General features: G+C 35.4%; 2 long non-coding RNA genes across 8 annotated transcripts; one reads left to right on the top strand and one right to left on the bottom strand.

The window, feature by feature from the left end:
- Nucleotides 1-63,442: 63,442 nt before the first annotated feature.
- LOC106728495 lies at nucleotides 63,443-142,544 on the bottom strand. 7 transcript variants are annotated; one of them, XR_004318610.1, is made up of 10 exons: nucleotides 142,381-142,544; nucleotides 141,865-142,058; nucleotides 136,633-141,566; nucleotides 108,330-108,499; nucleotides 107,688-107,773; nucleotides 102,594-102,683; nucleotides 97,083-97,161; nucleotides 92,947-93,039; nucleotides 72,906-73,115; nucleotides 63,443-63,676 (listed from the first exon to the last, which is right to left on the bottom strand). It is a non-coding gene; the product is annotated as an uncharacterized LOC106728495 (long non-coding RNA). The 7 variants fall into 7 exon arrangements; XR_004318606.1 differs by having other exon boundaries at nucleotides 141,878-142,058; XR_004318611.1 differs by lacking the exon at nucleotides 97,083-97,161 and having other exon boundaries at nucleotides 141,878-142,058.
- On the top strand, nucleotides 68,914-88,951 carry LOC116662637. The gene is made up of 3 exons (XR_004318616.1): nucleotides 68,914-69,204; nucleotides 72,269-72,272; nucleotides 88,941-88,951. It is a non-coding gene; the product is annotated as an uncharacterized LOC116662637 (long non-coding RNA).
- Nucleotides 142,545-144,179: the final 1,635 nt, after the last annotated feature.

Genomic DNA, 144,179 nt, shown 5'->3' with positions numbered 1-144,179 from the left:
CTTCTAGGAGTTTCAAGGTTTCAGATCTTACTTTCATGCCTTTGCTCTATCTGGAGTTAGTTTTTGTGAGTGATGTAAGATAGGGGTACAGTTTCATTCTTTTATATGTGAATATCCAATATCCCAGCATGGTTTATAGAAGAGACTGTCTTTTCTTTACTGAGTATTCTTGGCTCCCATGTCAAATATTAGTTCAATGTAAACACTTGGGTTTATTTCTGGGTTCTCAATTCTGTTCCACTGGTCTATTTGTCATTTTTATACCACCACCATACTGTGTTAATAACTATAGCTTTATAGCATAGCCTGAAATGAGGAAGTGTAATACTTCCTGCTTTGTTCTTCTTTCTCAGAATTTCTTTAGCTATTCAAGGTCTTTCGTGGTTTTATATAAATTTGTATCTATTTCCATAAAAAATGTCACTGGAATCTTGATAGAACTGCACTGAATCTAGAGATGGTTTTGGTAGTATGGACATTTTAACATTATGAATTCTTCCAATCCATGAACATGGGATAGCTTTCCATTTATTTGTGTCCTCTTTGACTTCTTTCATTCTTGTAGCAGGGGTTTTTTGTCTTTGTTTTTACGATTTACTCATATATAAAATCATGTTACTTGCAAATACAGTCTATGAATTATTGCCTGATGACAGGTAGGAAAAATTAACTCATTATGCTTATCAGTCCAAAGCTTTCATAAACATAAGTGCAGCTGATGATGACAGTGTAGGCAGTCATGTGATGGCAACAGATATACCGAAGAACATAACTCTAGTAATAAGAATGCAAATGTGTGTCTCCCATTAACACTTTAAAATTTATCCAAAGCCACTGGATAAGAACTTTTAAAAGATCCATTATTTTCTTCTAGTAGATAATAAACAATCTTATGTGATCGAGAGTCATAAAACACAATCACAATTGAAACTTCAGGATGATCAATATAATGCATCAATCAAAACTCTGAGCATGATTTACAGTTAAGTTTTCTTTCCTTCCCTGGCTAAGGCCAACTTCCAGCAGGTTACTTATTGTTTAAAAGGCTGGTATCATGAGTTCTCTTTTCCCAACATCTGCTAATAACCTTGTTGCCTCAATCTTTAGTGTTATTTTCCAATATTTCCAGTTCCCACCTGAATGCACATGGTAGAAATACATTTCTTGTAACTAAGTGGAAGTGTATCTATAATTCTGGCCAATAAGCTGCAAGTGGGAAGTGGCTTGAATTATTTACATGAAAGATTATTTAACAGTTGATGCAAAACCCTCCAAGATGTCTCTTTTCTTTGAATACAATGAAAGACTACATTTAAGACAGTGTTGGTTTCTTCACAGCAGACACTCCTTTTCCATCCTCTCATCCCACTAATAAGAAAAATTTAATGGGACAAAGAAATAAACTCTTATTCTAAACCACTGAGATTTTGGAGTTAATTGTTGCACAAGGATAACCTAACCTCTTCTAACCAGCAATGAAATGCTGCAATAAACACACACAGACACACACACAGAGATATACACACACATCTAAAATATGTGTCACTGGTTTAGGGGCTAGGTGGCAACCAATGGAGAAGCTGATACTTCACCCTGGAAAATCACAATTGAGTTAATGATAACTAGAAAGATATTTATTTAATGAATTTGCAGCCTGAAGGGAGGAGGTTGAAAAATAGAACATTATCAGTATGTGTTAGTTCCTGATGGCTGGTTTTGGCAAGTTACTATAAGGAGGATGTTTGTCAGGAAAAAAATTAGTTGATTTTCCAAAAGAAATGAAAAGGAATTAAGAGAGTCCTCATATCCAAGAACTTCTAGAGTTGAAAGATGCAACTGCTTTCCATCACTTACTAGTAAAAAATTAAACTAAGAAAGTCTTTTGAGTAATGAATGTTGACTCAAATTTAGCCTTGTAGCAAGGATCAAATCAAGAACATGGACTACATATGCACTGCTAAAACCTCCAGACAGTTTAAATAGTCTTAGCACAAACACCCAGCTAAAACTGTGATGCCCAATTACTATGAATTGGATAACATGGCTCAGGGATACGAGACCAACGATGTGACTTTTCCAAAGATAAATGAAAAACTCAAAGTAACTGCAATTAATTATGGAGAAAGAAAGAACCAAGGATGAGAGAAAGCATAGAAATATAGCAAATCTAAGAGAGATATTTAGAATAGAAGATGTGCCTATTGCAACATGATGATGACTTGAATCAATAGCTTAGATTCTTATCTCTAGAAGTTTCCTAAGTTATTTAGAGAATGCTACTGCCATAAGAGCCACCAGCCACCAGCCTGGTCTAAAAGAAATTTTGAATGTTCAAGACTTAAAATGACCTTGTGTCCACCCCACTGCACCCACCATACATCAGTAAGAAACATGCTGAGAAATCTGCTCAACTCCAAGAACATTTTCCAAAGCCCATTTCAGATGTTGTCAAAGGTTACTGGAAAAGGACCAGAGAAAGAAGATCTGAGGGCAACAGAGAACAACAGAGGTACTTGGTAGGAGGCAGGGGGTACAAACTCAGGGTTGAATTCATTCTCCATCATCAGATAGGGAGCCTTTAAAGAATCTGCTTTTAAATTTGCCATAGACCATGTATTTTCCAAAGGAGATTATTTATTCTGGTTATTCTATCCTTGTTTTACTTTTGTGGATAGCAAAGAACTTGTCTTTTTAGTTTACTGGCCCCCACGTCAAGAGGATATATATCAGATCTAGTGCAGAAATTGTAAGTCATCACCTATGAAATCATGGAGTTAAATGTCAAGCATGGATAAGACTTTGGAACTGTATCTGTTGAGAAGGAGGCAGTATATTTTGACTGAAAGAGAGAATATGCACATTTTTATTTTTAACTAGAAAGGCAAATGATGGCAAGTGTAAGTGATGTTGATCAGATATTTCTCACTCTTAGGCTTTGATATATGTGACAGCATTGCTTTTCTTGGCAAATTGTGATCAGGTAGGCCACCAACCTAGTTTTGGACAAGCTGTAAGTGAAAGTATTGGTATTTAATTGTTGATGTGAGATCCTCCTGAGTCTCTTTTCTGTAGAATCTGCAATGTTTGTGAAAGTATAGCTCCATCAATCTGGGTCCCCGGCTGACTACAATAAGCAGTGACTTCCTGCCAACTTGCAAAGAACATGTGACATAAATGAGAAATTAAACATTTTGTTTTAAGCCAATGAGATTTAGGATTTGTTTGTTATTGCAACATAAACTTAGCTATTCTAACTGATACACAAGGTTTCTGACTCCTTGGAATTGGAGCAGAGAAAGGGAAGAGGGAAAGGAACATATGAAGTCTTCACTTGACTATTATCAAATAGGATTCTACATCATCCAGGAATGGCTAGTATTTAAGGCTGAATTTTTCTCTTGGAAGCATTTAGTAGATTATTAAGAAATTCCCCTGACGGACTCCTCTTACCCCAACCTTTTGCACTGGCTGGCTGCCTCTGCATCCCTATCACCTTCAGCGTTTCTCTAGGTCCACTCTTCAGAGTGTAGGGACCCTGCACACTCTGACAGAGGCCATTTTAAACAGGATTTCTTTAGATACAAATCTACATTCCTATAGGGTGCTAAACAAGTGATCCCTGGAGATGTTGCACTTTTATCCACCACTAGCAGCTTGGGCTTTTGCTTCTTGACATAGTAGTAGCTCTCTGTGCACTGTGCCTTCAGGCTGGGTCAATTTTTAGAAATTTCCTAAGTGTGTCAGACAATTCAACCACTGTACTCCCATATTTCCTGGGGCACATACCAAGCTTTCAGAGTTGCCTTCTTGAAATGAGGGCAAACAGGACTGAAATTAGAATGGTGGACCTCAACCTAACCCTTGAGGAGGAGTGAGTGAGACTTGAAACACTTCAGCAACTATATCCAAAAACAATCTCTTCACAAATCTCCCTTCCCCTGGCCCTTTTATCTTGTCCTTATGAATTTTAGAGCTGTCCAAGGAATATCCCCTTACATCCTCTGAAAATGCACATTTCAATCTAGTATTCCCTTATGGAATTTTTATCTATTATAATTTGACATCTAAGTTGAAACTTGAAGTGTAACATGCTCTCACATAATAACAGCATCTATCATTTACTGAGCACTTGGAATATGCTAATAACTGCACCAAATACTTTAACTTTACGTCCTCCCTCTCTTTTAAGCTTTATAGGATTTTCATGTAGCTGGCTTATTATTTCAAATTTTAGATGAAAACCCTGAGGCTTGGAGAAGTTTAATATTCAGTTGCTGAGTGTCTTGTTTTATTTGGCTTTATTTAAACCACTATGCAGCATTAACTGCCATTAAGTGGTGTGCATGTTACTGGAAAGAAACATAGAGAAGCAATTTGCCTCATTTCTGTATGGTTTCCTATATATTTTGGCACACTTTGGATATGACTTTGGAGAGAAAAAAGATAAGCTTCACTTTAAATTGTCTAAAGTGCTATGTTTATTTTTAAAAATTTTAAGCATGAATGCTCTCAGGTCATGATCAGCAGATCTGACTTCCTTTTTTCCTTGTAATGCTGCCAAATAGAAGGTATGACAGATCCATACTGAAGAATATCTATTTCAATAGTAAATGTGTCATCTCATTCACAATTTTGTGGCAATCGATCTTTTAGAAGTATATTCCACTATTTGTTATGCTTCCTCAATTACAAGAACAGCTTGAAAGTCTCACATTTCAACAGGGATTTCTCCTCAGTTTCCTCTCGGGCACCCCCACTCTTCCCTTGCCTTCTGTTCTTTGCAAGCTTGTTCTGTTCATCCTCTTGTCACAGCCATTTGCTGTTAGTCAAGAGGCTGACTTATGACATCTGTCATCCCAAATCTGCCTGAGAGCAACATAATTAGGAATTTCTCAGGATTAAAGTTCTCTCTTGAATATCTAAATATATGCACTTCAGTATTAAGTGTTTATTTTGCAGTTAGCATGACTGCAGGCCAGCCGGCTTCCTCGCTGCGCTCCTTCATCGAGTACATGCTAGCTGATACTTGAAAGTGCTCTGAACTTCATAAAAGTGTGGCCTTAAGACTTTAGCTGCCACTTAGTCCTGCAATGAGCAAACACACCTACTTCACACACATGACTTCAGCTGAACCAGGCTGCAGCAGCAAGCACTGTTCTTGAAGCTAAGGGATAACCGGCAAATGTCCAGGTTAATAAATACCTTCTGTGACCCTTCTTAAAGCTGCTTTAAAATGAGTTTGGTTGGATCTGTTGCCTTTTATTTAAAAGCGCTCTCTTAAGTGTTTTAAGATTTGGAGAGTTCTCTGTTCTTCCCTGTTACACCTATGATCTGTATGCTCCAAACAACTCACTGTAAAAGAACTTGGGGGTATTCAAAAACTATGCCTATACTTACACTGGTGTAAGTAATTTTCATTATAAAAAGCTGAGTTCGGTTAAATTATTTTTTTCCCTGAAAGATCCATGGATATGTGGCACAAAAATCACAAATCACATTTGCATTTCATTTTCAAATTAGTTGTTTCATTTTCGAACAGACACTCAAGGTCACAGCCCTAGGAAAGCTTTTCAATATGTGATGTGCTTCTATCTGTGCCTTGGAGACCATAGAGAAGGATCTTTTCTCAGACTTCAATTTAAATAATATTCTGAGCACCCCAGCCTCTCTCCCCTAAACCAAATATACCTGCCAACAATGTTGAGGGACAAGTATTTCTCATTTAATTTTAAGTGGATTGCTTTCAAATTTAGAGATGAACTGAAAAAAAATTTTTAATTAAATTCTTAAAACACACACACAAGAGCAGAGGGGGTATGCAAAACACACACTTAGAATTTATGGTTTTCCAGAATAAAAGAAAGGAAGTTTTATAGGGTGTATAGAGAGAAACAATTCAGAATTGGAGGGGGCTGATGGAGGCTAGTGTCAGCAAAAGAAGAGAAACCTAAGAAGAAAAAAATCAAAATTTCCTTCTCATCCTCAGAAAAGGGTGCTGTGCATAAAACACTGTTAGGAACACTATTATGTTGTCAAAGCAGGTTAGCTTATCTTCAAAACATGAGCATTCCATGACCTACTAACCTCATTATATTGTTAAAAGGAACCAACTTTTGTCCCCCACAAAAGCTGATTTTTTTCCTGTATGACTATCACATTATCTAGAAGATTCTCTGAATTTCACTGAAAATTCAAATCTTTGTAAATTTTATCCCATCAAAAAACTGACTTAAAAGCTATAGATGCTTCTTCCTTTATGTTTTCTAATTCAGATTCTCTTTCTGTAATAAAGAACACACACCCTTGGAAAATTGGATGTTTGTATAGACACACCAGGAGAGAATTATAAGAATCTACATTTTAAAGGCAGCGACTCTAAAAATTGACAGTGATTTGCATTAGAATAAAAAAGACAAAAGATCAATGAGAACACTGGGAAGAAGAAGAAATAGCAAGGATTCATTATTAGCCACAAAATCATTATATAACCTGGGCTCCAAAAGTATAGGGGTATTTCAAGCTATCGTCTCCTGTAGGTTTTAACATATTTACCTAAGATCTGTCCTATCAGATCTATAAAGAGAATAGCAGTAAAAACAGCATTATTCTTTCTTTATGGTTATGCATGGAGCTGACAGTGCAATTTGGCAGTACTGGATGTTTACATTTTCTTCTTCCAAAAGAAATGCGTGATTAAATGCGATGTCTGCCTCTGACCAAATTTTTCAAAATAGTTTTGAACAAAACAATATATACTGTCTGCCATCACTGCTTATATTTAAGAAACACAGTTTAGTACACTGGATAGGGTGGAGTGAAAAGAAAGAGACGAAAAACAAAATGACTCTTGAAGTTAAAAGAATACACAAAATTCCTTTGAAGTTGCATTGCTTGTTATTAAGGGATATTGTGGGCTTATCAGAAAGATACCATATATGAAACTTATGCGTATATTTGGATTTTAGGGATTCTGTGTTCATTAGAACAAGTCATTAAGTATTAGCTACAACAAAGTAATCTGTCCCATTGAATTGCTTCATACCAGAAAATGTTGATGGTAGAAATATTAGTCTCTTAAAAAAAAAAAACAGTTGCAGTTACTAGAGATTAATTTCATAAGTAAGAAAAACATCAATTATAAAAATATAAAATTTAATTCATTTATTCAACATATATGCAGTGGAGTCTAACACCAGGCACTATTTCTAAGCACTGGGAGTTCGGCAGTGAACAAAGTCAGCAAACATCCTTTCCCTGAAGGGTTTACAAGCTTTTGGAGGAGGAAGACAATAAGTAAGACAGGTAAGCAAAATATATAGATTTTAAGATACTGATAAATACTAAGGGGAAGTGGAATCGGAAATGTAGTTAGAGAAAAAGGGTTTAAAGTGGTAAGCAGAGTGATCTGAGGGGAACTTACTGAGCATCTCAGAGAATGTAAGAGCAAATGTTAAGTGAGGAGGCCAGGTTGGCTGGGGCAGAGAGAGCAAAGGACGAATTCTAGGAGGTGAGGTAGGAGGCAACTGCCAGCCACACACGTATGACCTTCGAGGTCGCTCTGAGGACTTTTTATCAGGTATGAGGGTTTTAAGCAGAAGACTGACACTCTGGCTTCTATGCTGAGAGTAGGTGCAGGAAGGAAAAAGAAGATGAAAGGGAGATTAGATGAAAAGTGTCCCAGATAACTGGCTTCTGTCCTTCCAGACGTACTCTCCTCCCTCTTCACCCTTTTCTCTGCCCTGAGCAGCTGACCTGTGGGTACTGTACCAGCAGAACTCCCAGGAACCTGGGAGGAGATCAGAGGGAGGAAGAAGAGTGAGGTCGGCTATTTCTTTGGCTTTACTTCGTGAGTTGCCTATGACTGGTTACATTATTCAATGAAAGGTTGATGATCCTTTCAAGTCTGCAAAATTTACTGGACTCTAAACTTTGGGGTTCTTCCCATTCTCCTCATTTGTATTAGTTTCCTAGAACTGCCATAACAAAGCACCACAGACTGAGTGGCTTAAATAACAAAACTTATTGTCTCACAGTTCTGAGGCCAGAAGCATAAAACCAAGGTGCAGTGAAGGAAAATCTGTTCCGTAATTCTCTCTTCATCTCTGGTACACTCAGGTGCTTCTCAGTTTACAGGTGGTACTGCTCTTGTGTATTTACATTGTCTTCCCTCTGTACATGTCAACTCTGTCCAAATTTTCTCATTATATAAGGATACCAGTCATACTGGAGTACAACCCACCCTAACAACCTCAACTTATTCATCTGCAAAGATCCTATTTCCAAATAAGGAATATTTCCAAAAAAGTACATGCACAAGCACTGGTGTTAGGACTTCAATATTTTGGGGGGACACAATTCAACCCACAACATTATTTTTCCAGGCTCACAAATGAAAATAACCTAGCTGGCACTAGTTCCAGTTCTGGTTTTCTTAACACTCATACTTCTGAAAAATTTCTTTGTAAGCAAACTTCTTAATGATCATATTTGAGTATGACATCTGTTTACTGCTGGGAGCCTAATTATGTAAAAGGCTGTACAATAAGAGAAAAAAGGTAGCTTGCACCAGGATGCTGGTAACAGCAGCTATGAGATGAGGCCACCAATCTGGATATAAGTTTAAGATGAGGCAACAGGATTTGCTAAAGAGCTTAAGATGAGATATGACAGAATAAGTCCATGACTTCTGACCTGAGTAATTGGAAGAATAGTGTTGCCATGTACTGAGATGCAGAAGCCTGTGAAAAAAAGCAGTTGAGGGGAAGTATGACACAAGAAACTCAGTTTTGAATATGTGAAGTTTGAGATTCTCAATAAAGAGTGACTGGGATACATGTGTTTGGAGTTTAGATAGAGTACCTTTGGGAATCATCAGTATACAGACAGCAAATTTAAAGCCATTAGGCTGATTGAAAATCAGCAAAGGATTAAGTATAGACAGAAAAGAGATCCAAAGGACTAACTCTTGGAACTCTAAAGTTTACAGAGAAAAGAGCAGCAACCAATAACGCTGACTAAGAATGAACAGCCATAAAAACAGAAGGAAAATCAGGCATTTGGGGGTCAGAAGAGAAATGGAAAGACTTTTCAGGGAAGAGAGTGCTCAACTGGATCAAACACTCCTTGTGGGTTAGGTGAGTTCTGAGACTGATGATTAGATTCAATTAAAATGTATGGAAATGAGCCAGAGGTGGAGGCAGGGAGCACAGGTGCAGTCTTGCATGGGGCCCAGTTGGCCTGGAGGACAATTATGGAATTAATGTAAGACGGGTTAAAACACCTGTGTCACATGTCATCTTATCGGGATATGTGTCTTAGTGGAGTTCATCTTATGCCATTTCAAAATTTAATTATTAACTTTAACTTAGCGGTGGTTTATCCAAAGGATTGGAATTGGCAGGAAGGGGATTTTTAATTTGATTACTTTACAAAGGCCTATATCATTGAGATGTTTTAAAAGGAATGTGTGGTATTTTTATAATCAAAATGAAAAGAACACATTCTGAAACACAGGTAGCACTGAGCAGCTTCCAGTGTGACAGTATGGGAAGCTCTACTGACTGGTGGCACTAATGAAAATTATTTATTAAAAACAACCACTTAAAGCATCTGGAAATGGAACTAAGGGCAAACAGAAAATGAAGAAACATCTAGTCAAGAATATCTATGAAAATGTAGAAAGGAAGGCGAGAATCTGACATCTGAACCAAGACATCTCCCTCCTTCCACTCTCCCAGAGAGCAGAGGCTGTAGTCCAGATGACTGCCACGGAGAACACAGGGCTTCCACTCTCCCAGCTCCCAGCCCAAGCCTGGCCAGAGAGAAGTCGAGACTTCAACTTTCCTCATCCTGCCCCTGGAAGCCTGCTATTGAGGCTACTCCTGGGCAACTGGGTGTGAAACAGCATGTTTAAACACATCTTTCTTATGAAGACAACCAATTTCACTTTAGGATTATGAAAAAATATATTTTTTCTGCTTTTTTCCCCCAAAAGATAGACTATGTTGCATTCTGATCACAGAATTCACAAGTATAAAAGGCTCAGCTAGTCAGTTGACTTGAACAAGAACATGTTATCATGTATGAATAACGTACAGTTAATGTGATTCAGAAGCACATACTTTCTATGTGAAAATGTAACTATTACTACTTCAGGAATAGTGTAAATGTGCATTTATTTTTTTAAACACAAAGTACCTTCTCCTCCAGAAAATCAATCAGTATAACAGATTTAAGGCAAAAATCAAACTACATTTCTGAGCCTTTTTTCCCTATCTCCAAAATACTACCCAGGCTCTATTATAAACCCCCTATCTGTTCCTGATTATTTTTATCAACATCACAGTATATTAGAAAGCCCTTTCTCTTGGGAATTCTCTTCAGCTTTCATTCACATCTTTCCCCACTTCCTATTTCTTCTTAGGCATTTGTCAACTTCACTGAAACATGTTTGCTATTTATGTTCACATCCTTCTGTAAAGACTTACAATTTATCATTCATATTTTCAATTCTTTATACACATATAGTTGGACAACCAGCTCCAACCACCCTGATTTATGTAATAAATACACATCTTAGGGTATTTCGATGTGAAATGGAGATACTGGTATATACAGACCACAAGACTCGTCATTTAAATATTTCATATTACTCAGGAATATATTATGCTGTGGCCGATGAGGTAGATGGAAGAGACTAACTCCCCAAATACTTATTTAGTACCTGCTGCACTAGGCTACGGGCATATATGAGTAAGACAGGTGTGGTTCCTGCTCTCTTAAACCTTAGGGTATTGAAAACATTTTTTAATCATTCACATGCATTCAAGAGGGAGGATCAGAGAGGATAAATGCATTACTTATTCAAGGTACTCAATTACCGATGGTGGAGCTCACACAGTTTAACTCCCTCCAAAATTAATTTTCAAATAATTGTTATATGTTGCCCTATTTTACAGAATAATCTCCACATGCATAAATAGATAAACCAGAAAGGTTTAAAATTAAGAACTACTGTTCTTAGGGTAAGTTAAAAATCAGTTAAGGTTAATTATTAACATGAAGAAATCAAGGGTTTGGAATAAAAAAAAAAAAGTTGTAGTTTGAGTATGTTTCCCCACTAATGAGCTTTGTGGCTCTAAGTTATTTAACCCTCTCAACTCTGTTTCCTCATCTATATAAAATAGAAGCAATAATATGCACTTGATAGGTTATTGTGGGCAGTGACATAATATACTGAGAGAACTTAGCAGAGTAAATGTTCAAGGGATATTAGCAAATTTGTTGCACATAAAAATATTCATGGAAGGCTTCAGTCATTTTCTTTTTCTCATCATCCACTTTAATGGAACTGTGGTAGAGACAGAAATGGACCCACAAAAATGTCCACATCTAGTTCCCCGAATCTGTGAACATGTTATCTTAAATGGCCCAAAGGACTCTGCATATGTGATTAATTTAAGAACCTAGAGATGGGGAGATCATCCTGGATTATCCAGGTGGGATCAGTGTCCCACAGGTTCTCATAACAGGGAGGCAAGAAAGTCAAAGTCAGAACAAGGAGGTGAAGCAATGAAAGCTGATGACAGAAAGCCGCTGGGTCACACAACTATTGAAGAGAAATACAAAGAAAATATGAAAAACAAAAACAAACTTTCATTTCATTGTAATTGGGTACAATGGAATTTCACAAATTAAAGGCTTTTATTTAGAGTAAGAATTCATATGTAGTGACACTCTTATTTTAGGCATAGTTCTAAGTGCAGTGACAAAATTCATCATTTATTATTCCCAATGAGATAAAGCAGTATGAAGTAGACACTATTATTATTTGGTAATAACCGAGGGAGAATTCAGGCATAGCAGAAAGCCTACTCAGTATCATGCACATAGTACTGACACAGCACAGATTCAAGCTATTAAATAACCAGACTAGTGAGACATCCTTCTCACATTTAACATAGCAAAACTGTAAATATCAATCATACATCGGCGTGAATCAGTGTGTCTAATTGCTTTCTAGATAATAGCTATGGAATTTTAGTACAGGAGAAACAAACACATCTGATGTATGGAGAGTAGGTTAGCTTGTGTTACTTATAAATTATATGGCTGAGAATGTTGAGTATTTGTGGAAACAGACATTAAAAAATGGTTAAAAGCGAAGATCTAAAATATAGGTAGATATATGTTAAAAACAAGCTTCCATTTTCCTTTTAAAGTTTCCCCAAGGTTGGCCAGGCCTCCATAACCAAGATAAAAAATTTCTCTTTTAAATAAAATCCACCTGTTTTCTGGTCTCAAATCCCAAGCCTTTACATCGTATTCTACTTTTAACAACATTTGAACCATTCATAAGACCACAAAGGTAGCAAAGATGTTTGTTACACTTTAAAGTAACATGATAAATATGTTTCTACCATATTTCAGCAGTGTACAATCTGGTTTTGAACAATGTCTTAGGGCCCATACTTGACTAGCTGATGTTGCTTTTCTAGATTATTTGCATGGAACATCCAATTTTAAGTTATTATCAGACTGCTTCCATGTTTCATAGACATTTACTTTGATTCTTTTTATCTCATAATGCTGATGGAGCCCTGTTGTAAGGATTGCTAAACCAATTATATTGTCAGGAATGATGACAGTTAACAATATTCTCGATTCTATTTGTGCATGGCCCCTCCTGCTGAAAAATCATTTTGACTCAAAACATAATTAAAATCTGTTACTGCATCATAAAGGAAGAAATAAAGTTACTTTTCAAGTAAGTAGGTTCTCAAGAGAACCAGATGATATTAGTGAAAATGGCAGAGTAAGAATCTCCAAAAATTCTCTTCCACAAATAAGCAATTCAAATCTATAAAAAAATCTTTAGAATCAACATTTTCAGAACTTCAGAAATTAGCCAAAACTTTCAGGAGTTCTAGGACTGTTTATTCAAGAAAAACAGCTGAATTTCAGTAAGAATAGTGAGGTTTGTGGCATTTTAACTTGTGCTAATCACAACACCAACTCTGCATCTTGGTACTCTTAGAAACTACCAGTCTGAAACCACAATGAAAATCATCAGCATGGCAGCCAACAGAGGGGGCTGAATAGTGCTTGAGATCCTGAAGAGCCCCGTTTCCAGAGAATTGTCAGTATCTGACCCGTCCAGTGATTCCCTAGAAGACCTCACTTGAAAAACCATCTTTATTTGACCTCACTCTGAGCTAACCCAATGTGAAAAGCATTCCCCTGGGGTATGTGTTGAAAAAATTACAGGTAACTATTTAACTTTCAAGCTCCTTGGTGTAGTAGACAAGAATTGGGGCAAGCAAAAGACAAACCAAAACCTTAAAAGGAAAACCTATAAAATTAGATGCCCACAGGGTCTTTGCAAAGTCCCAACATATTCCTGGGAATCTAGAAGGCCATGTGCATCATAGCCTTGTACATATGCCAAGGACTCTGCACATGCTCAAGACAGATCTGAGAGGGCCCTAACGTCTCACCACCTCTGGATGACCTGAAGGTTCTGTTCAAGCAGTAAGTGAAAGCTAAGGTGGATGTTTCAACTGTGTGGAAGACATGCCTCAATACACACAGAGCGCCACTCTCAGCAAAGACAGAGACAATTATTGGTTTCAGGTGTTTAATAAAATCTTTCCAAACATTATTTGCCATTAAAGCTAAATGAGTAGAGACTCCAGTAGTGGCACAGGATAAAGAATGCAGACTTCACAGAATTAGTTCAGAAAAGTCACTGAAAATCAGCAACAACAATAAAACCTGGCAGCAGGAGGTAAGTGGGGATTTCATTTCCAGAGCCGCCACACTGTATTACTTAAAATGTCCAGTTTTCAACTAAAAATTGCCTTGAATAGAAACAAGAAAGATACAGACATTTTGCAGTAAGAAAAAAGCAACTAATAGAAACTGCCCCCAAGGGAGCCTAGACAGTGTACTTACTAGGTAGAGAATTTAAATCAACTATTTTAAATAAGTTCAAAAAGTAAAGGAGTCCATGTCTAAAGAAATAAAAGACAATGTGACAACAATGTTTCACCAAATAGCAGTAAAGACATAAAAATTAGACAAAGGATTCATATAGAAATTCTGAGGTTTAAGGTAAAATAGCCAAAATGAAATCTTCACTGGGTGGAGAGCTAAAACGAAGACTTGAGCAGGTAGAGAAAAAAATTCAACAAACTTGAATACAGGGCAATTTAGGTTATCCAGACTGATGAAGAGAAAGAAAAAATAATTTTAAAAAATGAACTGAGTCTAAAAGACCCATCAGAGACTGTCAAGCATGTCAGTATGTGCATAATGGGAGTACCAGAGGAAAGGGGAGGGAGAAAGGAGAGGCAAGAATATCTGAATAAGTTTTCAAAATTTAATGAAAAATATGAACATACTTCCAAGAAACCCAACACATTCCTAGTCTGAAAAACTCAGAGATCTACAACTAGGCATATCATAATCAAACTGTCAAAAGCCAAAGAGGGAATCCTGAAAGAAGTGAGAAGAGACTTATTCTGTACAATGGATCCTCAATAAGATTAACAGCTAACTTCCCATCAGAAACCTTGGAGACCAGAAGGCAGTGGGAAGATACACTGAATATGCTGAAAGAAAAACAAAATCTATCAAGACAAGAATTCTGTATCCAGCAAAACAATTATTTAAAATGAATAAAAAAGTGAAAATTTAAAAATATACAAAGGCTGAGAAAAATTTTCACTCAGCCTTGAATAATAGGAAATATTAAAGAAAGTCCTTCACACTGAAATGAAAGGACACTAGAGAGTAATTGGACTCTTACCTCTCATTATATACAAAAACTATTCAAAATGGATCAACCATCTAAATGTAATATATAAAACTATCAAAATCCTAGAAGAAAATAGGTCCAAGTACTCATGACCTTGAATTACTTACTGGTTTTTTAGACATGCTATCTAAAACACAAGCAACCAAAGAAAAAGCAAAGAAATTGAACTTTATCAAAATATAATACATTTGCATCTCAAAGGATACTACAAAAAAAGTGAAAGGATACTCACAGAAATGGAGAAACCATTTACAGATCATATGTTATCAGCAGATGTATCTTGACATGATATATCTCAGTGTTATATATAAAAATCTATCATATATCTAGTATTCAGACTATTTAAAGAAAACTTGTGAATCAATAATAAAACAAAATAACCCAATCAAAATGTGAGCAAAGGATATGAATAGACATTTCTTCAAAGAAGATACTACAAATGCTCAATACACACTTAAAAAGATGATCAACATCATTGGTGATTAGGAAAATGTAAATAAAAAATGAGTAGGATAGCTATAATCAAATAGAAAATATTAAGTATTGGCAATGATATGAACTAACTGGAACCCTGATACATTGCTGGTGGGAATGCAGAATCATAGAGCTGTTTTGGAAAACAGTTTGGCAGTTTCTCAAAAAGTTAAACATAGGGTTGCCATATGACCCAGGAATTCTATTCCAATTCTATTTCTATGTATATACTCAAGAGAACTGAAACACTAAGTTCACACAAAAAAAGTGTACATAAATGTTAATAGCATTATTATTTAGACTAGCACCAAAGTGAAAACAACCCTAATGTCCATCAATTAATAAATAATAAAACAAATGTGTATGGTTAATTTTGCATGTCAACTTGACTAAGCCAAGGGATGCTTAGATATGTGGTTAAAGAATATTTCTGGATGTGTCTGTGAGCGTGTTTCCAGAAGAGCTTAGCATTTGAATTGGACTGAATAAAGCAGGACGCCTTCCCCACTGTGCATGGACACCAACCAATCTTGGGTAGAAATGATGAAGGAAGGTTGAATTCTCACTCTGTTCTTAGGCCTTCAGACTGTAATGGAATCTATACCATCAGCTTTCTGGCTCCCAGGCCTATAAGCTACACTACCAGCTTTACTGGGTCTCCAGCAGAAAGCACGTAGTAGGACTTATCCTCTATAATCACATGAAGTACTGTATAATAAATCTCTTTTATATATATTACTTATATATTTCTATGTTATTCATTATGTGTATTATTATATACCTACCATATATACATATATATTCATTATATGTGTGTGTATATATATATGTGTGTGTGTACAGGAATATGTATTGGTTCTGTGGTTCTGGTTGTCTGGAGAACCATAACTAATACAATGTGGCAAATCCATACAACAGAGTATTATTTACCCCCTAAAAAAATGAAGTACTGATACACACACAAAATGAGTAAACCTTGACAACATTATGTTAAGTGAAAGAAACCAGACATAAAAGGCCACATTTTCAATATGCTCAAATTTGGCTAGATGATTCAAATAATAAAATGTCCTGAATTCAAATAATAAAATGTCCATAGAGACAGAAAGCAGATTAGTGACTAGCAGGGTTTGTGGAGAGGTGGAAATGAGGAGTGACTGATAACGGCTACAGGGTTTCTTTTTGGAGTGGAAATTTATCTGGAATTAAACAGTGGTAATGGTGCACAACCCTGTGAACGTACTAAAAAGTGCTGAATTGCATATTTGAAAGGAATATATTTTATGGTATATATATTACATAAAAGAGAAAAAAATTATAAATAAATATTAAAAATTGATTTAAAATTAAAGAGAGAGAGAACCTGCTGGATGGCTTCACAGTAAACAGCGTTAAAAACTTGGTTTCAATTGATGTAAGAAGTTCTCTAAAATACCTACGGATTTTAATGAGAACTAGGAATGCCATTAGCATGGTGTTTTAATCAACACAGTAGGCCTAAGTGTCTCACAAATTTTTCCTGTAAGAACTACCAAAATAGTTTCCGAGATACCAGGCTTAAGAAGAGTAAAGATCATTTTATTAAATTGGGTCACATGTGCATAATATGTCTATGTACAAAGAAACCAGCCCCTAAAAATGAATTAATGGTGGTCATCCACATATACAAACTGGTAGGAAATCATGCAAATTTATGTTTCTGTTTCTAGCCCAGGAAGCAAACAGTTGTTTCCAAGCTGCTAACTTTATATACAAACACAGTAAGACTGACAGCATCTAAATTGATCCAGATATATCAATTACTACATATTAATGTACAGTTTAAGAGGACTTCTTCATCTTCAAACCCAGAGGGAGAAAAACGCAATTGACATAGACTTTCATTTCTTCCTGTCCAGAGTGATTTGTGGCCTGTCATTCTTAAGGCATTTTGGAAGAGAAGACTGACATCCTGACAGTCTCCTTAACTCTATTTGAGAAGACACAACTGGCTGGGGTTTTCTAAACTCACATGTCATTGAGGCTGCAATACTACTGAAAAACAGGTGTTGAAAATTGCAAGTAATTATGAGCAATACAGAAATAATCTTATTAGATCAATCATTCCTTAAAGAAAAGGGATTCTCCGAAGTATACCAAATAATTCCTAGATGTTTCCATAGTTAGAACTCAACTGGAAATGATTCCTCTTTCCTCGGACTTGTATTACATTTTCTGTGTACCTCTGGAAATAAAGTTCTCACACAGGAAACAAGAAGGGCATCTGTGCTTCATTCTACCTTGTGCAGAAGGTATCTTTATATATATTTCTTATTAAATTGTAATTCTTGTTCCTTCCTTGCATATAGGTAACATGTTCTTTTTAACTATTCCTGTACATAGATCTGAAGATAGGTATAGAATAACTGTTAGTTAAAAGAACAAATGAGCAAATAGAAGTTCATTCGTTAGTCATGTTGAAAGACAACCTAAGCCCTTGAGGATCCAAGAGTCTCCATATTTTTCTAATCAACACATATAAACTCAGATTTTGTTAAGTCTCTCATGCGAAACTTGCTATGTTACGTGTAAATTAGTCATCTTGTGGAAATGCCATTAAATATTATATTTTCTGGAACATGCATTTTAAGTTTTGTAGATAAATGTTTTTTCTACTACAGAATCTGATTTTATGCCAGTTGCTTGAAGAACTTAAAACCCTGTTCAAAAGTGCATGCAATTATCTAGCAGCGCACCTTTACTAAGTTTAGGGAAATCCTGGAGATATGAGTTCCTGTGTCTGAGACAGGCAGGTCCCCAGTCTCTTCTTCCATGGTGAACAGAGTTGTACTGGAGCACATACATGGCTGACCAGATAGAGATGACATTTCCCAGACTCCTCTCAAGAGCCTCTTCCTGTAAAGCCTCCTATGTAAATAGGTTGTAAGGAGAGTGACTTAACTTTTGAATCATCTCCAGTGCAAAACACAGCACACTTCTGTACTAGTGCCCTCCTTTTCTCTTCCTGTGAACTGAAACAACTGATGTGTTTGCAATCAAACTCTGATTATGCAGATGAGGACAGCAACCCTGCGGACAGCCAAGCCAAAGAATGGAAAGATTCAGGCCCAGAATGAACATGCAGAGATCCTACAGCCCGGACACTGGGTTTGGTATTGTTGGAACTGCCCTCTGAGAAAAACATACTTCTCTTCTCTATAAGCAGTTGCATTTTGGGGTGTCTTTGCTATAGCAACTTATCCCTTACAATGATTAACACATTTCCAAAACAGAAATGAAAGAACAAATTATGCAGGTTCATCAAAGGTAGAGTTTAAGCAAGGGGCGTAGCTCTGCCAACTAGACACACTTAAGTAAGACTTTGATTCAGAAACTAGTGAAGCGAAGAGCAGAAACTACGTAACTTCTATTCTGATGACAGTAATGCACATATACTAAATATTTGATAAACTGATTTAAAATGTGCATAGACAGCTATTTGTTAGATTGTGAAATCAAATTCCCAAGAAATTAAAAATTGAAACAAATACCAAGCCCTATTCCAAAAGTTATTAAAATTTCAAGTTACAAAGTAAAAATCTGCTGTCATTACATTCAAACAGACAGAGCCAATAGCAGCCACTTTCTTTATCATAATTTGATCTAAAGTCTTTCTGGCCCCTTAATGAACTAATTTGACAACCAGAGTAATTGTGACTTTACCTATTCTTCAGCACTTATAAAGTGAGAGATCTCTCATCAAGATATGTTTTAGCATTGGTTTAAACATGAAGAAATTTTGTAACATAAATGTGAAACAGCTATAATGTTCCCCTCTACAGAACTGGAGTTCATGTTCCACCCCTGTGAAATTGTGAGACCTCTCCGTTTGTCTAGATCTTATTATTCTCGTATCCAAGTGGCTAGGATTTGTCTACACTGTATAGTTCTGTGATTCTAATTGCACGTTTGTTGCTTTATAAGTTAAGAGTAAGATGTACAGTTGATTGAGTAAAAAGACAAAAATATTTAATAACCACAAGATGAAGGTATTTAAAAATATTTTACATTTGAGAAAATATAAAGAGTGCCAGCAACATTTATGTATTTCTGATGATATTTAAAATGTTGTAAATAAATCAGCCAACTGGCAAATTTCATGTAAATTTAAGCATTAAGATAAGAAAGGTTTCTGTTTATTTAAATATACTTTCTGGGTAGTTATAATTCATTCATGTTGGTAGTCAAATTCATTTTATCATCATAGATTGGGAAGTGAAACACAACATCCTTAAGGTTGTAACAGATTGTAGGGTTAGTTTAATGAATAAGCAGATTTTGTTTTAATGGGGCGTGTGTATGTTTTGTTTAGGAAAAACAGATAAGTAAAACAAACCCAAAATTTAGAAAATGTCAGAAGGGATATTTAAATGTTTAAGTAAAACATGAAATGCTGAAGTATCTGATATCCAAAATCTGCCTATTGCTACTAGGAGCCTAGTTACAACCTAGGCTTGAGGGATTGGGCTGAGGGAGATGCCTGTGTTCAGGAATTCCCAACTATAAAGGCGGATTCTAGGTTTCAACTTTGAAAGCCTAATAAACTGATTACCATGTGAAGACATTTTACAAAAGACTTCTAATAGAACTGGTATCTTTTAGAAAGCAGGAGAAGTGCTTTGTTTTAACAAGCATTTTTCTCGTATTGGAAGGAAATTTGCAACTTCCACAGGGAATGCAGTTCCTTCAAATGTAATCTTTGCAACCAAATACTATTTTTCATCTTTATAGTCTAATATTTGAAATTTGTGTTTCACTTAAAAAATAACAGGAGAAAGGCATAATACTACACTGAGTATTTTAAAAGTCTCCTATGCTTCCAAAGTGTTTTGTATAAAATAAATCTATAGTTAGAATTTAGAATAGCAGAGGCCCAATTATTGTTGGTTATAAGTTAAATATAGTTTTTATTTTACACATAAAAATATGAATCACCAACATTCAAGAATATAGAAAAAACAGAAAATTGGTATGATACAATGTAACTTACTATTTTATTATTTTCTGATGAATCTATCTATATCTATCTGTATATATCTATATATTCTGAGATATTCTACATTATTGTACAAATACGATCTTTACTTCATTTCTTCAAATGGGTCTTAAGTAACAATATAATTTACCATTACAGTCAGATTTTATGGATGTTACCTGAAATTTTATTCCTCTTAAAGAAAAGCTTCAATGACAGGAAATAATAAAAATGCTTAATTGCTATAGTGGTTATTGTATTTTCTAATAAAAATGGTAAACTGACTTTTAAAAAGGCAGTGAGTAAACATTCAGGATTTTTTTCCCCATTAATATCCACTAGAGGGAAAAAAAATGCTCACATCTGGACTTGAGTTTCTTTTGAGGCCATTTTGTGTCTCTTCTCAGCTCCTTCTTTCTTTCCTCATGAGAGACAGGGGAAGAAATCTATAAGGCTGAAGAATCTGGATGAACATTTTAAAATTTATTTTTTGGTTTGTGCACATGTGTGTGATTTCATCTGTTACCTCAAAAAAGAAAAGATATTTTCTAGATGTAAATTACGTACACTGCGTTAAGTACTAAAAGTAACAGTATGTTCTAACGTTTATATTGCATGCTTACCATGTGTCAGGATTGTTCTAACTGGTTTCCACATTTCATCTTCACAATGACTTTATGAGTGAAATATTATTTTTCCTTTTTTATATTGGCACAATTCTCTTCTGTGCTATGAAACCAATTTTTCCTCTAGTTATTCTAAGACTTTCTCCCCAGTGACTGGTTTTTGCACATGAGGTGTAGAAACTGGAATCAAGCAGTTAAGCTCTCCGACTGTCTCTCTGTCTCTGTCTCCAACTCTCCCTCCTTCTCTGTTTCCTGAGTTTTGTAGAAGAAGCAATACACTCAGCAGTGAGTAAACTCTGAGTATGCCCTAGATTACTGCCCTATTCATGGCAAGGAAGCCGCTAAAGACAAATATTGGGATTCTTCTTAATAAAAAGCAGTAACACTCAATAATAAGTAATTATTAAGAAATAAGAGAGAGGAAGCTGCATTTATACAACAAGCTACTGAAAATATTGTATTGATTATTTCAGTTACTTATAAGTGAAGAGTCAATCGAATGAGGGGGCCAATCCTTCACATGAAAGATGAAAGTAGTTAAAACACAGTATGATTTTAAAGACACCACTGCAGATCTCATTTACAAAAATCAGCTATGCAACACCATATGCTTCAGAGATTCGGCGTTAAAGAGCCATTTCTTTAGGCTAAGCAAGGTTCATTAATACATAAGTAGCATTTACTACCTGACAATACTAATGTTAAAGTAATCATTGTGCTACTGTTTTCACGCTAACAGAGACCGTCAATTCATTTAACCTGAAGTAACAAATAACATGAAAAGCTCAAGAACCAGTGGCTGAGCTAGGAGTATGGGACAGGGGAAGTGGTGAAGGGCTTTCAGCACTCAAAATACACAATCTACGTTCTGCACCTATGCTCTTTAGTTATACAGCAGGCACGGCTTTTTGAATGTTAAACTACAAAAAAACCCCATAATTTTGTTCTAATCTTTGCTTGTTAGTCCTCAAGTATTCTAGCTTATGGCCTGTAGGTAATATTCCAATTTCCTGATATCTTGTCAATTTCCAACCTCTTTTTTTCTATTTTTACTTGCAATTTTTATTAAGGTGATCAAGATCATTCCATCTGTGTTTACATACATACCCTGACCCTTATTAGAAAGTTTTTTTTGCTTACCCATTCATGTGATCACATAAAGGCAAACTCAGTTCTCTGCTCTGCTGTCATTACCTCTTTGTCATTTGTCCCCTCTTTCCCATTAAAATTCTTATGTAACAATATCTAATTATTGCCCCTGATTTTCCACTTATCGCTTCAAATTGCCATCAACCACTCCAATGAAGTTGCTGTAACATTGACAAAAATCTCATCACAAAGTTCACTAATGTGTTTCAGTTCTTGTCTTGCTTTTAGCCACCCAACAGGCATCACCGTCCTTGACCTTTGCACTAGACTTGTTTATGACTTCCTCTTCCTGAAGGTTGTCTTCTATCTATAAAGACATACTATTCCTGTATTTCTCCTTTCTTTTCTCATTTCTCCTAGATATTTTCAGTCTCTTTTTTTACCATATTTCCTTTAAATGTGTTCATCTCCTGTTAATTTAGATTAAAGACCTCTAGCATTTTTGGCTTACACTGGCTTTGCAGAAATATCAATTTCTTTATTCTAATGAGTTATAAAGTTAAGATACAGCCTCTGACATAAACTCTACCTCTTTCTTTCTTCAAAGTGACTACTTCAGGAACATTCGTTTCATCAAGTCCTTCTAACCTCCTCAGCCCACAAGGTCCTTCTCTAAATCCTTTTGCATCTATAGTCTGTCTCATATGGGGCAACACCTATAGTTCAATAGTTCAATACTATTCTTTACTCTTGCCGTCTCCCTTGTTTTGTTGTGCCTTGTCCGGTTTTACTGTGATTTTTTTTTCCTGTGAGCATCAATTTATCTATTTAGATATCCTTTATAATTACCTAAGAAAACTTAAGTTTTATTTCAATTAAAGCCTCATTAAAATAATAAGGTATTTTTAGTCTGTTCTATGTTAATAACTCATGAAGAGCCTACAGTAATCTAAAAATTCTATTTGCTTAAGAAATCAAAACAGTACAAAAATTTCAAATTCAAGAAAATAAATTATTAACTTTTTTTCAGATCCAATTGACTTTTTTTTTTTTAATTTTTGGATTCTTATCCCATTTTCCCTTAAGAAAAAGAAAAATCTTGAGCAAAGCCAAATTTCATTCCAAAACAGGAAAGAGAGAAAATAATTTATTTCAATTCTTTGTGTGAAAGTAATAGTCTTTGTGCCCTGAGAAGGCTACCATTTTTCCAGCTAAGTAAAGATGCCCTATACTACGAAGTGCTGCCATTTAAAGAACAACCAGGAAGCAATTCAATGAAGAGGAATTGTTAAGGGTAGGTTTCTTGCTGAATTCCAATCATGTTCTTTTCAAAACCTGGCTTTGTGGATTTTAAAGAAATCTGAGGGGGCACTCTTTTCCTTTTGTCCCACTGAAATATCATCATTAAACTCTTTTAAAAATGGTTTCTGATATGATTCTGCTTTCCAGCTGAGGCAACATTTTCTGTAAGTAATAACAAAACAGCTGAACTGAGTAAAAGCAAACTGGGCAGATAGGAATATCAATCCTGATGGGACCAAAGGGAGCCCTGTGTTAACTTCTGAAGTACCTGAACTTTTCTGAACCAGCTGGTTTTGACTGAAATTGGAAATGCTCTTTTACTTTCGAATCCCTGCCAGAGGGGGCTGCTATGGTAGACTTCTCTAGCTATTTTTCTTCTTTTTCAGAGGAATTCAAGACGGGAGATGTCAATGTGTGTGCTTAAGCGTAAAAGTGATCATTTTTTAACCACTGGTGGGAAAGTAGTTTGCCAGTGGGAGCTAAGTGTTGAAATCTGGCATTAATCCAGCAGAGCTGGACCAATAGATCATAGATAACTATACAGTATATGATGGTGACTTCTCTTGTTTAAAATGAAAAAAAAAAAATGGAGAGTATTGAGAAGTGAGACAGGAGATTTTTCAAAAGGTGCACTACACAGCTCTATTGACTTAAGCCAGCCACAAGGAAATTTTAAAATAATTTAGAGAATGGAGTGCAACTACCTCTATGAAGATCACTCTTCATAACATAGGTGGATAGGGAATATTCCAGTATGAAATATTGCGTGGCACATGTGCTTACCCTAAAGCTTCAGCAGATACTAAACTGCATTCTAGAAGTTTGGTGAATTTAAGCTGAACAGGCTGGTTATGTCACACAGAAGCAACAACAATGATACCCCCTAAAAGTGGAAACGGAAGTAAATAGCCAAGTGTCTGTCTCTTGAAGAGAAGTTAATAAAAACAGAAATCCAATCCTTCCACCAGGATTATGGTGAGCTGAGTTTCTGTGTAAATGAGCCTAAAAGTTCCAACTGTCATGCTTTTCCTGTCAGGTCACAAATAAAAGCTTTTGTTATTTCAAAAGGATTATCAAAATTTTTTATTTGAAAAATCATTTTGAAATAAGAAATCTGAAAGGGATTCTAAAATGAACTTTTCCTCCTTTTTTCAAAAACATGACTGAATTACCTTGCCTGGACATAGAATTTAAAACCCTACCCATTTCAGTTTAGAATAAACTTTCCCCAAAAATATATTTAATTAACTTAATCTTAAATTAAAATAGGTAAGAAATCAAAAAGTAACACCAAAACTTTTAACACCAAACAAAGGTGTTTCCTACAGGTCTCTTCAAATCAAAGGAGTCAGAATTACAATTTTTAAAGTCTTACAGGGCAGGGGCCAAATGTCTTCTCCATCCTGTTTTCTTTAAGATGAAGTCAGAGTGTATTTATCTATAAACATTGTGTAAGTTTTTATCATATTGTGTTTTGAATCAAGCCTTCCTTCTCAAGTATTCAGCATTTGATGACCATTGTATTTAATACTGAACTTGGTCCTGATGCAAAAAAACAGTAACTAGATTAATGGTTGTAGTATGACTTACTGAAACTGTGACCATGCAACTACAGGAAATGCAAGTACTGTTTACTGCTGCTGTGGATGTTTTCCAGTCTCCTACAAAGAACTTGAGCTGAGAATTTAAAACCCGGAGCTTGTCATTTTTTTCTCCAATTTTCCAGTGCATTTAGAAGTAACCAACCACCTCCATTACATCCCTTACTTCTATGGCATTTACTTCTTGGTTACCTAAAACTTTCCTTCTATAGGCATTTAATTACTGTAGGTGACTACATGTGATAAACTAAATTACTGCTCTGCCACAGGACGCCATAAGCTAGCAGTGCCACCCTGGCTCATGGATGCCTACAAATCTAATTAGATAAGAGAGCTACTTAACAGTTAATTCCCATTTCTGAGGCTGTTTCCATGGAATCATTTCTAGTGTCAATTTCTGTTCTGATTATCCTTACAAAAGCTACCCCAAAACATAATAGTTTAAAACAACTGCTTGACCACCTCTTACAGTTTGGTGGGTTGAGTGGGTTCATCTAAATAACTGTGCTGTTCTCACTTCAGGACTTCCCTGTGGTTTCAGTCAGATGGCAGCTGAGACTGGAATCATCTGCATGTTCAACTGAAATGCTAGCACAGCTGGGACCTCCTCTTGTCAGTAAAGTTTCAGGGCTTGTCTCATTGGCATGGTCTCTCCACACAGTCTCTGCAGGAGGGGAGTCAGCTTCCATGGCAGCTTATGAAAATAAGCCTTCCAAGGTAAAGAAATGGATGTTGCCCATCCTTTTAAAGGGAGCTGGCAGACCATAATTTCTTCTATATTCTATTAGCTAATACAAATTAGAGAAGACCCCAGATTCAGAAGGCGAGGATAATACAGGAGAGCATACTGGGAGATATAGTTCATTACGAACCATTTTTGGAGACAAGGTACCAGAGACAGTTTGGAATTTCTGTCTGTAGTTGTCTGGTTAAAGAATTTTTATTCTCTGGGTCTATAATACACAAATCCCTCTTTTAATGATGAATATTTGAGTTGCATCTGAATCATAGGCTCAGTTACTATGTAAATCTTGGTAGTTTTGCCTATTATGTATATCTTGCCATTTATTCTGAAAATGGGAATTGAGTGAAAATTAGAGGGATAACTGAATATGATGTTTTTGGTATGAATAGGTTGGAGATTGAAGCCTGACGAAGACTGTTTTTATATTGTAGGGAATAAGATAATACCTGGTACAGAAAAAATAAAACCTGCAAATGTAATAAGTTTATTTGTTACCATAGGGTCTAAATTTATTTTCAATAAGAATGACTGTCATAAAAAGTTTTTGTGTATAACTCCACAATATCAGAATATGTAAGAAATGCTATGGAAATACTGTTTTCTTAATAGACTTTCTGCCTAAACTTTGATAGTCAAGAACATGATAAGAATTCAAAATTATATATTCTTTTTTATGACTTCATAAATACTCTGTATAACTATACTGGTATCTTTAACTGCCTCAATTCTAAAGATCTCATATTTTGAGATTCCTAACTACAGAGACTGGATTTAAAGTTTAGAATTACTGTGACCTTCCATTCCCATGTTTTTGGACAATAGCTCTATTTTTTGACTCGCCAAGATTTCCTTTTCTGAAATATAAAGTACACATGTGACTATGTTCAAAATTGTCCCATTAATATTTCCCCCTTCTACTGTTTCTAACACATTCCTATCATCAGGTAAGTCTTTCATGGAAGGTAAAATTAAATATAAATATTTTAATTACTTTCTTTACCCCCTAAAAGAAAAATGTACTAAACCAAGTAGGCAAAGTAAAGTTTCATCAAATAAAACTTCGGCCTTTAGAAAAATGCCAGTTCTATCTGATGATCACATAGTTTAATGCCTTCTTCCCTCCCTCCCTTCTTCTCATTCTTTCAAGTTTTCCCCTATTTTTTTTTTCTGTTTTATATAATGAAAGCAGAGAAACTGCAAGCAAATCCACTCTTAACTCATTCTTACTCTCATTCAAAATGATCCTTTCTTATCTATGTCTCTACCGCAGTTAAGGTTAACCAGCTATGTTAGGTATCTAAAGTAAATTATTTACAAATGAACTAAATGGCACCCAGAAAGAATTAATTTACTTTACATACATGAGGCATTAAATCCAGGGTTTATTTACTCTTATTGCAGTTTTAACTTTTTTGAATGTCCTTCTTACTAGCAAAACACTTTTTATAATTCTTTTTACTAGTTTTTCTTTACTACAAAACTCTCCAGTAAAAAGTGGATCTTCCTTTTCTGTGTAGACTTTCTTTTATTCTATCTCAGTGAATTCCATTTCGAACTTCATCTCACTAATGAGTTTCCAATATTAAAGATCCATAAAAGAGTTTTGGTTTTGTTTGACTCTGGGAGAAGGACAAGTGGCAGGATGGGAAAAACATTTTTCCATAAAATAGAAATAACTTTATTGTTGGAAAAGGAAATAAAGTGGATACTCAAAATGCATATGATGGCCACAAAAACCAAGGACTCATAATTCCAACAGCCAAGACAAGGAGAACGGATGAGGAAAATAAGCTGAGCATGTTTTGAAGTGCATAATTTAGAGGACTGATGATATAAAATAGCTACAATCATTTTCAAAACATGCATGGATAAACACTGTAGCCAGGGATTGTAGTCAGAACTGCATTTTTCCAGAACCACAGGGAGGTATTACAAGGGTGATAATGAATTCTTGTATTAAAAAAATCTATTCCCTGCTGTTTCTTTACAGGAAGAGGGCAAGAGAAACAAAGGCTAGCTTTAAAAGAAAAAAGAAAAAGTAAAATATTTTCAGTTCAGTAAAGCAATTATTTTTTTCCCCTTTTGGTAACCAACTGAAAATTATTTTTCAAACTGTGCGCACCAAACTTAACTTGTTTAAGCATTACTTTTTCCTTCCTAAAGGGTGAACTGATATTCCCAACATAGGAGAAGAAAACAAAAGATTAAGAAAATTAAGTTTTTCCAAGAGGACAGAATATTTATAATAAAAGTTATTTATCAGCTAAACTGTTTGCAAAAGAACCATTACCTTCCTTTATGTGGGATCCCAAAATAACCAAAGTATATTATTTTATTTAGAACATGTTTTGTAGATAAGTTAATTTCTTGCCTGATTGATTAGTACTAACTATACGTCCAGCCTAAATGCTCCCCTAAATTTGAGCCCTTTCATGTTCCCCCATTGGTATACTACAGGCACTTCCACTTTAACATGTCACAAATTATCCTTATGATAAATCCATGTTTGTTCATCCTTCTACAGAACCATCAAACTTACTGTAATCCTCTCTATGGATCTCAGAAAACCTGGTCAGCCACTGTTTCTAGTACTGCCTGCAACTCATCACTGTCTCCTAGCAACTCTCCCCTGTAATTATCTCTTACATGTTCCCATCTTTCTATTTCTTGCATTCCTTCTACTGCCATATCTTAGATGTTATTACAGATTCCATGGACTTTAGATAATCCAAATCACCTCAAATTTCATTACCTATAGATAAACAAGCTTAATATATTGCTGTATATTTTTAAATAACATGTGCACGTAAAAAATCTACAAGATAGAATAATTCTGGAGGCTTGATCAGATTTAGGCTTTGTTTGCTTGCTTCTTTGACAAGAATGTTTTATAGGTGGTACTCTGTATCACCTTGGATTTTGAAAGAAGACAATTCATTGTTCTGCCCTCCAAACCTCCAGAATCCCAATATTCCGTACTATAAACGAAGAGCAAGTCAATATACCTCACTACCAAAAAGACAGATGGCACAACTAGGGTTTTTAATACCAACTAAATACTTGACTGGATCAATAATACCCATCCCTTTTCAAATATGTTTATGTGGGAATAAAAATGATATTTTTTATCATATTATCATAATAAAAGCAAGTTATATGCTTCTAAGCTTTATCTCATTTAATTCTTAAGTCAACCTTATAAGATGGGTACCAAGGTTATTATCCACTTTATGCATGAGAAGCCTGAGCCCTAGAGATGGTAAAATCACTTTCCCAAGATGAATCAGCTAGTGATATTATACTCAGAACTTAAAGTTTTGTTTTACTCTACAGCCCATAGCTTTATCATTGATGGCACTGCCTCCTCAAAATCAATAATCTGATTTTGGTTTAATGCTTATAAAGACTTAACATTATATTTCGATTTTAACAGATTTATAAAGTTGGACCCTCTTATAATATTCACCTACTCTTGAAAAATGAAGACAAAATTCTGAATTGCCCTTACTGGGTTAATCAGAAAATAAAACAACACTTAAAGTTCACTGGAAAAAAAAAGTGAAATTATAGTTGTTTTATTCCCAGGATTAATTGTTTCTCTTCTACCATGAGGAATGTATCTGCTCTTTGATGAACTGTTGACATGTTTGCCACACTGTGGGAAAGCACATATGCTATACTGTGATGTTGTAAAATGAAAATGTGAGATGGAATTCTGTTGCCTACAGCTGTTAACTTTTTAAATAGCATTAGGAAATTCTGTCAAATTAATTCTATATATATTCTCTATATATTAGAATAAATAACATAAAGAACAATTTCCTTTGCTTCCGATAAAAATAAGTATATAATGAAGGAAAGAACAATAGGGCACAAGCCCTCCATTCTTAAACAGATTCACATTAGACTTTCATAGAGTGGCTGAACAGAACGCAACAGTAAATATACCTTTAATAAATAGTTAGGTTGGTAAAATCAGAACTGTCTCTAATTCCTGCTATAAGAAGAGAAATGAACACTCACTGGATAATTTTTGTTTGTTGGGCAATGGTCCAGAAAATCCAGGAATCCATCTTATTTAATGTGTCCTCTCCTAAAATGCACTAAACATCACTATTTCCACTTTTTAAATGAAAAACTAAAACTCAGACTTTATGATCTTCAGAAAATCTAGGGCTTTTCAGTGTTAGATCAGCGATTTCAATCTGGCTTTATGACTCCAAAATCCGTTTTTTCTATCTTACTACTTGTTACAAGATATAAAATAAACCAAATAGATAAATTTTTTTTAAATTAAGATAAAAATCAAAACAAAAAAGATAAAAATTTTAAAAAGATGTTTGAGGCATTATCATTGTTGCTCTTTATTAAGTACTAAAAGCTTAATTTGAAAAAAAAAAAAGAAAACAGATTTTAAAAAAATGTACCTAGAATTTCTGGGCAACTGAGAAGAGGAAGTAACTAATATTCAACACTAAAGAATTTTCAAGACAACTGAGTGGCTTTGAAGGCAGAGAACAAGAGATACACACCTTGAAAGTCATTCTGTGCCTTAAAGCTGATATATCTGAAAAGAGAACAGATGGGATACAATCCTGTGGGCAATTACTATTCAGCTGCCACCTGTACCACACCCACCATTTGCACCCTCTAACCAACTGTCCTGACCAATATTCTTTCACGTCAGCAAATTGCTCTCGCTCAGACACTGTAACGTAGCACGCAGGAACTGTGCTGTCAAACCAGAAGTCTTCTTTTGTTTTTTTAAATTTTTGTCAGAATTCCTCTCTTCTGATATAATCACAATCTCCCAGATCCAAAGCATCTGATCTTTCCTTTTCTTTTTACTCATCATCTAAAAAAACCCACTGACATACATTGAAAGAAAAGCTCAAGGTAGGAGTTTCACATGAACTCACTGCTTTGGTATTTCCAAAACAAGGTTCCTAAGTCAAACATCAGTTGACCCTTTGACCCAGATCTTCAAAAATTCTTTGTATCTGTGAAATTTCTTTCATTCAGTGATGGCAGTCTGTCTTTGACTGTTTTGTGAAGCCTTTTGGGGAGACACATGGATAGGCAAATGCAGCAGCTCCCAGTGCTTCATTCAAAACTATCAAAAAGTGTCTAGAAGCATCTTAACTTTCATGACGGATGAACACTGCTCCCTACCTAAAGAGAAATATAAATGTAATTCTAAATTAATTACCTTCAATGATAAGAACAAAGCAGTATCTACAGGGCTAATGATCTGAGATAATACAGCAAATGTGTATTGGCCCAGAACTTATGAAGTTTGTGACTTCTAAAACCATAATAATTCAGATTTTAGTAAACGTTATTATACCTCTGGTCTGCCAAACAACTCTAATTTATTATATATGTACTACCTTGATGGTGTAAGTCTTTCTCATATAACAGCTATAGGGACAACTGAATTAAATCCAGTGATTAGAATATGCTCTCCAGGTTTGAAATTAAATGCTTTGGCTTCCCTTCAACGTTCGTATTCTGCAACACCAGTAATGCTTTGGCACTGAGCTTCTTTGAAGGATCATTCCATCCACAGGGCTTACTTCCACTGCTGGAGCTCATACTTTGCCAAATAGATTGTAGATTGATTAATCATGCTGACAAAAGTCTTTATAACATCAACATCTGATTTGAAATGTTTAAAAAAATCTTCAAAGTATGACCAGGATGTTTTGAGGATTGACTGAGATTACAGGCTGTTAAAATGAAGAAAGAAAGAAAGAAAACAACAGAATACTGGTTTCTGAGAATATGCATAAGTGAAAAATCACTTTAGCTATCTAAATTTATTAAAAGTAATAACTAAGTATGCCCACTTTCTGGACCATTCAGAATTTTTGGCACTTATCATATGAGAAATACTATCTGGGAGATATTCTGCATTAAAGTCTATGAGTTACAAAACTGAAAATATCTAATTGTGTCTGCTCCTGTATATTATTTTTCATTTATTCATCATTTTAACCTGGTAGGGTGGGAAGGAAGGGTATTATAGGCCATTTCACAGGTTAACGAGTTAAGGCACTACAAATCTAAGTGACTTTTCCAAAGTCATGCAGCTTATAGAAATAGGTGTTGGGGGCAAACTCATGGCACAGCCTTCTCATTTCAATTTTTCCATTAAATAAAATGCCAGAGGCCTGGGTTCCTTCTCCCACACCTGTTAAAGCCTTCTGGAAAGGCCAAATGAATTACCTAATTTTCATGGCTTCCGCTTCTCAACTGGAAAAAAATTTAAGTAATTTTATTTATGTAGTGACAAAGTCACAGTGAAGAAAGGATGGGGGAAAGAAAAGGAAATGTTTATGTTGAGACTGTTAATGGTTTCATGTTTGGCACAACCTTTGTAGACTTTTGTTTAGTTTGCTTTGAATTTAGTTGTAATTGTTCTTCACTCAAAAGTCCCCAAGAGTTGAATAAGCAATCTTATTTACATAAATATGTAAGCTCCTCTTGACTTTAAGCAAGTCTGCATTAGAAACTCTATTTTCTTTGTTGGGTACCTCAGAGTCCTACACACTAACTACAACAGAGTAAGTGTTTATTAAATATCTGTTGGACTGAAATGAAAATTTTCTTCCTCTTCTGAACAAAGAATCAAAATGGTAAAAGTATTCTCAGAAGTCTGACTCAGTCTGGCAATTCTGTCATTTTCATAAAGAGGATAAAGTCAGGTCAATTTACTAACACAAAACTTTACACAAACTGTACATAATTTGTAAAATTATCAATATGCAGAGGTACTCTGCTAATTTTCTGCCCTTTATCATGTAGAATCCATGGTATGTATGTAGGTAATTAAAATGGATTAATATTTGTTCATTTCTCATAATGGAATTTTATGGCAAAATATATTATTTCATTCACTTCTGGCATTTTCCCTTAGCTCTGAGACATATATATAATCTTCCACATTTTCAGGGCAGGTCAGCACAAATGACAGTTGGAGATATCACAATAAGTGGTAAACAACTACCCCAAAAGCCACATTTTAAAAATAAGGGTAAATCTGATGCTGAACATTTACCTCTAAGCGATCTGCGTTCTGACAGGGTGAGTTTCTCATATTTTCAAACCCTAAGGGATTGTCTAGGTTAGAAATATAAGCTTGAGAGCCTATACTCTGGAATCAGCACCACAGAAAAGCACTGCAGTTGATCTATGACACTACAGAAACCCTACGGAAATATTAATTTTTTCAGTGTCTGGAGCTTTCAAATTCAGGTTTTTTTCCTTTTCCTCTCACATTACGATTATTAGTTTTATTAAGGGTAATGAAGTCCTCTGAAACTGGGAAATGAAATTAAGCTTGGGAGTATTTTCACCTATTACCTATTAGGAGTAGTTATATAATTCTTAAAATATTTGGCTTTGCCTGTCAGACATGAAAAACTGAGAACTGTAGTTAATGACATCTGTTTCACAGGTATCATACTCTTATGGGAGAAGTAGTTTATGCTTCTGGATATTGTTCTCAGAGTGCCTCTCAATCCTAAATTAAAAGTACTATGGACCTTTAGAGGAATAAGAAGGCAATTTAGTCTCTTTTACGTGCAGCCTAGATAGGTGTTTAAAATCGAGGCTGCCAATATAGCAATTGTGTGGTGTTTCTTTAATGAGGGTGTTGCTGGACCAGAAACACAGCTGAGACATTTACATTTATTTTATGGCAGTCCTGAGAAATGATCTATTCCTAATCAGAATAATTTGCCCATAAATACTTCTGACAGAGCTCCACAAAAAAAGCATATCTAAAAATCCTAATCTCTCCAAAGCTGTGAATCTCAGGAAGAGATACATTACTTTTGTTCAGTACGTTTGTAAACAGACACAACTGTTAAATTGGTTTAAAGACAATACAGTATATTAAATCTACTCCATAAAATGATAAATAAAACTGTAATTGGCTTTCAATTTTGATCTCCTAGTATAAGGGATCTTAATTTTAATCAATGTCCAGATGTCCAAAAGATGAACATTATTCACTCACTCCAATTAAATTTAAACTATGTTTTCTCCGTGCAAAACCCAGGTTACAAAACTGTCCTTGTGCTATCAAATTTTAAAATAATAGCAAAGTTAACAAAAATAAATTTATTTACTCTGAAAAATCCTGCTGGTCTCTTTCTGCTCTTCAAGCATTCCTTTCATCAAATTAAAATTAAGGTACTAACTTGTACATCACAAGAATTCTAGTGTCACACCATTTTTGCATTACAGATCAGGAAAGTAGGATGGGCAGAGGGGTCTGCTGATTCCAAAATATGCAAGGAAAAAGAGAAAACTCTTTCCTCGAAGGTATGAATCGAGTGGAAAGTGACAATCAATGAATTGTATTCAGTAATTTAATAGCAAATGTTATGATAATAATTCTTTATTAGAGGGTTCTAAGTATGAAATTACTATTTATGACAGTCTTGTGCCATTTAATAAATTCACAGGGAGTATTCCTTTAAAAAATATTCTTTTCATATATTCTGTACATAGCATTTTCTAAATTTGGAAACAAAATGTTAATTTTAAGTGATCTTTTCTCTGATTTTTTTTTTTTTTTTTTTAGTAATAGAGGACTAATAAACAATTTTAGCAAATGACTGGACAATGCACTTTTCTAAAGACATAATGAACAATGCTACTTTTTTTTAAAGCAAGAGTTTTTCCAAGGCAGCACTTCACAATGAACTGACATTTGGCAGTGAAGAACCTTTCTAAAGTTCAGGAACTGCATTAAAAAGAGAATTATAAAGGGCATCATTAAAATTTAGGTAGAAAACTGTTACTGAGCATTTCAATTACAGAGTTACATGACTGTCAGTAAGAAATAATAGGGCACAAATTAGTACTATTGACTATTTATTAACATCTATTCAGTTAGCCTGAGGTGTGACTGCCTTGGATGGTGTCATAAATTCTGTAATGTTCAAGTATGTTACTTGTCTGATTATTATTGCTTTCTCACCATGACCCTTCGAAAGAACTTCTGTTGGTGAAAAAATTATAGATCCACGGCATTCACCTTATTACCGTGAATGCAATTTTATGTAGCATTTTTTCCACCTTTCTGCTATAGATGTACATCCTTTATTTAAATTTTACACAGTAGTTAGAGGCCAAAAAAATAAGGAATGCTCATTCCATAAAATTTGATACCTCTAATTAGTCTGCTGAGACTTGTGGAATATGCATAAAGCTGTAGGTGTGGTATTAAATCACATTTTTATTACCCAGAAATTAATGTTTACCATGTGTATGTAAAGGGATTAAGGACCTGACGTATGAATTTCAAAGATATCAATAGTTATTTGTTTCTACAAAATAGTTCACATGTATATTTTTAAAATATTTTACTTTTCCTACATTATCACGATTTTTTAAATTTAATTTTACTATTTGCTAGACGGTTCAAATAAATATATACTCTGCTGGTACCTGAAATAAACTCTATTTCAGTAAAGTCTTTCCAATTTTCTTCAGAGAGTTTAAATGAGCAGGAAACAAAATAAACTCTAAAAAACAAAGAGGGCATCACTGAGGCCAATACTGTGTTCAGCTCACTTACAGAAATATAACTTCATAGATTTAAACAGTATTTGGCTGTCACATTTACTCACAAGAACTGACAAATGTGTAATGGCTGACAGACAGGAAATGATTTATGAGTTTGTGAGAATGGAAGAAAACCAATGGAAATGCCTTATTAAAAATCTGCAATTTTTTACTTGGACCAGGTTGCCATAATAAATGTGAGAATAGGCTTGATTTCATTCAGAATTAATATAGACTGAAGCTGAAATAATTTCATTCAGAATTAATATAGACTGAAGCTCACTTCCTGCCTCCAGGAGGTCTGCTGACGTTTCTAGGACTGTTTCAGAGTCCACAAGATAAAGAGGACACATGTACGTATATGTGTACCTATGTATATAATATATGCCCCAAAGGACAATAGTAAGTCAACATTTTGTTCAAAGCAAAGAATATTAACCGCGGAGGTAAAAAACATAAAAATTATAAAAATGGTGATTGGTTGATTCTGAATAAGTTTAGAATATCAATAGCTATTAGCTCTATTTTAGCTGATGAACTTGGTTAATAACAAATACTTCATAACGAAAGCATCTTAAGAGTTCTCTCTCTTGCTTCCTCCTCCAACTCTGTTTCTCTTAACACTGAACTTGCCGCTACATCAGAAACTGCCAATATCTCATTCATGTTGCAGAGAAAATCAACTCCATTCCATAAAAGGGATTATACAATTTAACAGAATCAAGTCTAGTGTTACCAGCAATATTATAGTGAGGTTCAAACAGCGCTAACCTCATAGAAAGAAGTCAAATCAAAGGAAGATGTGAAGTTTAGCTTGAAATGATAACCCTCTTCAGGTAGGTTTCCTTTGGAAAACAAATGTCACCATGTAATTTTGAGAATCATATCTTTCCTAAAGTGAAGCTCCCAAGCATACATTTTAGAAAGTCTAAATCAATCTGAAATGTGGTACTTAAAACACTAAAATCGGCTATTATATATAATGTGGCAGCTGAAGTTCTACACTACTCTCGTTTCCCTCCCAAACAGTGCCCATGAGGCTTTTATAAAGGTCATCTGGTTTGAATTCAGTCAAATTTAAACTGATAGTCCATTCCACTGATGGATGTTTCAGCAGAAAAAAATCTGGTCGCCAATTCATGTGGTGACAGATTTAATGGCTGAATTCCAGGCAATAAACTCTTCTTATTCTGAGTACTAAGTTTATGTATGAGATGAATATGGACTATATCTCTGTGATACCTAGAAAGGTACATTTTTATTGCATGAGAGTCCTTTTATTAGCACTGACTACTGCAAATACAAGAGAAACATGGATTATATATGTTCTAAAGAATGCCCTCAAATTCTGAGGCACTAAAGATAAAACCAAACGTCAACACAATTTACCTCAATAAATAAAGGTATACAATGAAATTGTTTAAGGTAAAATCCAAGTAAGCATAAAAATGTTTTCAAAAACTAAGTATTCTTAAGTTAAAATAACTCTGGTCTCAAAGTGAATTCCAAGGACAACGACATGAAACCAAAAAAAAAAAAAAAGAAAAGAAAAAAAAAGGCATTCTGGATAAACGATGGTGATCTATATGAGAATTCAAGATAAAGCACATTATTCAGACAAAATAATAATCAGAAGCAACGATTATTTTTTGTAAGACAAATTAAGGGAATCTCTTGAAGTGAGGTAATTTATGCAATTAATTTGGAACTATATGAAAGAAAGTAAATGATACTTAATTTAGTAGGACAGGCATCAATTCCCATCAATTATTTGGCCCCACTACTCAAAACAATTCAAATTTAGCAAGTAATCTACTTTTTAAAAATACTTATTTTGCCATGTAGTTTAGAAGAAAACTGATTTGGGACCCTAACTACTTGGGGAAAAACCATTCACAAGCAGTAGATGAGTGTTTGATTGAATTAGGAGGAGAGTGTACACTAAGAGCCAGAAATCTAGGGACCATCTTAAAATTCTGCCCAACACAGTCTTCCCTCTGGCCCTCCAAGATTCATGTCCCTCCCAAATACAAAATACATTCACCCCTTTCTAAGCTTCTCAAGAAACTCATCTCATTAAACCCAATTCGGCTCAAGCCAAAAAATTCATCATCTAGATCACTAAATCTAAATCTCAGATTTAGAGCTGATCAGATTCCTAGTTATAATTTATCCTGCGCCACAATTACTTTCCATTCGTGAATGTTTAATATAAACTTATGAGCTCATAACCTGTAATGGTGGAACTGGCATAGGATAAAAATTATATTCAATTTCAAAAAGGAAGAAAACTCAAGGTAAAAAGAGTCACTGGACCAAAGCCATTTTGAAATCCAGTCATGCAAAATCCATCCAGAGTTGCGTGATTAGGCTTAAAGGCCTGGGAACAATCTTTCATGGTTCTCAGCTTGATCCTCTGGGCTCTTGGTTTCACCTTCTGAGTCATCCCTCCAGTTAAGAAGTTTTATCAGCTTGCTTCCAACAGCAGAATTTGTATATGACAGCCTCTTTTCATTTTATTTTATCTCTGTCCTCTATAATCCAATCTGAAATCTTTATGCTGATACAGTTTTCTCAAGAAACATATTGATCTTCTGTATATTACATCTGGTTTCACTCCAGTAGACGGTGATTCTCAAACTGAATCATACAATCAGAACTATCTTGAAGGCTTATCAGAACACAGATTTCTCAGCCCTACCGACCAGTTTGTAGCTTACAGTTGCCCATTGAACAACATGGGTTTGAATGGTGTGGGTCCACTCATATGTGAATATTTTTCAATAAACATATTGGAAAGTATTTCAGAGATTTGTGGCAATTTGAAAACAAAACTTGCAGACAAACTGCATAGCCTAGAAATACTGAAAAAATTAGGTATGTCATGAATGTATGAAGTATATGTAGATATTAGATTATTTTATCATTTACTACCATCGAATATATACAAATCTATTATAAAAAGTTAAAATGTATCAAAATTTGTGCACACACTTACAGATCACGCATGGCACCATTTGCAATTGAGAGAAATGTTAAAAAAAAAGGTAAAGATGCAGCATTAAATCATAACTAAATAAAATTAACTGTAGTACATGCAATACTACTGTAATAATTTTATAATCACCTCCTTGCAGTGAGCCCAAGTGTTGTATCAGCTCAAAACGCCATGTGACACTAATTATCTCCATATGTGCATTTTGTTTCCAGTAAACTGTGTATCTCAGTAAAAAGTGATCTTTTGTGGTTCTCGTGTATTTTTCATTGTGTTTAGTGCAATACCATAAACTGTATAACACTACAGGACCCATACAAAATGTCACTAGTGATTCTGGAAGTGCTCCAAAGAAGCAAAGTCAGCACTGTCAGCATTTTCTTGTAAAGTCAAAGACATTACAAGAAAAAGGTGTACTGCCCCACATGTACCACAGACTGAGGTTGGCCGCTGTGGTTGCCCATCATTTCCAGATAAATAAATGCAGTGTAAAGACCACTGTAAAAAAAGGAAAGGAAATTTGTGATGCTGTCACCACAGCTGGGCTAGCAGGTGCGATAATCTAGCGCTTTTTGGAAAAAATTTATTATCTTGTATTGAAAATGCAGCTCTTATGTGAGTGCAAGATTGCTATAAGAAAGGCATACCTACAGACTCGAATATGATTTGAGAAAAAGCAAAGCTATTATATTACAACTTAAAGCAAAAGGAAGAAAAAGGAACTAAAGCTGGAGCAATCTTATCACCAGCAAAGGATGGTTTGATAATTTTAAAAAGAAGTTTGGCTTAAAAAACATCAACAGGAGAAACAGCTTCTGCTAACCAAGAAGCAGCAGATGAGTTCCCATGTGCCATTAAAAAAAAAATCACCGAGGAGAAAAGATATGTGCCTGAACATGTTTTTAATACAGATCAAAGTGTCCTATTCTGGAAACAAAAGTGCCACTAAAGACAGTTTTTAGTAAGGAAGAGAACTGAGCACCAGGATTTAAGCAGGAAGGGATATACTAACTACTGTTTTGTGCAAATGCAGCCATGTTTATGATCCGGACTGCCCTTATCCATAAGCTGCTAACCCCATGGATTGAAAGGAAACGATAAATACCAGGTCCCAGTCTTTAGGCTGTACAAAAAGAAGGCCTAGATAATGAGAACGCTTTTTCTGGATTAGCTCCATTGATGCTTTGTCCCCGAAGTACCCTGCCGGTAAGGGATTGCCTTTTATAGTTCTTTTGATTTGGGGCAATGCCCCTGGCCATCTAGAACCCCATGAGTTCAATCCTGAAGGTGACAAAGTGGTCTACTTGGCCGCAAACACAATGCCTTTAATTCAGCCTCTAGATCAAGGAGTCATAAGGACTTTTAAGGCTCATTACACACGGTATTCAATGGAGAGTATCACTGATGCTATGGAAGAGAACCCTGACAGAACATCACGAGAGTACAGATGGATTACACCAGTGAAGACGCCATTGTTGCTGAAGAAAAAGCCATGAAAGCTGTCAAGCTCAAGAATAAATTTCCACTGGAAAAAAACTGTCAAGATGTTGTGTATCACTTCATAGGTTGGGTACAGAGTCAATCAAGGAAATTATGAAAAAGACTGCGGATATGGCAAAAAAAAAAAAAAGAGGTGCGTGGTGAAGGGTTTTAAGACATGAATCTTAGAGAAACTCAAGAGACAAAAGACACCACATTAGGGGAATTAACAAAAGATGACTTGATAGAGATGAGTGATTCCAAACCAGTGCCAGATGATAAGGAAGAAGACACAGAAGAAGCAGTGCCAGAAAACAAACTGACATTAGACAAGCTGACAAAAGTTCGAATTTCTCAAGACTGCTTCTGACTTCTTTTATGACATGGACTCTTCTACGATAGGGACACTGAAACTAAAGCAAATAGCATAAGAATTGGTATTGTACAGAAACATTTTTGGAGAAGTCAAAAAGCAAAAAAGTCAGACAGAAATTATGATGTGTTCCTGTAAAGTTACACTGAGTCTGCCTGCCTCTCCCGCCTCCCCTCTCACCTCCTCCACCTCCACCACCTCTGCCACCCCTGGGACAGCAAGACCAACCTCTCCCCTTCCTCCTCATCAGCCTACTCAATGTGAAGACAACCAGGGTAAAGCCTTTACGATGATCCATTTCTACTCAGTGAATAGTAAATAATCATGCCATACAGTTAGTGTGCTTATCTGTTGTATAGGTGTGTGTCTTTATGTGAAATATCTAATAACTGAATGGCAAGAACAGTATGGGACGTTTTTGTATCATCATCATCACGTAAGTATTCATTGCATAGACCATCAAGTGCAAGACTTGAATTCAGGCAGATAGCCCGTCCTTATATAGGCAGAAGGTGAGTGATCTATAATATAAAAGTATTAATGTATTAGTTTTCTTCCTGTATTATAACCTAACTTACAAAGAATTACACTGCTGTACAGTATGCCTCTCTCTCATAATCGGAAAAACTGCATTTTAGTCTGTCATCACAAGTAAGTTTTTTTAAATGTAACAATGTTTCCAATACTGTATTATGACTATGACTGTAATACCGTATGCCACAAAACTCTATAATAATTCATTGGTGTATAGGCCAGGCTACTGTGAAGCAATCGTATTACACTAGACTCCCATAAAGCAGTAACACTGCTGCACCTTTGTTATCAGTGCATGAATGCCTGTAAATTAATGTGAATTTATTTTTCATATTATCTCCTAATTTTGGATGTCTAGGGTTAGTAACATGAATAACATCCACAGTGTTTTGCATCATGTAATACAACACTGACGCAGGTACTGACAGAGGATTCATCTTGTAAACAGATGACATAAACCGATGACGTACTGATAAAAGTAGCACAGCGCTATAAACGTATTTTCTCTTCCTTATGATTTTCTTAATAACATTTTGTGTTCTCTAGTTTACTTTATTGTAAGGGTATAGTATATAATACATATACCACACAAAATACGTATTAATCAACTGTTTATGTTACAGGAAAGGCTTCTAATCAATAGCAGGCTATTAGTAATTAAGTTTTGTGGGAGTAAAACGTTACCCGTGAATTTCTGACTGCACGGGGGGTGAGTGCCCCAACCTTCACATCATTCAAAGGTCAACTGTAATAGGTTTGAGATGCAACCTGAGAATCTGCATTTGTAACAAGCTCCCAAGTGCTGCTGATACTGCTGTTCCACGGAATAAACTTTGAGAACCTCTGTATTATAGCACTTAAATTATTTGCCTTTAAATACGCACACTGGTATGTATATATTCTTTTCCTTGACCACATTGGATTATAAATTTCTAGAGAGTAGGACTGACTTTTATCCCTCATCTTAAATCTACATCTAGAAAAGTGATTTCCATGTAGCAGATGCCCAAACTGTGTTAAGCAAAACTGAACGATGATCACCATTTTATTTTATATGGCTCAACTCCAGGGATACAATTCTGCTTTGGCATAAAAGAGTTATTTTCATACATTTTTAAATGAGTCTGTTTTTGCAAACTGACTCATGAGTTTTTCTTATTTTATGAACTGGTTGACTTTCATAAAATATATTTAGTAACATGTATTACTTATTTCTAAAATCTCCATATGAGGGGTATTTGTATAGCTAAAAACTTTTTCAGTAAACTTAGTAAAAAATGTGAAATAATGGGTAAGAGGCAAATAATAATAAAATAAACTTTACCACGATCATATCAACCAACATCCAAAGAAAGTCTTACAAAACCCAGGTACAGCATAAATGCTTTGGCATCTGATATCGAAGGGCAGTGGTGCCTCCGACAAAAGCATCCGCATAATGATGTCTTAGGTGCTGTGCGAGGCTCTGAGGACTGCCAGGAGAAGTTACAATTTTGATTCACAGGCAGGAGTGATTTATTCTATGTTGATTTTATTTGATAGCAGGTGCCTGGACTGTATTTTAGCCATTACACATTTTCTTCCTTGCCTCTAAACAAAGCTCAGTAGCTAGAATCTGGTCATAACACCTGCTAAGTAATGAAATCAAGGGAATAAAGATCCCAAATTTAGGATGGCAATAATATAAAAGGAAAAAACCCATTCTGAATAAAGCCAAAATGTATGATGTTAGTTTTTACAGATCTAAAGAATGAGACATGTAGACTACTGTAAAGGTTAATAGCTAATTAAGGACAAGTGACTAATTAAGGGAAAAAATTAAATTAATAAACTACATGGATAATTCCTACACTAAAACTAGAACGAGTTTTTCAGAATCATGATAAAGTTTTTAACTCTTTACTCAATCTATGACCTAAATATCTTTCTTACATTTCTTTTTTTAAATGCATATACATGAAAATGTTCTTTTCTGAAAGATTTTTACAAACCACATTCTCCTATTTAGAGCTTTAGACTCTAACAGGATCATTCAAGAACCATTCAATTTGATACTTTAAAATTAAACCTCATACTGATTGAATGTTATCGTTTTAGCCCACCTGTAGTCAAACTCATGCTTTCTTTTCTAGTTTGTACACTTTTCTATTGGAAGCAAGCCTCCAAGGACTTTCTATAATTTGAAAGACAGCCTCTAGATTCAAACTCAGATTTTCACCCCATTCTAAACCCCACCCGAGACCATTATAACGTGATAGGACAGTTTTGGTTCTAACGCTCATAGTCACGGAGAAGTGAACCCACACACTGCCCTCTCATCCTGCTGCTCTTTCTGACGCTCTGGCTCTATGGAAGCTGTAACCCTTTGTGGCCCACAGTCCTTTCCTCTATGCCTTGACCAGTCAAGGCTTAACAACTGCAAGTGTTTCTACTTTCACCAGAGATACTGAAAACAGATGTGTTCTCTACTGTTTTAATTATATCTTTCATTCTTTTATATTGCAGTTTCTAATACCTGTTAACATCCCGTAAGTTAACACTGCCTTGCTATTAGCCTTCTGAAAGAAAATCCCAACTTACTTTATTCCATCCCAAACCTTGATGTTGAACTGACTGGGGTTTTCTGGGGTTTTTTTTACTCTTCATTAAACTGATATGTCGATTCCTGATATTCCCAGAAGTTTAGGTCTAATAGAGGTGTCAAATTCATGTCTCACTCTGTGAAGGCTTCAAAAAAAATTGAGAGTTGTAAATTGATTTTGGATTAAGTCCAATCTCCCCAAACTATTTTTTTAACCACGGAAATAGCTAAAGCTTAAATCTAGGATGAGTATGATGGTTTGTGATTTCCTGTTATATCACTTCTAGCCACATGATGTACATTCGTCTTCTCTCTGCCAGTCTCCCCTCACACTCCCCTGCCACTGAACTTAACGTACTTCAGAGTTTATAGGTGGCTGCCAAATAAATGCTGCCCAGTCAAGCAATGAACAATACAAGGAATCAAAATGAGTAAGAGGTCCCAAGTTGCGAGCACTGTTTCAAGATGCACCCCTAGGCAAGATAACTGCCCTTTTGAAAAGAAGACATATCTTTCAGAATCACATAAAACCTAATTCCTATTACAATACATGAGAGACATTTTTAACATTCAATCCAAAAGTAAACACACCTGTTGCTCAACTGATTTGATTTTTCTCCCATCTGATTTTGCATACCAAAAATTAAGTGTTTTTAAAAAGCCTTTAAAAAGCATGTGGCTCAAAAAAACAAGACATCAAACTGTATCTAACTTCATTGTACTTAAAATCCTCTGAAAACCTCACTCATGCTGCAAAGTGTGGATTTGCCTAAGATTAAACTAATCTCCATTTACACATATCACATAATTCTATCTCTTCCATCCCAAGGGACGACACAGAGAATTTCTGAGGCATGAGTAAGCATGCTAATTTTAGCCAAAATGAAGTGTAAGGAACAAGAAATGTTCTGTTATGATAACAGTAAAATACAGAGAAAAATGAAATACCACTCACCAGTTACCTCCTGTTCTCAATCAGACATGCAATTCCATTGAGAAAGTTGGTTTCAGATGTACAGTCTGAGGTAATTTCAACAAAAACATTTTCACCACATGAGTTCGCAATTATAAGAAAAAGTTCTCAAATTATTATCAGGATTCATAGCACCTTTTTAAGGAAATAATTTCACTGATGTATGGTAAGTGATAAAATAATACCTTCTTAATGTAAAGACTGCATATAAATACAAGAAACTGTTTCCTCTAAATTTAAAATAAGAATTAATAAATTATTTGGGAACAAACTAGGCTGGGTCCTCTGTGAGAGGACTAGACAGGAAAGGAAGAAAGGTAACACTCTAGACAGTGTATTACATTCTTAACACAGTACGATGATGTTAGTATGCTACCTTTCTTACACAGATTACAAAGTGTATTCATAAAGGTAGATAAATTTCATACCTCAACGAGCTAGAAAGTAACAGTGCCATGATTTAAAACCAAGTTCCTGTGAATCCAACGGCTGGGTTTTCTTTTGTTATACTTTCCTTGCTGTACTAGCTATTCTTGGGAAAATGACAGTGATTGTAAAGACCTTATATATTCTACAGTTTAATGTTTCTAAATTGTTAAATAACTGTAATACAAGTGTAGCTTTTCTTGTCATTAAATTAATTGTGAGTGTGAAATAAATAGCAAATTGAGAAACCATTATGTTGAACACATTTATCTAAGCACAGGTGGATCTAGCTGTAGAGTATTTTTGTTTGAGAAAACTATCACTGTATTGTCTCAAAGGATTAAAAAAAGAAAAAAAAAAGGTCCTGAGTTACCACTTGAAAACACAACAAATGACACTGATAGGAATGTACTTATAGTTTCCTTATGAATGCATGGGAGAGTCATTCTAGGAGGACTGTTAATGAGCTCATCTGCCCTTCATATCTCTTCTTACTGGATATTTAAGGCATACCGAGACATTTCGAAAGGTGGGAGATGTTTGGCCCCAGACTCTCTGTCCATCATATCACATAACATTAAGATTCTAATCCTTACGATATTTCTATGCACCTCTAGACATCTGTATAAGCTGTGAGCATTCAGGTAAACTGTCCGGCCACAGCTGTTATTCGGGCGAAAGGAAGAGCTGGGCATATGGGTATTGGATAAGATAAAATATTTGGGAAAGGAGCTTAAGAGCATAGCAAACACACCTTTCCTCCCTCCTACCATGTACACAAATCAATATGAGGAACAAAGAAAGAGTACAGATCACTCAGACTTCCTAACATGGATGACTTCTGTATGCTTAGCAAATGTGGAAATGGAAAGGTGCATATTTCAGGGCAAGTCAGGTCAATGCTACTCTACTGACCAGGTATTTTCTACCATTCAGAGTAGTCGAAAAGAGTCTGAGGGGAATCAAGATTGTATTCAAAACTCTACACAGAAGCAAAATTCAGAATTTAATGGAGTAAAATTGTACAACTCTAGCTCCAGGCTCGAGACCATAATCATTAAAACAAGAGTAAAATTATTTACTAACTAAAATTTAACATATAATTTGACTTTCTTTAGGCTTTCATTCATATATACACTCATATATACAATGTATATAATGCATATATATATATATATATATATATATATATATATATTCAGTAGCTTCTGCCCTCCTTAAATGGAAAAGTTACACTGAAGAATTAGAGAAGACAGCAATCACTTGAAAAACTATAATCATGATTATTTCTGATAAATAAATAGATAAAACAATTTAGGTCTATAAACCTTTCCCCCTTTACTATTTTATTTAGTCTTCTCTGAAACATGTGTATCATTTTCAAAGTCATTTTGAAGAAAAAACTTTAGTGTATATTCATAAAATTCTTTTAGAAATAAAAATAAATAAATAAGATCCAGCATATAGGTGATTTATCCAAGGCCTTAAGGGTATGAAGGGACTAGTCCAAGATCTAGGACCTCTGATTTCTAGTGCAATAAACACCCCATACCATAATACTGCTTTTTAATCCAAGCTCTATTTTGCATTTATTAAAATGTTCATCCAGTTACACTTAGTGATTCAGATGTACACACACTACATTCAGCCTATTACTGTACATAATGTGATGCAGTGCCTATTGTCTTCTTGGCCACCTGATACGTCTTCCCTCATCCTTCTATTCCTGATTATAAACCTAGCCCCCAATTCCCTAGTTTCGGGGTACAAATACTGAGACAAGGTTGATCAACATGAATCAGCCCATTTCTTCTGAACACAGGAAATGGTATGGAAGCCGGGAGCACGGATCAGAATCGAGGACTGACGTGAAGAGACTGGGGAAGAGACAGAGGCTTTTCTGAGAAAGTTACTAAACTGGGAATGTCTAATGATGGTCATCTTCCCAACCATATGGAGGGAAACTGCCTGCAAAACAAAGCTGAGAACAGACAAACAGAAACAGACGGATGGGGAGGAAAGTCCTGGCGAGCTTGAGGTCCCAGTGCTACTCCTGATGCTATGGTTCCTACAGAGTTTTCATAGAACTTGACTGGTTTCATAGTGTTCCTGACGATTTTCTAAAGATAATCAAAAATAAAATAACATTATGCCAGTGTTTTCCAGGTTGTTTCCCATATTATTTCTGATGATAAATGAAATATAATTGGCCTTTTCGAATAAGAGTACATTAGACAGTTTCTGAAAAACAATCTGAAAGAAAAACTCATTCATTTCTTGTCTTATTAGAAAATCAAATCCCCTTTCTAGGGAAAATTAATTGCTTAAAATAATTTACATATACTATTCATATATACATATAACTTTCACAAATATTAATGTAATTTTCCTGACTACTTAAAAATTTATGACATCCTTATACAAATGATTTCAGCAATCTTCCTTTCCTTTCATTTTTTTCCATTCTTTAAGTTTCTGTTTATTTCAAACTTAAAGATTTCAATATATAAAGCCTGTCGCATGAGGCCTTTCCCAAACATGCATAGCCGCAAAACTCTGACCAATATCACTGATTTAATTCACTGCTGAAACCTGCCTAGAAGCCTGGATATCAATCTATCTATCTATCTATCTATCTACCTACCTATCTATCTATATGTGTTTGTATATATGTATTAAATAGATAGATAGATTATAGCAGATAGATCTCTGTAGTGTAGATGTATCTGTGTATAAGTCAGGACTCTCCAAAGAAAAAGAACCAATAGGATATATAATATACATCATATGTATTATAAAGAATGTAACGTTTTAAATATCCTATATATTTATTATAAGGAACTGACTCACACGACTACAGAAGCTGAGAAGTCCCATCAGCGCCATCTGCAAGCTGGAGACCCAGGAAAGCAGGTTGTGTAATTTAGGCTCACGAGTCATTCAGTCTGAATCCAAAGGACTGAGAACCAGGGGAGCCAATGGTGTAAATCTCAATTCAAAAGCCAAAGACGACCCATGTCCCAGCTCATCCAATCAGGCAGAAAGGAACATATCTTCCCTTCCTCCCACTACTGTTCTATTCCGGCCCTCAAAGGACTACCTACACCGGGGAGGGCAATCCACCTCACTGATTCAACCGCCGGTCTCTTGGAGAAACACCTTCACGCCCACAGCCAGAAATAATGTTTAGTCAAATATATGGGCACCCCATCATCCAGTCATGCTGACATGTAAAAAAAAAATCACCATATTATTCACCAGACAAGAAGTATCTGTATCTATAGGGATACCTATACATAGCTATATCCCCTACAGTGAATAGGATCAGGCCAATAAGAGTAAGTCTGAAAGAGAGCAAACGTTAGGATGTTAAGGATAACTGCAACTAACCTCAGCACAGCCTGGGGCACACCAGGCAAAGTAATCACTTACATGGAAAAAGACTTGTGAAGTTCAAAACATAAAGGAGTTTGGCAAGACGCAATAAGAAAGAAAGAGAATGAATTAATTTTACTTGGATTCGAAGTACATGAGTAGAATTGGTAGTATTTTATTGTCCACATCTGATGTTCTTCAATTCTATAAAAACCAAGGGAGAACACCCAAGGGAATATAGAGAGCCGGCCAGTCAAGATGCAGAACAAATATGACATCAAATTAAGAGCAAGTATCATTTATGTTTTAATCTTGCAGAAAGCGTACGATCAGTTCTTTAAACACAGAGAATTTCACACTCATTGTGGAATACTACAATTGAGTAACTTTGTACACATTATGAATACTAACTGCAAACATTACATGAAGGAATGTATAGTTTTCACAGTATTTCATTATTTTCATTAATATTCTATTTAATACTTATGAATTCACAACATCACATTATTGGTTCCATTCTTTTCTTTTTGTAACAGATGCAACTATCAAGAAAAATTCCTGAAGTCACCTATTTTTTACTCTACCGTCCTTGATAGCGAGATAAATATACACTCTAAAGTACCTCCCCGTACCATACCCCTAATGATAGTGCTTCTTCATGAAGTGCTTAAAACCTACAAATATTCTTCAATGAATTTTTCAGATAAGATAAAGACAAATTTCTTAACTACTTCATTTGCTTGAATCCAGTTCTATTACTCTTATGGTGCCATTTAAAAGCACTTTTTTATTGATCAAAACTATATTTTTAAAATGAGTTGAAGATAGTCTTAACAATTTTTTATGAACTAGTAACATTACCTGAAAGATACTTTCCATAATTTAAGAAATGATACTTAATGATATGCCACTAAAATGATAGCTATTAAATTTGTGGTACATTAAAATTGCATAAAATGTTTTCATTGATGTTTATAAATTGATTCTGCCATGTGTACCTGCAAAGTAATTAAACTTTTAAATTACATACATGCTTTTATTAATGTCCTCTATTGGAAGGTTGGAAAAAACAAAGGCAAGCCTATAATAAATGAAAAATGACTAGAAGCAAAACTAAGAGTTACTGTTAAGGAAAATTTTGAATAATTGGATTGTTAAAACATGGACTAGGTAACCCTGAAACATACCGAGCTTTCCACCCCTAAAGGTGCTCAGAGTGAATGCCCTTTGTCAGATTACTCAGCATGAGATTCATGAATGAGTTGAGTTACGAAGATCAGATAAACTTGAATTTCTCTTTTATTGTCTCAACATTAATATTTGATGACTTCTGTGAGCAAAAAAAAAAAATTATGCATAAAAAAGGATGGATGCTGAAACATCAGCAGCTTTGAAAAACAGCAGGGTTTTGAGTAGCAGTGACTTCACACCTTACTGAAGCCAGAAACAGGGTCGCTGGGGCTTCTGTAAGACTCTGTGTTGTGAAGCCCAGAAGGCTTAGCCCCTCCTCCCTTTCCTGGCATGAACCACATGGCACTGTATTTAATTGTTTATGTATTAGTCTCTTACACTGGACTGTGAGATTCTTCAAGTCAGGGCATATATTTACCTCATTTACTTTTAAATATCCAGTGTAGCCACCAAATTTCGAAATACATTTTCAATAATATTTATCAATGCATAAAAATATAAAGCCAATATAAAATTTATATCTCATGCAATCTTTTCTGTAATCCTAAAGTCCTTAATTATTGGGAAGTACTCAGACTATAGGAAATGAATTAATTGTGCTTGCAAATCACATTTTACAATATAATAAAAGCTTAAAATTATAAAAGAAAAATTCAGGGAATCTCAAGTTTTCCAGATTTTATTCGTTTAAAATTTGCTTGTAGTCACTCTCATATGTTTACTCTGGTCTTATATGTTAAGTATATTATTCATGTTTCCTATTTAACTTTTTTGATAAACTTACTATTTTAGAACAAATTCAGATTTCCAGAAAAGTTAAAAGGCAGTACAGGTAGCTTCCATATACCCTACTCCTAGTGTCTGTTATTATTATCTTACATTTGTATGGTACATGTATCACACTGAGTGAACCATGATTATTAAATACTATCAAATAAAATCCCTATTTTATTCAGATTTCCTTAGTTTTCACCTAATATCTTTTTCTGTTCCATTCAGGATCTCACTCAGGTACCACACTACATTTAGTCCTCACGTCTACTCAGGTGCCTCTAGGCTGTGACACTTTCTCAGACTTCTCCTTGTTTTTGACGACCTTGATAGTTTTGAAGAATGACTGGTCAGTAATTATACAAAATGTCCCTGAATTTGGATTTGTCTGAGATTTTTTTCTCACAACTGGACTGGGGTTGTAGGTTTGGGGGAAGATGCCCCAGAGGTAAAGTGCCATTGTACGTCTTTTGAAGGGTATATGCTAGCAACATGAGTTAACACTTGATGTCAACCTTGATCACCTGTATGAGGTCGTGTTTGTCAGGTTTCTCCACTGTAAAGTCATTCTCTTCCCCCTTTCCATGCCAACCTCTTTGGAAGAAGATCACCACGGGCAGCCTACACTTCTGGAGAGGGGAGTTATGCTCCATCTCTTTGAAAGTATTAGAGACTGAAATCTAGCCCCTTACCCCTCTCATCTCAATTCACAGTAGCCTCAGATTAGAAGAACTGATAATGTAATAGATCTTTTCTGAGGTTATAAAAGAATCTCTGAGGAATCCCTTTAAATATCTCTCAAAGGGATTACATATCAAAAGGGACGTGCTCTCTGTAAAGACTCTTGAATAAAGTGAACTACTGCACAGGACGAGGCTGTAGGACAGAGACCACAACAACTGGTACGAAAGTCAAGAAGTCACAAGAATACTGGGTGAGATTCATTTCACACGTGTCTTCAAATTTCCTACTCTTACTGGTATTTACATAATAAAATTGTCTCTAGTCCATAAATGCAGTATTTCTAGTGTATTTTCATGCTTGTGGTGTGTCTATATCTGAATCTGCTGTTCAAATGTGAAGCCTTTCTTTCCTTCTCTGTATATTTTCTCTCCTTCTTTTGACTAGTTGACATATGGAAACAAAGTGTGTTTGTATGTGCAAATATAAATGTCTAGATTTAATTACTAGTGATTCAGAATACTGATATACAAATTTGTCTAAGCAATAATTTATTTGTATCTGAATACATGGGTATATATGTGTAATATATGTAACTATATGCAATATTTAATATTTTCCAGAAAATGGATTTTGGTTTTCTTTTACTTTCCTAATAATATCATTTACTTTTAATCAATAAATTTTAATAAAACATGAGATTCACAATTTCTGATTCACTTAAAATGTTAACTCATTCACTTAAAATTTGCAGATATCAACTACAATATTTATAATATAGGTTTACTACAAGTTTCTTCTATATAGCACAGGGAACTATATTCAACATCTTGCAGCAACCTATAATGAAAAAGAATATGAAAACAAATATATGTATGTATATGTATGACTGGGACATTGTGCTACACACCAGAAATTGACACAACATTGTAAACGGACTATACAACTATACAACAATTAACAATCATCAGAAAAATGCAAATCAAAACCATAATGAGATATCACCTCACAACTGTTAAAATGGCAATGATCAAAAAATCTACAAGTATCAAATGTCAGCGAGGATATGGAGAGAAGGGAACCCAAGTACACTCTCAGTGAGAATGTAAATTGGTGCAGCCAGTATGGAGAACAGTACGGAGGTGTTTTAAAAACTAAAAGCAGAACTACCATATGATAGAGCAATTCCACTCCTGAATATACATCTACAAAAAACAAAAACACTATTTTGAAAAGATACATGCATCCCAATGTTCATAGCAGAACTATTTACTATCATCAAGATATGGAAGCAACCTAAGTGTCCATCAACAGATGACTAGATAAAGAAGATGTGATATGAATGAAACATTACTCAGACATTAAAAAAATTGATATTCTGCCATTTACAACATGGATGAATTTAGATGGTATCATGTTTAGTGAAATAAATCTAACAGAGAAGGATAAATTATGTTATCATTTTATATGCAAAACCTAAAAAATAAAACAAATGAATGTGTATAACAAAACAGAAACAGACTCGCAGACATAGAGAACAAACTAGTGGTTACCAGTGGAGGGAGGGATGGCGGGAGGGACAAGAGGGAGTCGAAAATTAAGAGATACAAACTACTATGCTTCAAATAAATAAGCAATAGGCATATATTATACAGTATGTGGAAATATAGCCATTATTTTGTAATAACATTAAATGGAGTATAATTTATAAAAATATTGAAGCATGTTGTACATCTGAAACTAATAGAATACTGCAAATTAACTATACTTCAATTAAAAAAAGGAAAAACAAGAAGGGTCACAGGAAACATTATGGTCTGGAGAAAATATAATCATTTGAAAAAAGCACAGATACACATATGTAAAATTCATTGAGTTGTGCATGTAAGATTAGTGCACTTTTATGTGTGTATATATATCTCAATAAAAATTTCAATTACAATAATTAAATCAATAATAAGTTAAAATAAAGCTCCCAGATAAATACGGTGGTTGTTCACAAAATTGAGAACCATAATTTTAAATATATGGCTCTCAAGCACAACTACATATTGGAATTGCCATGGAAAGGTTTTATAAACATTTGAATTTCACACAAATTAGTTAAATTAGAATCTCAGGGTATAGAGCCAGGCATTGGTATTTTGTAAAGGTTCCCATATGATTCTGAGTGAGACCAGGGTTAAAAACCATAAAAACCATTCCCCAAATAGATTATACCCCCAGTGCCAAAATTACTCCTAGGATAACTTTTTGTTTAAAAAAAATGAATTAATTAATAAGCCAACAATTAACTGACTTTGGTTACTTTGATTATGTAATCAATAATCAATCTTTTTTTGTACAATCATTGTTTTGGCAGAAATCAGTATAACCTTTACTTAAATTTCAGAGGTCAAAGTAAGCTTCATAAGCTTAGCAAGATTTAATACTGAATTTGGATTCATTCTAAGTGAATTCAGAACAAAAGTGAACAGAAGGAGAATCTACATGAAACAAATTGCAGGAAGTGTACTACTAGATTTGAATACTGATATATATTAATAGACAACTTTAGTAGAATATAAAGCTTCTCTATCCAGGTTATCAGCCTTTCCGTACATTTCTGTCTACATGCCCCGAGTAAGCAAACATAAAAATAGCATGCACCATATATTGAACACCTACATGCCAGACACAGGGATAAACGTTTTCTAGACATTATCTCATTTAACCTTTACATACACTCAAAAAAAAAAAAACTGTTAGTAAAACTGATACTGAGTTTATAGAAATGAGAAAATGGAAGCTTCACAGTGTTAGTGGTACTTAATCAAGGTCATCCACCTATAAGGTGTCCAAATTGGGATGATCCAGGTCAATCTAACTCTGAAGCCCTGCTATTTCTACTTAAACCAAGTCCCTGTAATCCTATATTATTGTTACGATGCATTTGTCTCTTCTAAAAAGCATCTCTATAAGCATTCTCATAGCCTTCAATTTCTCCAAGAAACAGATGAACTTGATGTGACACTCATAGCAATTTTATCAACTGCTAATTCGGAAATTTTTTTTACATGTTAAAATATATCATTGTCATTCCTTACAGCTCACTCTTGTTAACACAACACCACCACTTTCTTGTGTAACTCCATGCTCTTTATTTTGCAAAAACCCATTTCAATTAAAAATAGTGGATAGTTGCCAGATTCAAACAGCAGTAATTGCTTGTCCTGTAAATTGAATACGCCTATCAAGAATGATTTGAAAAGATATACAGCTTCCTTAATCTTTATTTTATAAGAATAACTTAGCCCCCTAAACAAATTCCATGGCTATCATAGTAAAAAACAAATGCCTTCGAAATTAATCAAATCATATGTTGTGTTATTTAATAATCAAATCAAATATAAAAACTTTTTTTCATTTCATGCTTGTTTTTCCTATTTATTGTAAAAATTCTAGATAAATATAGAAATATTATAGTACTTTATATAATTTTTAAATTATGTCCTTTCAGTACCATTTCTTAGATAAAATGAGTGAATATATACAACCATAGCTAAACTTACTCAATAGAATATTTGCAAATTGGTAGGGAAGCACAGGAATCAGGGAAGACAGCTAGGTTTTGTTAAGATCTTCAAAAAACAGAAGATACTTGAGGCTGATGACTGAAGGTCTACTCTATCAGATCAGGCTTATCTGTGCATCTTCGCACAAATCTGAGAACATTAGAGTGCTCAGTAACTGTCATCTTACTTACTTATAACTAATTAATTAATGGACAGACAAATGTATGGAGTTACCCGGGGTCAGATCCTCGGCTATACAAGTTGAGAACATCAACAAGATATTTTGTTTGCTGTTTCTTTGTTTTCATTTTGTTCCTTTTGTTTGTTTGTTTTTCAATTCCTGAATGATACTAATTTTCTCAGGAAATGGAACACAGAAGAAATCTTTAAAAAGACTTATTTAAGCTAAACTGATAATGTACTAATAGCTCTTATTCATTTGTGTAGAACGCTTCCTCCTGCTGTGTAGATTCATTAAAAAAACCAAATTATATAAGAAAAGCTGCCCATTCATCACAGAAGAAGAAGAAGAAGAAGAAATTTTGCTACTGAATGAAACACAGTTCCATCAGGCTAGCATTTTATCCTTTATATATTCGGAGACATATATACCTAGAATATAATCAGTATTGGTCATTTGAAGCCTTGAGACATCTTCCTCCAGCAGTGCAGGAAAGACATTGATAACGTTCTTGGTACCAAGTGCTTAAGTGCTTTTTTTTCAATAGTCCTAAATAGGCAACAGGATTTTTCTCATGACAATATGCTTTTAACAATTAACAATCCTCCTTCAGGATGAAGTACTCCTATCTGTCAGTCAGTCATTAATCCAACAAATATTTCACAGTGGACACAGTGGTTTCTTCCACTGTAGCAATCCCTGCTTCCTAACAGTCCTCAGTTTCCATGCTAGGAGCCACATGGTTCCAGAAAACCTTACCACAGTGGGGAAGTTTGCCAGCTAGACTGAGTCAATCCGCCACCCGATCACCTAGGCCTATGACCACATAACCCACGTCAGGCTTACCGGTGAGAATCTTTTTTGCTATAGAGTGTGCGTTGTGGATAAAAGACCTGGAACTCCTGAAGTCACTTTGCTTTTATAGAGGAAGCTACTCAAAAGATGAAACCAATACATAAAGGAAGGTAAGTGAAAAGCCAGAGAAAGTTGCAGAAAGGGAGAATGAGACCCTGACATTATAAACCCCTGGATCAAACAGCACCTAAACCTGAACCACTTCAGGATTGCAACTGCTTCACGGCCATACAGCTGAGCAGTCGCACGGGCCCGATTCTCCAAAGGGACCCCTCACATGTGGTTCAATGCTCTGGTGTCTCCTTCCTGAAATTCTTAATAATTTCATCTTAGGACCTGTGTTTCTAAAAGAGGTGTTACGGAATAATGGAGCATGTCTATGACCAAAGAAGATATGCCTGGCAACAACCAGCACATGTGGGGCAGTCCAGGGCTCCTGGGACTCTTAGAGCAAAACCCAGCCAGGACCTGGGCACAGATCTGCAGAAGCAGCAGCCAGGGCAGCAGTGGCTGTGGCCGGGAAGAGAGGAGGAGCATCTAGTGGGGCAGTGTATGGGGGCGGGCTCTCCTGTCTTTGCACCCATCCCACTGGCATGGGCACCAACGTTAACTCCAGGGACTGTCAAAACCATTAGCTGTAAATCACAAGTAAATAAAAGAATATACTTGGACATTGCAATAAAATACATTATGGAACTATTCAAACCCTTCAAAGAGTGTGGAAGCTCTGCTTTTGAAACTGCTGTAACCTGCAACACTGCAAAGCAAATACCCAAAGGCTTAGAGAAATAGAAATTAAAGATAACCGTGCACAGTACCATTGTGTCAGCAGATAAGCTTCCACAAGGTCCTTGAGACCAAGGTTTTCTTCTATCTCGTGCTCCTCCATTTCTCCAAGTCGTCTTATGGACGGTCTAAAACTATATGAGAAAACAGAAAAGAATATGGAAGATTCCATGAGAGATTGGAGAAGCCACGTCTGGCAGTGCTGCCCAAATTTTGCTGATCAGAACTCAGTCACAGGCCTCAACAAAGGCAAGGTAATGGAAAACTGCAGGACTGCCCTGTTGCAATGAAGAAGGGAATTCAGGTACTGGTAGGCACCACTGCTTCCGGCCCCTGATACTTACGCAAAATTTAAGTTCGCCCCTTTGGGGTAGGGTGTCGATGCTGGCTCATCACCATTCCCACATTTTGATACAGAGACTCTCTCGGATTCCCATTTCTGTACACTCAATTCTCTACTCACCTCACTGTAATCTGACTTCTGTCTCTACTATTCTAAGGAATACATTTTATTAAAGTCACAATGTCTACACACACACACACACAGTTCCCACCTAAAGCCTCCGGACTCCGTCTCTTCCCAGCCACTGGCCGGTGTCCCTCCAGACAAAGGCCTCCTCCTCTCTCGACGACCCCCCACCTCTCATCCAGTAAGAAGTCCCCTCAGCCCAAGGCCGTCGGCCTCCAAAAGCTCCCCAGCAGCCGCCGCGACGGGCTTGCCCCTGTCTCCTCAGCAACCTGCCTGCATTTCCCTCCGACGACTCCGCTGACTCGGCTTTGGCCCCTAGATTTTGTCCCTAAGACCTCTCCTCAAAAGTGCGCCCCACGGAGCCTTCGCCCAGCTCCCCAAACCTCCCCGGCGTCGGGCACCAAGTCCGCGCACCTGCAGAAGCGTCGCGCAGCCGCCGTAGTTGGGCCTCGACGGGGGCGGATATCCGGGCGGAAAACAAGCGCCGCCTGGTGGCCAAAGCAGCCGGGGTCGCGCCGGGGTCGCGTTGGTGTCGCAAGGCAGCCACGAGGTGGCGCTGCTGCTCTGTCACAAATGACATTAACACTCATCAAGGAGCAACTTCAGCATTCAACTGAAACAATAGTATACATTTTAGCTGACTCTCCCAGTCAGATTCAGTTTCGCGTCCATCTGTGGTACTTTTATCTTTTAGTCATCACCGTTATGGAACGTAACACATTGTATTTTAAATATCTTGTATATGTCTTGCGTAGACTCCTTAAGGTCAAAGACCATTTCTCTTCGATTGTATGATTTTGATTCTTATTGCAGTGTCTGGAACATCTCAGTGCCTCAGTAAATACTGGTTCACAAACAGGTGAGTCATTCAATAGCCATGTTTTCCGTAAAATATATACACGGCGTCCAGCTAAGGATGTCTAACAGGTCGTTGGCAGTATAAAAAAGGACTTTACACGCCTTCTCTAGTTGGTAATCATCTACAAATACGAAGAAGTTGAAACTCACTTGTATATGTTCGGGGCTTACTTAGCTCCTAGGATTTCTGAGTTTTGGGGTTTTTTTTAATCAAATTAAGAACATTTTTGGTGATAATTTCCACAAATAAGTTTTGTTTCCTGCTTTTTTTTTTTTCCAGGACTCCACTCAAACATCTTAATGGGCCACTTGGAGAGCTGTTCCACGGGGTATGTTTTGTTGTTGTTTTTTGGTTTTTTCTCCCTGTTTTTTCTTTTTATTATTATTTTGGAGAATTTTTTTATAGCTTCAAATTTACTAATAGTATCCTCTGTAATATCTAATCTATTAATCCCTTTCAGCGATTTTCTAAGTCATTGTAGTTTTTATTTCTACAAGTTCCACCTGGGTATTGTTTATATTTTCCATTTATCTACTCAACATGATCAGTCTCTCTTCTATCTCTTACAATATATGGAATAGAGTTAACATAACTATTTTAATGTCCTTGTTTTTTAATTCTAACATCTGTATCATTTCTCGGTTGGTTTTGATTTAATGGATTTCCTCCTCTATAGGTCATATTTTTCTGCTTCTTTGGATGCCTTACAATTTTTTTTAATTATGTGCCATACATTGTAAATTTGACCTTGCTGAGTAGTATATATTTTTGTATTCCTATAATTACTCTTGAGCTTTGTGCTGGGACTCAGTTAACTTATCTGTAAATGGTCAGATCCTTTCAGTCTTCCTCTTAAGACTTGTTAAGTGGGACCAAGGCAGCATTTACTACTCTTGGGATAATAATTCTCCACTCCTGAGATAAGACCTTTCTGAATATTCAGTGTCACACTTATTATGAGGCTGTCCAGACCTGCTGGGGAACAGATACTCTTTCCAGCCATATGTGAGCTTGAGCTACTGTTTCTTCTAATCCTTTAGGTGATTCTTTTTCCTGCCTCAAATTGTTCCCTCAAATCTGCCAATCACTATTCGGCTGAAGACTAGAGGATCTCTACAAATCTCCTCTGTTCTCTCTGCACCTGTCCTCTCTTCTCAGCTCTATTTCCTCACCTCAGTGAGTGTGCTAGATTCTCCCTCACCTCAGTGAGTGTGCTAGATTCTCCCTCTACTGAACTAGGACCTAGAAACTCCTTACTGCACTAAACTGGGGCAGTCGGTGCTCATTTCATTCACTTCCCATCTTTCATGGTTTACTGCCTTTCTTTGCTAGAGGCCCAATGTTTAGAAAATCACTGTTTCATAGATTTATCCATATTTTTAGTTGCTTAGGCAAAAGGGTAAATTCCATCCTTCTTACTCCATTTTAGTCAGAGGGAGGCACTCAAAACTCATATGTTTAGATAATTTTATCTAGAAATTGAAGGAAGAAAAGATAAAGATGATGTCCTGAATTCTCCCGTATTGAACCAGAAAAAAATAACAAGAAGTCTATGAAAGGGACAAAGCAGTAGTAGTCATGGAAGGAAGAAGAAATTTTACAAAAAGACCAAGGTAAATAGCAAATGATTAAGGCAGAATCAAGAAGGCAGGGGTAGTCAGTGATGCCAGTCACTTCAGGTAAGTTACTCTGGACAAGAGTGTCTGTATCTTTGGAGTCCCTAGCATGTTTGTAAATGAAATGGAGGCAAATGTTTCTTCCTCCTTATAAATGGGATGGGAGCACCTGTGATAGCCAATAGAGAATATTCTTTCAAAAACTTCACCTGTGAACTAGAGACAGAGAAAGGAAAATGATGTGGGGACAAATTTTTTGTTTTCCATATTTATAAGGTGGGGGAAATTAGCAACTGTTTCCATGTTAGAGGAAAAGTGACAGACAGTAAGATACTGTTGAAGATAAAAAAAAGATAAGTAGTGGAGCACATTTCCCAAAGAGACACCAGGCAACCCTTCCGTTCATGCACAGAGAGGAACTGGAGAGGAGTTAGCAGAGATCCATGTATCTTTGTCATTTCAAGGGAGAGGAGACATAAATACGTGGAAATGTTCCGTTTCTAGCTTTTCTGCGAAGTAGGAAAGTAGTTTGCTGAACGAGTACTTAGATAGACTCAAGGACATGAGGAAAGTGACAAAAATGTGAGTGTACATCCAGGGAACGGGTAAAAGGCTGGCTGTGGCTGGAAACAACCCTGAGGAACAACGAAGGTCCTGCTCAGCTGAAGACTTGCGACTCTGCATTCCAAGGAAAACTCAATCACAGAGTTAGACTCCATTCCCCTTCGTTATGCCACTTATAAAGCAGAGAACGAGAGAAGGATGATGCGAGTGTACTCAGCTGAAATTTTGCTGAGTGGCTGTGATGGAACAGAAAACAGTAAGATGAAGGTGATGACCCAAGGAGTCCAGGGTGTAAAGGGAAAGGAGGGAACACAGTGGGCTTAGAAGCTTCGGGGGGAAAAAAGGCAAGGGACTGGAAACTGTGATGGGCAAGGAAAAGCAAATGCAGTGAGAACAAGCTGGTGAGAACTCTAAAGAAACCGGAAGCTGTGCAGAGTGGAGCAGCGGACTTTCCCACCTGAAAGAGCTGTCAACGGCGATGAGCTGTCCTGTGCAACCCGAGCGGTGGCTGCCGCTGAAGTGGAGTGGACGTGACGCTGTCACCATGAAAATCAAACAGCTCTGGGGCTGGCAAACAGCCCTTGAGTTTCCCGGTACAACATAAGAGACCTAAAGGAGTGAGGAAGACCCTGAGTTAGTTGCCAAATGCTCAAAAGAATATATGGGAAGCATTGGCTAGTGTCGGTGGGATGTGACAAAACAATGTCCTGGGCATGCAAGGAGGAGGTCTGTGGGTCCAGAGTGGAAGACACATTCCTCTCTTCACTCTCAGTATGGGGGATGAGAGAATAAGCAGATTTCTCTAAGGAGGACGTTAATAGAAAGACCACCCGTGAGATCTTTCCACCTAATTTCACATATTTTATGTGTCTTCCTAATTGTTCCAATTTCAAAAAGTATTTTCCGACTTGGTCTCTGAATTCCAGGGAGCACCTTATTTAATTACATCACACAGAGACCCCTAATAGGCTATCTACAGACACAGGAGGAAAAGCATTTAGCCACATCAGTCACTGAGGGCAGCGGGAATGGCAGTGAGGAAGATCAGTTGGGAAATGAGCATAAATCTCCCCAAGGGTAGGTCCCAAAAGCAGTGTTAGACTGGCTGGGAAGTCAGGGCATTGTCAGACCAGTATTCTGCTCCAGAGCGCTGACTCCCAAAGAATCCTCACTCAGAGAATGTTGCTTGATCTTGATTCATAAATACATTTTTAAAACAGGTATTTTTTAAAGTGGAATGAAATACCACCATCCCAACACTTCCTAAAGCTCTGAGAAGGCACACGCTAAGTGCCAGGAATAACCTACTCAGATGCTGGAGTGCAGGCTTCACTCCCTCTGGGCCAGCGCTGTCTTCTCCGGCTTCTGTGCGCCTCAAGTCCCGCACGTGGGGTTTAATGCGACTTGGGTCCCTGTCTTGAAATTCTTACTAATTTCATCTTTGAATGTGTGATCTGCAAGTGAGCTCACCCCAGAGACTTAGAACCTCTGCTCACCTGCAGTCCTGTCTCCTTCTGCCTCCATGCGACCGATTCTTGGCCTCGCCCTCCCCTCCCCATCCAGCGGCAGCCTCTGCCCTCCATCCCCAGCTGGGGCCTGGTCACCAGCGTGCAGAAGGTGAAGGTCAGTCCTGGTGAAACTTAGTGGTGATTATTCCTCTCCAGCCGATTCCTCTCGGCTCATTCCACAGAAGACCCATGGGGCAAGCCTCTCACCCACCCTGACCTAGGCGCTCATGCCTCCCCAGGCAGAGGTCACAGTGCCCTCTCCGGTTGTCAGTCCACCGTGACTTCCCTGCTCCTTATGACACTCAGCACGTTGGTCGGGTGCCTGGCAGGGGGTGGGGACCGGCAGCTGGTGGGCACTCAAGTAACTCAAGTACCCTCAGTCACAGAGACAGGGCCCCCAGGGGCCTGTGAACGTCTGCACCGGCCCTCCCGATATCCCCATGGCCAAAGAGCAGGCCATTAAATAGTAAACTTTAATAGTATACGCTTCAGATTAAGACAGAGGAGGAGGACCACAGGAGAAAGAATTTTATGTTAAGCACCTTTACTAGCACTTGTTCCCTGCTACTTGCACAAAAGGGTCCTGTATTTTCATTCTGCACTGAGCCTGGAAAGGTGAGTAGCTGATCTTGCTCCCAGCTCTCAGCAACAGGAGATGACGGAAAGAGGCAAACCTCTCACATGCATTTGGCATATTCTGCAGCTGGTTCATACGATCAGCCCAGTTTTCTCCCACAGACAAATGCCCCCTGCCTTCCCGTGGATCCAGGTCTGTGTTCTGGCCTATGACGTCGTGAGTGCTGAAGAGTGACAGTGACACAAGGCACACTATTTATGAATGGAATGGCCTTTCCTAAGCATCCTAACTTCATAGTTTTCATTGTTTGTTTTAAAATCTTACAGAATTAGCCCCAGGAAAGATAAAAATCTCATAGGCACATAAAATCCCCCTTCCCTCAATTGGGGTTTCAATCCACCAACACAGCCCAACAAACTCCATTGTCAATGGTGAGTTCACTACCTCCTCAAAATGTACTACTGGTAAGTTAATGTTAAACAAATGTATACTCGATTTCAGATTCTGTGCTCTGACGCATGATCTCCTTTAGCCATAAAAATCTATCAATGGTTGGAATTTATCATTATTCCTATTTTACAGAGGAGAAAACTGCCTGGAAAGGGTTATGTGATGTTGCCAGCGATGCATTGGGGTGTAGGTGGGAACTGCATCACGGCTGATATAAGGCAAAATACCAATACACAGACTGGCATGCTGGACATGTCCTACAATAAAGAAAATCCTTGATTTGGGAATGATGCTGGAATTTAAAATTCCCACATGATTTTTAGTTCAGAAACATAATTTCAAAAATAAAAAGCAATTGATCTTTAAGAAAAGCGCTTTAAGTGGTTTTAATTAGAAGATTTCTCTTGTCACAACACTATTAATTAATAGAACATGCTTTGTTATACTGGATAAAGCTTCTACCATCCCTCTATTACAACTGTCTACCAACTTTCAATGAATTCAGATTTTTATGCAAGACATAACAGGATATTTTGACATAAATTGTGTCATAAAGGGATTTTTATTTACAAGAGACTTGAAGAATTGAATTTTAAATATTCTTTCCTCTCATACAGTATTACGTGTTGTCATATAAATGCAAATGTCAATTTATCAATTGCAAAATGTATTTTAAATAGTGAATGTCTTAAAAATATTTTAAATTGAATTATTAAATTTAACTAAAATAAGAAATCTTTTTCAAAAGCTGAAAAAGTACAGCTGGTCTTTTTAATCACAGATTTTAAAAAATTATATTAATTTTTTCAATGAATTGAATTTTCATTGTCATTTTGGATTTGGGGAATTGTGATCGTTTCCTTGATGTTTTCATCAAGAATCCTCAATATTTTATGCAGATTACAGAAACAACCCTGCTGTGTTATCGGTAAGTATGGTGAAACAGAAGAAAAAATAAACTTCCACAGATACAAGAGGAAAAATAACTCATGTGTCTTTGAAAGAGAATTTTGTTTCTCGGATTACTGATGGTTCAGACTAGAACGTAGGTTCCCGAGTCAAGAAAGGAGGAAAACTTAAGTGGTGGTTGCTGATGCAGAGAGCCCATTTAGATCAAAGAGATACTGCTACAGGACTAAAGGTGAAATATGTTTCTGTTGTAGCTTTTAGCCTGCGTCAAGATCTGTTGCCTTTAAGGTTGAAAAAAACACTCCAAAGGGGGCAATAATGATTCCAGATACAGACATTACACTCTACTGACGATGCCCTTCCCTGTCCTCCTGTGCGCGGCTTCCTATTACTGCTGTACACCAGAGCAAACTGTATACCTTTCTCTATAAATAATGAAAGCAGGCGTAAGCGCAAGAAATATAAAGGGGCTGCTGTAAACACATACTTCTGTTTTCATTACCACTGCTTTATTAACAAATTACTGCCATTAAAGAGATTATGAGGTTGCAAAAAGCAATCCAAAATGAAATAGTCCAGGCCTAGCTCTCATTTTGTAATGAAGTGAAGAGTTTTGCTTGCAGTTCGTTCAGCTCCTCATTGCTCTGTGACTGCACACGTCTGTTCTGTATCTTGAATTGTGAATGTACTTGCCCCAGCCAGGCTCCGTGAGTCATCTTTTCTAGGGGAAAAGGATGCTTCCAATTAAGTCAAAAAACACATCTCTCGCCTCCTAATGTGAAGAGTGGTGTGTTATTTATAATTTACCCCACATTGGAACAATATCCTCAAAAGCCCCATATTTTTTATTGTAGTTACTCTATAAGCCAATAGTCTGACAAAACGATAAGCTTTTTAAGCAGTCATGACTCCAGAACTTACTATTAGCATAATTTTCATCTTAAACCAGTACTTCACTTTTGAACACTGGGACTTTAACCCTCTAGATTTCTGGGGAGACCCTGAAAGTGTCCTGTTTCGAACTTTTTTAAGTCACTGTGGTAAATGGCTCTCGTGTTTCAGAGCCTTTGGTTATTTGGGATTATTCAGGCGTATGCAATCTTTTCTTTAAGAAGGTGAAAAGAGATGTTACTCATATCTTTGTGGGGATTTTTTGGAGCTTGAAAGAAACAAAATTTTGGCCATATTCTGCCAATTCTAAAATTGATTTTGAAATAGTCCTGGCCATTGGCAACCAGAAGCCTGATAATCACCATTGCTAAAGAAAACCAGTGCTGCAAGATAATGACACATCAATGGCCTGGGGTACAGGGACTCAGGAAATAAGGGGGATTGACCAGAACTGGTTTCCTATGGAATGAGTGCCAGATATAGAATTGAATACATTTTGATTTTATAAAACATTTGAGGTTAAACCTTTCTCTGACCCTCAGAATTTCCCATATTTGCCTATTATTGTGTTTAAACTTTATTTAGATCATATTTAGTAGAAAATTTGAAAATTTTCTACCAGTCTCATTTTACATGCAAACTTAAAAAACATGATTGAATACTGCAAAATGCAAATAATTTTTTTTTATTTTAGTTCTTAATGACTGAGGATTTTTTGTGTATTTCCAAAACAATGCAGTTTTTTTTCTCTTGGACAGTCAAGTAACAAACATTCAGAAGAATAAATGTGAAAAAATAGAAAATTATAAAACTAAGAATAAAATAACCATCAAAGCTCTAACCAAAAAATTACTCATTACTTTACAATCATTTTCTAAGTGTTTGTTTGTTTTAGAAAATGGAAATTTTACTGTTTATATTGTTTATCTTTTCTCCAAAAATGTTATCATTTCAAAAGAATTCTAGGTAACAAAGCAAGATTACAAAATCTTGATCCCTCAATATTAGATAAAAAGAAAAAAGAACAGAAATAATCAAATAGAAATCTCAGCTACAAGCAAACCATGTTACAAGTAAAATTTCATATCATAATCTCGGAAAAATCTTGACCAAGGAAGAATTCTGCTACGGATACGTTTGTGTTATAACACCTGAAAGTCATCTCGGGAAAGAATATAAATCAAGAAAATCTACAAAATTCTCACCTATACCTACTAATTTGAAGACAAATGGGTAAACATGACAAGTAGGTCATCCAGAAAGGACAGGTTCAAACCCTACAGAACAAAGTCCCCTCACCATTTCCAAGGGCTGCATGATGTAAAGGAGGGAATAACCTGAGGCACCTACACCTTCTGCCAAGGGATCACGGACGCTCCCTCTAGCAAAGTAGTAGACACCCTGCTTCACACCATTTCACACAAACAAAGAAGTATAAGAAATGCTCAAGACATCCAACAACGGCTACGTATTGTTCCAGCAAAGCCTCTTCTCAAACTGGACCAAAGTGTCACATCTCAAGTCACAAACTATCCTTGGAGAGGGGAAGAAAGATCAGTTTCAGATATGGTAGTTATGGAATCAAGATGATTAATCCACATGATACAACAACAAGCAAAGGTTTTTGCAGAGCAAGATGAAAAGAAAATACATGGCAAGTTAAGAAAGCACACCACAGAAACTGATAAGAGAAATGTACATCACATGTTTTAAAATGTCACTCTCAAAGGGAACCCAATGCAAGAAAAAAGTAAAGAAAAAATAAAAACACAACTCTCTGAGAGTGCCTTATAATCAAGAATATCCAGTAATATTATAGCCAAGAAGACCAAAATAAACCTGATAGAAATAAAAAATAAATTAAAAGTATTGTGGAATAGACTAGTCATGCTTAAATATCATAGAATTGATATAAATGAATCTTCCACTGGGAAAAAAGTGGATAGTCCAACAAATAAAACAAACACTGTAATAAACATAGTATATATGAATATTAAAAATGGCACATTGCATTTTTTCATCTTCTATTTAATAAAAGACTTTGAAACATATTGTGATTATATCATTGAATTTGAAAAGTAAAGAATCTTCAGGATCCTTGCAGAAAACAAGTCACCAGTGGAAGTTAAAGGTGGACCCAATCATACTGGCAATGGATGCTTCCGTAACAAATTTCAGACACCAGTGAAAAAAATTACCTATAGATCTGAGGGGAATATATTGTGACACAATATTATAAACAATCATTTTTTGTTGTTTATATACAATGGCAATACAAAGATATTCCTGAAAATTAATAAACCGGAGGAATCTCTATGTGTGTATAATATACATATAAAATATTTAATATTCATTTATTTTATGTAAATACATATATATGTGTGTATATATACATATATACAGACTAAGATTGATATTTTCCCAATGTGTTATTTCTGGATGGAGATATATTTTTGTTACTTTTCTTGATTCTTCTTGATTTTTAAAATAATTTTAGTTTTATTAATTTATAACTTTAGTTCATAAATTTAGTTTAGAAATTTAAATAGTTTGTATTAAATAATTAAATGATTATTCTAAAAAGTTTAAGACATAATTTTAATGATTGACATCCATTTTATGTATATACTATAATTTACTGAATTGTAATAGTTTATATTTCCTTTATTTCTAATTTTTACTAGTGTCAATCATATTGTGATGGATATCTTTATAAAACTATGTATCACTGATTATTTCTAGGAACTGATTCTAAGAATTACTACTTCAAAGAATTACAACATTTTTAAGTTTCTTTGGATTAATAAATTGCTTTTCAGGGAGACTGTCTTCATTTATCCTTCCATCAAAAGTGAATATAAGTGGCGAGGTTATAACTCAAGTAGTAGAGTGCATGCTTAGCATGCACAGGGTTCTAGGTTCAATCCCTAGTACCTCTTCTCAAAACAAACAAACAAATATAGTCACCCCCCCAAAAAAACAACCAAAGTGAATACAGTGTTTATTTGACTACACTCTTTGTTCAGTTAAACCTTTAAATATTTTTCATTTTTTCTCTAGTCATATTTCTTACACTAATTCTTTCCATACCCACTAGTCTGTTACTGGGAAGTCTGTATAATAAAGATATCAGTTTACATTTCCTTTTTTTGAACTTTATATAAAGGTCATCCTACTGCATTGGTCTTTCCACTTAATACTGTCATAGTGAGGTCACCTATGTTGTTGCATACAGTTATAATTCATTTATTTTTCCTGATGCATATTCCATTTTGTAATTGTAACAAAATTTATTCACCTTGTTTATAGGGTTTATGAGGTTTCAGGGTTTTTTCTCTATTACAAAAAAATGATCTTTTGAACCTTATTGTACATGCTTCCTGATAAACTTTTGAAAGAATTACTCTTGGATAAATACTTAAGAGTTGAATTATTGGATTATAGGGGAAACAAAAGTTCATTTTTACAACACAATGCTATATTGTTTTCCACACGTATTACCCAATTTATTCTCCTGCCAGCCTAATTGACCCGAGTGATCCACATCACCTATGGAACTCAGTAAAGTCAGACTTTCATCTAAAGAATGAGTCCACAGTAGTATCTTCCATCTATCTTGATTTGTATGTCTGTGATTACTAATGAAGTTCAGCACATCTTCTCACCTTCTTTGGCCCTTTGTATTACTTTTCTTGCAAAACATCTGTTCATGTCTGAATACTTTTTCAATTCGGTTTACTTTATTGATTGTTCTGTTGAGTTCTCGTATATTTGAAAATTAATATTTTGTTGTTTACATATATTCCCATACCAGTTTGTGTTCTGTCTTTTCACTTTCTCTAAAACGCATTTTCACTAGCTAAATTTCTTAATTTTTATACAGTCAAATTTGATAGTCTTTTACTTATGATTGTTTCATTGTTTTTTGTTCAGGAAATCTACATTTTCCAAGTCCACTTGTGTAACAGGCACTCCTTTGCTCAGACACTTGCCATACCACATTTGTCATAAAGCAAAATTCCTCATAAGTAGGGGTCTTTTTAATAATCCTCTGCTCTCTTTTACGGCAAATATTTACCCCTGAACCACTCCCATACAGTCGCACTATTTGCATTTTATATTAAGCTTTCAATCTACTTCTCTTTTTGATTTTCTTTTACCGGTAAGATTTGACTCTTCTCGGCCCTTTGTACTTCTATATAACTTTTAGAAATGGTTTATTCATTTAAGAATAAGTGTGTTTGAGCAACACTGAATCTAGATTTAGGTAGTATTGACATATTTAAAATATCAAGTGCTCCTTTGCATGAACATTAAATATCTCTTCAATTACGTCATGTAAGAGTTATGCTGCACAATAGTCTTTATGAGTGCTAAAGGTTATCATTATTTAAAGTTTCTATTAGTTCACAATTATTTTTAATGTGTTTAAAACCAAGAAAATCTGAATTTTGGAATTTATTGATCTTTTATCTATACCATTTATGATGACATATAGATTTTTTCTTTAAACTATATAAACACAGCTATTAGATTTCTATGACATATAATTTTATATATTATATATAACATAAAATATATTTAAATATATTAAGTATGAGAAGATGAATATGTCCACAGATAAATTATATATATTATAATACATAGAATATAACATACATATCAAGGATATTTACATATCCCAAAATTACTTAAATTACTCAAGTAGTCAACATATGTCTCTATTTTCAACTCATTTCATTTTCAAACAATAATGTTGTTTCAAAGAATCTCATTAATATTCTTCATCTATATTTCATTGTGTTCATAACATCTTTATATGTTACAAAGCTGCCTTGTTTAGAGAAAAATACTAATTTTTTTGAGTTTACCAAATATTGTAGTCACTATTTGATATGAAGTATACATTTTTCTTTGTTTAACACTTTCTGCTTTGAATTCTTCTTCAAGAATATTACTGCCATGCTGCTTTCCTGTTTTGCTTGTGGAAACTATATCTCTGATTAGCTTTTTATTTTAACTATTTCAGATGAATCTCAGTAAATACCATGTAGTTAGATTGTTATTAAAGATATACTTTTAGATTTACATCCATATTGCTCTTTTCTTGGGAGGAAGAATTGGGCCTTACATGTCTTTATATCCTCTGAGCAGTCTTCACATCATTCTGGACAGGGGAGAAGCCTTGATGGAATTAGATTTATTAATTTTGAAATAACATAGCTTAGTAATTGTCAATATGAACAGCTGTAGTTTAAAACTCTGGGGACCCTCTGCCTTAGATATTAGTTTGCTATCATGATGTCATTTAACCTCTCTTAACTACTCTTTCTCTAACTGAAAAAGAACTGAAAAGAAGTAACATAATATGTTTACTCATCATGAAAATGGTTACAGATGCTCAGAATAAAAGGCACTTAGAGAAATGCTTGGTAACTTTATTACGTCTCGTATAAAAATCAGCCCAGGTGCTACTGGTTTTTCACAAAATAAATTCCCAGAGCCTAGACACTACTTATTCACCATAAAGGTCACAGTTTGAACTTCTGCTGAGATGCCATGAAAGCTTCCTATGATTCAAGTCTAGCCAGGAACCAGAGAACTGAACTAATTGGTTAAGTCTGCTCAAGGTGACAAGCTGCCGGCTGGCAGACAAAACATTTAGAAAACCAGGCTGAAAATGCTACATCTAATTTCAGTTAGGATGTAAGAAGAGATCCAGAAGACTGGTCTGTTTACTGGCAATGAAACATTATCCTCACACTATTCTCAGATCATCTGGGAGGACCTGTGCTCTTGGAGAAAGAAGGCAGCTCATCTCCGTGGGTCTTTACCTAATTATTATAAAAATACGTTTGTGGCATAACTGTAAAGTTTGACACAGAGAATGGTCATATGTTTGTTACAAATGTAAACTGTTATTTAGTGTCTCTTTATCCTAATATAAAAATAAATATAAAAGGAAAGCAAGGAAATATTTAGCACTCTACATAATACAGTACGTTTTTTAAAATTCAATTTCCTAGTAGATAATTTAGAAGGTTCAGAAGTATATTTCTTTCAAGACCCTGTGTGATGTGGGCACTTATGTATATATGCTGTGTGTGTGTAAGGGGTGTGCAACATTAGAATATGCTGCAGTTAGAGAAGGAAGTAAAAAGTGCACAAGTGATAATGGCTTCACAAGGGTCATCTAAACTCTTCTAGGAAAAATCTCTGAATATAAAATCATGCTATGTAGACAGTGGTAATCCTTCCACTTTACTTTCTATTTTCTTTTATGCTTCGATTAGCAGTCCATGTATCATTCATTTATTTTTGGAGTTGTGTGGCCTCTAGTGGTATATGGAAAAAACATACAAAAAAAATATTGCAAGACTTAACACATCTATCTCCTGAGACTGAAAACTCTAAAAGATGCTAAGTTTTATTCTAACTTAAAACAGTTATATATGTATTACTTTGACTTAATACAATGTGCTTATTTGACAGTTATAGATTTTGGTCCCACTTGTTCCAAAGCTGCTATTTCTAGTCACATATTTGTAGGAAAATGATGTGGAAATAATTATTCTATATTTCTTCATGTTGTTTCTTACATTTGCCCCAGAGGTCAGTATCAATATTAAGACTTTATAAGAAAATATTTACCCAAATTAATAACAATTTTTTCAAAAGAATATAATCACATGTTAAAATTTTGCTTAGAAGTGTTACAGGCATTTTAACTTTAACCCAAAATTAATTTTAATTAATTTAATTTAAAATGTTTATTTGCTACATTACCTGGGTTTCTACCTAAAATTCTGAAACATTTACAAACCATAGCACTACGTCAGGCGGAATTAATAAGTTGATGGACAGATATCAAAATGAATGTCACTATACCTTGTTCAATATGAAAAACTGCCATTTGCATCTTGGCCCAGAATCGATATATGTTGAAAGACTTTAAATGAAAAGAATAATTAAGCTTATGAACCAATTTACTAATGTGTTCTTCAAGAAATACTGGACCAATTAGTTCGTATTTTCAAAATGTGATACTATTTCAACTGTATTCTGTATTTTAATCACTTGGATGTCTTCCCTATTCTGACAAAGAAAAAACAGTATTGATTTGAAAGGTACCCCAAGAAATAAGAAAAATGTACAACTTGCCACAATGGGCAATTTGGCATTAGTGTCTTTCTGCAGATGGTACTATATGCAGAACAGGGATTGCCAAAATTTCTTCTGAGACATTCCTTCTTCTATTTGAAAAACTCACAGATCACCAGCCCAAAAAAACCTCTGAAAGCAGAAGGTGATATGCTCCACAGCTGAAGTATTTACAAATTTATTACAAAGTATTTGCCTGTTTCTGGAATTATTTACTAGACTACAGATTTTAAAGGCATTTCCCAATTCATCATGCTTACTAGCATAAATTCCCCCTAGGATTATAATGAAGGAGTTTATAACTAGAGATTAGAAGATAAAGACAATGCTGTATTTAGTGAGAAAGAAAGTGATAAGAAAATACAAACTGGGTGCCTACTGATGCCCTTTGCAAGAGAAGATTATTTTGCAGCTTTATCACATTCTCACTTTATAGGGTAGCTAAAGAAAACGAAGCAAAGGAATATGTGAGCTATGTACTGGCAGTTATTGGAAATGGGTTTTTGATTTACTTGCCAACTGAGAATTCAGAAACAAAATAAAGCCCTTTCATGGCCATCAGAAAATATGACTTTCTAAATAAGAATAATGAATATTGTCTACATAAATGACTCCCAAGTTAATTCATCCAACATCTTTCAGTGCCAGAATAGCACTATTTAATAAAATTCTGATGGTGAATGTCTAACATTGAAAAGTCACTTGTATACACACAGAAAACCGTATTATATAAAACTCTGTGAGAAACGTCATTCCCATGATAAAACTGACAAGGCAAAAGTGAATGCCCTTTGACAGAGCAACATTCCTGACAGTTGCCAATCTCTCTTAATGCTATTTCCACGGTATATAGTGGTGGATGAAATTCAGCTCTGTTTGGCTGGAGTGAGCTTCTGGGATCCAAGCAAGTGGTAGGAAGGGTGTGTTTTGAGGACAGGTTTATGTTTGGGTGACATATTCAGGGTATGCTTTACACTCAATAGAGTCAGATGGCATGTTTGAGTTTCTATTTAATTTTAATGCTGTCAATCAATATTTATTGATCATTTCAATGTTTTCTTTTTAATGTCATTATGGGTATTTTCAAATGTGAGTAAAACATACATAAATTACTATAATCAATATCCATGTATGCAATGTCCAGCTTCAGCCATGGGAAAGCTTTGTGTTCTTTATTTTATTTATTAAGATCAAGATGCAAAAAGTTTGGTTAAATAGAGACAATATGAGACTAGCATCAGAAATTTTTAAGCCTTTTCAGGAGAGTGTTTAGCAACCACACTTTTCTTTCCAACCAAATAAAACTAGATAAAATACTCAAACATCAGTCCTTAGCTTTGTTCATTTGGGTGTGTTAAAACTGAAAGACGGGTTAATTATCAATTTACTAAAAAGAAGAAACTAAGAATGTTGTCCTGATTTGACTGCTACTATATACCTTTTCTTGTACTTTTTTCATATTGAAAAATGTGTAAAATACAAATGACATGTGAATATACATGCATGCTTTAATAAACTGAATTTATACACACATAGATACCTATATAAATACGTTTATTTACATGGATACAAGTACCAGTTTACTACTGTAGTTGGCAAAATTTTTGAAAATAAAATCTTCTGAATACCAGACAATTTTCATTTAGGTTTCAAGCACCATAGCTTAGTTTCCAACCAACCACTATACTCCTGAGAAGTCCTGAAACTCAAAATCTCTCTCACACACCTTTAGAAAAGAAAAGAATAAACCACCAGGGTTAGGAGGTTCATTTGAAGGTGAGACAAATGGTGGTTTTAATATAATAAAGAGTCTAGGCCAATATCTCCTTAAAGATATTTCTATGTTTAGTAAATTCAGACAAATTCAATTAAAATTAAAAGTGACTTGAAATGCTTACCAAGTTGGAGGTATTGTCACTGAGAATTTAGAGATATTTTCTCTAAATTGCCACTTTATATGAGATGTTTTTCAACATAAGGGCATCACAAGTAGCTCTGATTGTCCCATGAAGAGCTCAGGTGTCATGTTTCCTCCAGAGAATGAGGAATAACACAAGAAGAGTAAAGGACAAGGCCTGCATTACAAATGCCCAAATCCACGGCCTCTCCTGTGGGAAAAAAATCAAAGATGAAACTTGGTGTTTTTGGTACTACGTAGAGCCTTGAAGTAATTTTATTTCTTTCTTTTTTTTTCCCTAGACCTTTCTTCTTTGACAAAGTTCAGCTTGACTTTCTAAATAAGATTAATGCTTATGGTCGACACAGATTATTCTGATGTCAGTCAGGGCACTGCTCTTTCCTGGGTTACTAAAACAACATTGGTACTGGCAGGTATAAAACACACTTTCCAACACAGGCAGACAGTGAGTTCAGTTTGGAATCTGAATCCAAATTAGGACCCATATTAATTGCAAATGGTAAAAACCTTTGCTTTAGTTTTCTAATTAAGATTAACGATAGCAGAGTGAAGAGCTGGTATCAAGACCCTGGCATTAACAGCAATCATTTTTCAACTGTGGCAAACATGCTTTTCTTTTGAAGTAACTTCTAGTCCAAAATAAGAGTTGGCAAGAACGTAGTGCTGAAAGAGGCAGAAGATTCCATAGCAGCATTTCTTAAGACTGAACCACAAATACATTGAACATACAAAAATCTCAGGAAAAACTGTCTTTCAGGCAGCACCTACCCTGCCAAAACCTGCTCTCCAGAAAAAGAGCTCAGCCTTAGGGAAAACAAGGGGCTCCATGTTCTTGAATGAGATTCTATTGAAAGTTATAAATAACTGGTAAAAATAAATGTTTCCAATTAAAGTGCTTCTGGATATCTGTTGATTGTGAGTGAGATGATTTACACGGAGTGCACAGCCGGAGCACAGACACACCATCTGGAATTACTAACCGAGAAACCCATAAACTCATCGATGTATTACATGACTTACTGTCAGGCCTCCGTGGAGTAGGTATCATCAGATTCTAAAGCTTCGCATTTAAACCACTTTAGAACTCGCATAAAACAGAACATGTTTCATTCAGAAAAAAAGCCTCCCTTTTTGGACTGTGTTGTGTATGCTCTGAAAACAAATTCCTCAGAGGGAGATGAAAGAAAATCTGGGGAAATAGCAACCAGTAAGTTTTTCTCTCCCAGCTGTTTTGTCAGTTTTAGACAACCACAGAAATTATGCAGTGGGTTTTGTTCCACAATCAGTAATACACGTAATGTCTGAAAATACAGACCTCTTTGGAAGGATGACTGCTTGGTGCCCTTAGGATTTCGAGCTAGGTTTTTAAATTTCTTTTTACAATTGCATGAACACAAGAGAGCTTTTGTGTGCCAAGACATACATGTTCTTTAAGCAAACAAAAGTGGAAAATTTTAGCACATTCCACATTAATAGAAACAGAATTGAATTTGCCTGAGTTCTGTTTATGAATGGCATTATTTATACAGCTGTGAATTGTATCGAAACACGACAATGTGGGAAAAAAATCTACATTCATTGAATTATTCAGCTGACTTCTTTTTTTTTAATGCCTACTCATCATAAAATCAAAAGCATCAAGTTTTTAAAATATTGAATGTTTTCAGAAGAAGTTTCAAAATCATTTCTCTTCTGGAATAGCTGCTTTTCAAATTGAGCTATGACCTTCTGAAATGAACTGTATACATGAATTTATTTTATTAACATATCTTATCCTTTCCTCCCTTTAAGTGTGAAGACCATCTTGTTCTCTAGCCCTGAGAGAGGGAGGAATCCCATTCTCCAACCCTGTAGTCTCCCCTGAGAGCGACTGGCTATAAAGAACCTACGGGTCACAATCTGAAAATCAATTCCTATAGCATAACAAGACTCTGGTAGCCACTCCTTCCAAAACAGGCAAAACAAGGTGTCAGAACATTTCATTTCTTCTCAAAAGTAGAAGTGAATTCATGACAATTTTTGAGAACTCAATATTGTATTGGGAGGATCAAAATCAAAGTTAATATTAAATGGCGTGATCAAAATCAACATCTCCATAATCAGTGCCCAATGCGAATCTCAGCTTCATCTCTGGGAAATGTATAGTAAATTGGCCTGTTCACCCCTAGCAATGGCATTTAAGGACTATAAACAGGGATGCTCTGCTGGGAAGAAGAGCAGTTAAGAAGAGCACGCGGACGTGAGCAGGAGATAGCATGTTTTGGACGATTTCGGGTGGCAGCAGTGAGCCTTGCTCAGCTCTAAACTGGAAGTTCCATCTTCTCTCTGTCTCCATCACTGTCATACCCCACAGATGCCAAAAAAAAGTGGACATTCTTGAGTTTCTGAATAATAACAAATTTTCTATGCATAAGCTGTTGACCCTTTATGTAGTTAGTTAATTGGCAGAACTGACCATTAACCTATTGACTTGCTTTTTTTTTTTTTAAATCAGCTTTTTTCCACCAATATAGGGTCTTTCTCGATGGGCATCTGCCCATATCAACTTTGTTCCATGACAGTGGGGACTTTCTGTTGCATTTTATTTCTTCACCCAAAATTTCCAAGTTGCATGCTCTGTAAATTCATCTTGGTGTAAGTTTTCTATTGCTATTTTAACAAATTCCACAAACTTTTTAACTTAACACAAATGTATCATCTGTGGTTCCGTGAGTCCAACATGGGTCTTACCAGACTAAAATTGAGCTTTTGGCAGGATGGCTTTTTTTTTTTCTTTCGGCTCTAGGGGAGAATCTATTTCCCTGCCTTTTCCAGCTTCTAGATGCAACTCAGTCCTTGGCTAATGGTCTTCCTCCTCCATCATCAAAGCCAGAAACCTCACATCTCTCTGACCCTTTCTGTTTTTGTCTCATCCCCTTCTCTGACCATGGCCAGGAAAGACTCTGTTCTTAGAGGCTCATGTGAATATGGTGAGCCAAACCTGATAAAACAGATAATCTCCCAACCTCAAGGTTCTAAGTTTAAATCACATCTACAAAGTCCCTTTACCAATGTAGGTAGCATATTCACAGGTTCTAGAGATTATGTTGTGGATGTCTTTGGGGGTTATCATTCTTCTTACCATCTCACCTGAATAATTCTCCTGAATCTCATTTGCTATGACTTACCTATCTTGCCCTCAAATCACTACCAAAAGTGGGGATTCAGTCTTTGTAACAGAACTAAATGATATTTGGGGAAGATCACCATATATATATCTACAACTAATTATGTTTAAAGGACAGATAAAATGACTGCGTTATCTACCAGTAAAAGAAAATTGTTGCTGTATCTTCAATACCCCCATTATCTTAGCTTAGCTATGCCCTTCCAATCAGTTGCTCAAATAGTTATGAGTATATAAATGTTACCCCCACTCTTGAAGTTATTCAGGTAAATAACTGGCTTTAATATCAAGTTCCTCCTTTTCTTTGATGTCATGTCTGTTTATTTCATATTTTGACCTGATCTTTCAATTCTTAATTTCTGATGGTTTCCTAGAATTTTAGATTTCCTTATTTTCTCTAATCTCTAATTTCTGTTCTCCAAGAAATTGTTCCTTTGCCGAGCTGGGCGTTGTCAACTTTAAAATCTGAATATTACCCTCCAGTTAATATCTGGATGTTCCTGCCACTTAATTCTGCGCATTTTGTTACAACCTCCAGCTCTATTGTTGTTCCATAAATTAGTGTCCCCAAAAGGAAACAGATGTCATTCTCACATTAGGATAATTCAAAGAGAATTTAATAAAGAGATTATTTACAAAGTTTGAGAACACCACAAGAGACTGTAGGATAACAACAGACTGGTAAAAGCAGAATTGCTACAAGTCCTAGTAGGCCCAAAAAACAAGATAGAGAAATGGTTACTGGAATACATAAGGTGAAAGTCAGTGGAGAAGGTCGCTACTAGAAGAGCAGTGAACTTCCCTGAGGGATACAGACAACCCAAGGTAATCTTGCAAAGAGGAACTCAGGAGAAGAAATACCCTTCCCCTTGGCTGAGCTCTACTAGAGTCCAGAAGGGCCATTGCTCTGATCCACGTGGGTGGGATATTGGCTTTAAGAGCAGAGAGAGAAAAAGTGGAGAGCAAGCTGAGAGGGACAATGGAAATTATCTAACAATACCTCCTTCCCCACAAGTATGTATTATGTATGTATTATGACCAATCTATTCTCACCCTGATTAACTACATAAAATGTAGTGACTGACAGACCTTAATATATATCACCTTTAATCTCATGTTTCCATTAATAATGTGGTAGGCTAAATACTAAAGGCATTGCAGCCTATAAACCAGGAGTAACATATTCATTAATTTTTATACTTATACATAAGATTTAAAGGTTAGTTGTTCATTTACTTAGACATAATTTGTCTTATGAAAACTCCTGCCATACAATTTTTAATGGAGTTAATTTTCTCATGTAAAAATGAAAGAGTAAAATAATAGTGAAACTTAGGAACAAGTGAATATGAGAAAAGACATTCTTACTTTGCCATCAATATGGAAACATTTAGCTTAAAATAATTAGATTCCAGAGACATCAAGAGAAGATGTCTATTAGTATATTCATTGCTGTCATTTGCCATAGCAAGAACTCTGCTTCATTCACATTTGTACCCTTAACATCCAAGCTGGTCGGTGCCCAGCATGTGGAAAATGTCTTATAAATGTGTTTGTTCAATTATGCAACTTCTGTCATGCTCATGTAACATGTACATATGCATAACTTATCTTTTCTATTAGTCATAGACATTGACTTCATATGTCTACTAGTGCAGATGGGCTTCCATATTTGACCAAACTCATTCATTACATAGTTAGCACAATCTCTGTTATCTAATCCATGAAATACACTGTCTTCTTATATTAAGTAAAGCTCTGTTGTCTGCTCCTCTAACTGGCCTTACCACTCCCATCTTTTCCCATTCCAGTCTCTCTAAGGTCTGATTTACAGCTCCAAACATGGCCCCTTCTCTGCTGAAAAATGCTCTCTGATTAGTTGCACACTGCCTCCTGAATTAAGAGTATGTCCTTTCCAGAAACATTCAGGATCCTCTGCTGTGTGGCCTTATCTTTCCAGATCAATATCCACTACTTTATTATACAAAACCAGATATGTGCAAAGTAGAAAAAGACACCAACTCTGGGAAGACAAAAGCCTGAAGATACAAGTTTAGGCTAGAGCAAAAGACTGCCTCTCTGAGAAGAAAAAGGCTCCTTCCTTTGGATGAGCACACCGTACACCCCAGGGCACATGGCTCCTCGACAAGAGCAGGACACCACAAAGCCCAGAACCAGACACTTGATAACCCTGTGCCTGTACTCTGGACACTCCTGTTAAAATGGATCATTCACTACTGTCCAGAGTAACCTCTGTTATTGCCCAGTTTGGTGCCCTGATTCATGTTCCTCCTCTCCACTTACACATTTGGACCTTTCCTAAATTTTCCTAAACTTCTACCTCATTCAGTCAGGCACACAGCCTCTGTTCTGTGTGTGCCTGTGCAGCAGGTGCTATGAGTGGTGCTGTGAATGCACAAAAAACAGATCTCTCATTCAGGAGATTTCTTCTCATACCCACAACTCAATATGATTATTCCTTTTCCTAACCACCTCACTGCCCAACACACACAATACTTCATCCGTACATCCCTTTGGGAATTCACGTGGGCTGCTGTCTCTAGAAATGTTTGTTTTCGTTTTTGTTTTTTATTGAAGTACAGTCAGTTATGATGTGTCAATTTCTGGTGTACAGCACAACGTCCCAGTCATCCATATACATACATATATTCGTCTTCATATTCTTTTTCATTAAAGGTTATTACAAGATATTGCATGTAGTTCCCTGTGCTATACAGAATAAACTTGTTTTTTTTAATCTGTTTTTATATATAGTAGCTAACATTTGCAAATCTCAAACTTCCAAATTTATCCCTTTCTACCCTCTTTCCCTGGTAACCATAAGATTGTTTACTATGTCTGCAAGTCTATTTCTGTTTTGTAGATGAGTTCATAGAGTCTTTTCTTTTTTTTTAGATTCCACATATGAATGATATCATATGGTATTTTTCTTTCTCTTTCTAGCACACTTCACTTAGAATGATGATCCCTAGGTCCATACATGTTGCTGCAAATGGCATTTCTAATAATGTTTTGACAAACATATCTTTTTTTTGCCATTAAACTCAATGCCATGGATTTACAAATCTTGGTATCCAGAAGAGTGTCTAGCTGTGTAACTTGAGGAAAAGAATTAAACTTAATTGAATTATTCATCACCTGCCCTGTAACTCTAACTGCCACATTATGACTGTAACTTAGCCCATGTATAATGGGTCAGTTAAGCTGACTGCATTTTCTGTTCCATTGCATGTTGAGTTACTTAAAAATTACATCCTTTTGCTAGAGTTCTCAACCAGCATTTAGTGACATCTTTCAGACATGTGGCACTTGTACAGCTGAAGACAGAATGGGAGAATTATAGAGATCTTTAAATTTTTTCTTTTTGGTAGCTCTTCACCTAGTGATGAGGGCTGCTTTTTACACAATCTAGCTTTCTTCTTCGCTAAATTCCCCATCAACACATGACCCAGATAGAGACAGCTGTCAACATCTTCAATTTCCTCCTTCTATTGATCTTGATAGATCCCTGGTACAGTATTAATTTTATCCACTTTACCATAGAGGTGATTATTTCAGCCCACTTTTATGCTACTTCTGTATACAGATGCTCCATTCAATCCCAGGTATGATTGGTACGTGGAAGTGGAAGTTATACCCATAATGAACATAAAATTGGCCTATTTAGTGATACTTAAGTATTTTAAAATAAAATTTTTTCATGTTTAAACAAAACATCTAGGAATTCCCAGAAAAAAGTATTGAACTTTCCCAGCTGTAAAATTACTCTCTTCCCCAAAACAGGTACATAAGGACAGAAGGCAGAATGGAATTAGTTGAAGAGGAAGTAAGAAATGAAAACACAAAGATAATAATTTTATCAGTTATTATGTTAAAGTTTTTCTGGAAAAAAAGAAGGGAAATAATGAATTAGTATGAGACATGGGTGTGAGATAAAGGACTTAATGGGAACCACTAGTGTATGTTTAATGTTGACAAAGATTATTTATAACAATGTAAATAAATGTAGAACTGATTTTGAAAGAAAGTACACTGGGATGAAATTCAAAGAATAATTCTCTGACCCATCCATAGGTTGACCACTCCTTCATGCCTAAAACAGTTTCCTCTTTTGATATTTCTGATACCACATGTTCCAAGTTACTTCCTCTATTTGAATCATTATACCACTTCTGTCTTCTTTGTATATTATAACACAATGTTGTATAGTAGATCTTCTTGTAGAAATTCAGACTATAAATCAGTAGAGTCTAGCAATTCTGCAATTCCAAACGATGCTGCTGCTGTAGGTCCACGGAGCCTAGTTTGAGTAACAAGGACTTACAGAATCTTTAAATCCTAGTGTGTTTCAGAGCCTAGGTCTGGCACATTCCTCTCTTTTCACTCCTAGGCATTCTCACATAGTCCAGTGGCTTTAAGTAAAATGTATCTCCAGTACAGTTATCTGTTAGGAAATCCTGACTTAACAAAAGGCCAATTTGACACTTTTGGATGCCCAGTATCAAATGTGCAATTATAACACCCAAACATGTTTCTCTTCTAGTCTTTTCCCATTTTAGTGGGTGATACTACTGTCTATCCATTGCTTAGGCCAAATGTCTATGGGACATCTCTCTCACTTTAAATATTTTCCTTACACAATCAGCCTACCAGTACTTTCCCAGTTCCACTGATATTCACTTCTACACATCTTCACCTCTAATGGCATCTTCTTGCGCCCGGTCACCATAATGTCACCCAGTCTTCTGCAAGAACCTCACACCCTCTGCTATGGTCTTCATACATTCCATTCTTCCCATAAGACCCAGAGCTAATGATTATAAAGGTAAATTAAACCATGGAAATCCACTCTTTAGCAGCCTTCCATGGGCAACGCTTTGAATAGCAAGGCCCAAGTAAGACTCCAGGCCATGTCTAACAGCTTCCTTTTACAGCAGTTCATCCTTACAGCTATGTTCAAAATGACATTGACCCCCTTTCTCTTCCTCAAACTTACCGTGCCAGCTTCTTTCCCACCTCAGGTCCTTTGTATTTGGAGCTGACAACCACCACCCCGCCCTCCATCCTAGGATGTTCTTCCTCCAGCTCTTAACATGTCTAATTCCTTTTTTATCCCTCCAGGTTCAATTCAGATTATATTCCTCAGAGAAACTGTCTCAGGCAACTGGGTTGCAACAAGCCATCCACCTCCATCTTTACCCTAGTTACTCCCTAATACACTTTTTTATTTTCTTTTTAATACTTATCACAATCTAAAAAATCATATACAGCTCATATAACTTAATAAGAAAAAAAGAAAAAAAAACACCTTATCCAAAATTAAGCAGAAGACCTAAACAGGCAATTCTCCAATGAAGACATATAAATGGGCAACAGGAACATGAAAAAAAAAAAAAGCTCAATATCACTAATTATCAGACAAATGCAAATCAAAACTACATTGAGGTATCACCTCACACCAGTCAGAATGGCCATCATTCAAAAGTCTACAAATGATAAATGCTTGAGAGGCTGTGGAGAAAAGGGAACCCTCCTATACTGCTGGTGGGAATGCAGTTTGGTGCAGCCATTGTGGAAAACAGTATGGAGATTCCTCAAAAGACTAAAAATAGACTTACCATATGATCCAGCAATCCCACTCCTGGTCATATATCCAGAGGGAACCTTAATTCAAGAAGGCACCTGCACCCCAATGTTCATAGCAGCACCATTTACAATAGTCAAGACATGGAAACAACCTAAATGTTCATCAACAGATGACTGGATAAAGAAGCTGTGGTATATTTATACAATGGAATACTATTCAGCCATAAAAATAATAAAATGCCATTTGCAGCAACATGGATGAACCTGGAGAATGTCATTCTAAGTGAAGTAAGCCAGAAAGAGAAAGAAAAACACCATATGATATCACTAAAAAAAAAAAAAAAAAAAAAAGACAAATAAACTTATTTATCAAATAGAAACAGACTTAGACATAGAAAACAAACTTATGGTTACCCGAGGGGAAGGGGGTGGGAAGGGATAAATTGGGAGTTTGAGATTTGCAGATACTGACTGGTATATATAAAATAGATAAACAAGTTTATACTGTATAGCACAGGGAACTATATTCAATATCTTGTAGTAGCTTCCTGTGAAAAAGAATATGAAAATGAATATATATATATTCATGTATGACTGAAAAACTATGCTGTACACCAGAAATTGACACACTGTAAACTGACTATACTTAAATAAAAAGAAAATTTACATTTACATTTAAAAAGAAACAATATTAGATATGAAGTAAAATAAAGGTAATATAAAATGTTTTTATTCTTATAAATAAATAAAGAGATCATATATATGTTATATATTTGTGTGTGTACTGTCTGGCTCCATGTGACTGATATAGCCTTCATGAGGTTAGGGATCCTGACTGCCAGTGAATCTCCACTACCTAAAACAAAGTAACAAAGAAAATATTTATGATATTTTAGAGTAATCAAGAAACTACCCATAGTATTTTAATAGAATCAAACGTAAGCTTCATAGTTCAGTGCACCTTTATTCTTTTGTTGTGCAATAACTGTTCCCACTTAATCCTTTGTTTACTAAAAAAACTGATAACTGAATTCTCCCATTTAATTTGTTCTCATGATGATGATAAACTCGTTACTAACTTAATTTTAGAGCTTGCTTTCAAGTGGTTCCCTCAAATTGTTTATACTATTCACTTGAAGCCCAGGTTCTCCACAGGTAAAAAAAAAGTTAAGCCTTTTTACTCTCTTACTCTTAAGTTACTTTCCACAAGTGTCTTATCTGGTCCACTGGCACATTGCACTCTATCTGTCTAAGAGACTTAGTAAGCTTTTGAAATTGCTAGGGAACAGTTTTCTCTCTGAAGCATTTATTGCTCCAGTCTTTGGGCTTTCCCTAAGCTCTGATCAAGATCCACTCAAATGCAACATTTCATTACTGCCTTCTTTCATTTATCCAATCACTCTTTCATGAAATTTTTATTGAGAACCTCCTATATGTCATACCCTGTGGTAAGTACCAGAGATAGAAGTAGAGGTGGAAACTTGACAGATGGTTGCTATTTTCATGGAGTCTATTGTGGGAGACAGATACTAAAGATAGAATTATCCAAATGATTATTTAATCAGGTGGCATCTGCATGTGGAGTACACCAGCATTTAATCTGAGATCCTGAGAAAAACCAAAATATTAAGATAGAAATAATAATACATATACATTATATATATGGACTACCTATTCCATATATTAAATATATTGTAAATATGTATATTATAAATATATTACACAAATATTTTTATATTATATATTCTTTATTCAGGGAGAGGAAGTCAGCAACTATAAGCAGATAAGGATAAAGATTAAGAGGAGAAAAAAGAATGAATATGAGAGTTCTAGTGCTAAAGATATAATAAATACAAATTCTCAACCAATTATTTCCTCAGTCCATCTACTAATTCATTACCAGAGTATAATCGGAACAACTGAGCAATAATCCCTCATTAGGAATCTATGCAATTTTCTTCCTAGTGCCTCTTCTCATTCTTTTTCTTGCAGAAATATCTTAGGGGAGAAGAGACATCCTAATTCTCCAATTTCAAATCCTTTGGGACGTTAGTAGAATAGAAGTTATAAATAAATCATAGTGACTTAATTCCTCTTTTTTTTCAATCACCTTCTTAGCTTAACTACTCCCACTGTGGCTTTTCCATATTCAATTGGCTTAAATGAACCCCACTTTCCGCCACCCATCTCTACTTCCCTGCACATCAGTTTTGATCCTTGGTATTATTTACATGGCCTGTAGAAAAGTGCTACACATTGACTTGGGATCCGAGAAAATTATTTAACATCTGTGCTTCATTTTCTACTTCCCCATCTGTAAAACTCGATGTCATAATATTTATCCAATACTGCACAGAAGTGATATAAGAATTTATTCATGTTAGTAAGGAACATTGAGATGTAGGGCACAGCAGAAGTATAAAATGCTGTTATTATTCTCTGACAGGCTGGTCAAGCTCTATAAATAATACGGTCAGGACGTGAGAAACATATTATAGTCTATAATGACTTGCAGGTGGGCCACAGTCAACAGACTTAGAGCTCTCGTTCTAAAGTGTCGTGTCATTGAGGCTGTGTAAATGTCATCATGCACATTTTGCGGTGGTAGCCTTTCAACTCCATAACTCTACAACTTAAGATTTTACTTTTCCAATGCCAATGTGAATGTACTGTGGTGAAGATACACTTTCCATTCTATAGGTAAGATTTGATTAAGTGGTTTTAGAGGTTACAGTTTAAATATTTTCTTCTGTGCTATCATTAGAAAAGGAAGAGGGCAACCACATAGGAAGGTAACTTTTTAAAAGGGTAAAGCAGGACCACAGCTAGTGAAAATACTCTAGTTAAAATGGGCAAGTCTGTAGAGAAAAAGAAGAATCAGACTCATAGTCCTAAACAGTTCTAAAGTGAGGGAATGATGTCCAATAAATTTGAGGGTTGCAAAGGAATCCACACGTGCCCCCGCTTTCTGCATTCTTCCTTATCTTTCCACACATTTATGTGACCAAATACGTTTAAGTGCTTTTCCTAGCCTCACGTCTCTATACACACCCCACCACCTGTCTAGTCTTATCAAACTAAGAATAGCTAAAACTGATTGAGAAGTGTAGCAGTGCAAACGTTATGCAAAACCTACGCCTTTAGAAACATCAGGAATGACTGTGCAAATGTGTAACTTGTATTAGCTACTAAATCCTTCGATTTAATCAACTGTACTTGAGTTGAAGAATACCTAAGCCTCTAAATTTGCACAGTCTGGAGACTATTAAATTATACCCTTTTCAGTGAGTTGATGCGCTTACATACACAAAATGTTCTTGTCCTCATAAAACTAGGCCATGCAGAAAGATGACGGGGTTTGTAGGCAGCAGCAGGAAATTTCAATTGAACCCAGAATATGTGGAAACCAACAGATGAACTTGGAAGTACAAAGAGAAATAAAACAATGGTCATAGTGATTATTTACATATGTTTGCCATATCTTAGAGTGATACTTTTGTCTTAGAATGGTGGTTTACTAAAAGCACTTTGAACAAAACAAATTAGAAAATCAAAGGAATAAAAGTACAAGAAGCAAGGGAAGATATTTTTTGAACAATGTTGAAAGATTTGGAACCTAAAGTAGCTGCATTAGAGATGAGAGATGAATCGTACATTGGTGGCAGCACCTGGGGAAGATGAAGTCCTCCCGTGCTCTCCGTGAGTGCCCAGGTTTTGTTATGGGCAAATGGCTTTTCTCCAGTAATATGTCAAGATTAAGTTTCATAAGGAGATAGCTTCAAGAACTCCCCCAGTGAAATCCTGGGGGACTCCCCTAATATAAAAATGTGCACTTCTAGTGTCTAAAAACAGAAAGATTAGTTTCAACAAGCACAAAATAATAGAGAGAGAGAGAAACACAACAATTTCCTGCAAAATAAACGTGGTATGTTTGGGGGATTATATATCAGAAGAAAAATGGGTAAAAATTACAAAAGATATTCAAGGAAATCTACCTTTAAATGGTAAAAAAAAAAATGTATATAACATGTTGAAGTTCAAAGAGAAGCAAATAAGACAAATGGATTAAATAATATCTGTCCAGCACATTGAGTAAAAGAAAGAAATGTGAGAGACCATGAAAATTAATACATAGGTCTGAATATAATCACACTGCATCTTAGTCAAGTAGGGATATTGTTTTCACAAACATCTTTTCTCATTTCCCTTTGCTCCAGAAATGAATCTAAATATGGTTCCATGTCCCTTTTTCCCTTTTCTTCTCTCCTATTAAAATCTCCTCTCCTGTCCTTTACTTCCCTAGTGTTTATGTTTCCTTTCCTTCATTCCCATTATGGACACAAATTCCGAGGAGACCAGCTTAAAATGCAGTGTGTGAGGGTTAGGTCAACCAATGGGAATAATTTCTTTCCAAATAGATCTATTAAGTATTGAGAGAACTAGGTGGAAATTCTGGAATCTCTTCTCCAGGCAACTCTTTTTCTCAGAGATGATTAAAATTACACTTACAATTGGAAGAACATCTTCCTATTGTCTCTCCAACAAATGAACCCTCTTTATCCTTCAAAACTATTTTCATTAACTAAAATGTGAGCTCTGAGTAGGACTTTTGTTTTCTCCGCTGCTATATTCTCGCCATTTAAAATAGTACAAATAGCAAGTACTCAATAAGTATTTGTTGAATGAATTAATGATCCTTTAGGATGATGTTTCTTCATTATGTCTATCTTGAATTTCTCAGATGGGATAGTATGTTTATCCTCCACTGTTCCTGCCTGCTGTCAGGCTGACAGTCCCCTTTTCTCCCACAAATCCATCTACACATACATCAGAAAGCAAAAATAAATATAGAATTCTACTAATTCCACAGCATGTTAGAAATCTTCTTCGCTGACATATTTGTTTTGAGGTTACCTGTCTGAATTTGGGTCCTGAGTGGTCAACTCCCTCTTTTGTAAGTTTACCTCCTTATGATTATGTGCATATTATAGATATTTTATCCGTTCAAAAAGTCATTATTGAGTTCAGTCCACGGACCAGAAATTGTGCTTGTTCAGTAGACACAAATTTAAATAAATCACAATGCTATTCCAACAGATGTTTTTTATATTTGATGTGAGGAGAGACACTTAAAGAAATAATGACAATTCAGTGTGTCACATCCTATAATAAAGGAATGTCAAAATGTGCATTTAATGAACATTGGTTGATAAAGATGTATAGTTTTAATTATGACTTTCTACATCACTAGTGTTTAATAAACATTTATCTGTGAAAAAATATTAATACAACATTTATTTTAAAATTTATGGACCAATGTATGATAATACAATTCAAACTTCAAAATGAATCATCTACTTCAAAAACTATTTGTAGTTGTCATTTAACTGATATTCTAAGTAAAAAAAAATTTATAAAATTTGAGCAAAAAGACTTCAAAATTATCCAGTTTTTGAGTTTCTATATGCATATTATTTTATTTATTTCTAGTCCTTACTTCTAGAAGATAGATTTATTTTGATAACTTTGTTTATAAAACTGAAATATAAAGTAAGGCAAAGTTTATCATCATTGCCACACGTTGAATAAGAGGGAGATTACAAAGGTAAAAGTTCTCCTTCTCTATATATTGGTACCAATGACCGCATTACAGCTGCAAAGTTATAGGGGAATACTCACCAAATATAAAGTTACAGAAAATTATGAGGAAGAACATTTTGATGACTGATAAGAATAAGTTTTGTTATTTCTTTATTAAATAAAAAAGTCTTACACTGTTAGTTATTGTCTTGATGACTGAATACTAGTTGTTGGGAAGATTTCTACAAACTGCTAAACAAAATCACCATTAGGTCACAGAAAATGTACAACATAAAACTGTATTTCAGAGAGGCTTAAGAGGAGTTTTGAATTATGTAATTATAGGAGTCATGTGCCACTTTGCAGGTCAGTAAAGCAACGTGAAGTGTCTCCTACTCTCCAGTAGATCAGAGGTCATTTGGTGTTTTCATAATTTTAGCTAAAAATAAAGTCCCTGACATTAGAATCAGAGTTTGTACTTTTCGACCCACTGGCAAACCATGGGCTAAAATATGTGAGAACATTTATCAAATGGAGCATGTTCCCAAAGTGATCCCTTTTAAAGAAACTTTCTACAAGACATAACAGAGGTCATTAGCAGATTATCTGAGACTCAGGGTATTATATCAATATTCAACTTCTGGAAAATTCTGATGACTTGGGGGCAAAGGTTGTTTCCTCCATGTGCTCATTAAACAAAGCTACAGTGACCTCTCTGAATACCCTCTTGGCGCACAACTATACCATTTTCTCTTGCCTTTCCTTCCGTGGGCTGCAACAAATGCTGTAGTGCTGGAGGGACCAGTGAGCCAAGAATGAACCCTCTCACCATGGTAAAATAAAAAAAACAGAAAGGTCCATTGAACTGCCTATATCAAAATATTTTTCTCTAGTGGTTAAACTGCAAAATTGCATGGGTATCTGCATCTCACGTGGGGCTTTGCCCCACAGCGTTGCAAGGCAGCAGTCAAATAGAGAAAAATAATCTTCCATCAGCTTCCTTCCACCACCAAACTACACACACACACACACACACACACACACACACACAGAGACAGACATACACACATTTGTACCTACACCTTTAATGCCATTCACTCCCCTATCCTTGAGTGATCTTGTCCTTGCTCCCACTCCAGTTTCATACCCTTGGCTCTTCTTATAAAAAAAAGAAAAGATCTCTGATGAACTAACTCAGAAGGAGATCTTAACAATGCTTAAAGCTATTCATATTTGCTCTGAAAGAGTGAACAGTAATTTTTTCACAAATTCAGTAAAAAAAAATATATATATATATAAATTACTATCTCAGGCATTGAGAATTTGTTTCTTCAAAACATTTTATTGAAATCCCACTCTGTTCAAGTACTGAAAGACACTGAGGACACAGCAGTGAGCTAAAAGGACACACTGGCTGCCCGCGCAGAGCTTACTGTCTAAAATGGGATATGGCAATTTATCACAAAACTATTCACTATAAATTAAATAAGAGCTACAAAAGAGAATGTTGATGGTGCTATGGGACTGAATCAGGTAGAATATGAAAGCCTACCCTAAAATGTGAAGACTGAGATGAAATCTGAAGAAAAGACAGGTGGTAAGTGGATTAAAACGCTTGTAGTCCAAGGACCTGGAAAAAGGCATTTATGGAGAAGTTCAGAGTAGGGAAGAGCCGTGTTGAGATGACAGCTCAGAGACCCAATCACGCAAGACCTCCATGGATAGGGTGGTCATGGAGGTTCATCATGCAAACTAAGGCACTTTTGAAAGTGAAATGGGTTTCTACTAGTAGCAATAAGCATAGTTGGGTTGCCAGTTACTGAATGACTGGAGACCTAGAACCATCCTATTCACCGGTGGTCCTAAAGTATTGGGCTTTAGCCTAAAGACAATGAAGAGGCTCTGAAATCTTTATAGAAGAAAGGAAATAGATTCAAACTCACATGATACTCTGCTCACAGCATGGAGAACGGTGAGGAGGGGGACTAACGCAGTAGCCACATTAAGGTATAGTAGCCAGGTCTAGGGGGTGTATTAATGGACTGGTGGTGTGGGAGAGAAAAGTAACAAGGATAACCCCAGGCTCCTGTCTTACAGCTGGATACATGGTACTAACATTCATTAAATAGGACACAGAAAAGCAGCAGATTTAGGCTGAGGTCATGGGTGGGAAGAGGACGCCTAGTTCTGCTTACAGTCTTACAGAGTTTAGAATGTGTTTGAAAGAAGAAATCATGCAAAATAAGTTAAAAAAAAGAAGTGTTTCACAGAGGAGAATTCAGAGTTGGTGATATAAATCCCTGAGTCATTTGCATGCCAGTGGTAACTAAGGCAAGCACAGGAGTATCGCCTAGAAAGAGTTTGCACTGAGGAAGACAGGAGGGGAAGGGTGAACCTTTAAGGTACTCCAGCTTGAGGACAGACACTTACTGGAGAATGAAACTGCAAAGAAGGCTGAAAAAGAGTTGCCTAAATGGTATAGTAAGACTAGGAGAGGATGATACTATGGAAGCAGAAGTAAGACAGCAGTTGAGAGAGCAGAAAACAACAGTGATAGCAAGTGTATTGATCAAGTAAGGTGAGAGCCGAAAAATGTTATTTAATTTATCAAAATGGAACTTAAGGGCATGGATTTGCTAGCAGATTACCCATTAGAATCCCACCTCCTTCATTTACTAGTTAAGTATTGCAGCATAAGCTACCTAAACTCTCTTTGCCTCAGTCTTCTCATTTGGAAAGTGGAGCTGTTTTGAATAGCGCTCATCAAAGTGTGTTCTGTGGACACGAGAGGATTCCAGATATCCTTGCAGGATGTTTGTGAGATCAAAACTCTTTCATAATAATGTTAAGACATTATTTTCCTTTTTGACTGAGTTGACTTGCAAAAACCAAGGAGGTGGCGCCAAAATGTATTATTATCATTGTATTCTTCTTTACAGTCCACTTGCAGTTAAAAGAAAAAAAAAAGTCAATTTCCTATAAGAATGTTATTGATGAACTAGTAAAAACATTAATTTTTATTACATTTTGATCTTTCACATTATATAATGAAATGTGTAAATGCTGCCAAGATCTGCACATCTCAGTAAACCAAAATTTTCTAAATGACTAATGCATAATGTTCCAAAATTCTACATGGGTAAAAATATCCATTTGATGTGCAAAATACTCCAGTGGATTCAAATGTAACAGACTATGAAAAATTTACTGATATGATTTTGGATTCAACATTGAAATAACCTTTAGGTTTTTAAAATAGCCCTCCATTTTCCAACTAGGTATCTAAATGAAGCCAGAACTTCTTCATATGCTTCCTGCAAAACACTGTATCACAACAGATTGAATGCAAAAGAAGATATGAAAGTCTAACTGTCTTTTATTAAGCCAGTTATTAAAAAGATTTGAGAAATATAAAATATTGCCACTTTTTCAAATACATTGCTTTTGTGTTGGAAAATATTTTTATCTTCATAAAAATTTTTACTTATGTTACCTTGCAGTGGCTTTATCATTATTGTTGTTAAACTAATTACTACATGAATATTTCCAGTTGTCACAATTTTATTTAAGAATATGAAAAATGTCAACATATAAAGCCTACATAAACAAATGCTCTTTGAGATATTTGACAATTTTAAGGGTATAAAGTGTCTTTGAGACAAAAAAGTTTGAGAATCCCAAATTTTGAGAATAAAAAGGTAATTCTTATAAAGAATGAATTCATTCTTGTAAAGTATTTAGAACACTGTCTCAAAGCTCTTTACAAGTGTTGATAAATAGACAGATGATAGAAAAATAAATGAGATAGATACACAGATGATACAGAAATAGATGGATGGACGGATGATAGATTAAAAAGATGATTAGCAGGTGAATAGACAAATGATAGATAGGCAGGTAGAGAGACAGACACACAATAACTGGTTAAATTAACTGAAGTGTTTCGGGTGAATATTGAGGATGGAAACTGGATTGAAATATATAGAAGAGAGAGGGAGATACTTTGGAAACACAAACATCACCCACAGGCAAAATTATTTGCTGCCTCCTCTTGAATTTGATCCTGTATGAAAATACTGACGTGTTACCCCACTTATCATCACGTAGATGTGCCCTGGTACCTTATATAAGGAGAAACAGGAGAAAAATAACCAATGGAAGAAAAACTAAAGGCTTGATGGAGCAGTGTGATAGAGACAGAAACTTTAATGAGAATTCCGTTAGACAAGTTCGTGCTTCAGAGAAGGAAAAACTGTGAAAAACAGTACGTAGATGCTTCATTTTAGAATAAAGACTCCTAATCTGATTTTCTCTGTAAAAGAAATCTGCTTCTTCTCTATCCTAAAAGGGTCCTTGAATATGCCTGCTGCTTATAGCTAATAAAGTCACATAGACAAAAAGCCTCTTTTTCATTTCTATGAGTCAAAGGTTGATCTGAAAATCCATCAGAAGATCTTAAAGAAATGTGAAAAGAAGATGGCTCACATGACAAATGCATTTATGGGGACAATAGGTTGTCTAAATTATGTATTTGGCAGCCTGAAACTTTAACACCCCCCAAGTATTCAAGGAGTGGAGGTGAAGAAAAGGAAAAGGACAGTGGTCCTTCGGTTTTTTGTGGGAAAGAAAGTCATTCCATTATGAATCTAGTGACACATACAGACACTCATCCCAGAAAAATGTACATGGACCTAGTTTTCTAACATACAGTCAGGGGACTATACAGCCTGCATAAAGAACATCCATGGGCTTTCCGAAAGATAATGGATCCCAAGTTAGGAAATGCTAAAATCAGGGAAAGTAATTTAGAAAATTTAGAAAAAAGACAGTTCCTAGCACCATTTTCCATTAAATTGCTCTAGATTTCTAACACACCAAAAGCAATCTTCTGAGTGCCTGGCATATAGATGAGGCTTAATAGAGGAATAAAACTGTCTTCATGGAAAGAAGCACTCATCTGGTCCAGCTTCCTTGCTTTACATAAGAGGAAATTAAAATCTAGAGACACTAGGTTTTTTGCTCAGGGTTACAAAATCAGTCAGGGAATTAGCTGACCCTTCTCACATTCTAATCATTTTTCCCCAACTCTCCTGGAAACAAAGAGTTACATCTGCTCAAAGTTAGAAGATTAGTGTCCATACACTGTAGGATTCCGAATCTAGGAACGTGCATTACCAAAACTGGAAGACTATGTAGTAAGGTAAGGGAGATGTTTTACCTCAGGAAACTTGAGAACACAATTGAAGAATAAAAGTTGATGAGACACAAACACCACCAGTTGCATCCACAAATTGTACAAAACATCTTAGGAATGTATTACACATGATAAAGGTGCACACAGGTTAAATCAGTTATTCATAATTGTAATCATAGGATTACAAAATGCCCCTGTATCTACCAAAGTCACAGAAGGAAAAAGATATTATAACAGAAGGGGTAAGGGAGGAGCATTTACTTAACTTATTTACAAACTGTGGATAGTGTTAAGGTAAGTCAAGAAGAGATGGTGCACACCACCACGGCTGGCCACGTGGGAAGCAGTTACACCCTTTAGGACTGTGGAGCAGCCACATAAGGGAAAGCAGGGTGGGGCGGGGGGGTAGGTTGCAAGAATAAATGTCGCTGCCTCACTATCCTTTCACCCTCCAATCTCCTGCCAGTGACTTACCTGACCAAACCAGAAGCCAAAAGGCAAAGACATCTACTGATATGGTTCAAAAATGATCTCACAGGTCACAGAAGAAGGTGGAGAATGATGGATCTGAAGGGATAAATAGAGAAGACTCAGAAAATCACTGGCGCATACAGTTGGCTTCTTACAAGCTGTAGGAAACTCAGAGCCATTCCTTGAGCACCCACCAAATTCTGTGCACAAGACCGCATTATTTCTAGATCTCGTATCTCTAATGGGAGCCACTAAACAGAGGAAGCAGTTGACTCCCATATTCAATATACACTAATGCAACATTAGAAACCACCTTAAACTAATGGGCTATGGAAGAAATACAAGGATTTCATGCTGCGATTCAAAATCTAACTTCACCAGGCAATCCTAAGTGATCAAAAATGCTTGCTAAGGAGCCGTCGCCTGAAGGAAAAATGTTTGGCAATGTAGTGTCCAAGAGGCACTCTAGACAGGACTGATGAATAAAGTAACTGATTGAGGAGGGAAGGCAAGACCCAACTCGAGATTATTGCTTGCTACTTCTCAAACGGTGTTACATGGTTTTTGACCAGTAGCCCTTTGGAAAAGCTTACTTCTGCTTAGGATGCTGGGAGTTCAGAACTAACAAGAGAAAGCCTTTGGAAGCAGCTGACAAAATTATAATACCCAAACCCTGACACTGAGGAAAAAGTTTGCCTTAAAGTACCCAAAGCGTAAGGCAGCCAATAATGCCTGGAATCAAAGATGGAACGCAAGGAGCCACCTGACTGTGCTGGGGCTAAGAAAAGAGGTAAGTCCACTGGGCGCGGCCCATATTCCTCTCCCTCCTACCCCTCGCCCATTCTTGGGGTATGCAATGATTTGAATTAGGAATGTAACCTTTACTGTTTGAATACCTCTGGTAAGAGGACAAGCACTGTCCAAATGTCTCTTTAGAAAAAGAGGATAAATATTAGCCTGTCAATGATTTAAAAACCCGAATGGACACTGAACTCAGTCCTCAGCCTGCCAGCAGTAAGAGGTGCATGAAAGAGGTTTCTATTTCATTTCACTCTGTAGTCCCGACTTTAGTCAAAATAAATTCTGATATTGAAACTGAAGCATAATCCCTCACTGCTATTCTTACTTTAAACTTGAATAACCTCTGCAAATTGTGCAGACAGGTGCTTAATGAAGCCCATATTTATAAAACAGTATTTTTCTTCACAGGACTACGGACTCTAATACATCTCTTCTAACTGGAATCAAGTTTCCTCATCAGAGCTCCTTTGGCCTCGCCTAAGCCATATGTTCAGAGGATATGGAGTCAATCCACTGTGCCAGCTGTGTTCTCATTATGTAAAATGCACCATAGTTTGGATGGCATGGTTGACAAAGATCACTCCACTCTGGCAGAAGTAAGCCAACAGAGTGTATGCGTAAACCTGTGAGGTGAAATGGAAGACTGGGAGAGCTGCCGAGGGTGGGGCTATTCAAACGAGTGAATTTTCAGAACCAAGACTATTTCTCATTGTAAATTTAGTTACTTCCCCCAAAATGTAGTAGGGGATGTTATTTTAACTGACTTGACCATCAGTGGAAAGCACTGTAATCTTGGAGGGTTATATGTAACTGTGTGTAAAGCACAACACAGTCAGTCCGCCCAGCTATGTTTAAGGCACAGAAAAAAACAAGGGAAACAATCCTATTACTCTGAGACAGAAACAACTTCTGAAAAACTCTGTGAGTCACATTTTAAAAGATAATTGAAGTAGATCTTATTAATGTTTAAAATGATTTCTTTACACCCTTTCAAAATTATTATGCGTCCCTCCCCCATTGCCATCAGGCTGTGACATGGGACTTCCGTTTCCTGCCTTGCCTTGTTGAATTCAGGCAGGGACATGGTGATTTGTTTAGGCCTGTCAAGTGTCTGAACAGAAGTTTTAAGAACCAGCATGTGAGTTGCCAAGTCTCTTTGTTCTCTCTGGAGTAATGTTCTAGATACAGACTGATCCACCAGCCTGTGTCCTAGAGTAAATAGGACAGAACAGAACAGTAACTGATGAGTGACGGATATATTACACAAGGTAGAAACAAGTTTTGTGGTAAACCACTTAGATTTTCAGGTTGTTACCTCAGCCTAATCTAACCAATCCTGCCTGAAGTAATAATGCTTTGAAAAATTCATGTTAATAAGCCCAACTTTTCAATCCTTTTCCCCTCGTTGATGAGATTTTAAATAGCTTGTGTTCTTTACTGTGCTTCCAAATTGGAGGATGAATCCAATCAAAAAGTCTAAAAGAAATTACACCCTCACACTAAAGACATTTAAAATAATTCACCCAGAGAAAATTACATTCAATTGGCTATGATTTTTGTTGTTTATGCTCCTTATACTTCCAAGCAATTTCTTACGAAGCAGCTACAAAATGTTTACAAAATAGCTAAGTATAAGAATAAGATGCCAGTCATCCTTAGTGTCACTTAGCGCCAGAAGTCTAAGGATTACATAAAGGTCAAAGTCAAATAAACACGAAGGAGCCAACAGATTTAAATTCAGCTTTGAATTTTGGCTGGTGATTAGACTCCATTTTGGAGAAGAACTGAGCTATCCAAAGTTGGGGATTATTTACTCTACTGTAGTGGAACTAAAATATCCAAAGCAAATTCAGATAGAGAAAAAGCACATTTCCAATCAATAGGAATCTGTTCAGAACTCAAGATTTAATCACACCAATATGATTAGACTAGTTCCCACCTCTCTGTAGGGCATATGACTCAAGGCACCCAGTGGATGCCTGAACCTCTGATAATACTAAACTCTATATACAATATGTTTTTTTCTATATATATATATATACACCTATGATAAAATCTAATTTATAAATTAGGCATAGTAAGAGATGAACAACAACTAAATAAAATAAAACAAGCACAACAACATATTGTAATAAATGTTACGTGAATATGGTCTCTCTCTTTCTCAAAATATATGATTGTACTATACACAACTTCTTGTGATATGAGACGATAAAATGCCTACGTGATGAGATGAAGTGAGGTGAACGCTGCAGGCACTGCGATGTAGCATTAGGCTACTCGTCTCCCCCTGACTATACATCTACTTCAGGTGGTCCCGAATCATCCAGCCATCATGATGGCAGTGACCGAGTCTCAGGAGCAGAAGACGATGATGGCTGGGGATCCTGGGCAGGAAGCAGCAGGACAGTGTGAGATTTCACCATGCTCCTTAGAATGGCATGTAATTTAAAACTTATGAATTGTTTATTTCTGGAATTTTCCATTTAATATTTTCAGACTGCAGTTAACTGCAGGTAACTGAAAAGGCAGAAAGTGAAACCTTGGAGAAGGGGGGACTACTGTACATATATTATTCAAGGCCTTCTCCCAGACACGTGAAAGATAAAGTCACGTGAAAAGTATAAAGAATATGTGCACTGAAGTCAGGCACAAATAGGCCTAAATTCCATCTTGACCTACCCCTTGCAAACCACACGATCTGAAACAAGCTATTTAATCTAATTCCTCTTCAGTGAAATGGGGATGACAGCTACTCACAGGTTTGGTGTAAACATTAGACAATGTGTGAAATGCAGCTACTGAAAATTGAACAAAATATTATATGAACTCACTTTATATTGATTTATATTTTATTTATGTATCTACAACTAGATTTTAGTTATAATATTTACTAAATACTTCTACAGCATATAGCATTGATTTGGCACTCTCTTTACGCCAGGTTCTGCCCTAGGTACTTAAGATATATGAATGAGCAAAACAGACAAAAACTCCCTGCCCATGTGCAGAGTGCATTACAATGGAGAAAGAACTGATAAGAAAAAGGATATAGCGTGTGTTAGGTGGTAAGAAATGCCATGAGGGAAAAAAAAAAAAAAACCAACATAAGTAAGGCTGAAGAATAAAGAGTAGGGTGTGGTGCACATTGCAAGTTTAAACAGGATGGTCAGGTAGGCCTCATTGAGAGGATGATCTTTGAGCAAAAATTTGAAAAAATAACAGGTAAATACAGTACTAAAATATCTTCTAGAATGAGGGCTCCACACAGTGCATTATTTAGCATTTGTAGGAGGCCAAATATTGATTCACAGATGAAATGAAGAGCGTGTGCTCACCTAGCCTCAAAAATGTTCTTTCGCAGGGGTGAGCTGCAGAACCACTGGGCAGCAGCCTGCAGACTTACTTCACGGCAGCCTGCAGAGAGGAAGTGATATGCTCAGTTAATCTTTAATATATAATTCCCTTACTGCAGGGAGACAGCAGAACATAGTAAATAGTCCCAGAGAAGTACCCTCTGCAACATAATGCCCTCTAAGGAGGATGTACGGTGCCAGTTTATTTGAAGGAATATATGAAGAAGAAGAAAATGCACAACTTTGTAGGGGAGACTCCTACCTCTCTAACATTATGAGTCCAAACGTCCCTAAAACAACACACATGTGAGGGAAAAAGTAAAAGTAAACACGGGTCTGAACTTCACTAGGCAGCTTTCCTTTATCCCCCGGTAGTCAGTCATGTTAAACCACAGTGGGCCCCAGGCTGAATTTTAAACTTTCCGTGTACCGGGAGCCAGTCTAGACCCAAGAGGGAAAAAAATCACCAAGCAGATCCTAATGAAGGCTCCCAAACCTTCTATAGCCCGCCTTATACCTCACACTTCCCTTAGCGCTCAAACAGCCAGCTACTCTGTTCTACCCATTCCATCCCTTTCACCACTTGAAAAAATAAAGTGGCTGAAGGATTTGGTGACCCCCTGGGTGAGGGAGAAATTCACAGGCTGTATATTTGTATTCTTTCATCCTGAATATCTAGCTCAACATAACCACGGAGAAGTCAGTTAAGGTAGGACTTCAGAGGCTAAAAGGAACAGGCAGTGTAACACTCAAAATTGATTTGCCCCCTGGGGATCTAACTCTTCTGCAATGCTCATTAAAACTTAACTTAAAATTTTAAAAGGTTTAGAAAACCCTTTTAAAAACATTTTTCAGTGTGACCTCACTCCAACTGACTGTCCTGCTTGGTTAAGCTTACTGTGGAGGGAATGGAATTTTTCTGCTGGGTTGCAAATGATTGTATAGACAAAGGGAATAGTTAAAATGCTCTTACTTGTGATAAAATTGATGGAACTAGCATAGAGGTTCCATATTTCCCTAATTAAGCCCTGAAATGGCTTCTGCATTTTTTTTTTTTGAAACCAGAGGGAATTCTGTTGAAATGAACAAATATTTTATACGGTTAAGTGTTCATTAAAATGAGCAATAGGGAATGAGCACAATACCCAAAATCAAGAGGAAAACTGTAAAATGGAAAAGGATAGATAAATCAATAACCTAGGATTCTGGCACTCTGATGAAATCATCACCTGTTGTTTTTGTTTTTCTAATTATTTTTCGTATAATTTACTCAGCTGTGCCTGTAATTCTCAAGTATGTACAACGTTAATACAGGAGTTAAAGTTGTTAAAGTCAGACTGTTTATTTTTCTAACCATTTGAATAAAAGACAATACACATTTTTATTAGAAATTTCAAAGAACAATAGACATTTCCTAAAAATATAAAAGTAAGTTCCTATGCAACTGATTTGCACATTGTATAAGGTAACATTTAGTATTTTGCAGTCTTTTTCTCCTGATCAAAAAGGGTTGGGTTCAGCATAGTAATTCAATTCAAATTCCAGGAATTATCTGCTGATATTAATTCATAGTTTTTTTTTTAAAGATGCTTAAAGCAAATTAAAACAAAGCTTTGTCTAAAAGAAAGTTTTATAGACAATTTGCTCCAAATGGAAATTTACTTGCCATTATTCACCTAATTTATGCTCAAACATAAAATTATTTTACAATGTAAAACTTAGATATAGCCATTAAATACTAAAAAAAATTACACACTGACATTTCCAATATTATAAATTGAAGTGTGCTATATATTGTATTTCCTCATCCAACGCAGTAGATACACACACACTCACACATACACTCTGCATGGGTGTTGACTATTAAAACAATAAACCTGTGGCACAGTGGTATTGTGTAAGAAAAAATTAAATTCAAATTTAACTGCCAGCCATATATGGAATATTTCAACGTGAGCCATATTGGTTTAACCCAGATGCTTATATTTTGTGTTAACTTTGAGAATGTATCATGATAAGAGGCAAAAATTGTCGGTAGGGATGCCCTCTTGTTAAGACAGCACCTGGAAGATTTTCCCACTCCCATCCAATAGCAAATAAACATTTCAGTGGACTAAAACTTATGCCAAAATGAAAAGATATGTTACATTTTTCTGCCTCTGAAATAAGGAAAGGACATAAGTTCATACAAAAGAAAGATGAAGTCTAGTAAGCATTATTTACTCTCAATGAAAGTAGAGGCATCCGATTTATATCTGATGATGTGTTTCAGGACCAAAATCTTCCTTCTAAACTGCAAACTAAAGCAGTATCTTTGGGATGAAAAGTTCCTATTTGCTACACACTATGCTCTTAGAACCCCATTTATTTTTTTCATAATTGACATATATTTCACTACATTTGTTCCCTGGAGTCTTGGTAATGCCTGACAGCAGTCATTAAGTAACCAATAATCTAAAAGTCAGGAGGCTGAATGAAGGTTGTTCTTTTGAGGGTACAATTTTTAACAAGAAGGGCAGACAGAAAGACTGAAACAAATTTTGAAAGTTGTATACAACAAAGAACACATCAGTTTTGAAAATTTCTGTCATAACACCTGTTGGAAGCAAAACCACGTCTAGTTCCAGTTCTCTCAGAGTATACAGAAGATAAAGACCTATGTCAAATAAAGTGCTTTGTCCAGTAGGAAATGTCTGTGACATAACTATATTCTTAGCAATTCTCTCTTAGTTACATATTTTAAAGACACACAAAATATCACTTCCAGGAAGAAAACACCACATTTCAATTCTTCATATAATTAAGCAAAAAAGACCTGTGTAACCTGGCTTCAAAAGCATGATAGTTATTTCTCTAGCATGTGTCCCCCTAGAGGTACGTAGAGTAAGGAGAAATTTAATTCCATTTTATGTAAACTTCTTGACAAATACAGAATACTTGAACGTGAGAAGTATTTGTTTAATCCAGATATATGATGTTGAAATGTGCTAAATCAGAAGACAAATGAATCTGGAAACCTATGATAATCAGGAATACTTGACCATTAGGCAGCCCTGTAACAATACAAATACACTTTTAGTGTCACCTTTTGTCCCATGAGCTGGGGCAGTAATTTCATATGCAGGTTTTGTGGTGGAAACTATTTCTGGATAGTGACTAAGGACTTCCAGTAGTTGCTGGGTCAGTGAGAAGAGTGTCAGCAGTATTGTGGCCACTCCCAGAGAAAAGTAATGTATGGAACTTAGAGGAGTTGCCTTGTCGGAGTACTGGGTTAGAATGACAATGGATGGAAAAAAGAATGACCTTCAAACACAGAGGGGAGAGTTTTAAACAAGGAGATGAAGGCAGTGGGAGCAGGGAAATAATTATTCACAATTATTTGTTATTTACAAAAAGAAAATACTAACAGGAAATCATCTTTGGATAGAAATACAAAGAAAACTTCTATATCCAATTTTAGCTGTCCATTTGTTATAAGGAAACACAAATATCGTGCTTCTCATCATATAGTTGGACAAAAGCCACAGTCAGTCATTTCTAAAAAAATTTACTGAAATACCTTTGGACCCTATATTGTATTATTATTATTATTATATACCATAGATAGAGTTCTAAATTTTTTAAATTAAGGTTAATGACACTCTATTGTTGATAACTTTTTCTTCCTGTTTTTGGAATAACTCATGAATAAGATGTAAATATAATACACAACAGAGAATGTTAAAGGCATAACACAATTACTGCCATACCATTTATCAGAGAAATGCAAATAGCACACAAGTAATCCAGTTTATGCCATGTTCCGTGTGGTATTCATCCACAGCACAGAAAAGATACATGTGACATAATACAGATAAAACAACAAAGAAAAGTTCTCACAGAAAAGAATTAAAGAGCATCATAAAAATGTGTTGTTTCAACATAAGGCCACGTATCATTGGGTGCCAATGTGCATATTAAAATCAAAAATGTGTATGCAATTTCTCTCTAGTGCTCTTAATCCAACTATAACCTTGACTATCCTAATAGTTCTACGTTGGAAGGAATGCCTGGCAGTCATAGAATGGCTCGCCTCATCTTGCATTTCAGACAAAGTTGCAAAGAGTAACCAGAAAATAATGCTAATAAATTAAAATTTCCTACCGCTAGTTGTATTTTTATCCATTACTTAAGAATGAAGGAATTGTGGGGGAAAGAATGAAGGGGTGGATAGTTTAAAATTAGACCTGAAAAAAAGAAAACAAGGGCATTCTAGGTTACTATGGCACCCCTGATTCTCAGGCTTGATTTTCTTTACATTTGGAGAATAAATGTCCCATTATCAAATACATGTTCCTCTGCTAACATTTGTGAGTATATTCTTTCTGTGCAATTCAGAGATATCATTACCAGGTGCAATCCCCCTTGGGTGCCAGGACAGTCTGCTTACTTGGAATCTTTCAATTAAGCATCTTAATTGGACCGACAAGGGCACTGGAATTCAGACTATGAAAGCAATGAACCATTTGGAAATAAAAATCTCAAAATAACATTTTACTTAATTATTACCCATATTTCATTCTGAAAGTTATATTCAGGATACTATTGTATCAATCTGCATGGTTTACTGACATATACTTTAGAGGTGCCTCCAAGGCTCTTTACCTTTGAAGTGCCAATTCAGGGTTTTCCATTTCCCTGGAGATAATTGAGGCCAATCCAATGTCCTTAAAAAATGCCCAGGAAACAATCTCTTTTTTACATGAGGTCATGGGTGAATCTAAATGTCATAAGCTGATTTCCCCATTGATCAATTAAGGTGCTGTACTTGACCCATTTAAAAAAATATATATGCATAATGTTAACATTCCAATAGAATTTACATAATAAATACATTGTAATACTTTAATTTCTACCTACTTTTAACATTCTGCATCAATAACACTGCTGAACAGTCTGCTTCAGAGCAAGTATTTGTTGAAATATTTGTCAGGCTAATGTACTTTCATTTGTGAGAAATTCCTGTCCATATGCTTACATATCAATGTATTATTGCCAAAATATATTTTTCACAACTCAGTATGCTCTATTTTTTCTCCAAAATTAATAAAATATAAATGTTTAACATAATAATTTCTGATTCGTATTTTCTAGCCTGATTTAAAAAATCATAGTTTATTTAAAGCCTTTTAAACTATCAGCATTTCTTATTTTATTCTTGACATTGATAGAAAAAGCAACACAAATATAAAGAAGAAAAACGTTCTCCTTAACCTTCTTAGAGCCCCTGTCTTGGTCTGAAAATTAAAATGACAAAGACAGATTGACAGAAGAAAAGCATACAAACGTATTTAATATAAGTTTTATGTGACATGAGAACCTTCATAAAGAAATGGAGACTCAAGAAACATACCTGACTATTTTTATGCTAGGTTTGATGACAGTGGACAGTCATGGGGAAATATGATAGATCAAGAAGTATGAGGCAAGTGGAATAAACTGGGGAAAACTTACCAAGTCCTGTTTGTTAGGATTCTTCTCAGCTCCCTTTTGTCTTTAGACATAAGGATGCTCCACTCTCACATGAGGGTTTTCTAACGTGTTCTAGGGAAGAAGGCGGGAGAAAGGTCAAATGGCCTCCTGCTTCTGCTGTTTTCTCAAACGCCTTTAGCTTAACATATTCAATATGCCAAGGTACCATATTTTGGGAATGTGTGTCCTGAATTCCATCACAGATCACAACTCAGACTGTAACAGTATACAGCTCATTTCATACAGGGCAGGATTCTAAAATCAACTAGAATTTTTGAACTAGTTATGCATACAGGTATGAGCTGGATTGACCACACAATTTACTTTCTAACCCAAGCTATTTTAGAGTGAAAATGGGTGCTAATAATAGTTAAAGAGCTAGCAAAGTTGTAAACCAGGAAGGGAATATGGTCACTCTGGGATGAGTAAACATTGATTGTGAAGCAAAATATTTTGTTTGATACGTGCAGAAACATTTCAATTGGGATCAGCTTTTCAAGGGAATTTATGAATTGAGAAAAGCTAGAAAGTGACAAATTATTGCTTTTTCCAGCTTTTAGGATTTATAACAAAGATATAAAATTAGGACACTGTGTAAAATGATATAGGTAATGATACCATCTCTCATCACTTACTAAGTGTATAACATATTCTCATTTTGAAACTCATTTTGAAAGGTAAGAAAGAAATCTCCTGATTGTTTCATCCTCTCAGTTTTGCAATTTCATGGGTGACACTGAGGGATATATGAAATCATCATAAACATTTTGATTCCATAATGTAAAGACTAACTGTTCATTTACAGATATTATGTATAGATAATGGCAGATGATTTTCTTGGGAATCACAATTGTCATAATATAAATTAATTAATAGTTACTTTTAACTTTAAAGCATTCTTTTCTTAAGGATAAACGTGAGCCACAATTAGTAGAAAAGTGTCATTGTGTCCAAAGCAAATAACAAAATTCATAATAATTTACATTATTTCTTCAACCTAAATAGATCACATAAAGCAGGGCCCAAAACATTGCAAATAAAATTACTTGTTTTAAGAAACAGACTTTAAAAAATCCTTTACACATCAAATACAATTGGCAAATAGTGATTTTCCTAGAAATTCAAGTGTCTTTGGGAAAACGACTTCTGTTTCTATTCATGAACATCTAAAAAATAAATGTAATCTTTAAAATATTACAGAGAATTAGGGATCTTCAATATTTTACTAGAAAAGGATTTCACCAAATCTTAACATATTATCTAAAAACACATCATGTTATTTGTTAATGAACAAAATCTATAGAAATAACTGGCGTGAACTGACACTGTGGTATAATCTTGCCAGTCATCCCATGATTACTGGTGGCAGCAAGACTGTGCCATGCAAGGTTAACAGACATTTTGTCGGGCACATGCTTTAGTCACAATCTGATTCTTCTCCCCTGCAGGCTGTTGAATGAAAATGCAATGTTGTGATTTGTGTTACAGAGAACAGAGATCAACAGGGGGACCAGGAGTTGCCCACCTCTCACACTGTCCACTCTGTTACAAGTGTGGATGACTTACGGTGGAGAAATGAAACTAAAACAAAACTAGGCTAAGAAGTACTCTGATTAACTATGCTCAAATGCAATAAACATAAATCCAGCAGACAAAGTAGCTCACAAGCATAGGGTACTGCAGATGCTGTATACTTAGGGCTCTAGCCCCATAAATTCATAATGATTTCCTTCTGGGTATCTTAAGGCCACCACATGATTTTTGACAAATTATATATATTTTGGAATTTCCATTTTGAATAGTTAATTTTAAGAGCAGTTATTTCTGAAGGGAAATTCATCTAATAACCACTAGGGCATGGTTTCCCCAAAGCATACAGTTATGCTTGCTTGAAGGAACTCAACCATGCATTACCAACAAAAGTTAGCACTCCTGTTGTGCCTGGCGCTGTTCTCCTTTGTGGCATTTTCTAGTTTTTATGATTACACCACCTTTTTTTATGTCAGGAATTACCTTTCTGGGGAAGTTTTTCTTTCAATATCTACAGGAAAAAATCATAGTGCACATACAGCCTTTTCTTTAACTAAGTTTGATTAGTTTTTTAAGTGAGAAATATGGTGTTTCTTTGCAACAAGTTTCATGTGCTAAGTACCAATGAAAACACAGGTGAGTGTATTTCATTTCCATGAAAACATAAAAGTGGTCTGTGAAAGATAAAGCATAGTAAGAGTACAATGTTCTGTATTTCCTAAATATATTCTGGTCTGTCTACTGAAGTGGGTACTTCAGGGTACATCCTGACTATAACTTAATCACTTTTGGTAAATGGGTACCACTTACAGTAAATCTGATCATAGTCTTCTCTCTCTGCTCTAAAGGATTTCTGCAATCTTTTTATTTGCTGTCAGCTCCTTTTGAAAATAAATTTTCCTACTATAGTCTTAACCTTAAAGTCACAATAATGCTTTGTAGGGTTCCTTGTGAAAGAAAGCATAAGCTAATTCAAATATGTGAACTGGCAGCTCATAATACAAAATGATAAGCATTTGAAAACTTTTGGTTCACTTCTATGTAGTTACTAATTTCATATGCCGTTATAAATCACACAGCTTTTTAAGTGATTGACAGAATTGCCACTAGTTATTCTTTTACTTTTTCTACTTTTAATTTTTTAAAATTTCAATATACAAAAAGAGACCAAAAATAGAATGAACCTGCATATCCCTATCCCATATTGTCAATTACTTTCACTCCATGGCCAGTCTTTTATACCCTTGCCTACCTGTCCTATCCAGTATTATTTTGAATATTATTTAAAATATATAACCATATAATTGAATTTAAACATTAAATCTTATAATTATTTTTTTTCTTATATAAGGATCCAAATAAAATTCACACATTGTTACTGGCTGACATGTGTTTAAGTCTTTTTCCTTTTTTTAAAGTATAGTAATACAATTGTTATGGTGACTTAAATGTACTAAACCTACTTTTTAAAAAGACCACTTTGTTGAGGTATGATTTACATACAAAAAGCTGTACATATTTAATGTATAAAACTTGAGACATTTGGAGATAAGTACACAGAAGTGACACTAACACTATAGTCGATTTCATAAACATATCCATCACTGTCAAAAGTTTCTTCCTGCCCTACTCATTTGTATTTCTTCATTTGTGTGTGCATGCATGATAAGAACACTTAACATGACATCTATTCTGTTAGCATATTTTTAAGTATGTAATACAGCACTGTTAATTATAGGTTCTACACTATACAGTAGATCTCTTGGACTTGTTAATTTGTATAACTGAAACTTTGTACCCTTTTACTAATACCTGTTCCCTCTCCTCCCAGCCCCTGACAACAACCAATCTACTCTCTACTTATATGAGTTTGATTACTTTAGATTCTTCATATAAGTAGTGTGTCCTTCTGTGTCTCATTTATCTTACTTAGCTTAACATTCTCCAGGTTCACCTACATTGTTGCAAATGGCAGCATTTCCTACCATCATTTTTAAGGCTGAGTAATATTCCATTGTATGTATATACAACATTTTTTGATCCATTCATCCAACGATGGACATATAGGTAGTTTCCATCTCTTGGCTATTGTGAACAATGATGTAATGAACATGAGAGTACGTATTTTAAGTCTTCTTTAATCTACTGGTTTCCACTCCTCGCACATTCACATTCTCTCTTTCCCTTGCAATGTATTTGTTAAAGAAACTTGATTTCTTGTACTGCCCAGTTTCCCAGTCTGGATTTCACTGACAGCATTTCTGTGTTTCCTTAATACTCTTCTCTATACTCTGTATTTTCTATAAATTGGAAGTTGGATCTAGAAAATTAATCAAATTCATGTTTGATATTTTGGGCAAGAATATTCCATAAGTGCTGTTGTAAAGTATTCTTTAATAGTAGAAATATTCACATTTGACCATCATAAAGTTGTGGTTAAAAGCACAGGCTCTGGAGGCTGAATATGTGGAAATTAATCCTGGTTTTGTCTCGTGTGGTGATGAAACCTTGAGCAAATGAATTAATCAGTACTTCATTTCCTTCACCTGTGAAATGGGAATGAAAACCATACCTGACGAGATTTGTGTCAAGTTGAGGTAAATTAATTCAGAAAAAGCACTTCAAGTAATTCTTAGTTCACAGTAAGTATTCAATATATGTTAGCTATTAAAATCAGCTACTAGACTTAATTATAAGGAAGAACATGCAGAAAATATTTGCAAAAATTTTCATTCATATAGCAGCTAAATTGACAAGCCAAGTAAGAATGGCTTTTCAGTACCTAATATAAAAGTTGAAATGTGAGTGGACTAAAAGGTTCAAATATATCAGGGAACTGGTAATGAAAGATGCAGCCTTATACTGGTAGGTCAATGACTTAACATCCCACAGGTTACTAGTAATTGAAAGGAACTGCTGCTCTCCGGTTCTGTTAAATGTATTACATCCTTCGATATACCATTCTTGGCTCAACCTTAGAAAATAACCTACACGCATGATCAAGTCACATTTTATTCTTTCTTAAAGATACTTTGACAGCATCAAGCTAAGCAAAACAACTCTCTTAGCTAGGCAGAAGAAATGGGTTCATCTCTTGCTATCCAGAGCAATAGTTGGTGAATGAAGTTTTTACTCTTTTAGAGATAGGGCATAAATGTTTCACACATTCAATTGTAGTTTACAGAATTTCTAAGGAAGCAAAATCACTTAATATGCATTTTTAAAAATCACAATCTTGAGAATGGCTATTAACTAAGGATTTAGCAAACATTAAGTTATAAAATCCATAAGATTGGAAAACAGTGAAGATTTGAAGTCAGATGAGCAATGGAAAATTAAGGCTGGGTGTTTAAGAAAACTGCCTATTAACAGGAACTATTAGATAACGGAATGTTCTTTTCCTAAGTTCCATAAATTTCAAAAGTAAATTGGAAAACACATTGAAAGAAATGTTCCACCTTATCAGGGGAATAAATGAAATGGTCATGAAACAATCTCATGTTTCTATAAGCTGGGCTGCAAATTAGATGTATAAAATTTACCTACCCAAGCTATGAACACGATAAGTCCAACATTAGGCTTAGTCCGAGTTGCACTGGGAAAAGTTCCATTTCCAGATCCTCAGCCAAAAGCTGAATAATACCAATATGGAAATTTGGAGCAAAATCAATTGTTAAAGTCAGATTATGAGATTTTAACTGCCATTCTAAAACTACTTATACGGCCTTTCTATGTTATTTCCACTTGCCAGATCAACACCCAGGAGTCATTTTGACATTTAAAAAAAAATCCCAATAACACATCCAACTGCTGATTTACAAAGCAAAAGGCAACCTGTGATTTTGGCTTCTAAACCCAGTTTGCCTTAGGGATAGATGGATGAAAGAAATTTTAGCCTACTGTTTAAGGGCTAATAGTCCCACATTTCCATATCCCATTTAGGGCATGCAGATTTTAGCACTTCAGCTTAAAGAGTATCATTTTATATATAGTGCGTGAGTGGAGTAAGCAGCAAGCGAGAATGGGATAATAAATGGCAAAAAAGCAAAGAGGCTGTTCCTGCAGGTAGCCTCCTATGCCAACTGCCCAAGGAAAATGGCTGTGAAAGCTGAACACATTTTTTTTTTTCCATGAGCAAAGGATGAGAATTTAATAGTAAAAGAGTAAATTGAGTGTCTGTCCTTTTACCTCTTACTAGAATTTCTTTGTTGTCCTTTGCATGGGGAAGGTTAACAGCTCAACCTAATTCTTCACTCCAAGGAACTTTACAGGCTGTCATTTGGTTAAGGGCTAATGGGTCTTCTGGGATTTGACAGCTGAACGGAGTGCTCATTGGAGCAGGCGGCTCCACAGAAGGCCTGGAAAAGAATGTTTGAGTTGGAGAGAAGGTGCTGCTCCAACTGCTTTTCCACCTGCAAAAACAGAACCTTTGGGGACAGTAGCCCCGCAGTTAACAGGGGATCCCAGGAATGAGAGAGGTGTTAAATTTGCCGGTTCTTCTGTTTAGCCAAGGATTTTCCGACCTTGCTGTTTTTGGCAAAATTTTGAAATATCCCACTTCTCTCACCCTGAGCTTTTCCCTTCCCATTTCTCAGGGATAGTTTTGAGAATCGGAATGACTATTCCAAACAGAGAGACAGAATTTTAAGAGGATGTGAGAGTCACACTCCTGGGTTCCCCACATGTCTCTAAGCAGCACTGGGCAGCTATGGGTGTTGATGGAGGCTGTGCGGGGGAGGAGCTGGCAGGGGCAGGTAGCAAACAGCAAATAAAAGGATCAAGTTGCCAACCACCTCAACCTCCACTCCACGTTGCAGAGGGACGCTTCCTAAAACCCCTTGCTGACTAAATCAGACGGAAAATTTTAAAACACTACCAACTGAAAATGCCACAGATTTCACTCAGCAAACTCTGAAAGTCAAGTTCATATTTACCTTGCTGAACTGAGTGCAACATTCCTGATGAGAGCACCTTTCAAACTGTTTCTTTTCTAAAATTTCCAATGAAAAACCTGAACCATCTGCATTAGCCTCTTGTGATAAAGTGATGCAGACCTTGTCCTAAACCTAACAGTTCAAAAATGCCACTTTTGATGAAAAAGCACAAAGAATTTAATTTTCTCATGTTTCTTTTAAAAATTTTGTTGTAGTAAAATATATAGAACATAAAATGTCACCATTTTAACTATTTTTAAGTGTCCAAATCAGTGGCATTAATTACATTCACAATGTTGTGCAACCATCATCACTATTTCCAAAATTTTAACCACTTTAAAGAGAAACTCTGTTAAACAAACAAACAAAACAAATTTTTAAAGAATGGTTTTTGCTATCGTGACTGCCATGAGTTGTGGTCAACACAACCTTAAAGTAATTAAGATTAGCAGTCACGTATGTATTTTCTAAAAGAAAATGAATTAGCTTAAAATAATTATTGGAAAAGTGTAAAATCACTGTCAACTGATCACTAACCATGAATGGTCTATACTGTAGTTTTGAATAATTCTATCTAATTGATCAGACTTTTTTTGTATAATATAAAATTTCAATGATTAAGTAAGACTGATGACCTGGATAATCATACTAATTATTGAAAAGATAAACAATAAAAATAAACAAACAAAAGCAGAATGTGATGTCAAAGGCTAAAAATGTGGAACTACAAAGGTGATTTTATAAGGCTAAAGAATCAAGGCATGATTAAAATCTAGAACTCTAATATATTACTTCAGAAAGAACATTTCCAAATTAATAGTTAGATTTCAAGGAAAATTTAGATGAGATTTTGAAATGGCTCTAGGTAAGGATTCAGAATATAAGTTTAGGGGGTTCATATATAATGTTATCTCAGCCGCTCATTAAATTGTCCTGTTTTTCAAAAGGCAAAAGTAAAATATGAAATATAGACTTACCAGTTTTAGGCACAGCTTCTCATTTCAGTCAATTCTTGCTCATTGATTAGTAAATCCAATCAATGGCAATGACAATTTGAGAAGTAAATCCCTCCATCAAATCTTAAATCTTGCACATTGCATCTCTGAAGTTCACCCTATTCTTTCATCATCACGAATTTCAATGCCATGTGAGGCAAGTGCATCATTTATTTTAATCCTGTTGAAATGAATGGATGAACTTAAATAACAATGCAAGCCTTTTTCTGTATAGTGCTGTAATTCACTTTGAAGTGATAGTTCTTTTAGGATTAAGATGTATACTTTTTGGTTCTTTGACTAGTTGTCCTTTCTTTGTGTACTATATTAATAAGAATTTAAAGCAAGACTAAGTCACAGCTGCCTTCTAATACAAGTCTTAGAGTCTTAAGCAAAATTCTACAAGAGCAGCCAACCCAGTGAAAAGCCACTTTGAAGGGAATAAAACTATCATTTAGTAACTACAGGCTATGGTTTTCTATTTAATCACTTGTGTTAGACAGACTATTGATAAAAACAGTTCTGAAAATATTTTCATTTATTGTCACATATCCAGCATTAAAATGAAAGAAGTTTGACATACTATTGCAGAAGAAATAACTATTTAATTCTTAACTTATTCTAACATGATGTTTACTGCATAAAGCAATCAATTTATCCAACATTTAGAACAATTTTATGAGATGTTCAAAATAGATATTGTCAAAAAAGATATGCATAAGAGAAAATATGCTAGTTAGTTCTTAAGAAGATATGGTGACTAAAACATAATACAGCTTTCTGAAACCATTTCTAGAAATGGTTATACACAAAAACTATATTATGCAATATTAAGATATTTACATGTTGACTTACTTTAAATAAAGTTTAACTGCTAATGGTTTCCATTATAGAAATTGTTCAAAAGAAAATGTCAAAAGAAAGAACTGCCTATACATCACCACCTAAAAGAAAATCATCCATAATATTTCAGAATATTTCTTCTTGTATTTCCCTTATAAAATGTTACTTATTTTTCTTATTTCAAAATTACTAAATACCAGGTTATACAAACTTGGATCAATCTACTCACAGAACATAAGATGATGATGATGATGATGATGATGATGATGATGATGATGATGATGATGATAACCCATATATTTCAATTATCTAAAGATAATTATTATAAATAAATTGACAATGTCCTTTGAGTCCATTTTTGAGTGTTTATTTTTATATCTTTCTCCAAACATTGTTAATAGTAACAGTATTCCCCTAATTAAAAAAATTACTAAATGCTTAATGCAGAAAAGGTGTCAGAAAGAGAGAAAAAAAGGATATAATAAGAGCATATATAACCTTAGCCAACAGAAATGTACTGATAATTTTATTCAGATACTATCAATATACTTTGAATCCTACATACTTCCTTTATCCATAAGTAGATGCTAATCTTTTTAATATGATTCAGAATATCTTAAAGCAATATCTAAGGGTTAACTTAAGGAAGAAAAACCAGAAATATTCTGTTACTGTCAGAGCAAGCTAAGATAAATGCTAATTCTCATTTTTAGCCATCAAGTCCCTCCAACGTCCCAGAACTCTTTCTAACAAACCATTCTTTATCCTCCCCTTCTACCCATCTCTTAGCAAGTCAGCTCCCTACTGCCCTTCATTTCCGCTCTGTTGGCTTCACTCATGCTGGTCTCCATTCTCATAACACCACCTTTTCTGTTGCCCTTGATGTTGTTATTTTGCTGTTGCTGTGTGTGTGTTTAATCAATCCAGTCTTCCTAGAGGCTTGAGTCCAAGCTTTCCCTAACAGGTATGTCCTTTTCTCTACCTCTAAGACTATATTCCCCAACAGATTTTCAAGGCAGGTACTCAAGACACAGGCAAACAAGAAAAGAACTTAGTTATTAGAATAGGACAGGCAATGGCAAGAAATGGAAAAAGTACGCAATGCCTGGAATTTGACTACCATACAAGACCAGAAATGGATCCATAACATCGTTGACTTTTGCAGACAGAATGAGCTCCTGCTTTTATGTTTTGCTGCAAATAGGACTAACTTCTAACAGAGTTTGATTTTCATCTAAGAGATGGCTTAATATCCCCAGCAGTAAAAATGAAATATGTTGGAAGACAAAAATCAGGCAAGGCATTACTCTGAATGACTTAAGTCAGTGGAATAATGTAATAACTAGGGATGGATCCAAATTTTGTGAGACTTGAAGTTTGTATAATTTGCGGGACTCTCTAAGAAAAAGAATACAAAATGACAAATACAAAACTGGAAATGAAAGTCATCATTACTTTAGAATAAGAAAAGAAATGCCAACAAAACATTGAAGACCTGGAGATTTGTGTACGTCTGTATTTTTAGATCTCTTTACAAAATTTACAAATATGATTACATAGACATGCTTCCTGATAGCAACCTGCCTCCGTTCTCCACCAAGAACACCCTACAACTCCCAGCACTCACAGGGGCCTGTTCAAGTAGAGGACGCTGAAGCTGAAACTTTGTTAGCTTTGTGCCAAATTCGCTTCTGGTTTTAATTGTAAAACTGTAGGCAACAGGAGCCAGATGGTGGAATTACTTTAGCAGGCAAGCCGTCCTTCCTAATTTCTTTGAAAGTGCACCAAATAGAATTCTCACTGAGTGGCTATAAAGGTATAAACGAAGTACAATCCTGTGAAAGTACTATGGCTTAGCAAATGGAGTCTGAGGGACAGGTGTGAGGGGTTGGGGAGACTGCCCAGACATGGGCCCCTTAACAGTGCCTCGGATTTCAACAGAGAGGCAGACAGCACTCAAGACAGGAACAAAAACAAGTATGAAAGAACAGGACAGCCCAAGGAAATAGCAGAATTTTAGGTGGAGTTTGATTTATGATATATGGGAAGCTGGAGTGAGAAAAATGAGTATAGCCATAGACTGCCTCAGGATTTCAGAGGGTCTTCAGTGCTGCATTAAGGAGTGTGCCCTGAATTCAGATGGCAATTAGAACAACAAAGGATAAAAAATTTTGTTTTATTTATTTGATTTTCATAAAAACAATGAGAAATCTTTAATGATATGCTTAGGTCATCCAAGAAACCATCAACAGAATAATCAGAAAGTTGCCAGAGTTTTATTATTCTAATACTTTAGATCACAATAGAGAAAATTTTATATGTGTGGGAGTGGAGATAGGGGTATATGTTAAAGAAGAGGAAAATCAATAGGTTTCTCCCCTCAGAGAAAAGTCCTCTAAACTCACAATGCATGTAAACTGAAGACATTTGATAATAATGAATCTAATGTTTTAATAGAAGAATTCTACTCAGAGTAGTTAAGAAGGCAAGTCCAAGAATTAGACTTTCTGAGTTTGAGTCTTGGCACCATCATTTACAGTGTGATTTTGCTGTGCAAAAGCTTTTAAGTTTAATTAGGTCTGATTTGTTTATTTTGGTTTTTATTTCCATTACTCCAGGAGACATATCCAAAAAATATTGCGTGATTTATGTCAGAGTGTTCTGCCTATATTTTCTTCTAGTTTTATTAGAGTATCTGGTCTTATATTAGGTCTTTAATCTATTTTGAGTTTATATTTGTATTTAGTGTTAAAGAATGTTCTAATTCCATTCTTTTGCATGTAGCTGTCCAGTTTTCCCAGCACCTCTTATGGAAGAGACTGTCTTTTCTCCATTGTATATTCTTGCCTCCTTTGTAGTATATTAATTGATCATAATTGCATGGGTTTATTTCTGGGCCTTCTATCCTGTTGCACTAATCTATAGTTTGTTTTTGTGCCAGTACCATACTGTATCGATCACTGTACTTTGTAGTAGAGTCTGAGTCAGGAAGTGTGATTCCTTCAGCTCCGTTCTTCCTTCTCAATATTGTTTTGGCTATTTGAGGTCTTTTCTGTTTCCATACAAAATTTAACATTTTTTGTGAAAAATGCCATTGGTAATTTGATAGGGATTGTATTTAATCTGTAGATTGCCTTGGGTAGTATGGTAATTTAAACAATATTGATTCTTCGAATCCAAGAACACAATATATCTTTCCATTTGTTGGTGTCATCTTCAATTTCTTTCATCAGCTTCTTACACTTTTCAGAGTACAGGTCTTTTGCCACCTTGTGTAGGTTTATTCCTAGGTATTTTATGCTTCTTGATGTGATGGTAATTGGGATTGTTTCCTTAATTTCTCTCTTTGATATTTTGTTATTAGTGTATAGAAAAGCAAGAGATCTCTATATATGAATTTTGTAACCAACAACTTTACTGAATTTACTGATCAGCTCTAGTAGTTTTCTGGTAGCATCTTTGGGATTTTCTATGTATAGTATCATGCTGTCTGCAAACAGTGACAGTTTTACTTCCTCTTTTCCAATTTGGATTCCTTTTGTTTTTCTTTTCTGATTGCTATGGCTAGGACTTCCAAGACCATGTTGAATAAAAGTGGTGAGAGGAGGTATCTTTGTCCTGTTCCTAATCTTAGAGGAAATGCTTTCAGCTTTTCACCACTTAGTAGACATGGCACTGCCCACCAAAGGGCCGAGACCTAGCTCCATCTCCCAGTAAACAAGCACCAGCCCCTCCCACCAGGAAGCCTGCACAAACCTCTAGACCAGCCTCACCCACCAAGGGGCAGACACCATAAGCAAGAAAACTATAGATCTGCTTCCTGAAGACCAACTCCACAAATGCAGGATAGATACTACTCTGGGACCAAGTGGCCTCTGGTCTGTGGGTGACAAGAAGAGAGTGCACTACTGGGATGCATAGGACATCTCCTATAGAGGGCTGCTTCTCCAAGGTCGAGAAATGTAACTAACCTACCACACACATAAAAAAACAAATAGCAATTTAGACAAGATGAGGTGACAGAGGAATATGTTTCAGATGAGGGAACAAGATAAAACCCCTGAAGAACTAAGTGACATGGAGATATGCAATCTATCTGAGAAAAAGTTCAGATAAATTCAAGAAGAAGATACAACCATTGTAAATATATATGTGCCCAACATAGGAGCACCTCAATATATAAGGAAATGTTAACAGATGTAAAAGGAGAAATCAACAATAACACAATAATAGTGGGGAACTTTTAACACCTCACTTACATCAATTGACAGATCATGCAGAGAGAAAATAAAGAAACAAAGGCCTTAAATAACACATTAGGCCAGATGGTCTTAATTGATATTTATAGAGCATTCCATCCAAAAGCAGCAGGATATATCTTCTCTTCAAGTGCACTCAAAACATTCTCCAGGATAGATCACATGCTGGGCCACAAAGCAAGCCTTGGTAAATTTAAGAAAACTGAAATCATATCAAGAAATCTATATCTTGATCTGAATGATGGTTATACAAGTATATACATGTGTAAAAATGTATTGAGCTGAACTCTTAAAATTCCTATACTTCTTTTACTTCACTGAAAATATTTTATTCCTCAATTTTTAAAAATGAAAAAAAAAAAGAGCAAAAAAATGGCAAAACTCATTTATACTATGAGAAGTCAGGAGATTAGTTACCCATGTGGTGACCTTGTGACTAGAAGGAAACAAGAGTAGACATCTGGAAAGTTGGTAATTTTCTTTTACTTAATGTAAGTCCTAGTTACCTCAGTACCTCAGTATTTTCAGTTCGTGAAAGTTCATCAAACTGTACACTTACGATATATGCATGTTTTTGTAGGTATGTTATACCTGACAGGTTAAAAGCGACTCAGTGAATAACAAATGTGTATGTATACATATTTATAAATAAAGATAGATACACACACACACACACACACACACATATACATATGACATCAGACGTCCCTATTTGTGATGAAAGAAACAAGTCAGTTTCTTCAGACTGTGCTCTCTAGTCCCACATACAAATCAGCTAAAATAAAAAAGCAAAACCCACTTTCTCTTTCTACTATATGGCCCATCTGTGTAAATGAATGTTTGTAAAGACACTTGTATTATGTATACATGGTAGTAGTACATTTATTAGAAACTTTTGCACAATAGTGAATTGCAAATCTCTGCAACACAGCTCTTTCAGATGTTATTTTTAACACATGGGCTTTAAGAACAATTAGCTAGAATTACTTTTGGTGTCAAGTGATTTTTCAATTATTTTCTTTCACAGATCTTTTCAGAGTCACAAAAATCTTTACACATTCCTCTTGCCTTAGATGAACTATTGTTTAAAACAAGACTTAAATAGAAATGCAATTTAGATGCTTCTACTAAAGATGTTCTTAAAACATTCCTAGGGCTTAAAAAAAACAAAAAACAGTTTCACAGACTTTGCTCAATTCCCCTGTAGAGCATTTATGCATGATTTGGATTCTATTTTCTATACCTATGCTAACAGCAGGAATTCTTAACATAGGTGTACTTTTAACAGCCACATTGTGAACAGCATGAATAAAGGAATCAACATGACCTCAAATCAAAATATCAGCATAATGCCCTTAGCACCAAAAAGAGAGGAGGGAGTCTTCAGCTCCAGGATCGATGAATGGTACTCAGCAACATTTCAGTTAGCAACTGCAGTCAAGCCTGTGTTGAAAAGCCAGTCCCTGGAATAAACAGGTACCGGTCCACAAGGCAGAAGCAAGAAACTGAGACTCCATGCACCCTACTCTACTCCACAGCATTTCAGTGAACAACCTAACCTGTAGTGTTTGTAAATAGAGTAACATTTATCACAAACCTTTTTATATCATTGTAGACTTCAAAGTGCCAAGAATGCATTTTATTTAAATATAATGGTAAGATATTTTAAATATCTTTTCTAAATTCTCTTTTTCCATGTATGACTGATTTTCCAAATACATGTTTCAACAACCTAGAAAGTACTATATTTGGGGAGAGATTTGGGGGCAGCTTTCCTCTTCTGCAGAAGGCAAGACCTAGAAATACATGAGTCATTCATGTCAATTTGTGACAGTTCAAATTGCCCAAGGCATTTGGTAAACTCTAATCACTGTCACAACTCTAAAGGTTACTGAGTAGCTCCAACACAGATTAATTACAACAGTATTGCACAAATGTGAGAGTGGGTGTGTGAGTGAATGCATGTGTGTGTGCCCTTGACAGTTAAATATTCTGGTATAGCAGCATTAAGTTCAGCTGCGTGTAACAATAACAACAGCAATAATTATAACAGCACCAACAAATGATGACAAACAAGATGAACATTTATTCTCATTCAGTACTGGACTTAGGCCACCTAGGGCTGTTCTACAGATTCCTGATAAAGTTTCCACCTTTATTGTTCTGCTTCATTTCACAAGACAGATGCTTGTGCTCTAGTCATCATGTCAACATCTCAGGAAAAATTAAAGGGAATAACAATGGCAATCTCATTTCCTTTGAGAATATTTCCTGAAAGTTGTACATACCACTTACAGTTTTTATTGCTCAAAATTTGTTCATAAGATCACAACCAATGGAAGGGAAAATCAATTTTGAGCTGCACACAAAGGCAGTTAGCTAAAACCTGAGGTTCCTACTAATTAGATTTGATATTTAGAGTAGACAGAATTTTTTTCTTAGTTTAAAAACATTAAATCAGACCCCTAGCCTCCTAGGAAAAACAAAACCTAATAGATGATTCAAATAATTGAAATAAAAACAATCACACTATTATTTACTATAAAGTAAACAAAAGTTAAACTTTATTTTTAAACTGAATATTTCACTGATTTTTGTAAATATAAGTGAAGAAATATTTCTATATATAAGAGAACACACAAAACTTTAAAAAACTGTATAACTACATTTTATTGGTGGGGGAATTGAAGAGAGGGCTGAGTAATTTCTTTTAAAAGAGAAAAGTTAACTTAGAAATATGAAATAATTTCATCCCACTCCTAAATCAGAATTAATGCTCTGAGTTGGGAGTTATGCTGTCATATTTGAGAAGCTCTGATTTGAACATTCTATTTCTGGAAATGATTTCTTTTAGTAATTACTAACAGTTTATGAAAAGATCTGCAATTTTATTTTTCCAAGTGTTCAAGTAATCTTAACTCATCAAAATGCTAAAATCTTTTATAACACAGTTGTGTAAGGCTTACTCATGTAAATGGCCCGCCTGTTCCCTGACAGCTGGAAACTTTTAGAGTGGATCTGCAGCCTCAGCCCCACCCCAAGCACTGGGACTCATCTGGCCTCTAAGCAGGAATCCATAGCTCACTGTCCAACTTGCAGTTCCACTCTGACCTGGTAACCAGGTTTAGTAGCAAAGCCCCTGCACCTTGCCCAATGCCAAGCTTTTCTCATACTAGGGACTCCAAGAATCCTTCCACAGAATACCAGACAGTGCATGTCAACACTGGGAATAAACCTCCCATTAATGGGAACCCACTACTTCATCGTGTAGCCCTTTATACTGTTGGTTTGAACACCCATTCACGTCTTTAGTAAACCAACATTGAAAGCTGACTACAAATCAGGTGTGCTGCCAGACACTGGTAATAAAAAGATCAAAGGCATGCACAGTCACCTGCCCTCTAGTAGGACAGACTGATGCAATTGTTAAAATGATATTCTTAATAAAGAGATTTGGTCTCCTAGGAATTTTCATCCATTGTTCTTAAGTCTGACCTGTATAGTCACATGGAATGGACTCCATTCAGACTTCCACAAATCACCCCCTCCAGTCTGGAATATCTTGAATAGGATTATATTCCCTGCAGCAACCCAAATCTTCACTGCACTCCCTGTGTTCTACAGATAACCTTCATTCAAAATCATACACACATTCTTTTCTCCTCCAAGCTCTTACACCCCTGTTACTGTAACTTTTAAATGAAATGTTTTTTAGTTGCTTCACTCTATTTTGGGATAAGCCCCAATCTGAAAATATCCTTCTTAAAATGCAGCATTGAAAAATGAATACAGTATAAGAAAACACCCTAATACATCTTACCTCTACTCATTTTCATCAAGAACAGCATGTCATAATTCTTGACCCGCCTCTGCCGTGTAAAGTCACAAATTAATTTAAGGACCTTTTCAGATTATTCTGAGCTGATAGTGACTTCAAGTTCTGGAAGCTCTGGTTCTCTTACCCGTAGAGTCTCCCTTTAGTTGGTTCCCCCCATGAGGTAGACTGGCATCGAGGTTGCTCTAGCATCAGAACTGGCTTCACATGCTGTTCCCCACCTACTCACTATATGAACTTGAGAAAATTACTTGATTCTGAACCTCAGCTATGGTAAAATCATAAAAATAAGGTTCCTTTCTCTTTAAGGTTTCTGAAGGTAGTATCAGTCAATATACATAAAGAAAGTTGACTGTAACAGAGTAAGGATTTGACGTGTGAAAGATCAGAATTCATAGTAATTGTTCTAGTTATAAGTGATTCACAAAAAGCTTAGAAATCATTCATCAAAAATAGACTTTAAGTGATCTTAAAGCTCTGTAGTATAGTCCTGTTATTCAATTCAAGAGCCCTACATTAACATACAATATGTATTATGTTCTGGTGATCCAAAAATGAATTAAGTTGTCTTAACCTCAAGAAGCCCAATGTCTATTGAAAAGGCTGAGATGTACAGAAACAGTTATTCCACTACTGCAGAGAATAGAGCTTCATACGGTAATATCCCTGCCATCCCATTGTATCACATTCCATTCCAGAACATAATTTAGCTCCTCAGAGCATGCAATGAGCACTCAGTGATTGCTGGTGGATGTTTTATACTCAAATATGTCAGAAAAATTGTAATGTTGACATGTTCACAGAATTCTTTGGTTTGGGGCTTTAGAAATTAACTTCTTTTCATCTTGGAGTAGATTTACACATACTGGTACTTCCTATTTCTTGGGTCTTAAGGATTAGTAAAAGACACCACTATCATCTTCTAGAAGAAGTCTCTAGAAGATTGATAACATGAGGCTAAACATGTATTTATGTAACATTATGCAAACTCTTAAAAGTATCAGGCATGGAAAAATGGCTTGAAAGATATACACCAAAATACTAAAAAAATGATTATCTTGGGTGGTGAGATCATGAGAGACTTTGTTAATACCCTTATACTTTTAAATGTTTTGAATACTTCTTAATAAGGGTACACATAAAAGAGATACATGAGGAGCTCTAATAGGAGAAAGGAAACAGCTGAGTGATGGCGGCCCAGGATTACAAATGATGGAGATTAAAAAGCAGTTAAACGGGTCCGAGGTCTATGAGAGTTACAAGCTCAAGTATGAGATCAATAGTAGGAGGAATTAGAATGATATAAAAACATAGTTGTACTACTATTATAGTATCTAGTTTTCTCTGCATATTGGACAAGTCATATTTCCAATTCTGTTACTGAGACGTTCTACTGGCCAGTGGAATGATTGTAGTATAACAATTTTAGCCTACCTGCCCAAAATTTAGGTTAAAATTTGGAAATTAATATTGTTGTAACTTTTAAAAAAATATGTGTGGATTGTCCTTAAATGCACTAGTCTTCATAATGTTTCACAACAGGAAAAAAATAAACTAACCCATGAACCATATATACACCACAGCCTTGGTTTTAGCAAAGTGATGCATTTTCTAAATCTAAGATCTTTGTTTTTAAATATAAAAATCAGGATAAATACTTGTAGGATTATGAACCAAATTAACCTTTTTTATTGCTGTTGTTACCTTAAATCCTTCTCTCTGAAACAATAGATAGATAGACAGACAGACAGACAGACAGATAGACAGATAGATACTGGCAGAACTACCTCACTCTAAAGTATTCGTTGATTTCCCCTAATGGATGTAAAATTTCTTACTCTGAATTCCCAAAATATCAAATCTGTATCTTAATCATGCAACTTCTACATTCTCTTCTGTAGTAGAGATATTTACTTAGACATTTTATCATATTTCTTGGACTGTTAGTTCTGTGAGTTCATTATTTGTGTCATACTCATTTTATATCCCTTAAGAGTAAAATTAAATTATTTTTAAGACTGGCATTATGGTAGTATAATAAATGGAAGTGTTCCCGCAAAGTTCTGAGAATATTTTGTGGACTCAATCAACATTTATTACTTTAATAAAAATATTTTGCATTTTGCAAAACTACACTGTGGAAATTGCCCAAATGCATTTTAAAGGTACTTCTTTTATGAGTGGTTGTCAATCTTTTATCCATTCTCAATTTTTCCTTCTGATGACTATGCCTTTTTTCCCTGTGCAATTGATTTCTGTCATCATCCCTCTGCACATTCAGAAAAGAGGCAGGGAGAAGTTTCAAGAATAGAATCTCCTTTTTTGAACATTAACCACACTGATCAGTTCTATAGTGAAGACTCTCTCTTCTCAAATTTTGTTCAGTGGTAGTTTTCTTTTTAATAACTATACAGCCAATCCATCAAAATAATGTTACACCAAATCTGATTTCATATATATTTTTTTCTGCTTAAAGTAGAAAACTCTCAAGTTGCTTAGTGAAGTGCTAAATGCTTTATATTGACAGACTACCGCTGTTCAGCAATCTATATTTGCCATTGCAGTCTGCCAAAACGAAAGCCATAGTTGGATCTTCTTTGTTGTTCACAGTATTTTAAATTACAAATGATGTTGATTTTAATCATCTTTGCTCAATTCACTCATAAAGCCGGATGCTGCACAAGTCAGCTCTCAGATTCAGTATAAAATACATTTTATTGGGCTTAGCACTTGCATAGAACTTTATACCTTCAAAATACTTTGTAAACATTAACTAGTCAATCCTCGCCAAGAAAGAAAAAAGAAAAAAAGAACTTGATGTACCAAGACGTATGTGTAAAACAGGTTTAGGAAAAGAGTTTTCCTGCAGATTACATCTGAAGGCAAGATATTTATCTAGCTGTTTATTTTCAGCCAATACAGTATATTTCAGGAAGTAATCAGTTTTTCACTTTTCATTATAACAGGGCACACAATTTCAATTTTAGTAATCAGATGAATTACAGAAGTTTTCATAGTATTAATTAATGACCAATAGAATTTATGCTGTATGAGGAATTCTTAACATATTAACTGCCTCTTTGCACATTATACAAAGTAAATGTTTTGTGGTAAGTCGATGAGACTTAACTAGTCTCAGAGAACTGACATATACAAGTTACTGCTTCTCTTTCCCGTCTTATATGTAGCAGCTACTTCACCTGGTATAGATGCAGGTGAGACTAACTAGGTCCAAATATAAATGAGTCCCCAAGTTCACATTAAATGTATGAAAATATATAGTACAGCAGGAGTCAAATTAATAATTTATTTAAAAAGTGCACTATAAATTTAGTTCCTGGTTTTCTAAGTAAAATACAGCTTCTGTCATCATTGGCTCTGCTTTTCTCCCTTTCTTTAAGATTCCTCATTTTAACCTACGCTTTTAAAGGGAAAAGGCTGTATATTCCTCTTGTAAAATGATACACTTACTGTGATCATAAAGAAAAGTCACTGAAGAACCTAAGAAATTATTAATGTTATATTAATACTATATTAATATTGTATTAGATACTAATTAAAATTTTTAATCATGTCATAACACAAAGGAAAACATTTGTCACTATTGCTTTTTATAGACTTGGAAACTGAAAACAGAAAGAAAAGGATCTTATCAAGAAAAAACTTCAAGGCCAAGAGTGATGGATGATTTGCTATCCAATTAAGCCATGACCATAGCTCAGAAACTGAAAGTTGTACGTGTAACATATGTTAAAGAAGCCCTGCACTATACTTTCAACAATTAAACAGTCAGATGCAACATATTATATTCACAATTAAAAGCTAAATTCCTAACACGTTAGATTTTACTTAGGAAATACAGCAAATTTACTGATTTATTAAGAATCACGTTTTTAAATTCTTTGACAGTTCTCTTCAAGGGCAGACAAGTTAGAGACTGAAACTTGAACTAAACTGGTGACTTTCAATTTAAAATCTGTGGATAAATCAGATTGATCTCACAATCTTCAAGTAAGATTTTCTTACTTTGTATGTATGTACTTTCTTCTATGTAAAAACCGCAAGATTTACTTCTGATAAATCAATGTAAATACTGTGCACATCCATCAGAGTTTATAGACATATTTAAGACAATTTCCAAAAATGCAAAACAAACTTCTTAAGCATATGATGATGTAACAGAATTTCTACACTGGATTTTACAACTAATTGAAACTTTCAATATTATTAGCAATATCTTATTTTTGCTAAGGTACCATTGCAAAAACATTGATTTCAAAGATGAAGTCTTTGATTATGCACACATTCAGGAGACTGCCATTCCAACCAGAAAAAAAGTAGATGTAAAAAATTTTAATATTAAAGTTCAAGAGAACAATATTAGCATTCTGCAAACTAATGTGTTTCTATCAATTCAGTATGTGACCTCTAAAGGCAAATGTTTAAAAATCCCTTTAAACAATATTTCATGTACACATTTGAATTCCTAAATCACTCTTTCAAACTTTCCCTCCAGAAAGTCATCCCATATCACATGCCAACTCTTTATCATGTACTCAAGTAAGAGGTTAAACAAGTCTGGTAACAAATCAGGAAACAAGAAGAAAACAAATGACCACTTAGGATGTGGTTCCTGTAGCTCCAAGAAGGACTCTTTGCCTAAAATATAATACAGAAGCTATCCTTCCCCTGTTCTCATGGGCCTCAAATTCTACAATGTGAGATTTCTGGAATTAGTATTTGACTAAGTAAATAGTCTTAGGAAAAAAAAACACAGTTTAAGTTGTGAAATTCTAAAGCCACCAAACAACGTTTACTTGGCAAATTCTGCCTGGGATCAGTCTAGCGATTACCTAAACTATAGGTAAAAACCGACCACAAATGAAAGCTGCATACTCAAAGCCTGGCCATATCTCATATAACTGGTTATGGTTAGAGCATGATTTCTATTTTATAGCTTCCTTATATACCTTGATGGGAGACTGGCTCCAACAGAATAAAATGTTAAACAGTGGGGAAATATTATAAGCCAAAGAAGTAGCCTATTTTAACAACTCATTATCAGGAAAATTTTCCTTACATTAAACCTAAATCTCTCCATCAACAGCTAAGCACATTTAAGGCCATTCTCAGTTGTTCTAGGGTTTGGCTGATTTCCTTTTTCTTATGGTTAGAACTTTAATATTTTCAAAGTGCTTTACAACCACATTTCCGCATTTTTCCTCACAAATGTGCCTGAAGATTAATACTTCTCTGCACCCTTTTACAGATCCTGCTATAGAAGCACAGAGATATTAAGAGGGATGTTCAAGGTTACACAGCAAATTAAAAACCCAGCAGGGGATGGGCTACAGAACACCTGAGTTTCCAGATTGCTGCTGGAATGGGTCAATGGGTCCATGGGGACTCTCACGGCACAATGAACTAAGCAAGAAAAGAAACTTAAACTAAAAAATAAAATAATGAAAAAAAGATTTAAACTGTGTTTTCTTTTTTCATAGATAGACACAAATATCCCACAACATAATATTTACCACTGAGCTTCTAGGTGAATTTTCAGACTGATTAATCTACTCTTATCTTTCTTTATACTTTCTCACCCACTTACATCAGGATATAAAATATTAGGAAGTAGGTCCCATATCTGATGGCTGAAATGAGCATATTCTGTTGTCTAATCTCTGGAGGCCATAAACGTGGAATTTTTCAGAGGAATGTTTGATCTCCTCTGCTCAGTTTCTCTTTCCTAGCTCTGTCTTTCCCATTAATTCTTACAACAGAGATCAGAGAAAGAGAAAAGGATTAAAGACTTGGATTTTGAGTTTTGAAGATTAGAGTAATGAATTTGAAGATCAAGAGCTCTTGAACTTGCACCTAAACACTAATTTGGAATGGAAGCTTACAGTTGTTGGATAGGAAGCATGATGAGGTAGTAAAATAGCAGAGATTTCAGTAACTCCTACCTAAAAATGTATCTATGCTCATGAAATATAACCTGAGACACTTCAGAAATTCAAAGATCCCTTAGTCAATAAACATTTTTTAAATGTCCTTACTGTGTCAATATATGAGCTAAGTGATACAGGAGAGCCATGAAAAAGCACTATTCAGGAGCAATCACCTAATTCTGTCTGGGGTATCAGAAGACTTTTTAACAGAAGAAATGCTATTTCAAGTTGATGCTTGAAAGATGAGTAAGAGTTAGCCAGACTGAAGAGGTTGGGAACAAGAGCTTTCAGGCACAGGAAGTAGTATATACAAAGGCAGGACAGGGCATGAGACACTGGAAGAACTAAATAAGGTCAATAAAGTTGCAGAAGGTGACAGAAGAGACATCAAGTGGTATGTAGAGAGGGATGAGCTCATGCTAGGCTTGGAAGGTAGAGGTGAGCATTTTTCCCTCTTTATTCTAAGTGCCACAAGAAGTCTTCATATGTTTGCAGAAGGTGATAATATGGTCGTGTTTGTATTTTTTAAAAGATCACCCAGGCTTCTACATGTATTTATCTGTTATCCATGTTCTTCCCAGGTCCATCTGCAGGTGTTTTAGCTCTTACTACATACAAATCTTCTCTCATGAGAAAGATGCAGTCGGCAGGAGAATCAAGTAATTAAATGATTCCTTGCATTTCCATAAGTTACTGTAAATTTAGCCTCCAACTGAAATAAACCAACTCATGAAACTCAAAATTATGCTATCATCAGCTAAGGTGAATAAAAAGAAATTATACATGAAAGTAACAGGCAGCCCATTTTAAAATGGAATCTTTTATAGGAAAAAATCATTATCTGGGAAAATTTAAAAAGGGAGATTTATTTGAACGTGCATTAAAAAAACAGTACAACAAAAGCAAAACTTTAACAAAAGCACACACAAAAAAACCCCACTTGAAACAGTTATGACTATACTCAGGATATGAGATTAAAATCTAAATAATACACCATGAAATAAAATTCGGAAATATGAAACACAGTTAGTACCAATTGATAGTCAAACCCATTAAAATACTAAGACTAATAAGATACTATCTTAAATAACTTATTATCAAAATTATATATTATCATATATCATGCCTTCTTAGTTACATCACAGTAACACATATAAGTAGGCATTAAATATTAATTACAAGGAACTGGTAACTCCTTCATGCCAGTGCATGTGACAAGTTTTGTTATTATTGACTTTTATTTTAGTTTCACTTACTTTCCCAATGTTTTAAATTAATACCAAATATATCAAGCCATTAATTTGATTTTATAGAGGTTGTATTTTAACATTTACCAGGACTAAATAAAATGTCTCTACCTTGAGAAAAGTTTCTTTTGAGCAAAGATGGTGAAATAGCAATTTCATATGATAAAGTGATTTATGTTTATGATTCTTTAAAAACTTTTCATGGCAATAAGAATCCAAGCAAGATGATAATAATTTATTTTAAAAGCCACTTAATGACAATATAAGGGCCAGGATTGACTTCTGATGTCTAGCTCCTAAATGTAGACCAAAATTGTTTCACTATTGTACTGATACCCTAAGTGATTCTAATCAGTAACAGCCATTAATCAGAAAAGTCTAAAAAACTTAAGGTCATTTGCAAATGATGTGACCAAATAAGGGGTTAATATCTAAACCACACTAACAGCTCATACACAACTCAATGTCAAAAAACCAAACAACCCAATCAAAATAAGGTCAGAAGACCTGAATTGACAGCTCTCCAAAGAAGACACACACATGTCTATTAAGCACATGAAAAGATGTTTAACATAGCAAACTATTAAAGAAATGCAAATCAAAACCACAATGAGATATTACTTCTCATCTGTCAGAATGGCTATCATCAAAAAGTCCTACCAATGTTGGAGAGTTGTGGAGAAAAGGAACCTTCCTACACTGTTGGGAATATAAACTGGTACAGCCACTATGGAAAACAGTCTGGAAGGCCCTCAAAAAAACTAAAAATAGAATTAATAGGATCCAGTAATTCCACTCCTGGGCATATATCCAGAAAAAACAAACACACTAATTCAAAAAGATACATGCATCCCAATATTCAGAGCAGCACTATTTTCAAGAGCCAAGACATGGAAGCAACCCACATGCCCAGCAACAGACGAATGGATTAAGAAAATGTGTTATATATACAATGGAATATTACTCAGCCTTTAAAAAGAATGAAATACCACCATTTGCAGCAACATGAATGGACCTAGAAAATATTGTGCTTAGTGAAATAAGTTAGACAGAGAAAGATAAATACTAAACAATATCACTTATACGTAGAATCTAAAATAATAATACAAATGAATGTATATGAAAAACAGAAATAGATGCATAGCTATAGAAAATAAACTGTGGTTACCAAAGGAGATAGGGAAGTGGGGAGGGATGAATTAGGGGTATGAGGTTAACAGATACAAAAAAAAATTACTATATATAAAATATATAAGCCAAAAGAACATACTATATAGCACAAGAAATTATACCCATTATCTCATAATAATCTATAATGGAGTATAATCTGCAAAAATACTGAATCACTATGCTGTACACCTGAAAAGAACATAATATTGTATACCATCTATAGTTTAATTAAAAAAGAAAATAAATTAAAATCCACATAGATTTTCAGGATACTAGACTTCTCTAAACATTTAAAAAAGAAAGAACATGAATTCTAATTCCAGACATTTGAAATGTACTAATTTTAGAAGATTTCAATTTTAAAGACCCTATTTTAATAGTATAGGTAAAATAAAATGTTTTGCTACCACATACTGCTGCATTTGAAGTAAAAGAATATGCTTTGAAAATTATAAAATTATGTGTAAATAAAAGACGTTAAAAATCACAATCTATAAACTCAGCTGATGAAGAAATTATCGACTTTTCTATAATGATCATTTTCAAAAATGATCTATTTTTCTACAGAATAACTCAATTTTTCTCTTTTGAACTCACACTCGCCCTGTGGTAGAACATAATCTTAGGCGATTCACCATCATCTCTCCATTTCCCCATTCACCACCCTTGGTATGTGTTCATAAATCAGAAGAACTAAGTGCTTAAGTGAAGGTCCCGTAAGTGCTGTCCCCTGAGCATCCACTGAGGAACTTCTGTTCACATCTGGCCTTCAATTTTAGTCACATAAATCACACCAAACTATTCTCTCTCCAAATCATCAAGTCAAGCCCAGCTTTTCCTACTATATTGGTATCCTTCTTGGGTCCTCATGTCCACTCTTACTCTAGAAAAGAATTCCCATTAAAGAAAGTTTTCCATCAAACTCTGTGAAGCAAAGGTTCTGTTCATTCCCCCGCCACTTAGCTATACATCATTTCTCCCTCTTGTGTGACTCCAGGCACCTAGAAACCCTGCCAAGTTTTTCTAAGATTTCTCCACCCAGGGCCTGTTTCCTGATGTCATGCTTGTCACTTCCCTGAGTATTATTCTAGAAGTTAGAAAAAACACAGGTCCCAGGAGCACTTGTATGCCTATTCTACCTAGGGTTTCTGGCACAGATCCCTCAGGCTCACCTGGAAGGTGCAGAGCAGATTTTGTTGTTAAGGAACCTGCTTTAGTCTCAGGGAATGGAAGCCTTGTTCCTGTAACAGGTAAGAACTTTAATCTGCTAAATCTATATATCAAAAAACACCTACTTCTCAATACTCATTCCATTCAGTAATCGAGGTGCAATTCAAGTCAGTTCTGGCCCCTTCCTACCATACCCAGGGTTCTGTTAGGTTTAACGGGCTTCCATGCTGCCAAGGCTGAGACAGAACCATCTAAGTAGGCCCTGAAGCTGTACTTAGCTCCAGTGAATGTACACACATCTGTACCTGCAGGCAAAGTTAAACCATCCCTTTCCCCAACTACAGGACCTCTTCAGAAACCCCTGTTCGCTCATTTGTTGACGTAACTTGGCCAGAGGCACATGAGTTCATTCTGTTATTTGGGGACATCACGGAGTGCATGAAACTTCTTGGCTCCATCTGTTTCTCTCTGACTAAACAAATCTCATGGCCGCTTCCTCTCTGGGTCCTATTGTTGTCTGAGCTTTGTATAGAAAGGGAAGGAAGATAATCTTTGACCGCAAATGGCCCCAGAACATCAGGGCTTGACCATTCCTGGCAAGCAGTGGCTCTGAATGCCTTTTGTTTAGAGATCCATAGTATGTATGTATCCATCTATTCATTTCTTCTTTTATGACACAATTATTTATCTTTCAATTCTGTTTTTCTTGTTGGAGTATAGGATGTAAAAGGAACCATAATTTTGGCTACTAATTTGAATTGGCAATCTGAACAGCAAAACTCAATACTTGATGTGCTTTGTTTTTTCTGCTTTCTGCAGTCTCATCCCTGTCCTGAAGCAAAGGCAGTGAATGCTTAGCTGTCTGAATAAAAAGATTTTATTAGGAGAAAGAAATTTAAAACATAGAGAGAGATAAAAATTCAAAAATATTATGCCATCACATCATCATTCTCCTCATCATTCCATGCAGATTTTATTTCCCCATTCAGAAACAAAATTTACTACATATTCAGATTGATTAGTCCTTCTACTGTCTTTATGGTTTCTAGCTTTGGAGTTGTTCATGGGATTAATAACTTGGTTTATGGAAAACAGTATGAAATAGGTTGGGGAATACTAGACTACATTAAATAATCTTACTTTTTGTCCCTAAATATTAAGGAATATAATGCATGACAAAAACAATAAAGGCTATACTAAGTGGATGGTGAACATGAAAGTTTTTGTAAAATGTAAGGTCTTCCATAAGTGTTACACTATAATCTGAATTCCTAGAAGGAAGACATCCTCAGTCATTTAAAAAGCATTATTATTGTCAGTTGTAAAAAGGGTCAGGAACATTTACTAGTTTAAAGAAAATGAAGAAAAACATTATATAGTAAACACCACCTTTTGCTTCTTGTCAGTAACAATAAAGACATCAAGTGTTCTGAATCTCTTCCTCTACAATAGAATGTATAAGAAAAGATTCCATTTTTCTCAGTATTCAAGCATGTAATAAAAGTTGTGTGTTATTTTTCTTTAGCTACTGCTGCTCTCTGAACATTATGATAAAATACGTGGGACCAGCTTGGTATACTTCGTATTGTGCCAACTAAAAATTGGCACTTGTCATCTTACCTCCATAAGGATTAAATCACGAGCTACTGTGGTCAATGACCTTCAACACACCCTGAAAGGAGTTCAGGACGGAGATCAGCAATGCAGTGCTCTGTGTTCTGGGAAAAACTGGCAGAACAGGCCTATAGCTAGTTAGGTATTTCCAGGAGATATTATGAGTTCAAATTCTTGCACCTCCTCCTATCTAGAAAAGGACTAAAATCATTAATGGTGACATCTGCTCCTTGTGACTAGTATAAAGTCTTTGCCTAAATGTGTGCTTGACTGCAGGTACCTCCCTTCACTAAAATCATAGACAGTACTGACCTCCAACCCCACCTCTTTGGAGTAGCTCCTCAGAGCTAGCTGAGATGCTATCTCCCAGGCTATAGTCCTAATTTTGCCCCCAAATTAAAGTTAGAACTCTCACGTTGTGGGTTTTTTTTTCCAGTCAACAATTGACATTGTTATCCTGTGCACCAGTCACACAGAATTTCATTCCAATTGTACTCTTTGGAAGAGTTGAGGGCAGTGACAGGAGAGCTGGAGCCCACAGCCCTGAGCTAGCAGGGGTTTTCACCTATATCTCCAACACTGCATATGAATGAAGGACTTGCCTCATCACTTGCTATTTTCAGGCTCGAGCCTTTCTTGATGCCACTGATAAAGTACAAAACACTGAAAGCAGACAAAACAGGCCTTTGATGCCAAGCCTATCACTGTTTAAAAAAAAAAAAAGCCAAAAGCTTTATAAGTGCAGAAGTGCACTTAACTTCCCACGGTTATCATTTATCTACCAGTCAAATGCTAATCCTCAATAAACGCAGGGAAATTGGAATGGCCTAGCATAAATTCTCCTCTTTCACAAGACATAACTAGCAAAACTTATCAGGGGACTAACTGTGGGTTTTGAAGTAGAAGTAGTCAAATTACATTGAAATATAAGGAAATGGCAAGATATTTTTATGATATGTATCATCAACAGATTAAAAAGATTATTATTATGATCTCAGCTACATAAAAATCTATCCATATTACATAAAAATACATTTGAATTTCATCCCGACTCTGTGTTTTTTTCTTTTCTTAGGATACCATATTTTTTAGAGAAAATATGAAAACTCAAATTTTCTTTTTTCTCCTTTTAGGACATAAAATATCAAAATCTACCCAAAGCTTTTGTTCTTATGAAAGACAAGTAAATTCATCCTTATAGCTAAAACAAGCGATCTGGCCCTCAAAGATTGTTTTGAAGCACTTGAATGAGTAAAAGGAATTCCATAAATGTCAAAAAGAAGAAAAAATTATTTTGAAAGATTCTAAGGTGTAAATAAATTTTTAGAAACACTAGATTTATGCTAGGATAACTTCTGCCTTTGGAAAAGGTAATTGCAACTTACTGTTGTGATACAGCTGAAAATAGTATTTCTCATATTTAATATTTAATGTCATTTTCCATTATTATAAATCAACAGTTCTTTCTGGAGCAAAATTTATCATATTTGACACCCTCTATCTTTTTTTTTCTTCACTTTCTGGCACACACCCACATGTGTAGGGGTAATCTAAGCAAATATTTACATCAAAATGTATGAATAGTTAGCCTGTAATGGAAACACTTAAAATATATTTTCAATAGATTTTAAAATTCCAGGCTGGCCTCAATATACTCAGTAAAATATCAGAAACAAAAAAACTTCAAATCTTTTGATTTGTTCATTCTTGTCCACACATGAAGAAACAGAAAAGAGCTACTCTCAGCCTAGCACTTAAGGCCTACATTTGTCCCCTGGTGCTGATGGCGTCATAACCAGGGACTTGGTTATGTTATTCAATGTGCTACATTTCTGGCCATGCTGCTGCGTTATCAAATGAGCTTTAGGTCTGAGGGTAATTTTATATTCAGGTTCAGTCATACAATGCTTTCCTACAGGAACAGGTTCTATCACAGGCGCAAATTATTCAAATCTGATTTAACAGACTCAATAATTCTCCTCAGTTTTATCTTGGGCATTTTGTATTCCTTTCCTTACACCTAGTGGCTATGTAACAATTCAATTACCAAAGTTCTTCATCCAGAAAGTGCAGTTGATTCCTGGTAATTCTTATTCTGTTTGATTTCTTTTTTTCTCCTAGTTTAACACATGCCAGTTGGTGTTGACTGAGTTAAAAATCTCGAAATAAGCCTGGCACTGTGTCAGTATGTAGGTTAAGAAATGAAAAAAATTTTAATAAAATCCACACTAGAAATGGAAAATAAGAGTAGCGGCAACATTTCTTGTCACGAGGGCATTTTTTTTTTGTCTATGTACACAAAATAAAACAAGCTCAATGCAGCTGAAGAAAAGAGGAACGAGAGAGATGATATAAATTGAAAGATGAAAAGGGAGAAGGTGAGTGTAAAGAAGAATGTTGAGAGCTCACAGATTCAGCTGGCAAGAAAAAGCAGCTCCAAGAACCTCAGAGAGTGAAACCTCAATTAGGGGGTCAAGGAGGTAAGAAGGAAGTTTTAGAATAAAATAGCAATAGCATAAGCAACTTCAAGGAAGATTAAAAAAGCAAAGTGATAAAAGCATGCAAGACTCTTTAGAGATTATTAAGAATTTTAGGGAATTACAACAGCGAGAAAATTGGAAGAAAAAAGTCTTTACAGTCTTTCATAAAAGAACATCACCTTTCAGTATCTGTCTGCCTAAACACTGGAATCAGATTCTTGCTCTTCAAAAACAAGGTATGTCTTCAGATCAGATTTGATTTCATCTTTCCTCCGTTTCTCTAAATAATCATTCTGTGTTTGATGAAATATGTAAATAAACATATATACCTATCCATAAGCAATGGGACTCAAAATTCAAAGAGTCAAAGAAAATGGAATTAATTTCGGAATTTTATGAAACTTACTGGTAGCCTGAAATAGTCTAGCAATTTAATTTAAAATGAATTCCCATAAATCTTGTAAGTATATCGCTTAACTACAAATAATAAATTCATTAGAGATCAGCAAGTATCTGGTTAAATTATTCAAGATAAGAAGAAAATTTAGATGAATCAGATAGATACATATTTGGAGAGGGGACTTGAGCAAACTCCCTTTTCATTCATTGATTAAGTGAATCAGACAATGAGTTTCTACTTAATATTTGACAAGTGCCCATAGACCCTCTTAAAGTTTCCCTTTCAAGATCTGCAAGTTAGGTAACAGAAATACATATAACTAACATTTCGGGAACGTGTCTACCCTATTTTGTCCTCTTGTGCTGCATGAAGAGTCTTAATAGATAGGCTTTAGCAACAGCACTGTAGACTTAGTTACATGCTCATATAAAGTCATTAAAGACAACTAACAACTATGCAGCCATTACCATGAGGAGTGTGCCTTCTCGTCCCCATGTTGCAGATGACAGAACATAGGACTAGGAAGTTACCTCACTCTTTGGTCTTCTTTATGTTTAGATTTCAACTAGGTTATATGAAGTATTTCTACAACAAGAAAGAAAGTTTATAGAAAATGGTCAAAACATAAGGATAAGCAATTCTTGGGGCGGGGGATGGATATCTGAGAAGCTGATCAGCACTGTTAATAATCAAGAAAATGGAAACTAAAATAATAATGTCATCATTTGTAGAAAAGAGTTATAATTGATTATATCTGATTTGGCACTGGTGGAGACAAATGGTCACTTGTACATTGTTGATAGGGGAGGTGCTGTAGCAAGATGTATCAAACTCAAAAGTGAGCATGATGGTGAACATTAATTCTATTTCTAGAAACATCTGTTAGATATACTTGTGTACTCAGACATATGAAAAAAGAAGCTAATAATCACGATTTAATAGCAAAAATATGGACAAATTGCTCAATAATGAGAGATAAATAAAATTATAAAACATTGCTTCTATGGAAAATTCTAAAGTAATAGAATAAGATAAATCATATTAAAACAACTCCAAGACACATTTTAAATAAAGAAAAAGTCAAGTTAGTAGATAAGGAAATTGCATTGTTACATAGGTGGAAAGAAATAGAATTTGCTGCTGAGAGTGTTAAAGTAGGCCAACATGTTTTAGTTCTATAACTTCAGGGTTTTGAAATAATTTACAAAATGTTTCTATATTACTCATGTCATGAAAATATATACAAATATGAAATTCTTTAGGGGTCCTATATTTCTCTCAAGAACTTATCGAACTCAATTTTACATCTAAACTTGTCTGCTTGAATTTTTATACCCTACTTTGTATATGTGTTTAAAAATAGCTCAGCAAAATTAAAAATTCTCAAAGAAAAAAAACCCCACTATATTGGAAAGAACATATTCAGAATCATAGAACTTGCACTTACTCCTCATACAATCTTTTATAAATAGTTCCTTGAAATCTGAATCTCAGTTTTCCTTCTTCAGAATGGTAAGTTTCCTGCTTGACTTCTCACCTCTATAATCATATCCATCCTAACTCAACTTCCAGAGCTATTGTCAGATGCAAAGAAATTCTATAAAATTCACTTTGCAAACAGCACAGTATTTTATACATTGATAGATGCAGATGTAGATATTTAGTTAAGCTGAGACTATTGGGGAAAAACACTTAACAACCAACTTTTTTGATTTTTAATATAACTCACTAAGAAAACTCGAGATTCATCTATTTATACTTAATCTTTTACTTCTCAAAAACAATAATATTGTCATCAAAAAAAAAGTTTATAAATTGAAAAAACAAAGCCATTGAAATTGTTTCAGAAGTCAACATTGAGGTTCTACCATAATCAAAAAAGGCTTTATAAGATTCAGAGGACCATTTAAAGGTTTTTCTTAGCAAAGGATTCAGTTTGTTAGCAGTTTGTTGTAATTATTGTATGAATATTCAGAGACAGATTGACTATAATAAACAGAAACTATATTTCTGTGTTATTTCCAAAAAAACTATTAGAATCACTCATAAGATTGAATAAATATTTTTGACTTAAAATAGCTTAGATAAAAAATCCTATGTTACATAATTAAAATAGAAACATGATAGATAGATAGATGGAGATAGGCTAGATGTATACATGCAATTGAGGAAATATAAAGATGCAAGTTCACAAAGCACATTAAACTCAACAAAAAAAGTCATTTTATTCATTTCTCTAACATTTACCCATCATTTTTAACATAAAATAACCTAACCAGTAACAACTAATAAGTGACTTCATGGCTGGGAAGTTAATGTACACGAATAGTTTTGATGGTGGAGTATGAAATGTTTACTTTAGAAAGTGACAGCTCACCAAGGAGAAAAAAAGGGAAAGCGAAGACAACGGTAAGAAAATGATTTAGACTGAAGGTTACAGCAGCTGTGCAAATAAAGAAAATGGTGCAATCAACAGTTCACATCCTTTTGATGGATCATTGGAAAAGCTCTATGTAAATAGTTTTGATGTTCAAGCTCCTGTAGAAAATAATACAGTAAAAAAAAAAATGCAAGCAAGAAGCTATAAAGCATAAAGGATCTTGCAGTCACTTTTCCTCCAGCAGATACAGGCCACTGATCAGCTGATTTATCTATTAAAAAAATAACTCTCAGGAGTAATGATTCTTAAAAATGACAGAGAACTGCAACCTTCAGTGGAAAACTTACTAAAGGTTGTTAAGAGCAATATGCTCTGTTGGCTCATGGGCCCTCGGCAAACGACAACTCGATGGCCCAGACCAGTCTCAATGTTACTCAAATCTCCAAATGGAGAAATTTCTCTCACCTTAAGATTTTTTAATAAAATAAGGTAACAAAAGTTAATGGCCTGCCAGATGTTCACCACAGGGAGTTTGCTTCACGGAAATTGAAGGAGGAACTTAATTTTGAATTTATGGGAACATTTCCCTTCCATTTTTTCCTTGTTTGTCCCACGTTGCTTTTTAGATTTGTTGACCAGTGCCAAAAGTGCCACACGGGGACTCTCTCAGTGCCTATTCATCTCTGCATTAGAACAAGATGTGCTTAACTTGCCCTTTATTTTTCTTTCTCGCCAGGGTACAGCTAGAAGTAGCAATAAAATTATTCTGAAATTAACAATTGCTCTGACAATTTTTGATCAGCTCAACAGAAAATTAATCAAATGAATCAATGAAAATATCTTAAAGCACAGTTAGATATTGAAGCTGTAGCATTCTGTGAAAGAAGGCACTTTATTTTTCAGCTTTCATATTTAGGACCTGTGGGTGTGTTTTGTTAAGCATCTTTGAACATGAAATCAAAACACTGCACTTGGGTGGTCTCCAAGATTATATAAAGATGTAACAGTGGAGGAGTCAGCCTTTTCAAAGTAGTTTAGGGTTAAGGATTTGGGAACCTCTGTGTGTTTGCCTTGGGAAGGGTTCGCTGAAGCAGGAAGGAAAAAGGGGAAGCAAAGGAGGGAAGCTGAGAATGAAAAAGGATAAAAGCAATTCACTATTCCTCAAGTTATAGAACCATATTTATTAATAATTGTAGGAGTAAGTTTAACATCCAACCTCATGTGGAAGGAAGTCTGCACAAATGCTAGATGCATCTTAGTTCCTACTCTCTTCTTGAGTGGCTCCCAACCTTTGAAGTACAAACAGAAATAATCACCTAAAAACTCGTTCAAAGTATGGACTCCCAGACCTCATCCCGAGAAAATGTACATTTTGGAAGGCATTTCAGTAGACTTTCCTTCAGAAGGTTCAGGACCAACATCTTGAAAAACACTGCTGTAGATTCTTACAACAACAACAACAACAAAACTAAGATAATTTTACCTAACAATTATGAATGGCTCTCTTTCCCTTGATATCAACAAAAATCAAGTTAGTATTTTAAAAAGAATATTATAAATATTTTATAGTTAACTGAAAGATTGAAACCTAATAAATATTTGTTGAGTGTACAATTGAAAGAATAAATTTGTAAACAGATTTACCCAACATGTGCACTCTAGATACTCAAAATCTCTAATCTGGAACAAGAACCTTGCATAACACTGACTTAACTTTCTTCACAATTAGCAACTTAAAACCAATTCTTGTGTGACCTTAAACCGAAGTAAGCAAAAGAAATATATTAACAGGCAGTACACACAAAGTTTTCTCAACTGGAAGATACTAATCTAACGCCCTTGCTCTTGCTCATTGGCGGTGAAAGCAACAAAGTGCTCAGACTCACCAGTGAAACAAGACAAACAGAATGAAAAACATTTTATTCATCTAAATTTTCCCTTTAAAGGCAGTGTTTCCTAAAATTCAGTTATTTGTATAATATCTTCATAATTTGGGCCATATTCTTTAAGACATGTACCATGGAAAAGATGTATCACGGAAAAGAAAGCAGAAATTTGCTAAAGACAATACCTATTTTATTTCACCCTAGTTCCAGTTATTTCCTGAAATTTCTGGTTTATCTTGTTAGCTCTATTTCCTTACCCCACATTTAAATAAAAAGTCTCAGCTATTGAAGTTAAAAGGTGTTTGTTCTTCTACCACCTAATATTAACTCATATTCTAGCAGTGGTTTATTCATAGCCTTTTGAGAAACCACGCTCAGAGCCCAGTCCCAGCAGCCCTCAGATACTCTCACTCACCTATGAATGAAGTATTGCTCCAATCTTTACATGCACAGGAAAATCTTAAAAGGTTTAAAATAATTTAACTGTAAAGAACCAAGCATCTCGTCCCAATGACCTTTGACAAGGAAATATGGAATTGGTGACTTTAAATGTCTTCGTTCACCTCCTCCACACTTCCAGAATTAAACCTAAATTGAAGCAGAAGGCCCCAGACCACCTCCAGGATCACTTTCTATGTTATATAGCGGGAAAATCCTTAAATCTACATAATTCAATTTGCCAAGATAACTCAGACTAAAATGAGGCGGACATTACTTCTAAATTACTGACATAAACATCTCTATCCATAGATTTGCTGCAGGAGAATAAGCCTTAGTACTATGGGTGACATTTTCTAATTTGTTTAAAAGTCTGCCTTGTATGTGGTTTGTTTTATTGTGTTACATTTTACCCAAGTTATTTCTACTTCATGTCTGATTTGGGGTTTAGAAGAAAACAGACAATTGGCCTAAGTGCTAGTAAGTATATAATAAGGATATGTATGTTGCTATTTTATACCACCAAGACACAGGAGGAAGGGAAAAACGATTGCCCTCAACCTTTAAAATATTTCTGAAATCCATCTTTACATTGAAAATAATACCTGTATCAGTAGGCATTTGAGGAGCAAAGCTTAATAGGGCAGCATTTGTGTTTCAAATTATTTTGTATCTGGTCTCAAAATAATAAATCAAGTTCACTGAGGAAATTGAATAGTATTTGGATATTATTAGGACTTTGCACATGAAATAATACGGATGGTAATTTGGGAAATGTTTAATTGGTCCATGATCTATTTGAAACTTTCATTTTTATTCACTTAAAATGGTAATTTTTAATCTCTTAAGTGATCAAGCCTTTCCATTTCTCTTTTCAGAATTACCAACTGTTCTTCTCTATCCACAGTATCCATGAAATAGATGTATGTGAGTAATGCAGCTTTATAGTCTCACTAAAACTTACCACTTTTATGTGATTAAACCTCAGTATAAATAACTATATCACGTTAATAAAGTATTTCAGTTTTCTACCAAGATGAAAATATACAAATAAACTATGTGACTAACAATATTTTACTTTCAGGTTTTGCTATGATTATACATAAAACTATCCCCAATGAGTGTATACAAAGAGATCCATACACATTCTGAGAACAAGTTTACAGGAAACCCACAGTTTCCTTAGAGTAAAAAAAGGAACCAAAGTATTAGGTCACCATAATATAGAAATGTATGTGGTAATGACGGAAATTGTCACAGTAGTGAGGAGAAAACAACTGTCCAATTTGTGAGATATCTTAGGAAGGTAATTTCAAATTTGTAATATTAAATGACTTCTCTTATGACTACCATAAAATGCTAACAGCAGCTATGAATTAATACAGGTGACTATATATAAAACACTAATCCTACAGCAGGTCCTTAGTACCTATTTTACACATAATATATTATTTCATCTTTCTAACAACCCTATGAAGTAAATATTATGATTCCCTCCACTTACAGACAGTGAGCTAAGGTTTAGAAAAATTAAGTAGTTACCAGAGCCTCCTAGCTAGTTAACAACGGGGTGAGAACTCAAACTAGATTTGTCTACTTCCAACACCTGAAGTCTTGACCACCAAGCTGTAGATCCCTTTTTGAACAAGTCCTTCAGGAATTGTGAGGAGAGTATAAAGCAGCCTGCAACAAACCTGACATCGCTTTAAAATTTTGAGTTTTATCATTTAAATTCCTATGAATCCTGTCTTGACTCAAAAACAACAGTAAACATTTATTTTAATGCTCAAGCTTTGCAAACTCTTCAAAAAAAATTGGAGTTACATTTTCACACTTTCCATGAAGACAGTGGCATTTATCCACTGGCTTTACGTGCCTCTATGACACCTCTATAGTTTGAGAATGTCAGCTAAATGATATATAAGAATTACAAAAACACATACTATGAAAGAAAATAAAGTTTTCAATAAAGGTGAGGCATTCAAAACAGAGGAAAATAAAAAGTGGAAAATATTTGAAGTCATGAATGAACAAAGTTAGCATAGTAAAGCCTTATCATCTGTGACTTTGGCAATCATGTTTTTATTTGTCTATAGAATGGTTATATATAACTGCATAAAAATTTTAACTGCATGCATATATTTCTACATAGAATAGTTCCAAACCCTGTAAGCAAAATAGTCTACCAGAATTATTACTTCCCCACTTTTCTGGACCACTTAAATGAGTCTAGGAGATACTGTAGGTATAAGGCATCTATTTAAACCCCATGCTCTCAATATGTGGATAGAAATGTAGAAATACATGTTCTTCAGGATCTTCATAATGTGCCAAGTAGCATGTTTGGCTGAGACTTACTAAAAATGCAAAAAAGAATTTAAGTGTAAGAAATCAAATTTCAAGTCAGAAAGGGTTGGCTTGAAAACTTAAAAAGAAAATCACTTTGCATAACATAAAACTTCTAGGAGAATCTGCCTCAGCAGATTACATCACTTCAGCAATATTTCCTGAACAACTAAAAGTGATTCCAGAGAAAAATTATCTACCTCTGCGTGTGTGCGTGTGTGTGTGTGTGTGTGTGTGTACACAAGCATGCTTAACTAGTGCTTTGGTTTTAATGCGATGAATCAATTTAAAGCAGATTTCTAACTCAGACTGATCTAGTTCACTATGGAGGTGAATTTTTATTACAATTTTTTTTACAAGGTTTAACTTTAAAAAATACATTAAATGCAATGTTTTGTATCCTCTTGGTCTAGTCAACTGTAGTGTTGCCCAACACTGTACTTTTCAGTATATAAAACCTATGGTTGGCAATGGATCACTGTGCAAAAAATAGATGCCAGGATAACACAGTCTGCTGAAGCTGTGGGACATGGATTTGGACCCAAGATATTTAAAATGCAATCGATTACATAATTCAGGGCATCCAGGAGATAATAATAAACCAGTGACAGTTAGTACATTCTTTCTCCCCGGGCTTGATTTCTCATCTCAGGCTCAAAGTGTTTGGAGTGATCTCTGACGTCTCCCTACATCAGGCTCCATATTTAATAATCAAGTCCTGTAGTTCCACTGTCATGGATCTTTCAAATCAATTTCTTCCTTTCTATTCTCATTGCCACCACCATATTTCAGACTTGCATTATCACAATCTGTTCTGTCACAATACAGGCTTCACGCTAATCAATCCTGAAATGCCATCAGGTTAATCTTCATAAAATGCAATTCTGGACATGTCACTCACCTGCTCAAAATTTTTCAACAGCTCCTCAATGCCTAGAGAATAAAGTCTATACTTCTTAGTTTAAAACTCAAAGTGCTCCCTGTATTATAATTATTGGTGAATGTTTGGTTCCTTCCTAGATGGTGGGACCAAGCTTTTCCTTTATGCATACAAAGTAACTGGCACAGAAACTTACACATAGAAGTGTGTATTAATTCTTTTAGATTCTATCATGACTCATATATCTACTTTTCTCAATTCCAACTAACATTTAATTATCATAGGGTTATGATGCTCTCTTTTAATTTTCTCTGGACCATCATATTCATTACTTCAGAAATTTTTCTATTATACTTTTTCAGAATTAAGTATCAGAGATTAGTTTCTCAAAAGTAGCCTTCACTGTTTTTTTTTTATATTATTGATAAGAAAAAAGAAGAAAAGACATTCTATTACTTATCTGTGGAGCATAAAATCCTTGAGATCAGAGATTGACTCTAATCTGAAGTCCTCCTCAATCTACCTTTACATTCTTCTTCAATTTCTCAACAACCTTACATGAGTCCAACAAATGTGTTCACTAACTTCTGAATGTCCAGCCTTGGAGAAATTAGATAAGAGAAGAAAGTGTCAAATGATATTTTCAAAGGCCACATCTGTCAGAACTAATCACTTTATTTTGCTGTGAGTTAGATTATACTGCTGTATTGACAGCCCACCAATCTAGGGTTGTTTATCAGTCTCCCTCTCCCTGCACAGAGAATGATTACAGGTGAATTTCCACATGGATAATTTGGAAGGGAGATCACTTATCAGACCACCTGTGCTCAATTCAGAACTAAAAATACTATCGGGGCCCCATCAATGTTAAATAGCACTAAGAATAATAATAACTAACCTCTTCTTAGTACCTGTGCTCCTGAGCACACACACTTGAATTTTTTTCCAATTACAATTCAAGAACATTTCAGTTCCCTTTATTCAGGACCATTATTCAGGCTCTTCTGGAAATGTTTTATTCAGGTTGCACATCTCTTCTCCACGACCTCTGATTTAGTATTCAGCTCTCTAATAATGAGTGGAAATTGGGGTCTGAAAGAGAAAAACACCATTTTCTTAAATGATGACTGCTACAGGCACACATTGTCTTAATCTGAAAAGAAACAAAAAGGAAACCCTGAAACATTTTCCTAAACTGCTAAAATGCTTGGGCTTTGAAAACAAAGAAAAAAGCAAATTACAATACAACTCAACTACATTTTTTAAATATCCATGATCACATCTTTGACATTATAGCATAAAGACATGAGTAACATCAAAAACTGGTTTGAAAGGATTTTAGTGGTGTTCTCTAGGCAAATGTAGGCCCTAACGAGACACGCATTGTGGGTATAAGTAAAAAAGTAGAAAATACCTTTTTCTTTTTGTGGTGGTGGTGGCTGTGGTTGTTGTTGCCATTGATAATAAAGAAAACGGCCTGATCTCTCTAGAAAAGCTATGTTGAACCTTTTCCCTGAGCCATAGTTTACTCTCCTGTTCACGCCTGAGGACACTGGGGCAGCCTCTTAAGCAATGTAATGAGATCTGAAAAAAACAAAAACAAAGAACTTTCAAAATAAAGCAGCACTGTTTATCCCCAGCTCAGGGAACTGGGGAAATTCACAGTGAGGCTTCCCTATTTTTAACTGTGGAGGAGGCTGTTTTACTTTGCCTCCTTCATAAACCCGTATCTACTTGGCCACTCTTGGGAAAAACAGAACTAAAAACAGCCAGTCCTGGAGCATCTGAATACTTCAAGTACGGAGTGCTTTTAGGGCCCAGCTGAGGCAACAGGGAACTCACAGTCGAATGACTGCTTGCTAAGGGAGCACTGAAAGGACAGGATGGACACAGAAGCAATGTGGACAAGGGTCTTGGTGAGGATATCTGCCAACCTGACAATGTCTTGTCCTGGAAATTGGGATGCATTTAGAACCACCTTATTTTTAAATGACCACTATGAAAAGAGCTGTTAAGTATTAAACAAGTATGTGCTATCCGTGATTATATTTGGATCTCCCAACTTAGTGGTGTCAGTAGAACTAATGAATGAGACAGATAAAGTGGCATACTTCCTGCACGGATTAAGATTCTGTATGAAATCCAAAATAAAGTGCTGCACACCTGCCACATATGAGGAAACATAGTCATGATTCCTAAGATGCTTATCTAAACCTTCTGGTCTTAAATTCTCCAATGGATCAGCTGAAAAGATTTCAGATATTTGTTAAGTTACTGAAAGTCACAAAAGCTTCTGGGGGCAAATATCAGTTCCAAATCTCTTACTCAGGGTAGCTTCAAAATTACATTTACTCTGACCCCTGAATGTGTGATCTGCTAAGATCACTGACATATGTTAATTACTGTAAAATTAAAAACTAACAGTGACTTAGAATGAATTAAAAAATGGTTTTAAAAACTCCAGTTCCAATGTTCTACACTTGAATTAGTTAAATATTAAAATACATACATAAACTATTTGGCAGGTGAAATAAAAACTTGCAAAATATTTTGAAATTTTCCCCCAGAATTTTAAGCTATTTTATAAACACTATCTTTTCTTCCTTTTTTTCTTTGATATAAGTTAAGACTGTAATTGAGCTTTTTCTGAAAACATCTCAGCTCAGTAATTCAAAAAAATCTTCTGCTCCATTCACAATGTTTTGCTATGAATTATACAGTGTAAAATAACTAAGACATTATAAAAATGTATTCTGTGAGTGGAAATTACATGTTCAGAAAAACACAGATATAACATATAAAGAGTTAATTGCCATAAGAGAGACATAAAATAATTGAAGAAATAAAAAATTTTAATTAAAAATTATGTTTTCAAAATTAAAGGCAATATTGAGACACATCTCAGACAAATGGAAGAATTTCAACAGAGATAAAAGGTTAGGTCTTCTTGGAGAAAGAGAATATTTTAAGCAATATTAAAATAGGTATAATAAAATTATCTTTGTAGATCGGTTAGGGTCTCAGATTGCCTGGAACAAAGGGTACATAAAGAGAATGTAGTTCATTAAAATGCAAAGGACAACAATACAATAAAGGAGGTAAGCTCCATGACATCAGTCTTGGCCATATTTTTTTGGATGCGACTCCAAAGACAATGACAACAAAAGCAAACATAAACATAAACTACATCAAACTAAAAAGCTTCTGCACAGC

Source organism: Camelus ferus, chromosome 3 (genome assembly GCF_009834535.1).
Source record: "Camelus ferus isolate YT-003-E chromosome 3, BCGSAC_Cfer_1.0, whole genome shotgun sequence".
Classification (NCBI taxonomy): domain Eukaryota; kingdom Metazoa; phylum Chordata; class Mammalia; order Artiodactyla; family Camelidae; genus Camelus; species Camelus ferus.
The sequence above is the reverse complement of the archived record's forward strand: the minus strand, read 5'-3'. Positions and strand labels throughout refer to the sequence as shown.